General features: G+C 36.0%; 7 protein-coding genes across 12 annotated transcripts; all 7 read right to left on the bottom strand.

Moving 5' to 3' along the window:
- Positions 1 to 5,440: 5,440 nt before the first annotated feature.
- On the bottom strand, positions 5,441 to 6,268 carry LOC113038120 (chemokine XC receptor 1-like). Its single transcript, XM_026195317.1, has one exon. The coding sequence runs from the start codon at positions 6,266 to 6,268 to the stop codon at positions 5,441 to 5,443; it is 828 nt and encodes a 275-aa protein (XP_026051102.1).
- A 15,443-nt stretch (positions 6,269 to 21,711) lies between these two features.
- On the bottom strand, positions 21,712 to 22,554 carry LOC113038119 (P2Y purinoceptor 8-like). The gene has a single exon (XM_026195316.1). It carries the CDS (start codon positions 22,552 to 22,554, stop codon positions 21,712 to 21,714), a length of 843 nt encoding a protein of 280 aa, XP_026051101.1.
- A 2,725-nt stretch (positions 22,555 to 25,279) lies between these two features.
- LOC113038118 (uracil nucleotide/cysteinyl leukotriene receptor-like) lies at positions 25,280 to 26,970 on the bottom strand. The gene is made up of 2 exons (XM_026195315.1): positions 26,177 to 26,970; positions 25,280 to 25,658 (listed from the first exon to the last, which is right to left on the bottom strand). The coding sequence occupies exons 1-2, from the start codon at positions 26,968 to 26,970 to the stop codon at positions 25,280 to 25,282; spliced, it is 1,173 nt and encodes a 390-aa protein (XP_026051100.1).
- A 721-nt stretch (positions 26,971 to 27,691) lies between these two features.
- On the bottom strand, positions 27,692 to 28,683 carry LOC113038117 (G-protein coupled receptor 35-like). Its single transcript, XM_026195314.1, has one exon. The coding sequence runs from the start codon at positions 28,517 to 28,519 to the stop codon at positions 27,692 to 27,694; it is 828 nt and encodes a 275-aa protein (XP_026051099.1). The 5' UTR covers positions 28,520 to 28,683.
- Positions 28,684 to 31,899: 3,216 nt separating this feature from the next.
- On the bottom strand, positions 31,900 to 37,140 carry LOC113038884 (C-C chemokine receptor type 8-like). 2 transcript variants are annotated; one of them, XM_026196669.1, is made up of 3 exons: positions 37,097 to 37,140; positions 34,173 to 34,245; positions 31,900 to 33,562 (listed from the first exon to the last, which is right to left on the bottom strand). In XM_026196669.1, the coding sequence occupies exon 3, from the start codon at positions 33,501 to 33,503 to the stop codon at positions 32,667 to 32,669; it is 837 nt and encodes a 278-aa protein (XP_026052454.1). In that variant the 5' UTR covers positions 33,504 to 33,562; positions 34,173 to 34,245; positions 37,097 to 37,140; the 3' UTR covers positions 31,900 to 32,666. The 2 variants fall into 2 exon arrangements, with proteins under 2 accessions (XP_026052454.1, XP_026052453.1); XM_026196668.1 differs by lacking the exon at positions 37,097 to 37,140 and adding an exon at positions 36,343 to 36,887.
- On the bottom strand, positions 34,374 to 36,048 carry LOC113038883 (chemokine XC receptor 1-like). Its single transcript, XM_026196667.1, has one exon. The coding sequence runs from the start codon at positions 35,718 to 35,720 to the stop codon at positions 34,878 to 34,880; it is 843 nt and encodes a 280-aa protein (XP_026052452.1). The 5' UTR covers positions 35,721 to 36,048; the 3' UTR covers positions 34,374 to 34,877.
- A 6,770-nt stretch (positions 37,141 to 43,910) lies between the features above and the next one.
- On the bottom strand, positions 43,911 to 108,528 carry LOC113038882 (tyrosine-protein phosphatase non-receptor type 13-like). Of its 5 annotated transcripts, none has more exons than XM_026196662.1 (49): positions 108,140 to 108,528; positions 96,537 to 96,656; positions 90,437 to 90,612; positions 89,652 to 89,717; positions 88,334 to 88,519; positions 86,657 to 86,750; positions 82,574 to 83,134; positions 72,645 to 72,737; positions 72,215 to 72,305; positions 70,792 to 70,990; positions 69,976 to 70,050; positions 69,707 to 69,884; positions 69,029 to 69,179; positions 68,291 to 68,429; positions 67,916 to 68,068; positions 67,393 to 67,575; positions 67,070 to 67,232; positions 65,945 to 66,308; positions 64,569 to 64,675; positions 63,105 to 63,164; positions 61,664 to 61,753; positions 61,110 to 61,220; positions 60,051 to 60,182; positions 59,479 to 59,909; positions 58,447 to 58,590; positions 57,661 to 57,754; positions 56,466 to 56,551; positions 56,237 to 56,390; positions 55,902 to 56,116; positions 55,722 to 55,820; positions 54,526 to 54,881; positions 53,490 to 53,643; positions 53,188 to 53,343; positions 51,931 to 52,102; positions 51,346 to 51,556; positions 51,173 to 51,258; positions 50,633 to 50,694; positions 50,071 to 50,226; positions 49,829 to 49,994; positions 49,362 to 49,448; positions 48,509 to 48,615; positions 48,346 to 48,401; positions 48,092 to 48,189; positions 47,791 to 47,939; positions 47,050 to 47,140; positions 46,527 to 46,864; positions 44,923 to 45,138; positions 44,608 to 44,670; positions 43,911 to 44,525 (listed from the first exon to the last, which is right to left on the bottom strand). In XM_026196662.1, exons 2-49 carry the CDS (start codon positions 96,649 to 96,651, stop codon positions 44,448 to 44,450), a joined length of 7,512 nt encoding a protein of 2,503 aa, XP_026052447.1. In that variant the 5' UTR covers positions 96,652 to 96,656; positions 108,140 to 108,528; the 3' UTR covers positions 43,911 to 44,447. The 5 variants fall into 5 exon arrangements, with proteins under 5 accessions (XP_026052447.1, XP_026052449.1, XP_026052448.1 ...); XM_026196664.1 differs by having other exon boundaries at positions 58,462 to 58,590; XM_026196663.1 differs by having other exon boundaries at positions 69,707 to 69,881.
- Positions 108,529 to 108,825: the final 297 nt, after the last annotated feature.

Raw genomic sequence — 108,825 nt, 5'->3', positions numbered from 1 at the left:
TATATATATATATATATATATATATATATATATATATATATATATATATATATATATATTACTTTGCATGATTGTTTACATCCATTTCCAAATAATCCACAAATATAAATTGTGTGTGTGTGTGTGTGCATGTATGTGTTCCAATTTAATTTAAACTGCTGCTACTTCCTTTTAGTTAAACAAAATTAGCTCAGTTTAAACACTAGGACAATTATTAAGTGAAAAACGCTACAAAATGAAAAATATTATGAATTATCAAAAATTGTCACCTGAAGAGTAAATGTTCAGTCTCTCTAGATGTATATACATATCTGTGCCATGGTTTGTAGACTGACTTCACAGCTGTCACAGAAAATATATAAGTGCATGACATCTATAACGTCACATAAAACACCATAAATGCAAATATTTTAAGAAGAAATGAAAAGCAGCTAAAAACATCATAATCACACAAAAACACTTTTCTTCTATCACTTGAATATCACTTGAACAGTGAATATCAAACAACCTTTCCAGGCTAGAGCAGGTGCCACTCATTAAACACCTGGCATGCAAAAAGGAAAATATATATATATATATATATATATATATATATATATATATATATATATATATATATATATATATATATATATATATATACATATATATATATATATATATATATATATTCTTCTTGTAAATTAATGATAATAATAAGGGTTTAAAAGTCATTCGGAGCTGTTTTGCTTAAGCAATTACTGTATGAAAATGTTGCATTTGGTCACAAAACACACCAAAGCCAATGACATCTAACAACACAGTCATTAAACTGTCATTATAGATATGAATAGATAAACACAGTCATATACATGCACTTGAGATGCAATTTTTATGCGTAGGCCTAATATTTGCCATGTTAAACCACAGTTGCCACACAGCTAACAAAATAAACATTTAATTATTAATACTGAAGTGATTACACAATTTTCAGCCAATTTACCATTTTAAAGAGATGCAATATTTCGAAAGACTTTGAATACAGCACAGAAATCATCAGAGTTAAATAAAATGTGGTGGCATATTTAATTAATATATTAATTAATATAGGTGATCATTTACAAGTAAATCAGTGTAATATTTCCTTATAACATGCTCAAATGATTTGTACATGTTTGTAGCCTAGAAGGCTAAAATGCATGTTAAATTATGGGAATAGTCATGCAAACAAGGATGAAACACTGCCTGGTAACACTCAACACACATCAGACACTGAAACAGAGGACGACCAGTGAAGACTAGTCCTACTAAAAATAGTGGTAATAATGTGATACTTGGCAAGCAAATTGACACAATATTAAGCATACAATTCAGCAAGTAACCAATCTCACAGACAGAGAGATTGAGGTTGAGGAACTCTGATGCAACTCCACTTCTGGTTCCTTTAATGATGAGCCATAGGACAAAGGAGAATGCAATCACATAGCCAGAGCACATCATTATTAAAATGTATTCAAAAAAGCAGTAATGATTCCTTTTATAGCCTATATTCATATGCACAACCAAATTGTAAATCATTTCACATGAGCAAATTGATTTCAATTGCTACTTCTGTTCAGTATAACAAAATGAGCTCACTGATGTTAGTTTTGAACTTGCCCCAAAACCCTTGGTAAGATAGATAAAGTGACAGTGTTGCATATTGCTGTATAAATCTCTGTGCTTTGTTTTGTAGACTGACTTCACTGCTGCCACAAGAATATACAATATGTACAATACTTAATTTGCTTCATGTCACATAAAACAACATATACCTGTAATGTGACACTGGTCAACACAGGTGCCTCTCATTCAACACAAGATATGGAAATTTTATGACTAAGAATGTCAAAATTAATGAGAAAATAAATCCTATACTCCAATTTGTTATTTTAGAATCTAAATTTGAAGCAATGTGACAACAGGCCATTGATGAAGTGTTTTATTGAATAAACACTGGAACAGTTTGTTAAATGATTTATATGAAACAAATGATGACACACTAAAAGGCATATACAGATTGTTGTGTGTATTTACACAGGGATAACAATGCAAAATATGTAATATAATTTATTACATTTTCATTTATTAAGATGTTAGGCTCAAGGTAGGTAGGGTAGTTTTCCAGCTAGGTGAAGATAAAGAACAGGATGAACAAAACCAGCAAGAATATAACAAATCAGACCAGTGATCCAAATTGCATTTATTTTTTGGTGTGTTAGAATGGTAACTAATCCTGCGATAGCAAATGGGACATGTATAATAGTCGCGGTCACAGTATTTATTAAAATGATTAGAAACGCTCTTCTCTTCATGTGGTTTTCCCCGGTTCTCTCTCTCCCTCTCTCTCCTGGTCCTGACTGCTTCAGAGCTCTGAGAACAGCCATAAGACAAAACAACTGGATGCAGAGGACAAGTAAGAACTGCACCGATAAGATTGATGGCATTTGACTCATGCTTAAGCAAAATAAACAGGACCAAAGAGTGATTATCCAGGCCACAGAGCAGCAGATGACTCTATATCTGAGAGGTTTGCACTTCAGAAATTTTAAAGGATGAACCACTGCCAGGTAACGCTCAGCACAGATCAGACAATGAAACAGGGGACGACCAAAGACTAGTCCTAGTAAAAACAGTGGTAATACGCTGATACTTGGTAAGCAAATTGACACAATACAAAACATACAATTCAAAGAGATACCAATCTCACACAAAGAAAGATTGAGGTTAAAGATGCAACTCCACTTCCTGTTCCTGTTAAGATGAGCCATATAACATAGGAGTGTGCCAGAAGACCAAATAACAGACTGATGCTGTACACACAAAGTCTCATACTGTTCACAAGGTCAATGGACTGAACTGTGGATTTTGATGTTTCAGGTGTGATGAAGTTCACTGTAGAGTTATTAATCTCTTCTGTGTTTGTCTTCTCTGCTCAACAGCTCACACAAGTATTCCACGGCTGTGATTTACAAAAGTGTACATCATGTAATTCAGACTAAGTCAATTAAGTTATTTACATTAATAATTTCGAATTAATAAAATTTTATTGCATACAGTTTATACAATCAATTCGGTAATTCTACAAAAATGTCCTATTTTCAATCAACCAGCCAGAGCACATCATTATTAAATGATTTTAAAATACGACTTTATAAATCCAGTTAAATTTCCTTTTGCCATATGCATAATCTACATATCATATTTTTCCATCAGCGAAATTATTTAAATTGTTCATTCTGTTCAATAAAACAGAAATAGCCCAGTCTTTTTAACGTAACATTTTTTTGGAACTTTATAAAAAGAAATCTAAATAAATAGGAGTTAATCGCCTGAGTGAATGTCCAGTCTCTCTGTATGTATATATAAACACTCTGTGCTGTGTTTTTGGACTGACTTCACAGGTGTAACAAAAATATACAGTATTTGCATGAATTAATTTCTCACATGTCACATAACACACTATATATAAAAATTTGTATGTAAAGTTTAAAGAGTAAAAAAAAAAAATCAGTGGTCAATTGTCTTTGAAACAGGAGCTATTACTGGAAAAGAGAATGCTCAGTCTCTCCAAACATTCCTCATTCTGAAACTGGTCAACACAGGTGCCACTCATTAAACATGATATGGAAATTTTGTGACCAAGCATGTCAAAATGAAAGGGAAGAATACTCTACACATCTTTTATTATGATGGGATGTCAAATTTTATGTGAGGTGGCACATTGATGAATATCTATGAAAATTCTGATGAACAATATCTGTTAAACACACTTCATTAAAAAATTTCAAATAAAAAACAATGATGATGATAATAATAATAATAATAATAATACACATACATTTTCATAAATTTTTTCATGTTATAACAAGATTTAACAATATGTAAAATAAATTGAAATAGAAAACTTATATTTTCATGGGGAGGGGGGCCCATTAGCACTGCCTAGGGCCCAGGATCTTGTGCAGTGCCCCTGCACTGAGCCACGTTACACTGCAAAAGCTACAAGTTGCAAAAATACCACAAAAATGATACAATCACAGATTTATTTATGTTACACATAAATTGCTCATACAGGAACAGTTTAAAGAAGCAATATTCTAAAAATAAATAAATAAAAAAGTAGAACTTTCAACAGTATACATAAAAAGGTTAAAAGAGGTAATTAATCAACTGATAAATGCATTAGTGTTTCGAAGGTACATAATTCAATGACCTATCACAAGCAGATTTGATTTAAAACAGAGGCAGGAGAGTTTTCCAGCCTGATGCAGATAAACAGCCACTAATTATGGAAAGAGAGAAGTGTTTAAAAAAACAGGTAATTCAGACTGAATCAACAGAACACAAGTAAATTCCATGAAGTTCTCAGATCAATCTAAATACCCAAAAGTACACTATTAAATCACTTAAGATATGGTTCTATTAATTCAGTAAAATGTACATTTACTCTGTTATGTGAAATCGATTTTCCTATTGTATTTCCCTCACAGCCTTATCTGCTAATCATCACATAAAAACACAATTTTTGATACGCAAATATTTAAAGCAGCATTCCATAATGGTTGTACCATTTTTATACAGTGTTTTTTTTTTTGTACCAGTTTTGTACCATCATACCATCCTAATTTCATATTAAGAAATTATTTTAACCCAAAAAGCAAATTATGCTCTCTTCGATCTGGTTGTCTTTAAAATACAAATCTTGTGAATTCCCAGGCTATCTAATCAGATCAGGCTATATTAAATTTCCTGTGAAAACCTACCAGTACAACTCAGATTAGAAAACATTATTATAAGGTTACTGATGTGAATCGGGCTAAAGGCAATAGTTTTAAACACTGGCTGAATATGTACTGTACTCGCTCAAATATTGATTTTTGAAAAAGATTTACCCCTAAAAAAGAATGCAGCATCAAAGTAAAAATAAAAAACAACAACAACAAAAAAAACATCAGTCTACATAGAACACAGAAAACAATTAGTCTGTGTTGTTAGAGGATGTCAAATTTGATGTTATAATCTCTGAGGCAACCATCATTAAAACGTGACATTGGGAGAAATTGAAGAAACTATAAAAACAAACCACAAACTAAAAGCAGACACGCATTCTTCTTTTGTTAAACATGCTCAAAATAAATCTTTGTAAATATCTTCAACAATCAAAAATACAGCTTCATCTCTCTGAATAAACAATGAATAGCAGAGTCCCAATATAAAGGCACACAAAAGCGGAAATAGCATATATGCCACTAAAAGGTACATTTGCACAAGCATTTGGCATTTTAATGTATTGCAAAGATTAACGTGAAAAAAAAGGGTATTCCATAAAACAACAAAACCTTAATTTTGGTTGTCAGCTACAAGGGCACACAAGTGATTTGTTTTCCCATTCATTCATAATATATAACAATAACAGGTCTTACAAGAGACAGGAGAGTTTTCCAGCCCGGTGCAGATAAAGAACAGGCTGAACAAAACCACCAAGCACGTACAAAAGCCAACCAGAAAACCACTGTGCATCAATAAGCTGGTTTGTGACAATGGTAAAGAATCCTGCAATACAATATGGGACATATGTGATAACCATTGTCACGGTTGTTATGAGAATGAGATAAAATGCTCTTCTCTTCATGTGGTTTTCCTCCCCTCTCTCTCTCCCTCTCTCTCCTGGTCCTGACTGCTTCAGAGCTCTGAGAACAGCCACGAGACAAAACAACTGGATGGAGAAGAAGAGGGAGAACTGAACTGACAAGAACCACAAATATACAATGGTGTGTGAGGGTAAAATAAACATGCAGCTCAAACAATAGCCAAGAATAATAATCCAGATTGCAATGCAGCAGATGACTCTATATCTGAGAGGTTTGTACTTCAGAAATGTTACAGGATGAACCACTGCCAGGTAACGCTCAACACAGATCAGACACTGAAACAGAGGGCGGCCACTAATGATTAGTCCTACTAAAAATAGATTAAAATCCACTATAAATGAAAACCATTTTGACAGTACAGAGGTCAAACAATACATGCTGAAACCAATCTCTTCAATAGAGAGATTGAGGATGAAGAACTCTAATGCAACTCCACTTCCTGCTCCTCTCATGATCAGCCATGCAACATATAAGTGTGTAGGAAGACCAACAAGGAAACTAAAGCTGTGCGAACATATGTTCACACATTCCACAAGCCCAATGGAATGAGTTCTGGTGTTTGTAGATGTGGTGAAGTTCCCTGTAGAGTTATTCATCTCCTCTGTGTTCATCTTCTTGGTTTAGCAGCTCACATAACATTATCTAGCTGTGATTCATAGGAAATAAGAAGTGCATTTTAAACAGGTAATTCATAAATACTTAAATGAAACTGAAATAACCAAAGCATATTTAATTTTAAATGAAATAAATCCAGTAATATTTAAATGTAATGCAATGTTAGCAATTTCTCAGTTTCTATTCTTCATTTAAAATTAAAATAAAAATAGCTCAACTTTCTATTTACTCAATAAACTTAAAAAAAATCAACATAGTTCTAATATTTCTTCTTTTGAATGATAAAAACAAAACATTGAAGCAAAAAGAGGAGTTCATCACCTGAGGAGTGAATGTCCCTTCTCTCTGGGTGTGACTATCTCTCTGCTGTTTAGTAGACTGAATTCAAATCTTTTATATAGATATCTGCAAGACATTTGCTACAGGTACACGTCACATCAGATATGCAAATATTTAAGGTTAACCAATTAAAGGTTGAAATATATAACTTGCTGGGTTAGAAAATTGTACACCAAGGCACATTTTATACCAAACATTGAAATAATTGTCCCTAAGATCTGCAGTGTATAGATCACAAGGCTTAATACTATATGCAGCGTATATCTGACAAGTCTAAATATTATCTGTAAGAGGGCAAACAATGGTATAACAACACATTTGTTAAGTATAGTATTATATTAGAATTAGACATGACAGCAAAATATTTAAATTATGAACTTAATAGAATATAGAATTATTGTCAACTCAAACTTCATGATAGGCGTTTGAAAAGGATAATGTTTGTTTTTAAGTACAAACCTCGTTAAATAGATTGTGAATACAATCCAGCAAAAAAAAATTAACATATTAGGCTGATATATTACAAGGGCATGGAACTTCACTTAAAGAGTAATAAACAACTCAAACCAAGGGAATATATAGGATTACCTGAAGAGTGAAGATTCAGTCTCTCTGGATGGATATACATCTCTGAGCTGTGTTTTGTAAACTGAATTCTCCGCTATCAAAAGAATATATGTGCATGGTTCCATCAAATAATAAAAAGTCTGAGTAAACATTTAAAAACTTTAAAAGTGATTATAGAGACAGATAAAACATCCTTTTTTAAGGAGAAAAATATTGAATTGTGTTCCATTGCCACCTTTTGCACTGAATTTAATTTGCTTCTTGCATGATTAGAACTGTGCAGGACTATGTTTATTATTATTTTAATTTAGTTGATTCAATTTTAAATTTGCACTCCAATAATACAATATTTATCACCTGACCTCTACATAAAAACTGAGATTTGTACCAGCTAAATACTGGTGTGTTGTTCATAAACTGGGAAAACCAAACTGTCCATCAAATATTTGAGGAAACGGTCTAAATGTCTGACACTGGCCAGCACACCTGCAACTCAGTCAACACCAAATATGCACATTTTTTATACCAAGCCTTTAAAAATGAGAGAGAAAAGTCTATTTAATCATATGTGTAATGACAGGGTGTCATGTTTAATACAACAATCTCAGTGGAAAGCTTCTATTAAGGAAAGGTAACACTGGGTCATTAACAAAATCTGTCTATCCTACATACAATATAGATGCTCACAGATTTTTATATGCCAAAAGCCCAAAATGAGTTAGCATTTTAGTACTTCCATTTTTTAGTCAGAGGCCTTTTAAAATTAGTTTTGCATTAAATGCATGAAATAAGGTCAAGCTCAAAATATTTTCACATTTTATTCTACAACATAACATAACAAACCAAACCAATGTACTAAAGTGCACTAACAACCTGGTGTGTCAGAATGGTAAACAATGCTATGAGTGTATGTATATGGTACATAAGTGATAACCATGCTTGGAATAGTTATTAGAATGAGATAAAATGCCCCTTTCTTCATATGGTTTTGCTCCTCTCTCTCTCTCTCTCTCTCTCTCTCTCTCTCTTGCTCGCTCTCTGACTGTTTCAGATCTCTGAGAACAGCCATAAGACAAAACAACTGGATTGAGAGGAAAGGTGGAAAGGTGACTGCAGTGCAGCAGATGACTCTATATCTGAGAGGTTTGAACTTCAGAAAGGTTACAGGATGAACCACTGCCAGGAAACACTCAACACAGATCAGACACTGAAACAGAGGACAGCAGGCAATGATATGTCCTAGTAAAAAAGCTTTAATGCTAAAAACTTGAAAACCAATATGACAACACAAAGAACAAACTATTTACAGAATTACCAATCCCACAAACACACAGATTGAGGATGATCCCTATAACATAAGAGTAGGAAGACCTGAATAAACAGCAGTTTAGAACATTCACATCATGTCTAGTATTTTACAACATTTCCTGTTTAAAAATCAGAGAAACATTATTAAATGAATACAGTACAGCATTTATTCTTATGGCCTTATTGCTTATCAGGGAAAAAAAAAATAAAAATAAAAACAAGAAATCAACAACAACAACAACAACAACAAAATGTATGTGTGTGTGAGAGAGAGAGAGAGAGAGAGAGAAAGAGACAGGAGAGAGAGAGAGAGAGAAAGATAATGAGAGAGAGAGAGACAGAGACAGAGACAGAGAGAGAGTTTGTCACCTGAAGAGAGAATGTCTTTTATGGCTGCACATAAAACAACTGCTATGCAAACATATGCAATATTCAATATAATAATAATAATAATAATAATAATAATAATTTTCCAAGTCTTAATATTATTTATTATTATCAATATTATTATTAATTGTTAATTTGACCCCTGAACTTCAAAACAAAATTTTTCATATGATTAAAAAAAACAAGGTCAGTGTTGTCTTCCCAAAAAATCTGTGTACATCTTGCACACACTGGCCAGCACAGATGCACTCACTGAGTACCTGATATTCAGACGAGATACTGAAATTTCCAGACAAAATGATGAGATGGTAAATGAGGCTTTGTCATTAAGTGATTTATTGAAATTCATATCATCAATAGGACAGAGAAGGTTTTCATACACTCATGCTCTGACTTTTTAAAATTAGTAAAAATACCACTGGCTTTCTGCTTGGTATTTTGAAATTAAACTGTACAATTTTCATCAGCCCTCTGAGAAGTAAATATGTGTTGGACAAGCTAATCCCTGTGGATTATAAGAGTAAAATAATAGTAGTAGTAGGTTTTATAGGGAACAGAGACCGGGGAGTTCTCTAGTCCAGTTCAGATAAAGAACAGGCTGAACAAAACCAGCCAGCACTGTCTCACTTATGCGGATTGAGGGGCATGGTTAAGGATATGCTGACAAATTTACATAATTAGAGAAGGAATGCCTTTCCAGAGAGCAAGAAAATGATTTGGATTAAAGATTGCCAAGACAATTTGTTTCTCATATAAAACAAGCAATGTGTGCTAACAAAATAAATATAGAAAATATTGATTTAAAGCAGACGTTAAAATGTTTTACTTACTCATCACCCTTATTGCCATTACTTTGTGTAACTTGATGCTTTGGGGTATTTGGTCGAGATAATTATAAGACTATCATTGGCTTAATTTGACATAGTAAAAGCTATTTCTCACAGAAGTACCAATAAATGCAAAATTCTAAATATTGTTTTTGCTGCTCAAAATATAATCAGTATTAATTGAAGCACAAATGGATTAACAATTTGTTTAGCCTGGACTTGCAGTTAACTTGCAAAAAAAAAAAAAAAAAAAACCTAGCTTACTATTTAATTTGTGTTAAATATCAAATGTAACTATATGCTGTGGTTAACAACATTTATTTTAATACATTTATTCTGTTTTTTTGTTGTTGTTTTTTTACAGGCAAACATACTTGAGGTTTGGGATAGAATTAATATTTATTTTATTAGGCCTATATCTATTAATAGCCATTACCAATTGGTGATAATTGGTAGCCAATACGATTTGTAATTACACAATAAGTACTTTGGCAATTGACAAACAATTAAAAAATGAGCTATTACTATTTATTTATTTATAAAAGAGAGCACGAAAAACAATGTACATGATTCATGAAATATAAAGTATAATAAAGAGTAATGTACAAACCTAAACATCAGTTTTTACAGGATGATAGGTGACAGGTCAAAGGAACTTCTGCCAAGTAACGCTCAACACAGACCAGACACGAAAACAGAGGACAACCAATAACAACAGCCAAAGAATTAGACTGACCAGAGAGTCAGAGGGAAAAAAAATCCACAGAGAGATTGAGGTTAAAAAGCTCTTATGCAACTCGGAAGACCAAAAATTAAGCTGAAGGCCAAGATATTACGAGATTGGCAGATATAAAAGGTTCTTGATTAGTTCTATGGTTATCTATAAAGGACAAATGAATTATGTTGCAGTTGTGATCTATGGAAAGAAACTAAAGAAAAAATGACACATTTCTGTAGTTAATGCTTTAAGAATTCTACACAGTACTCAAATTTTACCAAATTATGTAAATTACATTCATGCATTTGGCAGAAACAGTTTATCCCAAGTGATTAACATTGCATTCAAGGTACACATGTATGGTAGTTTTCCCCAAGATAACAACAAGATAAAGTCAAGATACATTTTTATTTTAACTATGGACTAGGTGGGGTAAAACCGCCCCCTTGGTACAAATTACATTTTTGTTAAAAATCTAATAACATGAAAACTTTTCACTTTTTATTTCAATTTATGTCATTTTCACTTGTAAAATTTGACCTTTTCTGAAAACATAACATTTTTGTTTCACAGAAAAAAAATTAAAAATCCTTAAGTTGGGAATTTTCCCCCACTATACCCTACATTTTGATAAAAGGATAATTATTCCATTGAATAATTAAGTCAAAATGTTACAGATTCTGAGGCAGAAGACTTTTCCCAATCGATGCAGATAAAGAATGGGTGGCAAAAATCCAGCCAGCATAAAACAAATACTACCAACTGACCAGAGAATCTGAGGTAAGTTTTGTGTCGCAATAAATATCAATGTAGCTACAGTTAATGGAGTATATGTGATGACTGTGTTTACAGTAGTCATTAAAATGAGATAAAACGCTCTTCTCTTCATGTGGTTTTCTTCTATTTTCACTCCCCCTCTCTCTCCTGGTCCTGACTGTTTCAGAGCTATGAGAACAGCCACACAACAGAACAACTGAATGGAGAGGAAGAGCAGAAATTGCATCGAGAGGAACCACATATACATATATTGAGTAAATATAAGCAAAGTGGACATGCAGATTAAACAAGAACCAAGAGTGATTATCCAGGCCACAGAGCAGCAGATGACTCTATATCTGAGAGGTTTGTACTTCAGAAAGGTTACAGGATGAACTACTGCCAGGTAACGCTCAACACAGATCAGACACTGAAACAGAGGATGACCGGTGATGGCCATTCCTAAAAAAAAGTTGGCTGATAATCGTAGACTTGGAAACTTGAAGAACAATTTTGTAAAAAACCTTAGCAAAGAGAACAAAGAGAAAAAGATCCCACAGACAGAGAGATTTAGGATGAAGAACTCTGATGCAACTCCACTTCCTGCTCCTGTGAGGATGAGCCAGATCACATAGGTGTTTGTAAGAAGACCAAACAAGAAACCGAAGCCCAAAATATTAAAGTCTATGAAGTCAAATTCATTAAATAGAAATTTTGTGAGGTTGGTGGACGTTTCATCTATGGTGAGGTTCACTGTAGAGTTATTCATGTCTTCTTTTTGTTCTCACTACAAAAATAAATAAATTGATAAATAAATATATATATATATATATATATATATATATATATATATATATATATATATATATATATATATATATTGTAATTGTGATCCATAGAGAGAAGTGCAAATGCCAAGGTTAGTGTTAGAAATCAGACTACATATATATTACTGAAATCACAACCTGTTGTGTAGGTAAAATAATGCAGACTAAAATTAGAATTGCATTTCAGTGTAAAATCCCTCAAAATTATCACTTGTTACAACAGTACACTGGGTTTCAAATAAATTACTGTACTTCAAGTAAATCACCTTCAATTACAAAAACAGAACACAGACCTTTTTATAAAATAACAAATCCATCTAACCTCCCTACAACCCCTACAGTGTGATTAATAACAGCACAACAGAAGAAAACGATCTGAATTGAAAAGAGGAGTTATTTCACCTGAAGAGTGAATGCTCAGTCTCAATGCCTCGGGCTTCACAGCTGTCACAAGTAATTGTGCTTTATTTTATATTCTAACCATCACACAGTACATCAGCTATGCAAACAATAGGAAATAATGTTGAAATAATGTTTTTTATGGTTGTCAGTTTTTGTGGTAGTAATGCTCTCAGATGCATTCAAGCCAAAGATGCAAAAGTACATCCACAAGTACAGCTTATTACTTTTATGCAAACACTCTCTCAAACCTAATCATGCAGAGCACAGTGAATTAATAGCCCATTGCCTTAACCACTAGGTCACCTTGTCGCCCTAAATATACGAAAATACTGCACTTTTAAATCAAGTTGTAAATGAAATTTCCCATCAAGTTGAAATTCCAACTTGGAAACTTGAAAACTATCAATTGTGCAAGAAATGGCACATTCATCTTGGTTTTGTTACTTGCATAGATGAAAGCAGTGATTGTGACCCCACTACTATCAAGCTAAATCTAGCAATACAAATCTAGCAATAGCTTTGATCCATGTAAAAATTTGATTAGTCAAAAAAGTCATAAGTGCAGGTAATTTTTCAAAATATTGCTTTCTATTCTCAAAATGTATTCAGTGTGAACTGAAACACACAAATTAACAATGTAACAATGCCAGAAAACGTCTCAGGTTACGAATGTAACCATGGTTCCCTGAGAGGGAACAAGACACTGTGTCCTCTGAGGGGACACTATGGGGAACATCTTGTCGTGACCCGTGTCTGAAGCATACTTAGAAAAACGCCAATGTGTTGGCCGGTGACAGCCTCTGACGTCACTACCAGTGCGACTATAAATACGCGCCCGTAGGACCCGTCACTTATCTTCTTTGTGAAGCTTGCGTCCGAAGCAATGGCAGGGAGCTAGAGGAGGCAGTGTCTCGTTCCCTCTCAGGGAACCATGGTTCCTGTCAAGGGAACTTCGAACTTCGTCCTCTGAGGGGACACTATGGGGAACAGTAAACCCACGCCGCCATGCTGAGGGGAGTGCAGGCCAGAATCATGGCAAACACTAAGTACCAACTCTACCATTTCACCGGGAGTGGCCCCTGGGACGGTTCGACGGCTGTACATGACATTATCCCAACAGTACTCTAGTAGTAACGCCCTGTCCTAGATAGGTATCGGAGGATACCTGGGTGGAGTGGCGCCCAGGATGAACGGGGCTTAACTGACTGAAGAAAGGGCACGAAGCAGCCGCGCAAAGCCCTCACCATTTAGGATTTTAGAAAGAACGCAGCGTACTAGCGTGCAAACTTACCTCAATGTGGATTTCAGAAAGTGTGCAAATACTTCACGTGCACACTTACCATAGCATGGATTTACAAATACTGTTCTAAGGAGGGGCTCTCGTGGCGCTCTGATAGAGCAGCTCGTAGATGGAATGGCCCGTGAGCAGAGTAATTGGAGGAAGAAATGTACAGATGAAGCCTCGGCCACGCCTGTACCATGGCATCCAGCCCCAGTGGAGCTGGATGAGTTAGAGGAAGCCAGAGAGGATAGTGCAATGCTCTCTCGAAAAAGGAGAGCGCTGCCAAACTACCACGAGAATTGTCCTCTACACACAGCCCCTCATGTTGAGGGAAGCGATGCTTGAGGTGTATAACAAATAAACACTGGTTGAATGAAGCCCAAGGAACCCAGGGCTAATCATCTTAAGAAAGGGAACAAAGCAGAGCGCGTAACCCCTACCGTACAGGATTTCAGAAAGTGCGCAAAATCTTGCATGCACACTACCACTTACATGGATTTCAGAAAGTGTGCAGAGTATTTCTGGCACACTTACCATTTACGTGGATTTCAGACAGTACGCAAAGTGTTCACGTGCACACTGACTACCATGTGGTTTTGAGAAAGTACACAGGCTTATTGTATGTACAGAAAGGTTCCTAAGCATCGCAGAGGTGCCGGACTACCTGACAACCACAGAATGTGGGAGCTCACCTACACAGAGGCCTAGAGAGGCCTACTACCTGTTACCAGATAACCACCTTAAGTGGAAACTGCAAGTAATTTGGAACTCAACTCCAGGGACGTCTGGTGAGGCCTACTACCTGACAAACACAGTATGTGGGAGCTCACCTTCAGAGAGGCCTGGTGAAGCCTACTACCTGATAACCACAATATGTGGGAGTTCACCTACACAGAGGCCTAAAGAGGCCTACTACCTGTTACCGGATAACCACCTTAAGTGGAAACTGCAATTAATTTGGAACTCAACTCCAGGGAGGCCTGGTGAGGCCTACTACCTGACAACCACAAACCATGGGAGCTCGCTTTTTAGTGGAAACGCACACACAGTACGTCCACACAGCCCCTCATGTTGAGGGAAGCGATGGTTGAGGTGTATAACAAACTGACTGAATGAAGCCCAAGGAACCCAGGGCTAATCATCTCAAGAAAGGGAATGAAGCGGAGCGCGTAACCCCTACTGTACAGAATTTCAGAAAGTGCACAAAATCTTGCATGCACACTACCACTTACGTGGATTTCAGAGAGTGCGCAGAGTCTTCATGCACACTTACCACTTACGTGGATTTCAGACAGTGCGCAGAGTGTTCACATGCACACTGACCACCATGTGGTTTTGAGAAAGTACACAGGCTTAGCATGTGTACAGAAAGGTTCCTAAGCATCGCAGAGGCGCTGGATCTCACGGGAGAGGCAAGCTCCAACCCTCGAGGGAGGGGAGCATCACCTGAGGCAGTACATACAGAAAGACTTCCGTAACCACCTCCACCTTTCCATTGGATGTCACTAAGCGGCCAGGCGACCCCTCAGGGTGACCTAGCCAGACATCCTGCCAGATGTGCCAAGCAGCCAGGCACCCCTCGGGGTGACCTGGCCGGACTTCCATTAAATTCCCTGCAGTGCTGTGCCAGTTCTGACGATCAGCCAGGCTCCTCGGGAGGGGGTGTGTGACGAGCCACCACAGAGCGCTTGCTTCCCACATGTGGGACTCGCTCCACGATGGGTGTCGCGCCCCGGGGGGCGAACCCACACGGCACGGCCTCCTGCCGAAAGCCTCTGATCTTGGCCACCTAATACCAGAGCACGAGGCCGGAACTGAGCACGGTAAAGGAAACTCACAGAGTTTGTTAGTAGATACATAACCACCAGCAACATAACACCCATAAGCAGATAAAGAAAGGGTTACATACTCACCCACCCTCCTGTACTGAAGTCCCGCTTACGGGGTGCACCCCGGGGCGCACCGACGGGGCGCACCATCAGTAAGGTGGTTACTATGAATATAGAACCAACCAAAACATCATAGGTCCAGGATAGGAGACTGTTATGTGAGAAACTTCCCACCTAACCTCGATCAGGTGGAGAGCTGGTGGCTACAGGGGAATTAGGCAGGGGAGGATAAAAACAGAAGTTAAAACAGAGGTTTAAAAACATCCAGAGGAAGTGAGAAGCTACTAGGTATCGCTCCGATCCAGACGAGGACGCTGCCTCATCTGAATCATATCCCTCTGACCCTGCTTACCTCTCCGTGACCAGCGATTCCTCTTGCCCCTGCCCTTAGGCAGGGGAGGAGCGCGAGCTGGGACACTAGCCTTCTGCGCCCGTCTTCAATCCTCAGATCGAGATTGGCCAGGACCCCTTTGTTGTTCGGGCTCAGACCTGGACATTCATGGAATGAAGGATTTAAAGGCAGCTGAGTGCGCCCTTGCCTCCCTGAACTTTTTGACCACCATCTCGACGGAGGTACCGAAAAGCTCAGAAGGCGAGAACGGAGCATTGAGAAGAAACCCCCTTTCTTCCCTCCCAATGTCTGCCAGGTTCACCCACAGATGTCTCTCTGTTACCACCATGGCCGCCATAGACCTACCCATGTCGGAGGCGGCCTGCTTGGTAGCCCGGAGAGAGAGGTCTGTGGTGCGGCGCAGATCGGCTACCTGATCAGCTGAAAGGCCCTGCCCTTTATCCAGGTCCTTCAGCAGGTCAGCCTGGTAAGCCTGAAGCACTGCCATCGTGTGCAACGAAGCCACAGCCTGACCTGCTGCTGCGTATGATTTGCCATTTAAGTGGGATGTATCCTGGAGGGGCTTAGATGGTAAAGAGGGAGATTTAAGAGAGGACGTTTCCCCCACAGGGAGATAGCTAGCCAGCGTCTCTTCTACAGGGGGCATCTTCTCATAGCAATTTTCGTGCATGCCCTCGATATCAGCATAACTCGTATGCTGAAACCGAAGGATGCGAGAGGAAAACGGCCTCTTCCATTCCTTTTCAACTTCTGCATGTAAGTTGGGCAAGAATGGAAGGCTCACCTGGGCTGGAGGGCTATGGTCAGACAAATAACGCTCATTGAGGCGACCTCGCGACATAACCTTTCTGGCACACTTCCATGGCAAGTCTAATTTTGCCGTGGCGCGATCCATAATCTCTAACAGCTCCCCATACGCAGGGCAGGAGGATTGAGAAGGCTCAGCCTCAGCTTCTTCGCCACTCTCAGACATCTCCTGCTCTTTCTGGGTAGAACCTAGCAGAGCACTAACTCCAGTATCAGAATAGGTTAATGACAACACATCTTCCTCCTGAAGTTCACTCTCGTTTGCTGCCGGAGAGCGTGAAAGGAAAAGTCCCTCTCTACACTCCTCAGCAAGATCCACCTGTGATCCACACGAGCTCATTCTCCTCCGTGCCTCGGCAACGGCGGGTCCTGAGCCGCAGAATCCAGATGGCTGTCCCTCTTTCCTCTAAAAGAGAGACAAACGAGAGAGGAGCTTTTTCACAGAAAAACGTTCACAGTGCACGCAGATTGCCCCCTCAAGGACATCGCGCGCGTGCTCTTTGCCCAAACAAGAGACGCAAGACTTTGTGTGTCATCAGGTGTCAAATAACGCTGACACTGATGCACACACTGCTTAAACGCCTTGCTAGTGGATGCCATGATAACAATAATAGATTGCTCTTACCGTTTTGGTCGTTTCTCAGATGCACGCTTCAAACAAAACAGTCAATGAAGACTGTAAGAGCGTATTTATAGTCACGCTGGTAGTGACGTCAGAGGCTGGCGCCGGCCAACACGTTGGCGTTTTTCTAAGTATGCGTCAGACACGGGTCACGAAGAGGTGTTCCCCATAGTTTCCCCTCAGAGGACGTAGTTCGAAGTTCCCTTGACGGAACAAACAATTCTCTAATGAAAAACTTTACTTATGAAAAAGACTATACTTAGCATTGTTTTCTCTTCTGGGTCTGTTGTAAGCACGTTCACTGCATTGTAGTGATATCCGGTTCGCGAACGAATCATTTTTTATCAAATTTTCTACTGTAAAATAACTTTTTGTGCGTTGTGTTTTGAAAATTGTCAGTGGATGTTAAAGGTTCTTAATGAAAAAGTAATATATATATATATATATAAATAAATAAATAAAAGTGCAAACTTTGTTTATTGTTTCCTTGGACTTAAATGACACCCTGAACCTTGTTTACATGTAGTCAAATTAGAAATAACTTACTTCATCTGATGTGTTGATATATAGTGACAATTAAAATCCCCATGAAACCTCTAATGACTGATCATTTGCTTCTTGAAAAGCTCATGTTTCTCTTCCTGCCAGTGAGATCCAGAGCCAGACTCACAAAGCATTAAGATTCCAGGTAACCTTGCACATTATCAAATGACCAGAATTTTGATAACACAGGAGATATGTACTATAATGTGATAAGAGCTTGCTCAAGTACTGAGAAGCTATAATATTCAAGACTTTGTAAGTAATTCTCAAGATTTTAAAATGTATACAATGTGTAATACGAAGTCATTGCTATTGACAGAACAAGGTTAATATGGTCATACTTCCTAGCTTTAATAAGAACTCTAGCTGCTGCATTTTGGACCAGCTGGGTTTTTTTTAAGCACACTGAGCAACCATCCAGTGAAGCATTACAATTATCTAACCTTGAGGTCATGAACACATGTATTAATTATTCTGCATTTAACATTGAGAGATTAAGTCACAATTTAGATGTGATTTTAAGATGGAAAAATTTGGTTTTAAAAATGCTAGGAACATGGCTTTCAAAAGAAAGAACAAAGAAAATAGATGTGTGTGCTATGAAATAGGTTTCTAACGAATGATGAAGAACTGACAGAGCAGCCATTGACTTCTAGATAGTAGAGATCCCAGGGCTCCACCTTAGAGGGTTTATGAACTGAGAAATATAATTTCCTTTGATCATTTGAAGTTTAAAAGGTCATTGTACTATAAAACTTGTAAGTTACAAAAATTCGTACATTCGTACATGTTGTAACTTGTAAGTTACAACAATTCGTACATTTTTGACGAGGTGGCTTATTCGTAGGAATTTGTATGACCACACTCGTACAAATTTATAAGATTTTTGGCAAATCATACGGATTTTACGAGTTGCACAATTCGTATGAATTTGTACGTATGACCTACACCTAGCCCCGCCCCTAAACCTAACCGTCACTGTGGTTTAGACAAATCATATAAAATCGTACGAGTAAGGTCGTACAAATTTGTAAGAATAAGCCACCTTGTAAAATACGTACGAATTGGTCGTGAGATAGCATTGAAATGGCATGATTGCATCAACAAATATGTTTTTAAATCAGTTTTGCATTTGGTAATGCTATCGGGTAGGTTTAGGGTTGGGTTTGGTGTAGGGCATATATTTTTCAACATGATAGAGTATTAAAGACAGTCCCCGGATTTTTAAAACTGCGGCGAAACTTGCAGTAAGGTACGTAAAAAGGTGTTGCACAAAAAATACACAGAGGTACATATTTTTATTTAGACCAGGTTGAAATTACTAATCATTCAGTTTTTTTTTATATCAACTATGCATTCCGTTAGTTTGCAAATTGTTATGTTTCTGTGAAAATGAATTTCCTCTTTGAGGACAAAGTAAATGATCTAATCTACTACACACTGCAATTGTGATCAATATGATACCTCTCCATTCACTAATACTAACTGATGACAGTCATGTACTATAAGTATAATTTGAATAATGGCAATGCAATTCCACTAATACCAACATAATGTCTTTGTCTATTCAAAAGAATGTTGTGGTCGATAGTGTCAAATGCAGTATAGGATCCAGTAGCTCTAATAGAGAGATAAAACAACGATCGGATGATAAGAGCAGGTTTTTGTAACTCTGATGAACCGATTGCAAAATAAACCTTTACACGGTGATCAGTGCCCAGCCCTCAATCTGGAACATGGTGAAACTGGGTGAAGCAGGACATAAATATTTAAAACAAATAAACCACAATCAAGTGTGATAACCATATCTGACAAACACACACCAAACATTCAGGTGGAACTCACTGAAGTAATGAATGACCATTACACCATCATAAAGTCTGAATTAGAAGGAAATGTCAATTAAGTTTATGTTTAATAATAATAAAAAGAAAACAATAATTATAATAATAATAATATTAATAAAGTAAGGTCAGACATTTTATCATTAAAGGGCAATCTTTGCACACAGGAATTGATTTCCAGGGGCATTGTTCACTTTGTTAGGGAAATCTTTATAGTTTATTAAATGTACATTTATTATTATTTTTATTTTTCATAAAATACTTAATAACTCTAAAACTTAAATGTAACCAATTACTTCAGTACATTATAATACTATAGCCTGTCACCATTCAAACGTTTTCAGCATCAACAAAATATATATTTACACTGCAAAGGGGGAACATAAGCTGCATTTGACATGACGTTTATATTTGATTGCACAGTCTCTTTTATGCTGCTTATTTCCATGTATTTCATAATTGTTAAATGTTGATTAAAGCTGCAGTAGGTAACTTTTGTAAGAATATATTTTTTACATATTTATTAAACCTGTCATTATGTCCTGACAGTAGAATATAAGACAGATAATCTATGAAAAAATCAAGCTCCTCTGGCTCCTCCCAGTGCTCCTATTGCCATTTGCAGAAATTAATCCGCTCCCGGTATAAGAAACAACCAATCAGAGCTGCGGTCCGTAACCTTGTTTGTGTTCAAAATGTAGAAAAGTGTATATAATAAATGAGTACAACATGAATCAATTTTCCAAACCGTGTTTTTAGCTTGTCCTGAATCACTAGGGTGCACCTATAATCATAGTGCGAACTACGGGGGAGCTAGGGGGAGCTCGGCTCCCCTTAATAAGACATGGGCTCCTCTGAAAACGAGAAATGTGAAATTTTGGGGGGTCTCAAAAATATTGACAATATGAATATTTTGAAGTACAATTTCAGTTGTGCAATGTGATCATGATGGACTTATTAAGTGTAACATAGCAAAAATATTATTAATTCATGCACTACCGCCGGTGGCAGTAGACAACCGCGGTGGCAACCAAGGGGCAAGGAACTCGACCGGAAGTTGAAGTCGTGTAATGCCACAAGTGACTCCTTTGATACTTATTGCACAAAGCCAGTTTCAGGTTTTACCCAGGGAAGTACAAAAAAAGTTTTCTGGCTCAAGAAATGACACTACATTGCTCCAGAGCAGGTTTTATTCTGGGTTAGAGATTTCAAACCCAAACTGGACCAATTAATTTTAGAGACAAAATTGTGTGGCTAATTATATTAACATAATACTTTTATTTTTATCTTTTTAAGCTCTTTGAGAAAAGATATAAATAATTAAATTAAAGTTATTCATATGTTTTTAGCAATACTGCTGCATTAGTGGTTATTTCTGCCTTGTAAATGCATTTTATTTCAATATTTTAATAACGTGTGAAATGTGAATAAAACAGAGACTCTCTTTATTCAGTGTTATAGTCTATTCTGTTTGCTGCATGTGTTTGGTTTTGTCAAGTCTAAACTTACTCTGAATTTGTTCAGCTCGACTTCATGTGACAGGCACAGGAAAACACAGTCCAACGTCACATTTAAATAATCATAATTTCTGAAAAATACAAGAGATGAACTTCAGCATCCAACCATCACTCAATACTTTTATTTGAGTAGCTCCTTATCTTTATCACATGAGTGCATTCATAAAATCAAATACGATATCCATTTAAGTTACTAAATCAAATTAACAATTTCATCTACAAATGTTCAATATTTTCTATCTTAAGACAAATTTTTCTTCATAAAATACTCCACAAATGTGTTTTATCTGACTGTTCTTCTATCTTTCTGCTTGCTTTAAAGAGACGGTACAGTTTTGTACTTGAAATAAATTGCAATTACATGTTTATTTTAGTATCTTGTACATTTGGAGTTATTCCAATCAGCTAAAAAAAATATAAGTAAAATAAAATAATTTTTATGATGATGAACTGAGGCAGAAGAGTTTTTGAGCCCGCTGTAAATAAAGAATGGGTTGAACGAAACCAGCCAGGACATAACAAAGAAAAGCAGGAGACCAAAAGTCTTGAAAACTCTTTCGAGTTAGAATGACAAAGAATCCCGTGACAATAAATGGGGTATATTGGATGATCATGATCACTGTTGTTATGAGAATAATATAAAATGCTCTTCTCTTCATGTGGTTTTTCTCCTCTCTCTTTCTCTCTCCTGGTCCTGACTGCTTCAGAGCTCTGAGAACAGCCACAAGACAAAACAACTGGATGCAGAGGAAGAGAAGGAATTGTATTGAGATGAACCATACATATGGCACCATGCTAAATGAGATTAACATAAAGGTGCAGATTAAACAGGATTCAAGAATAATTATCCAGGCCACAGTGCAGCAGATGACTCTATATCTGAGAGGTTTGTACTTCAGAAAGGTTACAGGATGAACCACTGCCAGGTAACGCTCAACACAGATCAGACAATGCAACAGAGGACGACCGGTGATCCCTAGTCCTTGTAAAAAATATGTTACTATTATGACGCTTGAAAAGAAGCGTGCCAGTATGCCAAACATCGCATTGAAGCTGTTACCAATCTCACAAATGGACAGATTGAGGTTGAAGAACTCTGATGAAGCTCCATTTCCAGTTCCTGTAATGATGAGCCATGTAATTTTTGAGTGTATAAGAAAACCAAACAGGAAACCTATGCAGACTACAAACATTTCCAGACTGTTCATTAGCTCAAAGGAATGAGTTGTGGAATTTGTAAATGCTTCAGGTGTTGTATAGTTCATTGTAGAGTTGCTCATCCTCTCAGCCAAACAGGAAATTGATGCTGAAGACACAGATTTTTTTGTCTGTCCACACAAAAAAAATTATGATTCAGGTGCAGTAATTCAGTAGTCACAAAATTCCAAAAGAGAAACATTCCAGAATTGTCTGTTTTACAATTTTATTGCAAGCCACTTTAATACAGCACTGAGAGTCATTTTGTAAAAACCAAATAGCATAAGAGAAACACATTAACTATTTATATTTTCCAACTTTCATAAATGTTTACATGGATAATAAAGTTATTTATATTATATATTCATTAAATGTTTTTCACATTCATTTTTTCCAATCTATACCTTAATCCGGGAAAACATTTTAGGTTTTTTATTTTTTATAATTTTTTTTGATGTCATTAGATTGTTTAGAGCATTGAAAATAATGTACAAATAAATAAATAAATAAATAAAATTATATTTAATTCATAAGTAAAACTACATCCTTGATAGTGGACATTGGGAATACATTTAAAATAAATAAAAGATCTGAATGAACATTTATATAAAGATATTTCTCAACTATGTTATAAATGATTTGATATACCATTTTTCTTTATGCAAAATTTGTGTAAAAACAGGTTTTTTCATTATATATAATGTATCTATAAACTGAATCTAATTTGCATTTGAATGTGTTTTTGGGACCAAATGTAATAGAAAAAAGAAATGTAATAATGATAATAATAGTTGACAAGATTTTCATAATAATATATACGATTTCATAGGAATATTTAAATATAATTTATTTCCCTATTAATTTGTTGTGTCTCCCAAAATGCAAAATAAACATACTTTTAGTCCCGGTGTCCCCATATGAGGACATGTATGAAATCAATGTCCTGTTTCAGAACATATATTTTTTTGTTATTTATTTTTTTAAACCCCATAACATTTTACTGAGATGTTGATTTATGACACAGTTTAATTTTTCTTTTATTTAAATGATAATTACAAAATTTTAACATATTTCACTAAAACATTTCAGACATTTTTGAAAACCGAGGAGAGGGAGTGGTCTTGATGAAACATCCAAACATTTAGTATCTCTAAAAAGTTCTGAATGTGCTCTGTAAAGGACATCCAGACTTAAAAAGGTGGTATGTATACTCTCAGAGAAATTCACCAAAATATAATGTCCTCATATGAGGATGCAGGGTCTCAGGAGCTTTCAGAATCAGATTTCAAGATTTCAACACGCTTTTATTTAAAGGGGTGGTTGATTGTGATTTAACTTTATAATGAAATTAAAATGAATCAAATGTTCACTCACCTGAAGAGTGAGTGTCCAGTCTCTATGGATGTTCTGTGCTGTGTGGCCTGAATTCACAGCTGTCACAAGAATATAAGTGCACAATTTCATCTCATAGATGTCACATAAAACATATGCAAATATATATATTAAACAAAATAATTTTCATGTTGACAAAGGTGTGTTGAACACTTATAGTACAATACATTATTTACTATCATAAATGACCATTTTGACAAAGATAATGTGAGATCATGCACAGTATAAAAAGAGGGAACAGCAAGAAAATTGACTCTTTGGAAAAAAATAAATAAACATGTTTTCATGTTTTATGTTGTTTTGCAATTTATTCTGAAAAGAAAAATCTAGATGATTTTGAAGTGTTCACCGAGCAACATTTGAATACCATTTATAAACTGAAAATTAACTTCAATACTAAGCTGACAAAAATGTTGCTGTCATAGTCTTTTTTGATTAAAAACATTTTCTCAAATAAACTTCATAAATCTAAAACTGGTCTGCACAGGTGCAACACATTTAACACCTGCTATGCAAATTTGCAAATAGGCTGACATTTTGAGGTCATGTAAGAGCCGTAAAATAAATAAATAAATAATAATAATTAATGTGAGATTTACAAACCAAATATAATTATCAATTCACGAGTTCATGAGGTATGGTATGCGTATATGGCGTGCTGTCCAGGGAAGGGCTCCGAGCTCGGGAATGGCCCGAACCTACACTTCCTTTTCCTGTGATGATATAACACAGGAGTGTGTAGGAAGACCAACTAGGAAACTAATGCTTAAGCTACAGATTTCCAGATCATTCATCAGCCCAATGGAGTTGAGTTTCTTGAAGTTCACTGCAGAGTTATTCATCATCAAAGTACGCGTCCTTCAGGTCTATCGCTGATAAAACAATCTCGGGGATGGACGCACCCGAAGATTAGCTTCTGTGTCAACATCTTGAACGTAACCTGGTTCAAAACTCGCGGGTCCAAGATGGGCCATAACCCACCGCCTTTTTTGGGCACAATTAAGTAAGGGCTGTAAAACCCATATTGGCTGAAGGGACCGTGTATATAGTGTCCTTCACCAGTAGGACTGTGATCTCCATCTGCAATACAGGAGCATCAGCCTCCTTCACTGTTGTGAAGTGGATGCTGCTGAACTTAGGGGGATGCCATGCGAACTGAATCGTATAGCAGAGGCTGATGGTCTGCAGAAGAGATAGTAGAGCTAGTCAGGCACCCAGATACCATGCAAGCTGGACCAGCGGAACCAGAGGGCCACCCTCGGTGACAAGCAGACTGGGGCGGTGCAGCCGGATGGAGGCAGCAGCTGGGGCAGGATGTATCGGATCTGCTGGACAAAGCTCTCAACAGAGTCGCTGAAGAGGTCGGTCTGGGACACAGGGATGTTGAGGAACTGTACCTTGTCAGGGTCCCTCATGTCAGCCAGAGATGCCATTCCTGACCACGGTCCAGTCTCCTTTCTTCATCCTGGCCTCATGTATCATCTGGCTGATGACTCCTGTGTGTTCCAGGAACCCTGCAAAGCCTGAGATTCCTCCCTTTTGGATTGAGGTGTTGAGATATCCATTATCGATCATGTATGTGGACATTCTCTTTGTCACCACTGAGAAGAAGGTCTTGCACTCTGTGCTGAGCAAAGAGATGGTTCTGAATTTGCCAATACGCACTGAGCCTTCCTCCTTAGGAACTAAGCAGCCTACAGCCTTCTGCCAGCTCGATGGAACAGACTCTTTCTTCCTGATCCTTTTAAGCAGCTTCCAGAGGGGGCGGAGGAGATTTGGACATTTCTCGTACACCCTATAGGGTATACAGCTGGGGTCTTGGTAATAATATAATAATATAATAAAAAGTTTACCATTTACAGCAAGACAATTTTTAATGCAAGTCACTTTAATGGATTCAAATGACATGAAAAATACAAACCAATATACATCTATTAATCTAATCAAGAATTAATTTTTTTAAGTTGAAAGTTAGACAATTCTTTAAAAATGTAATATCCTGTGTCTATGGATGTATATAAATATCCATGCTTTGTTGTATAGACTGACTTCACAGTTACCACAATAATATAAGTGCATGACTTAATCTCATTAACATAAAATATGCAAACATTAAAAATAAAACATTTTTAATAGATAAGATGGAGCTGTTTGTTGGAAAAACAAGTAAATAGAGCTGACAATGAATCTCTCTAATACTCACAAGACATACAGTAGGCTTACATTTTGTGTGGGGTTGGGGGGTTAGTAAAGAAGACATTTGAAAAAAATAAAATGTTTAATGAAAAGAAAAGTCAAAACAGTTTTCCCAACCGGTGCAGATAAAGAACAGGTTGAACAAAACCAGCCAACACATTACAAATAATACTAAAAGAAAAAAGTTCCCTAATGTGATGTTGTGTTAGAATGAAAGTAAATCCTGCTATAATATATGGGACATATGTGATAACCATGCTCACGGTAGTTATTAAAATGAGATAAAACGCTCTTCTCTTCATGTGGTTTTCCTCCCCTCTCTCTCTCGCTCTCTCTCCTGGTCCTGACTGCTTCAGAGCTCTGAGAACAGCCACAAGACAAAACAACTGGAAGGAGATGAAGAACATGTACTGCAGTGAAAAGAAACATACATAAACATAAAAGAAGACAAAAGTAAGCATGCAGCTTAAGCAGGAGCCAAGAGTGATTATCCAGGCCATGTTGCAGCAGATCAATTTATATCTGAGAGGTTTGTACTTCAGGAAGGTTACAGGATGAAGCACTGCAAGGTAACGCTCAACACAGATCAGACACTGAAACAGAGGACTACCAGTGATGGCTAGACCTGACAAAAATGATCCAAGATGTTTACATGGAATAAATCGATCAAAGATACAGATCAAATTATTCAGACAGTTACAAATCTCACAAATAGAGAGATTGAAGATGAAGAACTCAGACACAAATCCACTTCCTGATCCTCTGGTGATGAGCCATATAACATAGGAGTGTGTAGGAAGACCAAACAGGAAACTGATGCTGTACATAGAAATGTTTATAATGTCCACTAGCCCGATGGACTGAGTTGTGGAGTCTACAGATGTGGTGAAGTTCTCTGTAAAGTTACTCATCTTCTCTATTTTTGTCTTCTCAGCTCAAAAACTCAAAACATACGTAAATAAAGCAGCTGTGATCAGGAGGAAACAAGAACAGAACATTCAGACTGTATTAAACCAACCAATGTTTTTCAAAGAGTTTCAAACTGTATGAAATTCTCAATTGTAGGAACATTTCAATATTAAAAAATTGACATTTACAGCCACGTCGCTTTAATAAGTCACTTTGATACATCCAATAAAAACATAAATATGCAATCTAAAATTTAATTAATTCAGAACATGAAATGGCTCTATGAATTCAAATGAAGTTAAAATTCTAAGAAGTTCTGTTAGGTTTCCCTTATCTGCCTTTCAAATTGTTACCAAAAATATAAATTCTAGTAAATTTAAAACTCAGACCATCTTACATACTCGTACCCAGTAATCACACCAAATGCTGATAAACAAAAATTAATCTAAAGTTTGTCACCTGAAGAGTGAATGTCCAGTCTCTCTGGATGTATGTAAATCTCAGTGCTGTGTTTTGTAGACTGACTTTACGTGCATGATTTCATCTCCTGCACGTCACATAGCACACAAAAGATTAATTTGGAAAAAAGTGGATGGTCTTGTCTGAGTAAACAGGAACAGAAAAAAATTGCATTTTGTGTTGTTTGGAAAAGTGTATGATGAATGCTTTTAATACCTCATTTACTGAAATAATAATAATTTCTCTGGGTGTATATAACTTGTTTTATGAGGTTCTGAGGAAAGGACGTTTTCCAGCGTGTTGTAGATAAAGAACAGGCTGAACAAAACCAGCCAGAACATAACAAACATAACTAAAAGAATAGAGGTCCTTAATAAACTGCTGAGTCAAAACATAACAGAGTCCTATGATTATATATGGCACATATATAAAAGTAATGGCAATAGTACTTATTAGAATGAGATAAAATGCTTTTCTTTTTATGTGGCTTTCCTCGTCTCTCCCTCTCTCTCCTGGTCCTGACTGCTTCAGAGCTCTGAGAACCGCCACAAGACAAAACAACTGGATGAAGAGGAAGAGGAGGAACTGCAGTGAGAAGAACCATGTATGTGCTCTAGTATTGTGCAACATTAAAATTAACATGCAGATTAAACAGGATCCAATAGTGATTATCCAGGCCGCAGTACAGCAGATCACTCTATATCTGAGAGGTTTGTACTTCAGAAAGGTTACAGGATGAACCACTGCCAGGTAACGCTCAACACAGATCAGACACTGAAACAGAGGACGACCAGTGATGCCTAGACCTTCTAGTAAATTTGAAACTATCTTGAGACGTGAAAAACAAATTGCCATTGCATTAAAGAAACAAAATAGACAGTTACCAATCTCACAAACTGAGAGATTGAGATTGAAGAATGCTGATGCAACTCCACTTCCTGGTCCTGTGACGATGAGCCATATAACATAGAAGTGTGTAGGAAGACCAAATAGCAAACTGATGCTATTCAGACAAATATCCAGTTTTCCAAAGGACTGAGTTGTGGAGTTTGTAGAATCACTTGAGGTGAAGTTCATTGTCGAGTTACTCATCTCTGTGTTGATCTTCTCAGCTCATAAATATGGCAACTAAGTTCAACAGGAAGATTTTTTTCGTCCTTTAAATGTAAAGGTTTTTAAACAGTATGCAATTCCATGCAAAATGTAATTTAAAATATCTTATACTACAGGTCAATTGAGTACAGGCTCTCGTCGTTGTGCTCTAACACCTAAATAACCAAAAAAAAAAAAAACACAAAACAAAAACAGTCCAATATTACATAATGTAAGAATATGAAATGATTCTGTTCATTCAAATAAACCATTTTATAATTTCACATTTTACATAGACATTATAATCAGTCATATTTCCCTTAAATGGCTTTTTAAATTGTAAAATAAATAATAAATAAATAAATCTGATTGACGAAATAACCCTGTTTATTTATATGCTCATAAACCTATAAAATCTAACAATCACAACATAAGCTGAATATTATTGATCAAGAAATTAATCAAAACTTTATCACCTGAAGAGTGAATGTCCAGTTTCTTTGGGTGTATAAATTTCAGTGCTGTGTTTTATAGACTGTCATTAGACTATATGTGCATGACTTCATCAGATACACTTCACATAAACATCAGGTTATGCAAATATTTATGAAAAAGACATTACATGTATAAAAAGGAATAAAAAAAATGCATTTAGCTGCAACCTTGTTTGAAGTTAATACTTTTTTTAATAATAATAATAATAATAATAAATTGCTAAATTAAATAATTAAATAATAAAACAGTTAATCAGATGGGTGAATTAATTAATAAATAAATTAATGTTTAATGTTGGAACTTCAGCTAATTGTGCCACAAGAAATGTAACAAGTGTCTAATTTTTAAACACTTAAAGCTACATTTTTTTTAATTCACATTAAAACTATATTTTTCATCATCTTATGTGATTTAATGCTAGGAATATAAGCACAAGACTAAGAAAATGTTGATATGATTTTGTATTTAATAGACCCATTCCTGTATTTGGATATAAATAGAAAATTGTGCTCTATAACAATTTTTTTCCCATATTTTTTTTTATTATTTATTTCAACTGATACCATACAATGAAACTTATCTTCACATGACATCTGTTCACCAAACAACATTTAAACATTTATCAACTTTAATAGGCTCACAAAAACAAAACAATTTTTTTTTTTTTTTTGTAGGCTAAAGACACAAGTCATTTGAACAGCTTTCATAATCTTAAAACCTGCCTGCACAGGTGCAACACATTTAACAGCTGCTATGCAAATGTATAAACTTTTGTCAAATGTACAGTATACACTTGCATTGAAAGATTTGTCTGATATGCTATTAATAATAACAGCCAAGTATTTACTCTTTTAGCCATGTACAGAAAATATTATGAGTTGTTAATCAGCTTAAATACCATATTTAGGATGTGCTGGTGACATTAACACAAATATAATAAAATTTGTTAAAAAAAAAAAAAAAAACATTTGATTTACAAACAACAGTGTACATTAGCCTAAATATTAATATTTCAAAGCTGTTACGAAAGGTTTTATAGCATGTTTTCTTATGTACTTTTTACTTTTTATTTTATTTCCCATGCTCTTAAACAATGCATTTCTAAGAATATACAGTTCAGACCAAAAGTTTGGACACACCTTCTCATTCAAGGAGTTTTCTTTATGTTCATGACTATGAAAATTGTAGAGTCACACTGAAGGCATCAAGGGCTATTTGAGCAAGAAGGAGAGTGATGGGGTGTTGCTCCAGATGACCTGGCCTCCACAGTCACCGGACCTGAACTCAATCGAGATTTAGGGCAGCTGGACCGCAGACAGAAGGCAAAAGGGCCAACAAGTGCTAAGCATCTCTTGGGGAACTCCTTCAAGACTGTTGGAAGAACATTTCAGGTGACTACCTCTTGAAGTTCATCAAGAGAAAGCCAAGAGTGTGCAAAGCAGTAATCAAAGCAAAAGGTGGCTACTTTGAAGAACCTAGAATATGACATATTTTTAGTTGTTTCACGCTTTTTTGTTATGTATATAATTCCATATATAATTCCACATGTGTTAATTCATAGTTTTGATGCCTTCAGTGTGAATCTACAATTTCCATAATCATGAAAATAAAAAAAACTCTTTGAATGAGAAAGTGTGCCCAAACTTTTGGTCTGTACTGTAGTTTCAGGGGAAAATGTAATACGATATAATTTGTGTATTAACTTCAAGTCTCTTGTTAATGCTGGGTGCATTAACTTCTGGCTCCAAAGAGGTCAGGTCACTGTTTAATAGAAACAAATCAACAGCATTATGTAAAATATTATAAAAGATATCTTTGTGATCTGCTAAAAAAGTGCTGAGATTTGCAAAGCATCTGATTTCATCAAAAGGCTTTTTAGGTTCTGTCCCATTTTGACAGAACAGACTAAAAGGGACACATTCCTTTCAAGCGCACAATGCAAGATGTAAAATGCTGCATGATACTTAACTCTGAAAAACACACAATATCAGGTTTACACGGAATGCTCAAAATGTGTGCATTTTAGTAAAAAAATTATTAACCAGTAATAAAGTTATGGTTTTAAATCCACCAAAGGCATTGATTGCATGTGTGCAGAAGATCAGTATTTATCTTCTTTTTATTGGATTAAAGTTGCTGCTCTATATCTCCCAATTTGTGAGGGATGTCAAGGACTTGTTGAGTATACCCGAATAGTAGCTTTTAGATTAAGCACTGCGCAAAGATTTTTGTATGGAAATGGATTGAGATGGCATGAAACTGTAAACAAGTCACAGGTTTAACATATTTTTATGATTCAATTTTGCAGGCGTGGCACATTTTGAAAGTATCCAAGAGATCCTGGTGCTCTACCTGCTATGTGGATCTTTGAAGAGCCATTCTTTTATAATGATTCCCTGCTAGCCTGCGCTCAGCACTGAGAGGTGCTGATTGTACAAAGTTAGGCCATCTTTTAAATGCTGTGCATTGATCACTTTGAAATAGATGACAAAGCTAACGGACTTAAGGTTTAATACTGAAGCTGACAGAACGATTACTCATTATAAGGTATTAATGGGCCATTGATTAAGTTTTATTGGACAACTACAAACTAGAAACCACCACTCATACATCTGTAAACACACTAAAAATAAATATATGTAACTCAAGGGTTAAACCCCAAGTATGATCTAAACCTTTTATTTCACTTTAAAATAAATGTCATTTTAAAAACAGATCACAAGAAAACATGACAATTTAGTTAAGTAAACTTTTAAATTAATTACTTTAAGAGTAATTATGACCGATATAAAGTAGGAACAGTAAATATAATGCATTCACAAACATTCTTAGTACATTTTATATTTTTAGAATGTAGGAAATTATAAAATGCGTATGACAAGATATATGTTTTAATGTTTTTTAATGTGAAAGAGTAAAATATTTACACAGGAATCACAATATGAATCACATTATCGGTGCATTTCTTCTGTCTCGCATATTAAAAGTTAATTTGCATTTGATTCAGTAACTTAATCTAGTAACATATCACAACTGCTAAATGTATATTGAACATGAGAGTTTTCCTCTTTCTTTCTCTCTCCTGCTCCTGACTGCTTCAGAGCTCTGAGAACAACTGAATGATGAGGACTAATATCATCTGCATCAATGTGTGCCACATATGTCTTTATTGCGAGAGTATCGTAAGCACGTAACACATACAGGATCCATGTATACTGATCCAGGTCACAACGCAGCAGATGACTCTATATCTGAAAGGTTTGTACTTCAGAAAGGTTACATGATGAACCACTGCCAGGTAACACTCAACACAGATCAGACACTGAAACAGAGGACGACCAGTGATGCAAAGTCCTATTAAAACATTATTATCAAAACTTGAGAAACTTGCAAACCAAACTGACAGTAGAAGGACCAAACAGTTCTGAAACTGAGAGATTGACGTTAAAGAACTATTGCAACTCCTGACATAGAAGTGTATAAGAAGACCAAACAAGAGATTGATGCTGTACACTCTGATTTACAGAAATAATGGTTGTGATCAATAAGTAATATTTAGTAACTGAAGTTAAATATTACAATTGCAGATATTTGATAATCAATAATTTACTGCAATTCATTGACTTCATCTAGTAATATCACAACTGCAAATTTAATGAGGCACAAAGGAGAGTTTTCCAGTGCGGTGCAGATAAAGAAGAGGCTGAACAAAACCAGCCAGAATAAAACAAGTCACGCCAGTGAGCCAGACTGCTGGAGAAGAATCAGCAGTCACAATGATAAATAATCCTATGATTACAAATGGGAAAAATAGGATGAACATGGTCACTGTGGTTATTAGAATAAGAAAAAGTGCCCTTCTTTTTATGGGGTTGTCCACCTCTCTTTTTCTCCCTCCCTCTCCTGGTCCTGAGTGCTTCAGAGCTCTGAAAACAGCCACGAGACAAAACAACTGGATGGAAATGACAAGTGTAAGCTCCACTGTCAAGAACAGCGCATGTGCATGATGGTTTTTTGAGGCTACATTGTACATGCAGACCAAACAGGAGCCAATATTAATTATCCATGCAGCAGTGCAGCAGAAGACTCTATATCTGAGAGGTTTGTACTTCAGAAAGGTTACAGGATGAACCACTGCCAGGTAACGCTCAACACACATCAGACACTGAAACAGAGGGCGACCGGTGAATGTAAACCCTGCTAAAAACTGATCTAAAAATTCAAGACATGAAAACCACCTTGACAGTATAAAGAACAAACTATTCAGACAGATACCGATCTCACAAACAGAGAGATTGAGGTTGAAGAACTCTAATGCAACTCCACTTCTTGATCCAACGATGAGCCATATAACATAGCAGTGTGTAGGAAAACTAAACAAATTGATGCTGTACACAAAGATTTCCAGATTGACTATAAGCTCCCAGGACTGAATTTTGTAGTGTGTGGATGTTTCAGGTGTGGTGAGGTTCACTGTAGAGTTATTCATCTCCTCTGTGTTTGTCTTCTCAGCAGCTCACAAAGCATAATAGCTCATGTAACCTCAATCTATGGAAAAAGAAAAGTATAAATGATATTTAAATGGCTGCTAAATATAGTTCTGTATATTCAGTATAGTATATTTTTGAATCCTATTTCCCTTGAATGGATTTTATTCAAATTTAGCATAACATCTTAAAAGGTTAAAAAGTATTAGTATATACTGTAGCATCTTCCTTAAAAGTCAAAAAGCCAATATGAGTTATTGCTTGTCTATATTAAGTGGTAGAGAAATTAGACAATATTGCTATTAACAGCTCAGTTAACATAGCGCTGCACTGCTGAGAAAATGTGATAAACAGAGCACATAACTATAAAATCTACAAAATATGGTTCTGAACAAATAGTACAGTATTAGTTACTATACTGTATTTATTATAAAGTAGCTATACATTTAAATCAGAATTATTATTGTATATCTTATTTCTGTTGAGTGAATTTCAATTCATTTGTTTCTTATTTTCAATTAAATGAAAGAGAGCAGTTTTTATTTACTCAACAAAGCATAAAAACTTGCCCGCAATCCCTTGAACATTGTTAGATAGAAAAATGTCAGTTGCGTATTAATGGGGGTAGAAATTGAAATAGGTTTAAAGATAAGTGTTAAGAAGTCGATCACCTGAAGAGTGAATGTCCAGTCTCTCTGGGAGTACAGAAATCTCTGTGCTGTGTTTTGTAGACTGACTTCACAGCTGTAACAAGAGTATTTGTGCATGATTTCATCTGTGACACGTCACATGCATTAAGAATTAGATATGTAAATATTTAAGATACAAAAAAATAAAAATAATATATCAGCTGACCCTTATTGTCTGACACAGGCTTGGGTTGTTTTACATTACATTTTATTTAAAGGCTTTTTGCATGTATTTTCTATACATAGTCAGTTTCCAGGAAATAAAATTTGTAGGAGGAAAAATGATCACCTTTAGTCTTTAGAAAAATATCACTGAAACAAACAAGCACAGGTGGCACTCATTCAACACACGTGATATGCAAATTGTAAAACAGTGCATTTAAAAATGACAGAGGAAAATAATACTTAAACATCTGTTTTATGACAACATGTCATGTTGCTGCAATAATCTCTGTGGCACCTATTCAAATGGAAAATGTGAAACTGGGACATTGATGATGGATAAACAATCTACAAACTATAGCACCCACTATCTGACACAGACACACAGAATAAAGTTAATCTTTATGCAAAAAGAACCATCAAATGAACAACTATAAGCCAACTAATATTTTTGAGCCACTTTAAACTGAAAGACACTGAATCTATATCTACATTATCTATATTTTAAAATAACAGTTGAAAATATTATGGCAAACGGAGACAGGAGAGTTTTCCTGTACGGTGCAGATAAAGAACAGGGTTCACCAAACCAGCCACTATATAACAAATAAAAGCAATTAACCAAAGTGGATGCAAGAACTCATTTATCACAATTGTTAAGAATCCAATTATTATATACGGGCCATATATGATAGCCATGCTTACAGTAGTTACTAGAATAAGATAAAACGCTCTTCTCTTCATGTGGTTTTCCTCCCCTCTCTCTCTCGCTCTCTCTCCTGGTCCTGACTGCTTCAGAGCTATCAGAACAGCCACGAGACAAAACAACTGGATGGAGAAGAAGATGAGGAACTGCATGGACAAGATCCATATACATGCGATGTTGTTTGAGACTGTAGTAAACAAGCACCAGAAGCAGGAGCCAATAATAATAATCCAGGCAGCAGCGCAGCAGATGACTCTATATCTGAGAGGTTTGTACTTCAGAAAGGTTACAGGATGAACCACTGCCAGGTAACGCTCAACACAGATCAGACACTGAAACAGAGGGCGACCGGTGATGGAAAGTCCCAAAAAAAATAGTTTCAGTGTTGAGAGATGTAAAAACAAATATGATAATGCATATAAAAAATAGTTTAGACAGATGCCAATCTCACAAGCAGAGAGATTAAGGATGAACAACTCCGTTGCAACTCCATTTGCGGTTCGTGTGATGATGAGCCATATAATATAGGACTGTGAAGGAAGACCAAACAGGAAACCTATGCTGTACACACAAATGTTCAGACCGTCCAGTATCCCAATAGACTGAGTTGTGGAATTTGTAGATGCTTCAGGTGTGGTGAAGTTCACCATAGGGTTACTCATCTCCGCTGTGTTTGACTTCTTAATTCAGCAGCTCACAAGTTAACCTGAAGGCTATACGCTCTTAAAGCTTCCACTGTAGAACAAAAATATACCATCACAATGTATAAAACAATGAACACACTGCAGCAATTTCACAGTAATCCAGTAAAAGATTCCAGTAAAGTCAAGGCGGAAGCAAGATGGTGGAAATGATGTTTGTTTAAAACAAGAGAAAGTGAATTAAGATAAGAGACATGAATGCCATCTCGGTTTGGGATAGCTCAACTGGATGAGTGGTCTCCAGTCTGAAATACTGGAAAACTATGGGTGATAGTAATTATTCATAAACATCTGATCACTAGATGACAATACTGACCAATCAGTATTCCAAAAAAATGCCATTCAGTACATACACATGCCTGATATTTTACAACATTTCCTGTTTAAACCGACTTTAAGATTTTATTCAATAGCATTTAATCTTAGACTTCTGTAAAAGAAAAAAAAAAAGAAAGAATATCTCAATAGCTAAACCATTAATCTTTTCAATAGATGAAGAATTCAAATTATACCATTATCAGTTATTTATACTTGCTGTGGATAAATAGAAAAAAAAATCTAATAAAAAAGAAGAGTTTATCACCTGAAGAGTGAATGTCCAGTCAATCTGAATTTATATAGGCCTGATTCTCTGTGCTGTGCTTTGCAGACTGACTTTACAGCTGTCCCGAGAATATGATGTCATCTGCTACTTCACATACTGTCAAATTAGACATGTAAATATTTAAGATACAAAAAAAACTCTAGCTACTACTTATCACCTGGCCCTTTATGTCTGACTCAGCTTGGTTGTTGCACATTACATTCTATTTGAAAGCTTTTCCAATGTTCCAATGCAACTGTGAAAATGAATGGTACTCGGTACTCCTAAACCAGCACAGGTGTCACTCATTCAACACCTGGTATGCAAATTTTAAATAGTGTTAAATTATAAAACTGCTTTAAATATGACAGAAGAAAACAATACTTAAAACATATATGTTATGATAGGATGTCAAGTTTTTGCAATAACCACTGTGGCCACCATTAATATGAAAAGGAGACACTGAGTCATTGATGATGTGTTTTAGTGGAAAAACAATCTTTAACCTCTTAGCCTGCACCCCGACGGCCTCCTCCTGAAAGCCACCCAATTTGCACGTGTCAGTGTTTATGAATAGATTAAATGAAACGGGACAAATTGAATCTTGACAAACTATGAATCATTATAAAGATCTAAACCTCAAGCATCAACGAAAGATCGCTGTTTTTCAATGGAAAGCTTATAAAGACTGTATTTGCTACATTTGTGTGAGCAGTACACATACAAACATGAACATTAGAAACGCTGTACATACCAGATCCGTCGTAATAACGAGTCATAAACACATCCACAGCTTTAAATCCCGGTTTAGTTAGAAAGGTAAGGGTCCGCTGAACGACATCTCATGAAGCACGTTTAGTCCAACGAACCAATAACGTTGTAATATGGATCATAATTCCTTTGTTTACGTTCCAGTTCTTCAGCGACAGAATGTGTCTGTTATGGAATAACTCACGGTCGGAAACTGCGTCTTGATAGTAAAAAGAAAAACGGCATGGTTTTGCAGCGTACAGTGTCACAGCAGAATGAGACGATCCACCGGGAAAAAAAAGAATGAATGAAAGATAGGAGAAAGATAGTATATTAGAATTTGGCGCTCACTCCTGGGAGCTGGTGACGCGCTCTGACGCACCTGTCAGCTGATGGAGGCGGAACTTATAGCGATGGACTTTTTCTCTGTTTGTTTTATTTTCAACAGTTTGAGAGTGTTTTATGTTGTTTTATGTTTGCGAAACGATTGAATCGCGGAATCTAGTCAAAAATAGAGTTTGCTGTATAAAAAGGGGAAGTCGTGGCCTAATGGTTAGAGAGTTGGACTCCCAATCGAAGGGTTGTGAGTTCTAGTCTTGGGCCGGACGGAATTGTGGGTGGGGGTAGTGCATGAACAGCTCTCTCTCCACCTTCAATACCACGACTTAGGTGCCCTTGAGCAAGGCATCGAACCCCCAACTGCTCCCCGGGCGCCGCAGCATAAATGGCTGCCCACTGCTCCGTGTGTGTGTGTGTGTGTGTGTGTGAGCGCGCGCGCATGCATTTCGGATGTGTTAAATGCAGAGCACAAATTCTGAGTATGGGTCACCATACTTGGCTGAATGTCACTTCACTTTCATAAAGCAGAACGTCATGGGATTTGGCTATTTTTGAATGAATACATCTATATTAGCGCTGTAAAATGAATCAAAAATTGATATGGACTAGTGTATATGAATATTAAAGTTAAAAGAGACTACAATTGTTCTACGTGTCTCTGGGAATGAGTGCTCAATATGTGCATTTTGCCATTTAGATACACATGATGCTGTGTTTTCCCCCACGCCGGCCACGCCCCCAGCTATGACTAGTGCCGACTGTATCTATAAGTGGCCATCAGCACTAATTTGCATCGCAATTCATGGTAAATGCTGCATTTCTAGCAATCTCAGGATTTTCTGTAATTGGCCAACAAAGTTAGGTCTTTTTTTATTTTTCTTATAATTCTTATTTTTCTTACTCAAATTATTCTTATTGTATTTTAATGCTAAAATAAATTACTTATATGATGTCTAAATTTCTGTCTAGAGTTTTATAATTGAAAAAATCTATGCAGTGTTATGTTTACTGACTAAATAGTTTGTAGAAGCCTTCAATATATTGGGAAATATATTTTCTTATTTTTTTGGGGGGGGGGGGGGGTTGTAGACGTAGTCTCATAAAAATATTTGCAGGAGTCTCATTTTTCATGATATCTTATTCAGATTTGAAATAGAAACTCGTGAGACATGTGGCTTTCAACCCATTGCTTTTCTAGATTGCTCCAGGACTCATTTCATGTATTTTTTTATCATATAAAAATTTTTTTAAGTGTGGTAAAAAAAAAAAAAATTCAAGTGTCTATAACTTTTAATATTTTTGAGCATTATCAAATCTGGTTGATAAAAAGTAAAGTGTCTTCTTTCCAAAGACACCAAAAATTATGTTTGCAACACACTGAGGTAGGAAACTGTTAAAATTATAAGTTAAGTATAGGACTTTCAGCTGTGAGTCCCATAATGGGGGGGGGGGGGTACTGTTTTGTTATATGCATGTGTTGTGATGATTTGCAGCACGTTTCGTTGTATGCATGTGTTGTGAAGGATTTGCAGCGCGTTTCGTTGTATGCATGTGTTGTGAAGGATTTTTTTATTTTCAACAGTTTTTATATATGTGAGAGTGTTTTATGTTGTTTTATGTTTGCGAAACGATTGAATCGCGGAATCTAGTCAAAAATAGAGTTTGCTGTATAAAAAGGGGAAGTCGTGGCCTAATGGTTAGAGGGTTGGACTCCCAATCGAAGGGTTGTGAGTTCTAGTCTTCGTTGTATGCATGTGTTGTGAAGGATTTGCAGCGCGTTTCGTTGTATGCATGTGTTGTGAAGGATTTGCAGCGCGTTTCGTTGTATGCATGTGTTGTGAAGGATTTGCAGCGCGTTTCGTTGTATGCATGTGTTGTGAAGGATTTGCAGCGCGTTTCGTTGTATGCATGTTGTGAGGATTTGCAGCGCGTTTCGTTGTATGCATGTGTTGTGAGGATTTGCAGCGCGTTTCATTGTATGCATGTGTTGTGAGGATTTGCAGCGCGTTTCGTTGTATGCATGTGTTGTGAGGATTTGCAGCGCGTTTCGTTGTATGCATGTGTTGTGAAGATTTGCAGCGCGTTTCGTTGTATGCATGTGTTGTGAGGATTTCCAGCGCGTTTCGTTGTATGCATGTGTTGTGAGGATTTGCAGCGCGTTTCGTTGTATGCATGTGTTGTGAGGATTTGCAGCGCGTTTCGTTGTATGCATGTGTTGTGAGGATTTGCAGCACGTTTCTTTGTATGCATGTGTTGTGAGGATTTGCAGCGCGTTTCGTTGTATGCATGTGTTGTGAGGATTTGCAGCGCGTTTCGTTGTATGCATGTGTTGTGAGGATTTGCAGCACGTTTCTTTGTATGCATGTGTTGTGAGGATTTGCAGCGCGTTTCGTTGTATGCATGTGTTGTGAGGATTTGCAGCGCGTTTCTTTGTATGCATGTGTTGTGAGGATTTGCAGCGCGTTTCGTTGTATGCATGTGTTGTGAAGATTTGCAGCGCGTTTCGTTGTATGCATGTGTTGTGAGGATTTGCAGCGCGTTTCTTTGTATGCATGTGTTGTGAGGATTTGCAGCACTTGTGTTGTCAAAATAATGAAGATATATATTTTTTATAAAAGTTTTTTCAATTTGCATGTGTTTTCTTAAATTGCAGCGCTATCTCGGCCACTGTAGTAACTCCCTCAACAGTGTTTGGTTGTCTCACTTCGAGGAATGAGTGAACTAATTAATTTTCACTGCTTGAATTTGCAGTATTTTTCCCATAAGAGCGGCCGCGGCCATTTGTACATTTAATGTGTCTGGCTTCCAGTCCTCTTCCAGTTACTGTATATATATCTGTTCAAAACAGCTCATTTATATATATATATATATATATATATATATATATATATATATATATATATATATGTATGTGTGTATATATATATATATATATATATATATATATATATATATATATATATATGTGTGTATGGAAAGAAACTTAAATGTAACACACATGCTAACAATTGTTAGCTTGGTAATTTACTAAATATTGACTTGAAATATAGATAAAAGCTCCATTAGAGATTTATATTGTGTGTTTTGTTGGAGACAAACAGGATAAAAGAAGATGGACATTTTTAAATGCTATGGTTAATCAAATCCTGTGTCTGCTGTGACACATTTAAAAAAACTCCTGCAGAACTTTTACAAAGTTGCCTGAAAAATCTAAAATAGAAACTGGTGACACAAATGACTTTATGATACATGATAAATACTTTTTTTTTTTTTTTTTAAACACACGAATCATTGCTAATACATAAACTAAATTGGTGTGTGGCACAGATTTTTTTAATATTATCACACTTTCCATCAACTTAGGGGAGGTTTATTTTTATGCACATTTTTATAGACACAAATACAATATTTTCACAATGTGTAAAGCAGGAAAATATATCTGATCTTAGATATCTAGCTCAAGAACAGCTTATTTTTTATTTTTCAATTATTAAGCACAAAAAGAACCATAAAACCACAAAATTTGCTGATGGGAACATGCTGACAAGATTTTAATTGTTTTCAATAGTGAGATGTGTTATGGTGGTTTGAAGAAAGGCAGTTTCCCAACTCGCCAGAGATAAATAAGAGCAGGTACGAAACTACCCAGCACAAAACAATACAAGCTAAAGGAGCTCACTTCGTCAACTTCTTTTTGGAGCAGAATATAGAGAAATCTTGAGATAGTAAAAGGAACAGCTATGATTAGCGTAGTCAGAGTCAATATTACAATGATCTTAAATGCCCTTCTCTTTACTGGATTTTCCTCTTCTCTCTCTCTCGCTCTCTCTCCTGGTCCTGACTGCTTCAGAGCTCTGAGAACAGCCACAAGACAAAACAACTGGATGGAGACGAAGAGGAGGAACTGCAGGAATGAAATCCACATAAAAAGTTTTGCTGATGATGCTAAAATGAACAAGCAGAAAAAACAGAATCCAAGACCTATTGTCCAGATCACAGTGCAGCAGATGACTCTGTATCTGAGAGGTTTGTACTTCAGAAAGGTTACAGGATGAACCACTGCCAGATAACGCTCAACACAGATCAGACACTGAAACAGAGGACGGGTAGTGATGATATTTCCTGTTAAAAACCTCAGTACAATCAAGAGCACCGACTCGCGTAGACTTTGTATGACCAAATGAATCAAATAAAGCAAAGTGAACACAGAGAAAATGATCTCACAAACAGAGATATTGAGGTTGAAGAACTCTGATTCAACTCCGTTTCCCGTTCCTGTGATGATGAGCCATATAACATAGCAGTGCGTAGGAAGGCCGAACAGAAAACTGAAGGTCAACACACAAACCGTGAGAGCGGCCATTGGTGCGTTTCCAGATGCTGTGAGGTTCGTTGATGGGAACACCGCACATGTCAGATCCTCAGAAGAGCAGTTCATGGCTGGACTTCTCTCTAAACACAAAGTCTTTTAATTAGTTCCTGTGTAGAAATGTTCGTTAATATGTATTTTTCACACACAGTCGCACAGATAGAGAGATTTATAGATTTTTGTGCAGTCTGTTCAATCCCAAATAATGGTAACAAGCCTAGAAACTGTTAAATGAAAATGATCTCTGATATGACAAGAAAAAATGGGTCCATACTCTGTTAGATTTGTAATATGTAATATGACTGAAAACAAATCAATTGAACACGGCATTTGTTTCACAATTTAAGAGTTTACTGTAAAATTTAAAAGCACTTCAATAAAGGCATTTTAAGAGGATCTTATTACCTTGAAAAGCCAATTTCCAACCGTTCTCCAGAAATCAGGTCACGCAGATTGTGACTTCTTACATTTTAACTTCTTAAATATGAAAAATATACATATTACTATGAAAACATCAGCTTGTGAATATTCCTGTTGGAAGCACCGTGTTGTGAAGTAGGCTACTATCTCTGTTGTACACAGATGGTCATTCATATCTCATATGTACTCAACACAGTCCTTCAGTCCTCCATGCAAATGTACAGAAACCGGTTAAAAAGTCAGATGACATTTTCTCTGTTCTTCAATACGGAACTCTGGACTTTATAATCTGCCTCTAATTCAATACACCTGCTCATCTGATTTATATAAGAATTAATTGATTTTCTTGCTTATCTGATTTATATAAGAATTTATTGATTTTCTTGTTTCTGTTGAAGCAAAAGATGATTTTTGGAACATTCTCAAATCACACTTGACAACATGATCATCTTGTTTTACACCAACAATATAGAGCAAAAGCAGACTAAGAAAATACTAAGAACAATTTTATTTTTAAATAAATAAATTAAATGTTCAAATGGAAGGGTCTACAAGTGTGCATGTGGCGTATGCATCTCTGTGCTTGCTCAACTGGGCCTTGTACATTTTAATTGCAATCACTACCTCGGGGAAAAAAACTTCTTGAATATTCTGTCTTCAGAAAACCATATACTTAGATAATAAATGGCAAATATATGACAAGTGTCTATATAAACATAAAAGTTCAATCATCCTCTAAATTGATTTCAGGATAAATCAGTACACCTGTTTCATAGTCAAAACAGTGACAATTTTTTTTATAAATTATATTTAAATAATGTGTTTTCCACCAGTATTAGCCCACAGGTGGATGTCTAGAGTGCAAAAATCACTTGTCACATAACACACCAGAGATGCAAATAGTATGTGTCAGAATAAACATTTGAATCCAAGAATGCACTTGGAACATTTTATTTTTAAGACATGGATCATGGTTAAAATGGATGGCGGAGAATAAAATTATTAAAAACTTCCACTTTTTTCTTCTTTTTATGTTTCTCAGAAAACGACAATGAAAATTGCACAAAGGTTATTACAGTGAATTAAAACCAGTCAAAGGGACTGTACTTCAATAGAAATAAAATGTAGAAATAAAATCAAGCAGTTGAAACAGTAGCCATTTTTCATTTTCATTTAGTTAAAAAAAAAAAAAAGCGTAAACAATAGACCATAGTTTGATCAACTTTATAGGCGATTTTCTCAATATTTAGTTTAGTAGAGGTTTTCTTTTTTCTTTTTTTGCACCCTCAGATTCCAGATTTTCAAACAGTTCCATCTTGGCCAAATACCATATCTTAACAAGCCATACATCAAAGGAAATCCTATTTATTCAGCTTTCAGATGATATAGAAATGTAGTAGTTGTTGGTTTGCTGCTGGTTGGATTGGTTAGGAGTTTCTGCAGCCTCTAATTTAAATAACTAGTATATTATACGTTTCTGAGGAAAACAAATGGAAGGAGAAAATCCAAGCAATTGTATCCTAATCATAACAATTGACAACTGTACATGCTGATGCTTAACAGTCAAAAACAAACAAAAAAAGTTAATAGGCAATGTCTGTTAAACCTAGGAAACCAGAGTGCATCCAAATAAATCAATTAACTGACATAAAAAAAAAAAACTCACTAACAGTAATGTCCAAAACCACAATGATTAGGGAAAGCTTTAAAGGCATAATATTCTTTTATTTACAAATTGCAAATTGTCCAGAATGTAACAGCTTTAAAACATATCAACAGATTTCATGAGATAAATATCACACTAAATATAACACTTTAAATTTAGCTTTAATTTCTAAAAGATTTACAAAGCAAATACTGTCTCGTATTCTGTCAAGGCAACATTTCCAGCATCATTTCATTTCAAATGCACAAGAATGATTATGTACCACAAAAAAATATGAATTCATTTCTTATTTGATCCGTAATCTTTAAGGAATCTATAAAAACGGTTCTTTACCAAAAAACGATAAATTATAAAATATATGTTTTTAAAGAAGTAGCAGCCAATGGTCAAGAATGTAAGCCATAAGAATACACAAAATTCTGCAAGGATTGTACGCGTCACTGACGTCCAAAACGTCTTAAGCCAAATGTGTTCTGACGAGGTCAAAGGCCCTGATCGGATAATGTAGAAACTGCTTCTGACGTGGGGATGACTGGAGCCTGTCAGGAGAGCAGAAAGGCTTTATCCTGAGAGTTTCTCTTCCGCCTGCAGACATCTCAGCACATACAAGATGACCTGGTAGCAGAAAATGTATTGTTCCTGGAGAAGAAAAACAGCAAATGTTACACACACAAAAACTGCAGAATTCATTTAAAAGCATCATTCAATATGAAGTGGTCACCTCTGTCTGCACCATGCCCTGCCTCTGGAGTCTCATAGTCCGCACCACATCTGATATATCAAACTAAGTGGAGAACATATGACTGTTACATATAACTTCCACAATCGCATTAGCTAATAATGTATGTGTTATATCATATATATCATCATTTTTAAGCAAGTGTCATATATACGTTTATTCTTTGAACAGTTTTATATTTGTAATGTTTTGTTAACTGTTCAAAGGATAAACTTATATATGACACTTCAATCTGCATCTTTGCATGAAACATTACAAATAAAAAATTCAAGTTAACGTTTCAAAGTATGAACTTACATCTGCATCTTTGCTGATGAGGCCAAGAACCACATCTATGCAGATCAGCGTCCCCGATCGGCCAATCCCTGCACTGCAGTGGGTGATGATGGGCCCTGATTGGTGGATGTGTCTCATGTAGGAAATGAATGTCAGGAGCTGTTCTGGTTGAGTCGGGGTTCCATGATCAGGCCAGCCTGTGTAGTTCAGATGAGTGACTCTCTGGATCTCATTAGTCTGCAGGAGGAAGATGTTCATGCAGATTTAAACATCTCTGCGTGAAAGCGTATTGATAAAGATATTACCATATTTTCCAGAGTATAAATCACACTTTTTTCATAGTTTGGCTCGTCCTTCGACTTATAGTCAGGTGCGATTTATTTATCAAAATTAATTTGACATGAACCAAGAGAAAACATTACCATCTGTAGCCACGAGAGGGCGCTCTATGCTGCTCAGTTCTCCTGTAGTCTAGAGCTGAAGATCTTTGCCCGAACCCGACGGGACCCGACGGGTTCGGTCGGGTTCGTTCTTAATTTATATCATCTTATGCGGGCTCGGGCCGGGCTCGGGCTTGCGCTCCGGTTTGCGAGGTAAACGAGCGGTCATGTGATGTGTTTCGATTAGCGCGAGAAAGATGCGAAAATGAATGCTGAGCAGGTGTAACGGAGGCTTGCCTCTGGTGATTACGTTTTGGTTGCACCAGCAGGAACCAGCAACTAAAGCAAACTCTGAGCAAGGTGTGGAAAAGTTTTGACCATGTCTATAATGAGAATAATGAGTGAATAATGACGCACCATCAGTGAGCGCAGGAACGCGCTGAAGACATCTACAGTGGATTCAATCATTTTCCTCCACAAAAACATGTAGACCTAGCCTAATTTCTGTGAGTAAAGGTTTTTCAAATGATAACTAAATATTAATTGAGTCTTAAATGCATAATGTTGACAGAGTATTTACGCTAATGTTGGCATTATTCTTTTATAAAATAAAGCAAATCCAGCGGAGCCTTTATCTTAATTTCGTTATTGCCAAATACCCATCTTAATTTAAAATTTATCTTAATTTAATTTTTTTTTAATGACTCGTTTTTATTGGTGCGTTGGTCTATTTGTAGGTTAAATGAGCCCATATGTCTAGAATGCTGAGATGTTATGATGTCACAGAGTACTTATTTTATTTCTTTATTCCAACTTCCAAGTGGTCTAGTCTACGTTAGTTATGAGTAAATTATGTTAAAACATGAATTAATTACTCGTTGATAAAAGGCAAAAGAGCTGTGTGCGTGCGCACATTTGAATAATGTCGGGCTGTAAACGGGTTCGGGCTTTAAAAAAGCTGTCAATCAAAATTTACTTGTCGGGCTCGGGTCCTGTCGGGCCTAACTTTTAAGGCCCAATTACAGCTCTACTGTAGTCTACACTGAAGACATAGAGCGCCCTCTCGTGGCTGTAGACGGTAATGTTTTCTCTTGGTTCTTGGTTCTAAATAAATGCGACTTCTAGTCCAGTGCGACTTATGTTTTTTTTTTTTTTCATGACATATTTTTGGACTGATGTGTCTTATACTTAAGTGCGACTTATAGTCCGAAAAATTCGGTAATCTATACACAAGGTGCCTCTCACCTGGATATCTTTAACTTCTATGAGGCGGATGACGAAGTTGTCCAGGTGCTGATCTTTGACCAGTGTGATCTGCAGCCGGTCGCTCACCATCTCGGGCGAAAGGGGCGTATCGGGCCAGTACCTCTGACATTTCACCTTCCCCCCCTCCACTTCCTGTGTCATCATGGCGATCACGTTGGACTTCTGCTCCCAAACCATCTGCCAGAAGTCCCCCAGCGTGGTGGGCAGTGGCCCCTGGCACGCGATGTACAGGAAGTTCTCGTCTTTCACAGGCATCTTGATGAAGTTGGCATTGATGTAGCCACCATCCTTCCCCAGCATGACCCTGGTTGTGTCGACTGAATCAAGACAGCATTAATAGTCAAGTCACCGTCATTTCTGTAGCGCTTTATACAATATAGATTGTCAAGGCAGCTTCACAGACATAAACTGGAAAATAGCTGAAATCAATTATGGAAATGAATCAATAAAAAAGTTCAGAGAAACATGTTTTGTTCAGACATCAATGTTCTTCCTAACTCACATGGAACAATGTTCTTGTATCGGTTTTTCTTCTTGTTCTCTTTGGTTTGACCAATCAGACAGTCATCCAAGGGACGCAAATTCTGCAGGTTCTTTGAAAGAAAACAATATGCGTATTAAAATGTATTTTTTATATCCATAATATCTTTAAAGGCTATATTCATGCAAAAAATAAATAAATAAATAAAAAGGTTGGGATCAGCAATATTATTTAAATGTTCTTCAAATAAGTCTCTAATGCTCGTCAAGGCTGCATTTATTTGATCAAAAATGCTGTAAAAAAAATGATATTGTTAAATATTATAATTTAATTGTAATATTTAAAATGTAATTTATTCCTGTGATGCAAAGCTGAATTTTCAGCATCATTACTTCTTCAATCTTCAGCATCTCATGATTCTTCAGAAATCATTTTAATATGTTGATCTGCTGCTCGAGAAACATTTATTATTCTTTTCAAAGTTGAAACTAGTTTAATATTATGAAGTTTCTTTTTTTTTCAGAATTCTTTGATGAATAGAAAACTCAGAAGAACATTTGAAATGGGAATCTCTTGTAACATTATAAATGTCTTTACTGTCACTTCTGATCAATGTAAGTGAAGTATTTAAAAAAAAAATGTATATAGTATTAAACATGCACAAATATGCACTAAATAATTTAAGGGGGTTTTATAATTTCTTGTGACTAAAGAAACTGCTCCAAGATCAAAGAACAGACTTTATCGATACATATATAGTACCTCAAACTCTTGCAGAGGAACTTTCTGTTCCAGCAGGCCTCTCATCATAAGAACGATAGTGTTGAGGTTAGCAGATGTATAATGACCGTCGGGAACCACTTTAACCAGCGGCAGAGACGTCAACTCTTCCTCCGTGACAATGAGTCCATCTGAGAAACAGAGAGACAAAATAACAAGAACAACATTTACAATGAGACAAACAGATTCAAAGAACAAGATCTGGGCTTCACAACCCATTCGTCCAAGAAGAAAACGGTCCATTTCTCTATGAGAAACAGAGAGGCTTCAACAGCAGACTGACCTTCAGTAAATTTAGAGTTGATGTTCTCTATCGGCAGCTCATCACTGCCCCATGTGATCTCATCCTCGTCCAGCTGACCTGACGATGACCGCAGGGCACTAAGAAGAGAGGGAGATCTGATCACAGCAAAGCTGCTACATTTAACCCTCGTGTTGACAGACAGGAATATGAACTGAATTTATTTTCTAATCTCTAAGTTTAAAATCTAATCTGAACAAAAACATACAAGCTGCAACATACAAGTTTTCCCTCACCTGTCCTTCAGTGGAACGTCAACATTTTCTTCCTTCCACTCAGCCTTCCGAGACGTCTGAAGACAGAACAACATCGCATTTAGTTCACACAAGCAATACAATCACCTACAGGTCCACTGTTATCAGATGTGTCTGCTGTAAAACTGATTACAGACGGCTGTACCTCTGGGGAGTCTTCTGGCAGAGACGAGCCGTCACAGTCTGTGTCCTCTGATAGGTCCCCACTTCTTTCTGTTCCCTTCCCTTTCTCTAGAGAGCCAGTGTCATAGTCTAGAACACACACACACACACAGTCATGATCATGTAAATACTCCACTTTCACATCCGCAGATGACATTCAAATGAGACATCTGCCAGGATGATGTGTCATGTGGGGTTATTATAGGTAACTTAAACCATAAAAAAAAACATGGTTACACTTTATTTTACAGTATTTGTACTTACAGCGTACTTAACCAAGAAGGTACTACTAGTATGAGGTAACTACATTAGTTAAGCTGAGGTTTAGGTTAGGTTCAGGGTTAGTGCCTGGTTATTACCCTGACATTATAATATATACACACGGAACAGAACTATAAAATAAAGAGCTACCAAAAACATTTTCATGAAATTACTTTAACTTTACTTGAAATAAAATAAAAATTAAGAGAAATTACTAAAATATACTAAAAATAAAAAAAAATAAAATAGCAAATATTATTTACCTTAAAATAAAAATATTTGCTAAATTAAAATATAATAAAACTAAAATTAATAGAAACATAAAAAAACATTGATAACACACAAAAAATACAAAATACATTGAATGTTTTATTGTATATTGTATTAACATTGAATAAATGCATATTAAAAATGTAATGCACCAAAACATTACAGTTAAAAATAATCATAATAAGATAAATGTTTTATCAATACATGATAGAATTAACCTAAACTAAACTAAAACATTTTAATAAAACCTATAATAGTCTCTCAGTGATACTAAACCCGGGCTGGTCATGTGATCTTTACTGTACCTATAGGAGGGAGGGGAGGGGGGCTGCTCTTGCTGTGCTCTGATGCCGTCTGGATTTTTGTCTTCACCCCACTGTCCTCACTCACATCTGAAACAGAGTCTTGTAAGTCTTTCTTTGTAAATTAATTTAGTAAAATGACTTTTTTATGCAATAAAAAAAAAGAATTATATTATACGTTTTGAGACAAATAATAACAATTATTTAAAATAAATGTTATGTTTTCTATTTATAATTTAAATAACTTATTTTTATTCAACATTTTTTTTAAAGTATAATAATTGAATTAATAATTTAATACAGAACATTATTTAAATATTTTATTTTAAAATATACATATATTTAGTAGAACGTGAATTTTATATCTACTAAAATACTTTTAATTTATATTTTGATATAATATTTGTATAATATATATTTATATGTTTTTATCTTATACAATAAAAATATGAATTAGCATGATATTGTACCGTTGTTGTCATTCACACCGTTGGATTTGAGAGGCAGAAAGCCCAGGTGCGTGTTGGGCATTTGGTCAGGTGAACGGGAGACGATGAGGTGCACCAAGCCTTTAGCTTTACGGATGGTGGAGACGGCTTTAGAGTGAGACACGCCGATCATCAGATCCTCGTTCACCTGCACATAACCACAACCACAGAATTAGCTTTCACAACTTCAATATTGCATTATTCCAAAAACACTTGTTACTGACCTTCAGTAAACGATCGCCAACTTGTAATGTTCCTGCGGTGTCTGCGGTGCCTCCAGGGGTGATGGACTTCACAAAAATACCCCTCTCTCCACCAATCACAGAAAAGCCCAGGCCCCCTGCTGGCGGCTTCTCCAACTGCAACTTCACAATCTGCTCCTGTAAACACACAAGACCAGAAAAGAGTGAAATAAAGAAGGCTGAACATGAATGAGATGAGGAAAAATTGACAATGATATCCCATTAGCAATTACAATCGATTCAAAGACAGAAGAAGCCTCAAGCTGCGGTGTTTCCTAAAAATCGATTTGACTTCCTCTCACCCGTTCCTCTTGTAACTAACAGACTGCAGAAACATGACCTCTCTGTGTGGCCTGCCACAGTTTAAATTTCAGAGCCTTTGTGTCCCGTCTCACTCGCCACAGAACAGCAGCACCCATACTAAAATATCAAGCCTGAGAGCTTTCTGTTTCTGAAGTCGCTGCGTTTAGTGAGAAAATATTTAGCCAGAGCAGCACCGATCAATATTAGCTAATAGTTTACCAGAAGTTCTACAGGTCCTTACCTCAGCGGGACAGATACCAGAGAGGGCCTCCAATTCTTCAGGATCATTGCTATGGAGATAACCTATGATACAAAGAGAGAAATGAGGCCCACAGTGTGTATATTACTCCGCTTACAGCCAGAAGAGTAACAGCGCTGCTAACCAGAGCATCAGAATGCCATCAAATCACAAGAAATGTCAACAACTGATACCATTTACTAAAGCAGTAAGCACTGGATCACACCTTAGAGTCATTTTACAATAGTTAAAGGGTGACCTTAGCTATATAGTTAATATAATATACAACAACTAGCTTAGCACTTCCTGTTTTAAACTGTAAATGACCAATGAGAATTCAGTATGCCAATATGCAAGCAAGAAAGCAACTCAGAATTCAGCGTGCAAATATTATGATGACATCTTCGCTGATGGTTACATTATACCAAGATTACATCAGTGTAAGTCATGTGAAACATTAGATTTATTACATTTATTTACATTAGAGAACACAACAGTGATGACATTTTGATAAAAATGTGCAGTACTAGCTTATACACTCACCGTTCATACTCTGTGAGACTTTAGGACTGACGTTATTGTTTAGTAATGAAATCTGCTCCTCACCCGGAAAAACAGGCTTCCCATCCCTACAGAAACATAGTTAGATATTGGCATCCGTCCAGAAGTGTCACACACAACACACAAGTATCTTCCCCTCATCTGCTGGAACTCACCTGGTGGCTTTGAGACTGAGATCCCTCAGTGACAGCTGCAGGAGTCTGCGGCTCTCGCTCAGGGTCAGATCCTGCGTCGGAGCGCCGTTGATGTAATGTATGATATCCAAGTGTCTCAAGCTGCCTTCCACAGAGGCTACGGATCCTGGGATGATGTCCTTTACGTACAGCACGCCCAACCCACTGTCACTTCCTCCATCGAGAACAAGCCCTGCAAGAGACGCCCAGAAAACAAACACTTAGCTGCGCTAACCCTAACGCCACCTTCTGTTTTTCTTTCTTTTGCTTTTTTGCCAGCAGGCTGAAACCTGACACCCTTATCTGGCGTGTTGTCTAACCCCATGAGCTCATTTTTCCAGTGAAACGCAGGTGGGCTTTGTTTACTCTGATGGATATCTGTGTTTGTGTGTGACCCGGTTAAGCCCCTTTGACCTCTGATAGTCAGATAATACTAATGCACCACACAAATCGGTCGAACGCTGCAGAATCCACTCGCCCAGCAGGATTCTGGGTATTTCTGAGAATGACCGAAGGCATTTAGTGGTAAAGAGGATTGGTTACAATATACGCTGGTGTTTCCATTACCTAAGGACTCATCGTGGCACTGAAACGTGATGTCGGGGAGGAGGTGGGCCTCTATTGGTGGTCTGGGAGGTTCCAGGATGCGACCGACCACGAGGTCCACGACTTTGGGGGCGGCACGCACCAGGTTGACCACCTCGGTGTGATTCATGCCAGACACATCTGTGTTGTTCACCTATAAACAGAGGTAGATGAGTGAAAATGCATTGCAATGTGTGAAATTCAATTAAAATGTGCAGCTTTTAGTCAACATGCTAGTTTTATATGTTAAAATACATATCAACAGGAAAATGGACTGATAAAAGTTTTGAGAAGTGTCAAATATTTGTCCAATACAATGCTCTCTAAAATCACAAGGTCCCTCCCATTAATACTACCTGCCGAGGTTATTATAGTAAACTAAAAACCATTTAAAAATATCATTATTTGAAACAAAATCAATGTTTAACTGAAATAAAATTAAAACAAAAATTAAAAACATTGAAAGACTGAATTATTAAACTAAAATATTCGATTTTTACATTTAGTTTAACTTAAAAACTATAATAAAAAATACTAAACAAAATTATTAATTTAATTAATAAAAATGTAACCAGAATTAACATGAAACATATATAAAAAATATTTCAAATATATAATAACATATGTCAATGCTAATCTCAATACTAAAATAACACTGCTACCTGCCTATGACCACCATTTAATAAAAAAATATTAATTGTTTTTTTTTTAAATAAATGAATATTTTAATTTGACAAGAAACCATTAAACTGATAAAAAGTGCCAGTAAAGGGATTTTTAATGTTACAGAATATTTCTATTTCAAATGAATGTTCTTCAAACTAGAAAACAGATATCAATCATAATAATATTTCTGAATTTTACTGTTCTTACAGAATTTTTGATCAAATAAATGCAGCATTGGGGAGCACAAGAGATTACTTAAAAGCCTAAAATCCTACCAACCCCAAATTTTTATTAGTAGTGGAAGTTGAAATTTAAAAAGACAATTAAGATTAATAATAATTAAATATAAAAAATAATTACAATAGTTTTTATATATATATATATATATATATATATATATATATATATATATATATATATATATATATGTGTGTGTGTGTGTGTGTGTGTGTGTGTGTGTGTGTGTGTGTGTGTGTGTGTGTGTGTATGCACGTATATATAAATCAATAAATAGGGCTTTCCTTAACTAGCTATATTCAGTTCTGCATCGTAGACTCATTGGTGATGCTGTACCATTATCATGCGATCCCCTGGACGCAGTCGGCCGTCTCCTTTAGCAGGGTCCTGGATAATGTCATGGATGTAGCAATTACTGTCGTTCCCTTTGGTGAGAGTGAAACCTAAACTTCCTTTATCAGACTTCACCAGAGAAACCTTCAGCTCCACCTCCTAAAACGAGAAACATTCCTGTCTTTATCAAAGCAGCGCAGAGCTTCAAGACACGCAAGACATTCAACTAGAAACAGGCAAAATAAGATCAGTTGGATTAAATATCACACAGGAATCAGGCTTTTGTCAAGCTACCGGTCACTCACAGGGATGAACTCTTCCTCCTGGCCGTGATCGGGCAGAATGAGGTTAACCGGGTTTGGCAGCGGTGGAGGAAGAGGGTCTGGACTGGGGCTCAGGATCCCAATCTCACGCAGGGCTGGAGAGGATGACATATGAACCGCAGAGCTGTCCAAATCACTGGAGGACACAGACAGGACATGGAACATAATTAATTAACATGCATTCTGTCACATAGATTGAGAAAATGTGAGGTGCTCCATATAAAAGAAGGAAAGAGATGCAATTCTGAATGTAAATAAATAAATAAATAAAAATAAAACCTAAAAAAAGTTAAATAAAATAATTGAAATAAAATGCTTTGATTGATATTTAAACTAAAAACAAAATAACCAAAAAATATTAATAAAATGTGCCAAAAAATTGTTAAATAATTTTTAAAAAATGCTTTATGAGATTAATGCGTACTGAAACTAAAATGCTAAATGAAAAAAAAAAAAACTGATGTCAAAACAAATATTCAAAAGAAAATAGGAAAGAAAGAAAATGAAGAAATGTAATTAATTAAAATAATGTTAAAGTTAAAGATAAAAGAAAAAATTATAAAATGCTTTAAGATAAACACTGAAATGAAAAAAAAAAAATATGAAAATTGTTTTTACAGACTAATAGGTTAATACAACATATCGACCTGTTTCTGTCATTTGATTATTTTATTTTAATTCTGCTCTGAAAAAATGAATAAGTCAAAGCAAACTTCAGTCAAAAGAAGCCAGATCACTATCACAACACTGCATTCAGCAGTGCAAACAAGAACTTCACTGCTGCTGGCTGTCATGTTGTCTGACACAGTCACATGATCCCAGAGGAGAGAATTAGTGCCGTCACACCTGAACTCTGTAACCCAGGCCCAATTACATAAAACAACCAAGTCACCTTATGCAAGAACTACGTTCTTCTTAAAGACTTGTTTACAATGACAAAACCAAGTTATTAGAGGATCTTACATGCAAACACATATTAACAAAAAAAATTATTATGCTTAAAGAATACAGTTCTGACCTTCTGCTGACATCCGGTCTAGACATGGACTGTCTGGGTGAGTAATAAGCTGATCGTATGGTGTCGTCCATGTCGGCCTCGTATGGGAGTCTTTCCATGGGGGTCTGGTAGACACTCCGGTCCCAGGCTTGACTGGCCTGCTCCAGATTGGCGGGGCTGAAGGCCTCCTCCATCTCATCGTTGTCTGTACTGTCGCTGTAACTGTCCCTGCGACTGGGCGACTTCACCATCAGCCTCTCCAGAGCCTCTTCCACAGGACCCACCGCCCGAGGGCGCTCCGCCTGAGGTGGGGAGCTCATCTTGACATCAGGTTGGGGCTTGGGACGGGGTTCCTTTCGTGGAGAGGGTATGGGTGTCTGTGGAAGGACAATTTTAGATTTTATTTTAAAGATGTGAAATATCCCAAAACAGGTAGGCTGTTAATTTAAAAACTTTGGTGGACCACTGGAGAGCTACAGAGATAGCAAAAAGTTTATTTAATAAAATAAAAAAATATATATAAAATAAAAATTGCATTAAATATATTATGAAACATAAATACTAAAATAGAATAAAAAAAAAAAAAACTAACACTACATACTAATAAGAAAAAAAAATACTCAAATAAATAGATACAAATAATAATAAAATGTAATGAAACTCCATAAACAAAACAAAATAAATAAATCTCAAAAACACAAAACTAAATAAAGTAAAATGCTCGAAATTAAATTAAATTAAAATTAAACACAACAATAACCCTAAATAGTAATTTAAATAAATAAGTAAAACACTAAAAATAAAGCAAGAGGAAATACACAAAGTTAATTAAGACTCCAAATAAAAGAAAAAAAAGCTAAATAAACCAATATTAAGAATAAACAAAAAGCAATAAATAAATACAACTATATTCTAAAAACAAATTGGAGAAAATAAAAGTATAAAATAAAAAAATAAAAATAAAACTCAATTGAATAAAAAATAAAATACTCAAAATAAGACTCAAAATACAACAAAACCCCAACCATAAATAAAACAAAACACTACTTAAAAAAAAAAATGTAAATAAAGACCCAAAATAAATAGTCAAACAAGTCTCAAAATAATCTGTCTTTTGTGGTGGCACTTCTTTTATCATGGGATGTGAGTAGCTGTAATTTGCATTAGGTCTTTACCTGATATAACTGAGTGAAAACCAAGCAGAATATTATGCTTACTTTAATGGCAGAGTCCATCTCAGGTAAGACCCCTGGTGCAGGTCTACACAAGTGAAGGGTCACCTCCTGTCCTGTGCCCCTCAGAGCAGAGATCACCTCCTGACAACACACCAAAAAACAAAAGACATTTTAATAATACTATTTACTTTGTTTTATGTAGTAAAGAAAGGGTTAACGCACATGTTGTGACAGTCCTTTGAGGGACGTCTGATTGACACGTAGAATGACGTCGCCCACTTCGATGCGTCCACTCTCAGCTGCTGGCTGCCCTGGAAACAGCTTCTTGACCCGGACCATGCTGGAGCCCACAGGCTCTCCGGGAACGTTCTCCTCACGGCTGAAGCTGAAGCCCAGACCAGACGTGTTCTTCAGCAAACCCACCTCAAATGTGTTATCTACAGGCGGGAAACAAGAAAGAGCACACCGATTTATTCTTCCATAGTTCAAAATCAGCTCACATGTTTAACCTCTAGCACATTTTCATATGTTCATCAACAAGCGTGTCAATCTCACACCTGGAGTAATGAAGTTGTATTCTGCTTTCTTGGGAGGTGGTGGTGGCGGCTCCTCTGCGGCTGCGGTCTGAGGTTCAGAAGTGCCTTGTGGGGTCAGAGGAGCATGGATACTGTCTTTTGGGGGCTGACCTTTCTCCATCAATAGATGCACCACCTAGACAGTGGGAATTATTTTAAAAAGCTCTCAGAGCAGCAGAGTCCTCTAGGGGGCGCAGTGCAGAGTTCTCACCTGTCCCGTGTCTCTCAGCAGCTCTACTGCCTGCTTGTGAGTCGCTCCTTCAAGACTCTTCCCGTTCACAGCCACCACACGATCACCTGAATGACACAATCAACACTCATTACATTATTGTCATTTTAAAACTGGGAATCTGTTGAAGAAAAACTACAGTTATTTTACGAAAAATATATTATTATTATTAAGTAATTTATATATTACACTATATTATATTACAACTACTTGTCCTACGTAGCGTTGTGGGATATTAATATTGCATTTTTATATTGCATAAAATATTGCAATATTTTTTTTTAAATAAATGATAAGTGCTGTCAAACGATTAATTGCGATCAAATGCATCCAAAATAAAAGTTTATCTTTACATAATATATATGTGTGTACTGTGTATATTTACTATGCATATATAAATACAAACACATGCATAAATATATTTAAGAAAAATGTTATTTATATTTATTACATATATTTACATATATTTATTGCATACACATATACATATTCATACATACACACACACACACACACACATATATATACATATACACATTTACATATATATATATATATATATATATATATATATATATATATATATTATTGCATGTGTGTGTATTTATATATATACATAATAAATATACACAGTAAACAATATGCAAACAAACCAAAAATTATTTTGGATGTGATAAAGTGCAATTTAATTAAATTTCAACTGACTGTAAAAATACAATATTAATATTAATACAATTATAGTTATTGAATATTATTACATTCAAACTTGATTGTAATACCATATATTGGACATCTTATGCATATATTACTAATAATAGTCAAAAACCAGAAACTTGAAAACTTAAAATAATAATTATATTATATTATATTATATTATATTGTAATATTAATATCCTGCCACCCTAAATTGGACATTTTATGCACTTATATTATATTATAATTTCATTTCATTATTTTTAAATAAAAGAAAATATAGCTTATTTTGTAGAAAGTTTTTTTTACTGTATTATTTTTTTTACTTTATTATTTCTGTAAAATGTAAAAAATAAAATAAAATGAAAAAATGAAATTTTATATATGAACGGTCTGATTTTTTTTTGATAAAATCTGCACAAATTACATTCAGTACAACAATGATGTATACTCAAAACTGTACAAAGAAATCCTTTCTTTTTACCTTTCTTTATCCTCCCATCCAGCTCAGCTGCTCCTTTAGGAATGACACCTTTGACGTATATCCCTCCATGACTCACTTTTGTGTTTGATCCGCCCTGAGACAGACAAACATGTTAACATACCTGTAAAGAAAGGCATCATGGGAAATAATGCCTGTGCTCAGTGTTTTGAGTTTATGCTTGTATTAAGAAATCAATTGGACATGCTCATAACAGAATTTCTAGATTACGAGTGAACCATTTTCAAATGATGATGATTGAACTAGATTGAACCATCTAATAAAATCAGCAACACCCATCCTTATAATCATAAAGCAAACCACTTGATTTCTTCAGATGATGATTAATGCGTTTCATTGCAGTATTCTGAAATACTGAATTGAAAAAAATTTAATCACAAAATCACAAGGTCTACACAATCACCACATGATCATAAATCTCAAAAAAGATCACTGTAAAATCACACCGCAGACAAGCGAATGCAAATCCATGCAGGCATTGGTGCTTCTCTGTTATGAACACAATACAACAGTAAATGAAGCATGTCTGTGTTTTGGCATTTTGCTCTACCTACTGTGTTTCGGTTTTACCGTTAGTGAGGGAGCCAATTCAAATGCCTGTAAAAATCTGCATGCAAAGAGCCAAGTCTACTTTCCCAAAACTGAAGACAAGCGAGGAGCTTCAGAAAGGAGCGAGGGCTATGGGCACAAAAACAACACACACACACACGCACACAAACACACACGCACACAAAAAGTAAGTCAAAGGAGAAAAAAGAGAGCGGAAACCTTTCCGAACAGTACCGTGACACTAATGCCCAGACTGCTGTCTATTTTGGACAGCTCAACGTCAAATAGATCTCCAGGTTGGAGGCTATTGACTTCTGGGCTACTAGCACTTAAAGTCTCCGTGACGGTGTTGGGAGAAACCCCCTGTAAACAGAGAAGAGCTGGGTAAATACAAGGCCGTGCACAGCCATACACATGCAAGGGTCAAGGGGTCAGAGGTTAATGGTGCTGGCATGCAAACTGCATTGCATTTACATTCAGAAATGCAACTGGGCAGAAAGGGAGCAAAGGACGGTCACAAGCAGTTAGAAAGATATTTTCACTGATACTTGACATTTGTAGGACTCTGAAGTTTATGTATTGAACCTAAACGCTGATATTAGGTCTAAGAAATGTGGAACTGATAAATATAAAATTCAATATGAGATACACCATGTACTAACCAGAAATTTTTGTTCTACACAGACTTTATGGCAATTAATATCAGTCACTCGGCTGTGATGTTTAGCACTGCCCATACTGAAGTTTCATTGGTCCAACACCATTCCTATGTGGTTTCTATGGTGTCTTTTTAATTAATACTTGTTTTCAGAAAGGGTGCATTGAGTGTATCAAAAGTGACTGTAAAAGGCAATTGTGTAAAAAAAAAAAAATAAATAATAATAATAATATTTCAAATAAATGCAGTTCTTTTGAGCTTAAAGAGTCCTGGAAAAAATGTATCCCAGTTTCCACAGAAATATTAAGCAGCACAACGGTTTTCAACATTGACAATAATAATACATGTTTCACGTGCAGCAGATAACTAAATTATTCTCTTCATCTCATGGCATGTGGGGAACTCCAAGGAGGGATGGAATGAGCAAGGGAGACCTGTCCTATTATTCCAACAAAAAGCAATTTAATATTTTCTGTGAAGATTAAAAAGCACACAGCTCAAAGTTCATATCAAACAGATGCTGACTAGAAACTCAAAACCCAGAGGTAAGAGTCAAAGTTCATTTAAATCACTACTACAGAGGCTGATTCTACCTTTTTACTCTTATGTTTCTCTTGGCTACTTGAGTATGTGTCTTCATCCATGTCCGAATCCCCTCTGTCGGAGTATTCCGGCTCTTTAGGAATGTCTGGCACTTTGGATTTTCTGGTTTTAGGGGGTAAAGCTGGTGGTGTAGCTTCAACAGAGGGTTTACTTTCAGTGGGGATGAACTGTGCTGGTGCAGGACCCTCGGTGGGAGCGTTGCGATGGAATCCATTGAGATTTGTTTGCAGGAGGCCGGCGCTCTCTGTCCTGGACTCCTGCGAGCTGACGCTCCCCTGTCCAATGGACTGAGGAGGAGACGTTTTGCTGGAGGCAGCAGGAGGAGGGCTGGGGGAGCGCGTATGATCTTCAGAGGAAGAGTCGATGTCTACTTCCTGATTTTGTGTGGCTGATTTGTAGTGATGGAGTCCTGAAGGAGAGTCTAAGAGAGACAAAACAGGCTTGTTTATTGTATAGTCATGTAGATAACACAGAAAAGTGTATTCTGGTGAAATAGCACTACATTGTGTATATAGTTCTTCCAAAACAGCCACATGCAAAGTCAATATATTATTTCCAATACCCGGAAACAGTCTCTCTTTAGGTTGCAAGACCACCAGTGTGACATCATCAGGGGTGTTCTGCAGAATCTCCACCACAGTGTCATGTGACAGGCTCTCCAGACTGACATCATTCACACTCAACAGCCTGTCACCTTCAGGAAACGCAAAAGTGTGGTGTTAGCAACCTATTACTGAACAAAATAAAACATTTAAAGCGTCATACAACATATTATAATTAAACTAAAACTACCCACCCCCTCACCCCAAATAAAAAAAAAATACTTGTTTTATTTGAGCTAGTTACCAAGGTAGCATTAATCCTTCTTATTTAGTTTAACTTGATGTAATAAAATAACTAAACTAAATAATAAAAATGAATAAATTATATTAACATATAAAAAAAGATATATAATTATAAAATAATTACATTAAAATGAAAACAGAAAAAAATTAATAATAAAAACTATAATAATATCTCAATTATACTAACAATGTTCTGGAATTATTCAGTGTTCAGTTTAAAACATACATGTGTTCATGTAGTTCAATTGGTAGAGCACTACGCTATCAAGCGTAAGGTTGGGGGTTCAATTCCCCGGGAACACATGATATTTATAGCCTGAATGCACTGTAAGTCGCTTTGGACAAAAGCGTCTGCTAAATGCATAAATGTAATTTTTAATTTTAATTTAATTTTACAGAAATTATTTAAAAGCACTGTATAATCATCCAATACGTTTTGTAATCATTCAAAGAGTCCTGGAACCAGTATAAAGTGTTCTAAGAATTTTTGGATCTTTTTGGAATTGTTCATATGTTTATGTGAAATTATTCCGTAAATTAGATTTTTAAGTATTCTAAAATCATTTTAAATGATTCCACAGATATTTAAAGTATTACAAACAATATTTACTTGGAGGGAAAACATTTAGTTTTGATTGTTTTTTATGTACATAATTCTGTGTATTCTGTGAACATCTCCACTACAGCTGATGACACTTTCAATCTCAAAATATAAACAACTACATAAAAATGAAGCAGGAAGGGTGAAAGCAGCACTCTTGTCTTCACTCTCACACCTGGTTTCAGACAGCCGTTGATATCTGCTGGTCCACCTGGTGTGATGGAGCTGATGATGGTGCTGAAGTCCTGAAGGGGTCCAGAAGTCTCTCCACCCACGACCTGAAAGCCTGACAGCAACACAAACCACACACTTCACTCTACTGTCTCTTGCTAAAAAACAAGGCACATGTCCAAAGAGTCAATGATGTTATACTGAAACTGAATATATATCCTAAATGTATTTCTCTTATCAGTGATGGACAACCTCTTATTCAGACCAAATCCTGATAATATATCTGTGCAGGTCACCATCTGAGGCTGACGTAAAACAGCACATTCTCTCTCCTGGAGTGGGATTCATTAATCACAGTGTGTGAGCAGTGAGGACTGCCAGACCTCTGCACTTTATCACACTGCACTTTATTCCTGCCAGATTTGTGTGTGTGTTTGTGTGTGTTTGTGTGTGTGTGTTCCGATAATCCGGTCGTTTAACAGCATTTCTGTGTCAGTAGAGTTCCATTCTGACTGGACATGAGCACCCATCTCCGCAGCAGAGGGTTTTGTTACTCACCCAGCCCGTACTTGACATCTTTCTTCAGATTTACGGTCTGTATCTCTCGCTCTGGGGAGGGTAAGGCCTGCACTTTCTTCTTCAAGGAGTCTGTGGGTGGGAAAGCGGTCTGGGTTTTAAAACAGTGTTCATTCATACAAACACACTTTGAGAACTTTCAGAAGGTTAATCCATCACAAACAAACAATTGTAGTATGTAATTTTTGTAATACATTTAATTTCATATCTTTTTTTATATTTTAGCTTTAGCAGCTTAAACAAATAATTAAATAAATAAAAGTGGCATAGACAGACAGACAGACAATTTATAATTTTAATGCCTAATTAAGTTTTTATATTTTTTGCTGTATATATATATATATATATATATATATATATATATATATATATATATATATATATATATATATATATATATATATATGTGGATGTGTGTGTGTGTGTGTGTATATGGTTTTTAAAAATAATAAAAAATGTTTTTTAATTAGTTTCAGTTAACTAGATTTCAGTTAACTAGAAGTTTTTTTCCTATTATTTACTAACTACTATTATTATTATCTGACTCTTTATATACATTTAGTACAGAACACAAATGTAGTCTTTTTTTGTATTTCTTTTTTTATATATATATATATATATACAAAACATATGTCTCCTTGAAAAATGTTGCATTTTGAATTGATCAGATAAAGAAAAGTTAGGAAATATTATATACATCTGTGATGTAACAAGCTGAAGATCTGGGAAGTGCTAGTGAAAGCAGGCTAGCGCTTGCTCTGTGCATTTATATTGGCATTAAACAAATCAAACACATGCACAGCTCTCCATAAGCTGGGCTAATCTTTCATAACTAGTGTCTTGGTGCTATGAGACGGCATTATGTTCGGCCCAGCTCTGATGTGCTGTACTAACATCTGTGGCCAGCAGCTCATTCTCAAGGATGAGGAAGATTAGCCCACAACACAGCCGTATATCAGAGCTAAAAAAAAATAACCCACACAGCTTAGCGAAGCAGAATGCGTCTGAGCCAGAGAAAGACGCCAATGAAACTTGAGCCAAGTGTCCGCACGAGAGAGCAGTGCTTATGAAAAGATGTTCTCCATGCCATGTAAAACACCAGAGAAGACATAGCAATCCGGAGCATGTTGGATTTGGCAAGTTCTCGTAAGACTTTGGGTTCCTGAGCTCTGATTAAGCGGAGGTCAGAGTCACTGCGAGGTAAACTACCGTTATTGACATTAAAAACAGGCCTGTTTTTCTTCACGTAAAGTTCACTGCATTTCTAGCACATGTTTGTGTTTTAGGGCCAGACCAGGACATGACATTTCCTACCAACATTTAGGACTTGTTAAATTTGACCATTGAAAAGAAACAGATGACAGGCAGAAAAGCACACAGAGCTGTGCTGTGCTGCACAAAGCTAAATGATTATAGAGCGTACCACTGTTTCCTATGGAGGAGGCAGGAGTAGAGGGCGCTCCAGAGCTGTGCATGCTCACACCTGGAGATCAGAAAAAAAAAACAAACAAGGGGAAATTAAGTCTGATATCCTGATGATTCCTTTCTTGTGTCATTTTCAAAATAAATTAATAATGTTAATACATAATGCATGTTTTTAAATACATTAATGCATTCCACATCTTAGTCAATTTCCTTAATTTGCTTTGTATATTTTATAAAATTGATAACTTGACTCTGATTGGATACATAAAATATTATTCGTCCATATTATTTGTCAATATTATTTAATACAGTCCAGTATTAATAAAGACATTTTTAAAAGAAATATTAAATTGTTACTGTTGAAAATTAACAGTCAAGTCAATAATAATGTTAAAAATACATTTTATTTAAAATATAGAATAATAAAATAAGAATAAATAAAATAATATCATCAATGATTCCTGCATGATCAATGATTTGCATCACAGGAATAATAATAACTGAAATAATATTTCACAATATGAATGTTTTCACTGTATTTTTGCTCAAACAGTGCAGCTTTAGTGAGTATAAGACACAAACATACATATATATAAAACGAATGGTACTGTAGTTAATATCATGGTTATTTAATTTAACTATTAATACTATTAACAAATTCAAGTCTTTATTGAAGACTGATGTCTTGATTTGTCATTTTAAAGCAACGATAATGATTTTATCACAGTTAAAGATAACACAAAACAGTGTTTTCATTTAACAATGTATTTCGAAGTGAATTTCAACTAGAAATTGATTGAACCATGGTGTTACCTGATGAAACAAAATGAAGAGACTGAAAAGTAAAAGAATTTTATACGTCACCTGAAAAGGTGTGCACAATAAAGCATGCATGAAGGAAATAAATCGGGTCAATTTAACCATAAAAAAAATTCTTTAGCATGGTAAAATCACTGTGACACACCGCCGTTCAGTATAATATCAACCACATCCACTGAAAACCAGCATCAGCTAAACACTGCCAGTGACTTTTAAATTGTATAAAGGCTTGTATTATTCTCTGACATATAGAATGTAGTGATGCATGTACAAGTGCATAAATTCAGACTGTCATCTCTTTATGGCATCTCTCTACAGGCAGAGGAAGATGTTAAGAGGATTCGGGCTGCTGCTCTCTCTGATCTGACAGCGGCTGATGGGATGAAATGGAGAGCTAAAATGAACAAATCAGTGAGGGAACAGAGGGAGAGAGCTGTTCAAAGATAAAACCAAAGAGGCAGTCAGCAGCTGAGACGCACAGACAGAGTCCGCCCACTATCCTGACAGACTATCAGAAGAGAGAGACCACAAAGAAAGAAGTTAGAGAACGTTCAAAAGCAGAAAGACAAGTTCTCTGAGCGTGATGAGGCATGTACGAGTGGAGATAAGAAAGAAACAGGCGTCCGGTTCTCGCTGTCCTCACCTATGACAAACGCCTGTCCCGTGTCCTCACAGGAGGAAGAGTCGGACTCTTTCTTCAAGCTTTTGGGGCTCCAGCGGGGAATGTCATCGACCGTGCTGCTGAACACACTGATGATGCAGGAGAAATGAAAATGGTCATGAGAATCAGCGCAGAGCGGAATAAATGCAGTTAGTTTCATTTTCTGATCAATCCACAATATTGCTGTGTGAGTGAGGAACTCTGTGACACTACATATTTAGAAGATTAAATTAGAAACTCCATTCATAAAAACATACTTGATTATAATCGGCTAAATCAAGACTTATTGGAATCATTATGGAGTCGAAGCATTACAGTTATCTTCACAGGAACATAAAAATGTTTGCAAACATCTGCAAACACAGTTTTAAGTGTCACTCTCACATGCACGGCGGCTGTCTGTCTCCCATGAGAGCCCATTAATGCTGTTAGCCCCAGGCAGCTGTGCCAAGCGACAGAACAACAGAGAAATACTGAACAGGAGAGCACGACAGGCGTAAAGACATTAGAACACAAAGTGCAGACGAGCATGAAAGCCAGACGGGTATACAAAAACTAAAAGTAGCAGAGAAGGAGAGTGAGACGAGTATAAAGATGTAAGACAGCAGACTCGATGCCACTGTTTTGAAGAAATAAAACAAACTACAGCAGAAGAGGAGAGTGAGACAGGTGTAAAGACCTACGATACACTACAGGAGTGAGAGAAGTGTAAAGAAACTGCAAGACAAACCACAACCAAGCAGGAGAAAAAGACGAGTGTAAAGATTTGATCAGACTAGTCACTGCAGGAGAGTGATACAAGTGTGAAGATACTGTACAAATCATCTTCTGAGCGGAAGACTGAGACGCTCTGAAAGATAAGACAAACCGCAGCAGAGCTAGAAAGCAAGGAAAAAAGAGAGTGAGACGGACATAAAGACACTAATAGAAACCTAAAATGGAGATTAAGACAAGAAATAAGACAAACTATATGCATCAGGGAGTGAGACAGTTTTAAAGAAATAAGAGACACCACGTCAGAGCTAGAGTGAGACAAAAAAAAAAGTGACGAGCTACAGAAGAACGAGAAGACAACAGCTGTAAAAAAAATATATACTCTAAAAAAACAAGAGCAAGAGAACCATGGCAGAGCTAGAGAGTGAGACTGGTGTAAAGATTTTGTAAAATGAAAATAATAAATAAATTACTGAGAGTATGATATTGGAACAAAGATAGGACAGTGAGAATCATGTAATGACTGTATAAAACAAACTAAAGGCGAAAGATGAGATGCGAATGTAAAAACTACAAGACAACCAGTGAATGACATAATAATGTCATGTGTTTTAGAATAAAACAAATTTGCATTTGTCTCTCACCCTTCCTGCTGTCTGGCGACAGCGATGGAGTCTGTGTCAGAGCTTGCACGTTGGTGTGTTGATGCAAGCACTTGTGAGCGTGTCATGCTGCTCTGTGATTGGCTACTGAAAGGCACCATCCTGTGTTCTGGCGACTCAGGCAGCTGACCCAAGTTATGATGGGAACGACTCTTCATCCTGGGGTTGGAGCTGCTGCTGAACCCTGGATAGGCCGGTTCGGGAGGAACAGAGATCCGACTCGAACTCTTGCTGAGGGACATCTCCGAGTAGGACATCCTCTTGTAGAGTTCAGGGTCAGAGCTGGGGGACAGACTAACCGCACCCATCCCATCAGAGTACTGCAGATTGCTCAGAGGAGAGTTCTCTGCAGGGAAAAAAGACATGGCAAGAAAAGAGCAACGGTTAAAACCAAGAACTTCAGTTTACATGGCATTTGTTGGTTTTACACAACAAAAGAAAGCTCTATATCCCGGCTAATGTTGACACTAAATTGCTTTTTTTTTTTTCAGTTTAATGCCAATTCTTCAAGAGCAGCCTGAGGAGAATGGGCCATTCGGAACACTTCCCAATTTTTTCAAAGCCTCTTATTTCAAATGAGCTTTTCTCGTTTTGTTTAATAACAAGTTAATAACAAGAGTTTAACTCTTATATTCTGACTTGATGCTCAAGAAACATTTAATAACATAATGTTGATTTTCGCTGAAACTGTTATTTGTTTATGATTCTTTGATGAACAGAAATTAAAAAAAAACAACATTTGATTGAAATATAAATATTTTCTAACATTCTAAATGTCGTGATTGTAATTTTTAAACACTTTTGATCAAAACTCATGAACAATAGTATTGATTTCTTTAAAACGATTCCAAACCAAAAGTGGCAAATAAAAATATTATTTTTTTATATGTAAAATAGTGTTCCTGTAGCTCAATTGGTAGAGCATTGCACTATCAAGCGCAAGATTGGGGGTTCGATTCCCCGGGAACACATGACAGGTAAAAATGTATAGCCTGAATGCACTGTAAGTCGCTTAAAGCGTCTGCTAAAGGCATACATTTAATTAAATTTAAAATGAAAAACCTAAAAATAAATGTCTGATTTCTCAGTCACCATTCTGTTTCTCACCCAGTTCCTGCAGTTCTTGGTTGTTCTGTCTGGCTTTCATGTGCAGGTGGAATTTGTACTGGGCCGAGCACAGGTTCAGCAGATACTGGCAGGTCTTCTGACTATCTGTCTGAAATAGATGTTTGATCCCGTCCGAAGTGTTCTGCAAGCAAATCTTCTTTTTCTACCATACAGAAACACAAAGACATAAGGGATGTTACTGACACTCCAAATGATACCATGTGGAAGCACCTTGAAGATGAACCTCTTTGGTTTTTCTGGGAATCTCCAGCACAGCCGTGTGATTTCCACTAAATGTAAACATGCAAATCTAAACATCTTACCGTGAAAGAGATCTTCTTGGTATCCCTCCAGGGGAACCTCAGCACAGGGGTTCGATTTCCATTAAGGACCTCGAAGATAAGGACACCTTTCGAGTAAATGCCCAGCATGATGCCAGTCAGGGATCTCTTCTCTGGAAGCACACGATGGAAGTGAACTCCATATTCCGGCAGTCTCTGGCACACCTTTACATAACAGAGAAATGACGAGACAGATCTAATCACATGCAGTCTACAACAACAGCTATTAGGAAAGGAAATCAAAATAATTAAAGTCCATTTATTCACAATTATTGACTGCACTTATCTAGGTAAAAAAAGAAACTGATGTATGTGAATGTGTTCAACCAAGTTCCAAGAACAACTTTTAGTCTTGCAACTACACCGATTCAAAAAGCTGTAATCAAGAGTATCTGAGAGAAAACAGACTGCAGCAATCTACGTTTATTCAAGCAAATTATAGAAGTTTGGCCAATCAGGAAGCTCTGCCTTGAATCACACTTGACTGATGCATTTCGTTCCTGACCTTAAGGAACTCAAGTTCAGCCTCCTGCTCTGAAGCGTTGTAGTATGAGCTGTGGAGTTTGGGTAACTCCTCTTTAATGGTGGTCTGATCGAACTTATCCAGAACTGAAGCAGGGAGGTAGTGCTCCGTTCGGAAATATGTCTTTCCGTGAAGCTGACGGAAGAAAGAGGACAAAACATGTACTGAGATTAGACGATGCTCATATGGTTAAAATTAACGTTAGATATAGAATTTAAGATTCCTTTTTCACAAACATCTTTGCATTTTAGATGCAATGCACTTTGGGTAGGAAAATAAAATAAAATGAAATAAAACTAATCCATTTTCAAAAATATCAAAGCAAAAATTCCTCTATTTTTCCGAAGTGGTCTGTACCTCAGTCTGATAGTCCCCAAACTCTGCCTGCAGTGCTAGAGACGCCAAGATCATGGCATTTTCCAAGTCACAGCGTACCCGCTCCTCTAATATATCCTTCCGCAGCTGCAAGTAGTACTGGTGTTTGGTCATTGTGTGTCTATATAAAACAATGTGAATTAATTACTTTGGGATAACTGAATAATACATACATGTACATACATATATACATGCTGATATAAATAATTGTTCAAATGTATGGAAGTTTTTTTTTTTTCAACACTTTTTATTCAGGGCACATTAAACTGATTAAATAAAACATTATACAATTTACATAATCTTTCAAATAAATGTTGTTGTTTGTTTTAGCTTTCCATTAATCAAGGAATGCTGGGAAGAAAAAAAAGTTACAGTTTCTAGAGGTAGCAAACCTTTTTCAACATTAAATTAGCAAATGGTTTTAATTGTAATATTTTACAATATTACGGTTTTGCTATGTTTTTGATCAAATAAATGTAGCCTTGGTAAATATATGACACTCAAAAAAAAAAAAAAAAAAAATATATATATATATATATATATATATATATATATATATGACCCCAAACTTTTGAACAAATGGTGTGTATATATGCTTCAACAGATTTATTCATATCACTGCACTTTATGTGCAAGAAATACACTACTGTTTTAAATACAAAAGCGTAAATCAAACTTAACACTGAACACCATCATTATCATTATGTTGTCAGCTCTTACTGTATCAGATTGACATCATCCTGAAAGAACTTGATACGCAGGAAAAGATTAAAATTGACATCCATCTTCTTTTTCCTTGGATCATCCTTCCAGCCTTCAGGTGCCACCTTTGAAAGTTTGGCATCAGGTTCAATGAAGAAGAACTCGTCATCTAAAAAAAAAAAAAAAAAAAAAAAAAAAAAACGAGGAAAGAGAAAGAAAGATAAACCAGCAGATCATGCTAAAAGAGTTCAATGCAGCATAAGAAACTAAAGCAGCCTTTGGTTTGGGAGGCATGAGTCAGAGGACTTAATGAACCATCTGTGGACACAAATCACCCGTGTCCATTAGAACCGTAACTAGAGGAGTCACACAGGGGCAGCGCGCCAGGAAGAGAACAACAGAGTTATTTATTCTGTTGTATTTACACTATTCATGATCCAATTGCTCTATTTACCTGAACAGGTACCATAACATAAGCTGCAATAAATCAAACTGTTGACATTTCAAATAAATTCCTCCTACATCATTCCAAAGAGAACGTTAACATGGAGTAATAATTCTGCATGGAGCTTAAATAACAAAAAACACATTTACTTTAGTTTTTTTTTATCACACAGAAAGGCACTAAAATACTAATGGGGGCAGAAACGTAGGGAGTGGATTTTCAGCAGTTTTAAAGGAAGATGGGTTATGCACCTTTAAGGTAGGCGAGACTGAAGAGATGGTGCTCGACCAGTCCAATGTGAGCTACGGCCATGTCCAAAACATCCTTACAGACCGCCTTCACATCGCAACACAGCTCCAGCTTCTGCCCGTTCAGTAAGACGACCCCCACCTTCCTCTGACTCTCCTCCACCTTCCCACGCTTGTTCTGCTGAAACACATGCGAAAGCGATAAATGCATACATACTGGATGTACACACAATTACATAGCAGTATAAAGCAAAGCAGATTAGCGGTTTTACCATTATGGATGAAGGAACGGTTAAAACCACAGTTGGCTCGCTGCTCATCCTCACAAACTCAGGGCCAAACAAATTCTACAAGAACAAAATACATTTTAAAGATCCCACATAGTACCAAACTTAATTTTATTATGTTAATTTGCTTTTTTATTCAGAAAACATATACATAATTTGTCCAAAAGTCAAACGGAATTATTTTATGTTTGCATAATTTACACTGCAACTTAACCTGAATTAAGGTGACTTATTCAGCTTTGTATCATTCATGTTTAAACATGCTTAAAGTGACCATAATATCAATTGAGCATGGATTACGTAATGTCAGTTCTAGTCTGAATTGTTCAGAACTAAAGTGAATTCAGAAGGACTGGATTTTATTCACAATGTAATGTGCATTAAGTTAATTAAATCTGAATTACAGTAAATGCACTTCAGGCATATCCTCTCTGGATTCAGTTAAACTGGATTACTTTATTCTTTGTCATTAACACAGTAATTTGCATAAACTGAATTAAATCTGAATTAAGTTGACCTTGATTCTCTTGCTTTACATCAATCATGCAAAACCTGCATAAATAAGCATTTCGTTAAATGAAATTATGCAGTTACTTCATAAAAGTTATAGTGTAAATGACAAAGCTGAATTCAGTTCAATCTGATGTCAGATGATCTGGATTGTATTTTATTTGGATTATTTATAATATAATATACAATATATAAAGTGAACACCGTTAAACTGGACTACTTTATCTTTGGTCAATAACACTAAAACGTGTATAATGTGAATTCAATCTGAATTCAGCTACACTGCATTACTTTAGATTTGCGTGGATGGAGGCCTGCTTCCAAAGGACTGCTGCGAAGGGGCTCAGCCAGGTCCAGTATGGAGGCGCGGGGGTCTTCGCCAGGATAGATGGAGGCTCTAGATAGCCGGGCCTGGAGCCTGTGCAACTCTTCCTGACGCTGGATCAGAAGTTCTGTACCTGACAGCTCATCCTGACCCAACTCAAAAAGTCTGGAAACAAGGCGAAACCAGGAAGGTGTTTGTATGTGTAGTAACTCAGTGCATTTTCACTGCTTAGAAATCAATTTTATAAATTAAGATCATAAGATGGATATGTGAAAAGGAACCCTAGCAGAATTAGGGTGAAAAGCATTGTGTGTAATGTAAGCACTATTGCATGCCACCCAATCGCAGAGCCAGCTGGTTGATGTGGGTGACCCATGTCGCAGCTCTTTGCCTTGGGCATCCTCAGGGAATCAGTTACTGAACTCGGTCTCAAAACCTGCTCTAAAAAACAGGAACACCTGGCAACCCTCGTCATGACCACATAACTGCCAACATTTACTACAGGGAAGAGCAGTGTGGGTAGTTCAGCTGGTTAACCAGCAGGGGGAGAAGAAGAATCACTGACTCAATGAGAAATACATTAGATGGGAGCTTTTACAGTATTCAAACAGATTTTTGCCAAGGAAAATAAGAATTAAATGCAACAAAAGCTGCTGTGAGATCACTGGAAAAGCTGTTAATGGCAGAGAACAAGGGAAAACAGTGGGATATCAAAGTGCAAAGTATCTAACATAAACTGGCCTTACGATTATGACAATAGTGATGACATAATTCAAATGCTCATAAGCGGAACACTGTTGTCATAATCTAAATAACACACATGCAGCCCGTAGGCGCAATGATTTTCATATTAAGATGTTGATATTTATTTCATACTTCCTTTAACCCCACAGAAACCTTTTGACGTTAACATGCAAAGCATTATTTAACTGATTCCTGAGCCTTTCAAATCATGAGAACCACATGTGTTCAAAATAACATTTCTCACAATATTTGTGAAGATTTGTGAACTTTATTGCTTGAACACAGTTCTAACGATCTACATTCTACAAACTACACACTCACACAAACCTTGCACTTCATAGCAAGAAAAACATATTTACATAACTTTCACCTATGAGGATGTCCCTATATTGAGTTTGTGTGCTGTTTGTATCACTTCTGGGGACAATTTTGTCCCCACAGTAAAACCACACACACACACAGCTGCGGTTCTCGTTACCAGAACTAAACTTGAACAGGATGAGAGGAAATGAATTCAGGAAGGGTTTAGATTATCATTAACTTGGGCTGGGGTCCACAAAAGAGCTCTAGAAGGGGTCAGTACAGACAGGACGTGCATGATTGATCAACACAAAGCAGGAAGCATCAGAGAAAAAGAGAGAATACCTGTGTCTTTGTGCACTGCTGAGTGAAACGGCATCATGCTCTGACAGGCCGACCTGAGAGCTGTATCGCCTTAAATCCTCCGGCTTCTTAGCTGTTTGTGTACAGAAGAAAGTTGTGAAATTAATGCATGTAAAGTATGTGCCTTGCACAGTAATATGCAGATTTAAAAAAAGCATCTTTATGTCTGGATGGTCATCAATGAGTGAATTCAAATGACATCCACCCACATTCATCTTAAGTGTTGAAATGGCCACAGTATTATGAGATGCGATGACTCCTATTGCATTCTTAAATGCTGTTAAGGTCTCAGATTAACTTCATATTTTTTACATACACTAGTAGCTATGGAAGCCTGTTTCCGACACTGAATAAAAAAAAAAAAGGTTTTTGCAAAAAAAAAAAAAAAAACTGACGAGGTCATTAGTACAACCTTGTCTGTAGTCAGGGTCTGATGATGTCACAGAGGGGCTTTCGCTGGAGGAGCTGTAGTCGCTGTGGTATCTTCTGTGAGTATGCAGGGGATCTAAAAATTAACAGTCGCACAAAACAAAACAACAGTCAAGAAATGCAAATTATTGTAAATTCCATTATGTAAGAATTTAGCACAGCACATTTAAATATTCGAGTTAATCTTATATTTTGAGAATATCAGAGACAGCCCTGCTCTCTTCTAAAACATTCATATCACATTTACAGTCTTTTAAAACATGTCCATGGAACAAAACCGCTTTAGGTCCCCATGACCCAGTGAATCCTCATACTCTCAGACATGGCCTGTTATTATCATCGTGAGCACAGACACTGGAAACCGTGTTAGAAATGATTTCCATCATTATGAGCAGCAATGGGAGTTCAACAATGTGCTGAGGGAGTCACTAAAGAGCTTCCAAATATTCTTACAGTATTTAAGCATGTGCGCTTCTGGTGTTAACATGCATACAAATAATGTTCAACACATTTTTTACACACTTTTACTGATCTCTAATGAAGGTCTGTGCCCAGCATTGACGTTTTAGGCCTTTGTTGGGATTAAAATCAAATCAGCCAATCACACCCGAGTTTACCAAATGACCTGGACGGTAGTACTGGTTTAGAGGTGAGTGAAAAATACTGATTAAGTATTCACAAATATTATAGAATGTGTGTGTTTATAAATGTATATTACTAGAAAATGTGTATATATATATATATATATATATATATATATATATATATATATATATATATATAAACTAGTTTTAATTCAAATACAATTTAAAGTATAGTAACATATAATAAAATATACATTTGACTTTTCATTTCTGAAATTTATAGCAATTATCATTGCTATTCATTTTAAATTGTTAGCTTGTTCGATGTATTGATTTGTGTTAGATTGGTCTTAACATTTTCCCTTTAAGAAATACTATAGGTCCCTGTCTGTTTGTTCTCAGTCAAATTATCCTAAGTTTGCATTTCAAGACCAGGCTCAGGTAGGAAACTCTGAATCATTGACTCAGCTTTACTTAGTGATGTAATGTGCATGCACACACACACACACACTCTAAACTTCGACTGAAGCTTGACTGCATCCCCTGCATGTGGTGCGTTTACCTCTGTGCAATATTTGACAAGTCTGTCAGAACCAGAAAATCGAGTCCATGCACTTCAATTACTCAATGCTGCATATTTAGCATTACCAGAATTCCTGAAGGATTTCCCGAGCCAGGAGTTTCGGAAACTTCAACAACAAGAACAATGAAGCTTTCGTCTCATTCTCGACTGACTGCCCTCCTCAGTAAACATTTAGTTCAACCTCGAGTGAAACTTCTAAACAATGACAATTATGTAAAGCAATCAAACAGTTCCACATAAACACACTGGCGCAAATGCAACCCACTCATCTCGCTCTAAAACACCTTGAAATGTTGAAAGATGTGTAAGCAGTTGGATAAATTTCAGTAAACCAGCTAGGCCACTGACTTAAAGGAAACCACGTGCTCGAGGAAATATAGATGAATAAACAGCATTCTTGACCCGCACCATCACTGTGTGCTTGTGAGGCCCAAAGTGCATCATTTAGTTTTTGCAAAAGGTGAGGATTCAAAAACATATATAATTTTTTTTAGAGATTTAAATAAATTTATTTACTTCGTAAATTATTTTGTTAGTTATTATACATTTGTACATTACACACAACTCTACATTCATTCATTATTTCATTCATGTATACAAAAAGTAATTCCAGTGGACAATTTTCATTACATTGTATGACAAATTTTTATATTATATTTTTTGTGTTTTCTTTAAGACCGGAATTGCGTCACTTTGGTTTGAAATTAAAATAAATTTATAGAACAGAAATGTAAAAAAAAAAAAAAAAAAATCTGTCAATGTTCAGATTTGTCATTCATTCAATAAAAAAACTAATAAATAAATCAAATAGATACCTTTTTAATTATGCGTGTCTATTTTTTTTATTTATGGTGAAAAAATTCAGTAATTACCATAATTGTTTACATTATATTGTAAAATAACTTTTTATTTAACTACAACATATATTGGCCGCCTTTTTAAAAAATTAAATACAATATCAGAGGTGTGGATGTATAAATGTATCTTTTTTTTGTATGCATTGATTTAATTGTTTTTAATTATTTCAATGATGCTATATATATATATATATATATATATATATATATATATATATATATATATATATATATATATATATATATATATATATATGTATATCTGTTCTATACGAAAGGTACCTAAAAATGAACTTGAAAGGTGGGGGGGGGGGCACCCCCACCAATATAATGGCAGGGGTTAACACTGTTCTCTTATCTGATTCACTCTGCAAACCATGTCTACGGGAGGACCTGGCATCCCTTAGAAGAGGTGTTAAAAACCACTGTACAAAACACAAACCAAGACACACACTAAACTAAACAAAAACAGACACGCACACACATTCTACTTTGACTACAATGGAAAACCCTGCCCACATGGTGCAGTTATCAGTGGCTGGTGAGAGTTCGGTGGGTTGTGAAGTGAGTCACTGGCACACAAACACCCAGCGTATCATCAGAGCTGCCCATGACAACATCCACTGCACTGGAGGTATGACAGCACGTCTGCTAAAAGCCTCTCAAGGCAAGTTCAGAGCTGTCGAATTAACTTCCTCAAGTGTGCACTTTCCCTCAGCCTGTAATTTATTTTCAATTTTTTGTAGAGAGAAAATTTGCGAAATGGACAGTAAAAAAGGAGGAGTGCATTAGGAAGCAGGACAGTGTGTTCTGCCATAGGCTGCACGCATCACGTCCTGTCATACAAATCAATTTTCTGCCACGTTTCATGCCACTTTGCAGATGTGAGATCATTCCAGAGAGAATGCCTCTGGTTCGACGCCAACCACAAGCTGAACGATAGTGAAGAACGAGATCTGCAACTAATGTGTTATCACTTTGCTGATGGCACGACATAGAGCTCTATGCATTTGCATATGCTCCTGACCATAATTATGGGTCATATTTATCTGGAACGCCTCATTTATAAAAAGAAAATGAGTAAACCGTTTGTAAAATCATTCATTCAAAATGTGACAACATATGCAAGAATAGTGTTAAAAAAAAGATTTACATGGAAATTTGTGCTGCTCAAGTTTCACGAATGGCCTAATGTTGTAATGTTGTGTAATTTAATGTCTGTTCAGCCAAAAAAAAAAAAAATGAATTTTCAGAATTCAGAAAATGTACAAAAAAGATCACATTGCAACTGCAAAATCAATGCCAACAAATTAATAAAAATAAAATAGACATGTACATTCACAGTTAAATATCAAATTTAAAGTAAATTTAAAAGAAAGAAATAAAGAAGGAAAGAAAGATTGAGAGCCCATTTTTGAAAAATAAAATGCAAAATAAAATATAATATGACTTATTAACCTATAAACTTACCTAAAACAAAATCCAATATAATATTCATATATATTGTGCATTTCTAGTGCATTTTAACTGTGACAAAGGTCCATGGTTCTCGAAAGTGGACATGGACACGGTCTACTTTCACTGGACAACACTGCACAAACATCTGCAAATGAAAGGCAGAACAGATGGTTTCCCAATGGATGCTGGCTCCCAACGGTTGGATTTGCAAGCAGTAATTCGGCCATCAGAAGCTCAGAGGATAGGTACATGCAGGTGGACAGGTCATCTTCTGCCAAATCACTTTTCAGGCAGGAAAACACCCACATTTAGGCTTATTCCATTGTCTCTTTCCCCTACTCTCACTTGTCCCGATCCTGCTTGCTCTTCATCATTTCCTCATGTTCCTTGCCTGTTTCCAGTAACTATTTTTCTCCTCTGATCTTGAGGTTCTAGAGGCCCGGAGCAGTTTGGACTCATATACTGGTGATTATTGCAACCGAAAGCCTTACATGCTAAATGATTTCAATTTGAAACATAAAAACAAAGGAAGAGAAAAGGAACAAAGGACTAATGGGGTGATTGCAGCCTGATGAGGACAGAATGCACAAAAGGGTTTCAGGAGTGCGGCGGTTTTCATTAGAGCTGAAGGGGTTCGTTCATTAGTCGCTTTGTTTCAGACTGATTTTAAAAGGGAAGGTCAGAGTTTTACAAGCAAAGTAAAAAAAAAAAAAAAAAAATCATTCTGTCAAGCCAGAGTTGCGTCTCCTCTTGTGTTTTTACTGTATTTTTTTTAAGATCAAACAAAGTCATAAAAGCCTCAGGGCATGTGGTTTTGTAGCAACCCCCCCCCCCCCAGCTTCAGACATAATTGTGTTTTAAAAGAACACGCATATAATAATTCATACATACAAACATGGAGCAGATGCCAAACTTCGAATGTTATAAACAGACTGTTATAAACAAATTGTATATATATTTACACACTGTGATGACTTTAGGATGAAAGATGCATACTTAACTAACCATTATTTTTGCAAAAGTTTAAACATAAAAGGTCATTGTACTTTATTTAATGATTTATCTTATGTTTGACTAGAAATTAGAAAGTGCCCAAATATTTGTAGTTCACCCATAAATGAACATTTTGCCATCATTTACTCACCCTAAAGTTGTTCTAAACCTGTATGAGTTCATTTCTTCTACACAAGATAGTTTGAAGAATGTTGGTAACCAAAAAGTTGCTTGTAGCTAGGGATGTGACGAGATCTCGTGGCACTAGATCTCGCGAGATCCGATGTGTTTCGCGAGATCTGACTGGTTCCGCGAGAATGATATCCTCGCCCTGACCTTTCAAATATATTTGCATTACACTTGTCCTTTCACCAGTGGTGATATGTAAGATATTTTATGTTCATATCGGGCAAGTGGACGCATGATAAGCAGGAAAATTACACAGTGTAGTCTTTATCCAGTCATAAAAACAGAATAAATGATTAGATTATTTATAGAATGTTTAATGTAACGTTTATCACATCTTACATAAACTCCACAATTTAAAATGTCTCACATTAACTACTTATGAATTAAAATGGTCTCTCTCAACGGATGTCATAAACTGATAAACTGCTGGTCACAATGGTGAACAGAGTTCTCTCAATCAGATCTCTGGAGAGAGTTCAAATCCTCAGAGAGCTGTAGATATGGTGTTGGATAGATGAGATCTGATCTGATCAGATCAGATCCTCTCTGTGAAACTACAAGTAGATAAGATCGTGACAGGTCACAAAGCAGATGTTTTATCCCAGAAGAAATGCTCTATACCAGAAAGAGCTGTGGAATGAGGAAGTGGTGGAGTTTTACGTGTGATCTGGGAAGTGTCTGCACAGCTCAGAGTTTCCTGAAGCTCTGGTTGAGTGTGGGAGAAGTCTTTGAAAAGCTTTTAAATCCAAATGACCTTTGACCTGCAGGGTGAGATATCCCCCATAAAGTGTAATCCATGCAGATGGACTGAGGTTTAACATGAAATAATCTCTTTCCGCTCTCATCCCATTCTCGTATTATCAAGATACGTAGTGACAATCTGACCCTGCCTGCTCAAGAATCCTGATCAAAAGATCCCAAGCAACTGCACCTCACAAATGTCCCATATAAAACACACAAAGCAGACCAAACACACAAGTAATGGACAGCTCTCGTGTCAAAAGCACATGGCTTTAATTACAGTCTCTATGGTCAGCAAACTCCAAAATTACCCTGACTTAAAAAAATAAAAGGGAATTTACACCATGATTCTAATTAAAACACATCAGTAATATTTAACATTTAATTACAAAAAAAGATCAATATTGCATAAGGTTTTTGCTATGTACAAAACAATCTGAAAATAAAATAAAAACAGAAATTTGCAAAATGATTCTAACTAAAACGTGCCTGTCAATGTTTTAAAAAGCAATTTAAATGCATTCGATGCAAATTCAATCAGCTTCATAATCGAAAGTAACAAAAATTACAAAGAAAGCAAAGAAGAGCAAACAAAAAAAATAAAATGGAGATCAGATGATGCATCATGAAAAAAAAATAGAATTGTGAGGGGAAACAAAAACTAAAAGAAAAAGAAAAAGTTTGTAAATGAACAAACAACAAGATAACCAAACAATGAGAAACATGTTCAGATTCACAAGACATGGCTTCAGAAGTTAAACATTTGAGCTGGTGCACATATTTAAAACACCAAGTGACTCTGAAATCCAACACATGGGATATTTTGGATTTTACAGCATTACAAAGATGACAACTTCATATCAAACATGACATTCAAGATGACAGAAAGGACAAGAAGAATGCACAGCACAGCACCGGGTGATGGATTTTACACTAGGGAAATGAGGAACACAACATACAAAACAGGCCCCAAACAGCACATTTTTGTGGCTCAACAAATGATCTGTGCTCCACTGCATTCATTTGCAGCAAATGAAGGCACTAAAACAATCTAAATATGCGCTGGTTGTGGACTCTGCTCTAATGGGGCTGGACATTCCTTCTCTTCAGGTTTGTGGGTAATGCGGCCCATTATTGTCAGGGAAATGAGTCTGGCTCATGTTTACACAAGCGGACGGACAGACGGCACGATACACACAGTCTTGTTTTCCCTCACAATATGATGGCACAGATTCATCTTACACTCCCCTTTAGAGAACATATAATTGAAAACAGGATTTTTCCTGCTACTTTGTAGTAAAAGAGTTCAATGTAATTAAATCTAAGCTTCAAAAACCTAAAAATGTTGCTGTTATTACATCATAACCATGTGACTGTGTATTTAATAAACAAAACAGAAGTTAGCCAACCAGGTCATTTACATAAGTGTTAAAGGTACAGTAGCAAAGAGCCTTAAAGTGAATGGAAAGCACCCGTGAAAAACTAAATAGATATTTTTGGTGTAAAAAATTAATAAATTCAATTCAAATGGATCCATGAGCCAGAGTAAAGCCGCACGGACTGGAAGAGAATGTCTGTGCTTCTGAGCTGGACGGTGGTAAAAATAGCAGCCAAACAGCTTGAGGGCTCAGATCAGGGCCAGGACGAACAGAAAAGCCTGAGGTTTATTATCATGAAGCAAAGCTTTACTCCATCGAGAAAATGTCCAGATGGAGGCCAGGCGAAGGATGTGTACATGAATGCGGCACATATGAAGAATTCCGCGTCTCTTATGGAGACTGCAAGGCGGCAATATGTCAAGAGGGAAGAGCATAAATAAAGATTTTGTCACACTGTATTGAACACAGATTTATAGTCAAGCAAACTACGAGATAAAAAAAAAAACACAGGCCTGAAATGTTCAGACAGTTGGTAACTCTTAAAGTTAATGTTAGTTAACTACTTTAGTAAACATGAACTAAGCAATAATCATCCTTCTACAGTATTTATAAATCTTAATGTTAATTTCAACATTTACTAACGCATTATTTAAAAAGTTGTATTTATTTAGAAACTGTATTCCCAGCATAGAAATATTATGTAAATATACAGTAATAAATGTATTGTAAATAACTAATATCATGATTAATTTTACGAATAAATTAGCAATTTTACTAAATACGATACTTCAATGAGTTCAATTAATAAAATATTTAAAAAGTCTAAATCTAAGTCTAAATCTAAAATCGTTATTTAAAAAACAAAAACCGTTCAAAACTTCAAATAAAAAAACTTGGATACAATTTCGTAATGTTTTATATTAAAATAAAATACAAAAACAATTGTTAAAATATTTAGATAATTCAGGTTTGTAGGTCTTGAAAAATACATTTAAAAAAATCAGTTAATTTAAAATACAATTAAGTTGTTTTAAAACAGTAATATAATTATTTAAATAAATGTTTTATTATCTTATATTAAAATAAAACGCAATGAAACAATATTCCATTAAATTAATATTTTAATTAAAACACAGTTATAATTATTCAAATAAACATTAATTTAAAAAAATCTTATATAAAAAAAATACAAAATAAATACAATTCATCCCCAAAGTTGCATAGTCAACTATTTTTTCGAAGTCATTTGCACTGAATCTCTTCAAAAGGTTAGCTAGACTGATGTTTAACTACTTTAAATGAGTTTCCCAACACTGGGGAGCAGTTCTGAATGAAAGGCTAGCGGAAAATAGTGCGAGAGACCCAGAGAGAGTGTACAACTGAAAGAGAGAGAGTAAAAAGCTTGCATAAGTATGTGAGCTTTGAAGGGCTAGAATTATCCATCTCTCTAATTAGTTCCAGGAATCTGGAACCCTCAGCCAGTCAGAGTCATAAAGAACCTGGCAACACGCCGCACGCGCAAAACCCATTCATAACCCTGCGTTCCCTCCCACCACACACAGACGAGAAGCATGAGCGGTACTGCACAGGAACTCAAAGCCTCAGAAGAGCCAGAAGTTCATTTGAAACACACACAAACACACACGATTCATGACTGCTGCTGTATCTTCTGATGGGAACTGCATTTTAGTTGAGTCACAATCAGTAGCATTTATGAACACAGTAGTTTTAACCACTGTTAACCAGCCTGGTTACATCCGTCACATCATCTTAGATTTATAATTTGGCTTGAAGCCTGTAGAATTAAACACTTACTGTCACATGACCGAAACTGGTACGATTAGTTTCTGTAATTTCTCATGATGACGTCACCACTGTTAACTTACAGGCTGTTGAGCAACAAAGCATCAAAAGTTTTGCTGCAAACTTTTGATTTCAAACACCAATTACAATTACATCCGCTGTAGTCACACAAGAAAGGCTCAAATCACCAGTTCCACTCTGACAACTGGCCTTGCACAACTCACAACAAACAAAGTCTTGCTGATAGAGTGAGCCTGAGGAACAACTAATCCTGGATTTACATTTTCTGATCACAAAATCTCCAAAAATATTTCTGCTAATTTACAGAACCACAGACATTGATTGCATTTTCCTCGATGCGTTTTTTACACACTGAAGTGATTCTCACAAAGCCTGACAAGAAATGACCGGGTCACATTTAACCTCAAGATTGCAAGATTTTTTAAAAAATTTTTTATAAATTAAATAAAGCCTACATTATGCTTTATTTAACTACAAGCCTACCCTACTGATCAATACTTTTTAAAGCTTTGTAAGAATTATTTTAAACTGCCATTATTTGATCAAAAATACAGTAACACTGTAAAATAGAATCATTTAAATTTATTTCTATTTTTATATATTTTAAAATGTACAAACTTTCAGAAAACATTGTGTTTATTTTTTTTGAAAAACAAAAACTATGTTTGTGTATGAGGTGTTTGAGTAGTGTATAAGGGGGAAAAATATTTTACTTGTTTTCAGACATATTTTATGTCTTAATTCTCTCTATTTTTATGCATCTATGAACTTTACTTTTACTATTCCAGTGATTTTCGATTAGTATTCTCATTGTGTAAAACATATTTTTTTTTATGTCATACACTTATTTAAATATATAAAATCAGCAGTTAAGTAGTACACAAATACTAGCATGTATATATAAATATGTATATATATATATGCATATATAAATAAAACTGAAAAAAAATTAAGTTAATAAGATTATATAAATTAAGGAAAATATATGTGATTACAATAATGTCACAATTTGAAATATATTATAAACTGGCTTCATTTAGTTTATGCAAAAGGTATTTTTTGTAAAACATGACTGGAACATTTTACTGACAGGTTTCTTGAGATTCATCCATGGTTTATTATTTGTGGATTTAACCATTTCAAATAAACTCACCCTAAACAGTGACTGGTCATTTCAAATTCCTGAAAACGGACAGTTGTTTGGCTATAATAATCTACAATGTGCAGACTTCGCGGCTGTAAGAAAAGCAGTTTATATTAGACTACATCCCCTCAGCCTCACTAAGAGAACACAAGTGACTCACCGTCCATGGCCTGCTTGAGCGCTTGCAGTTTCTTGTGCTTCTCTCTGATGCGGTCGTAAGCGCTGTTGAACGGCGAGCCGACCGACTGACTCGAATGGTGATGGGTCTTCCTGACATCTAGACTGCCAAAGTCTGCGTACCGGGAGTCCCTGGACTTGGAGGATGACTTGTGTTGACTGGCCGAGCGGGTGCTCAGGGCGCTGCTTCCCCTGCGGGCGTCTTCTAGGGCCCCGAAGCGGAGCATTTCAGGGTCGAGGCAGGCCAAGTCAGCTGAGGAGGCCCAGCTCTTGTTTCTCTGATGGGGGTGTGAATGCTGGTTCACCTCCAGGGGTCGGCCGCGCTGTTGAGGCTGTTGCTGTTGGCGTTGATGGTAGAGTTCGGCAGAGGATTCGGACCCAGCATGGTCCTCTGAAGGAGGGTACGAACTGAGACCCTCATCCGCTCTGACAAGGTCCTGGATAGGAAGAGAGCCCATAGAGCGACTGAGTCCACGGTTCAGGTTGGCCTGCTCCTGGGTTCGGGCTCTGTAACGCTCCAGCACACGATGGGCGGCACTACGGCCTAATTGAGAAAGGAAAACAAAAATGAGTTACATATCAAGAACTTGCAAAACTATAAAGATGCACAACCCTTTTAAAATGCTAATGTGTAGCATGAGTGAAACATGACTGAAACAGCTTTTATTTGACCCATTTTGTGAGATTCACCAACCATTTATTACAGTGGTAATTGGTCATTTTACATGTCTGGGTGATTCCTGGCCATAGTAATCTACAACGCCCAGACTGACAGTGAAAACCTGGCTATATATGACTATAATCTAATTGGTCGTAAAGGTTAAATATACATCAACTTCCAAAGACAAATACGAATCTATTGAAGGACATAATTACATGTGGAACCCTTGCTGTCTTGCTGAGCATTTTTATTGGATCACATTTGTCAATGCGAGATTAAAATGGGTCCTAATTGGCTGAAAGAACAGAAGGAACAATGGTGGCCTTCTAGTGGTTTCGAGCTCCTCTAAAGCCTCTCTGATTTCACCCCGAGCTTCCAGCGACTTGCTTGTTAGCCACGCCAGATCCAGCCCTGTCAATCAGGAAGACATGGATGTTCCACATGCTTCTCTCTTAGGGAACCGTTTGAGCTTTAAATGACTCAACAAGAGGCCTTTTCTCACACGTTTTATAAAAAGCTTAGTATATCGCAGGAGCAAAGACAGAGCTTGGGTATTTTCAAGCGGTTAACGAAGAGAGGCACGCTAAAGTCATTACACACTGACCTAGACACTTCAAAATCCAACATACCAGTCACCAAACCGAACAGAAAACGGTCTGAAAATTAGATTCAAGAGTCTTGCCATTTTTAGTTCAACATCTCATTGGTCTAGAAGGTCTAATAATTGTGACTTTTCTTCCATATTTCTAACATAGCAGATTATCAAAAAAGACAAAATATAGGACAGGGACTTTATTCTAGTCATCTGTTGTTTAGGGGATGTCGAGATGTGGGAATTTCACTCAAAAATCAAGATGAATGCGAGACTTCTGGGGCAGGATTTAAACTAACTTAATAGCTTTAGAAGTCCTTTATACGGCATCAATTTACATTAAACAATAGAAAGTAAAAAAAATTAATAAATAAATAAACTAAAAGGAAACACGTGCATGGATGAACTGTTCAAAATAAGATGTATAATATGCATTTAGAAAACAGGTAAATTGGCATCAAATTTAAAATAAAACAAATGATATAATAATAACAATAATATATTAAAAATATATAAATATATATATATATATATATATATAAACACATGACATTAAAAATAATATAATTAATATAACAGAAATAAAAATAATAAACAAAAATAATTCACTCACACTAAAGCTTTATGTGTTTTTTTTTTTCAACAACATAGAAGATCCCCTGGATAAACATTATGCAATGAGACAATAGTTCTGCTAATTAAGAATGATATTTGCAAATAGTGTTGTTGTAGCTCGTTATACGCTAAAGAAATTACACTAATCAGGTAAGGTGCAAACAGGCTAGTCATTACCTAAAAATAAACCAGAAAATTACCACCAAACCAGTTCTGGATAGTACACAATGTTAACTGCATCAGGCTAGCAGTGCTTTTACTTGCAAACGAGATGCTAATTAAACATCATATAGTACTCTCAAAAGCCACATAAGGATAACTTGCACTGAAATTCAAACTTTTACACTCTTATTTGACCAATCTTAAACAGTAAAATGCAGTTGTTCTACGGTGCTGTTATGAATTAGCGACGCAAGATTAGCATAGCTGCAGGTACTTTTCTCCCGAAGCTACTGCTAATGTGAGCACAAAACCTCTGAGAACGTAAACCAACATCCAAATTGCGAAATGAGAACAATGACACAGTCTGAGACCACGGTTATTACTTTACTGCTGAGGTTTCATGACATCTGTAAAGCCAAAAATAAACCAGCGTGAAGTGAGTCACCATCTAGGCTGGCTTGTTTTCTCACATCATGACCCTGATGCGTGGCCAGAGACAACAGCACGAAAACAAAACACCCTTCAGAACACACAGGGAAAAAAAAAACCCTGGGAAATATCTATTGCTGATCGATGCCATGCCTCAGTTACATAACTGTCCGGTCGTGTTTTTGCTGCAGCTGAAACCACTGGGAAGATTTGGTCATCTTTTCCAAAATGAAACCTTCTGGTTTTGGTTTGTGGTGATGTGCTTGTCTAGATTCGATTCAAACTCTTGTCTATGCACAGAGAAGAGGACGAGAAGGAGTGACAGACAGACAGAAGACAGATGGAGGGCGAATGCAATGAGGGATTTGGAAAGTTGGGAGAGGAACAGAGAACAAGCGGACAGAAAAGATGATGAGAAAAGGAGAAAAGAGTTTTTTGCTTGGCACATCATTAAACTGTAAAGCATAAAAAAGTCAGTGTGAAAGAGAAGGCCAAGAGATGTTAGTGAAGACTAGAATAAAACGATGTTCAAAATCATAACCTACTGCATACTAAACAGTATATACTGTACTATATACCATTTTGAAATTAAATTTTAAGTTTAAGTCAAGGAGTTACTTGATGTGTCTTTGTAATAAACTGTAAAATTTACAAGCAATGCAAGTTGCTTTTTTTTTAAATTGTACACCATTTTCCCCCGTTTCATTTTTTTATGTTTTTGAAAAAAGGCAGTACTATTTTTTCCATCAATATTTATTTTAATATTATTACAAAATATTTTTTATTTATATAATAATATAATTTATTTATATTATTTAAAAAATCATATTTATTTTATTATTTAATAATATATTTTAACATTTTATTCATTATTGTGATACAATGCTGAATTTTCAGCATCTTTCCTTCAGTCTTCAGCATCACATGATCCTTCAGAAATCAGTCTAATATGCAGATTTGATACTCAAGAAACATTTCTTATTATCATGTATCATTGTCATGAGACATTTTTGTTGTTAAATCTTTCATTTGATTTATTTCTAATCTAATTATTTGCATTAGAAAGAACTATTAATCTACAAACATATACACAAATTACAAAATTTCCCAGAACTTTCTATCTGCTCTCTTAAGATTATCTGGATATTTCTAGTGCTGGTGCTGTTCTGGCTTGCCTCTCTTTTATCCGTCTGTTGTGATAAGCAGCAGCTCCTGAAGGGCTAAAGCCACGTCATGTCAGAACCAAGCCCTGCTTTGTTTACATTCTGAATCACTTCCTCTTAACTGGATAAATGCTGTGTGATGAGTCAGCGTGAAGCGCAGATCTTCACAGTATTAAAACAATCAGTCAGAGATTATTAGAAAGTGGAGAATACATGAGCTGTGATTTCAAAGTCTCATCATTTATTAACAGCAACTCGCAGAAGAAGACTGGAAGATCAGGAGTGTGAGCATGTATTGACATGCCTGTGTGTTTGGGTGTGCATGTGTGTAAGTGAAAGTAAGAGAGAAGTAGAAAGCAACTGCGTACGTTTAACCCCATCTTCATTTTCCTATATAATAAGCAATAGATGCCTTTTTTACATAAGGGATCTGGAGTGTATTACCTGCTGGAAGGCCTTTTCCTCGCAGACGTTCACGAATCTCTTTGCTTCTCTCTGGAAGTGACTCCCTGTCACTTTGAGACAACAGACCATCAAGCTAAAACAAAGAAAAGAAAAAAGTCATGCACAAAAATGAGAAAGAAATAAAAAAATAACCATTCACTTTTATCAAAATATGAGATTAAATTAAAGCAAATTATACTGAATTTATTTTCTCTTGTGCAGTAAATCATCATGTAAACACACACTACCACTCCAAAGTGTGGGTCAGTAAGATGTTTTTTTTTTTTTTTTTTATCCCAAGAATCTAATACTTTTTTTTATGTATTTTATTACAATTTACATTTTTATGAAATAAAATTTTAAATAGAAATCAGTTATTCCAAATTGTAATAATATTTCCCATTGGTATTATAGTTTTTACTGTATTCTGATCAAATAAATGCAACTTTAATGAGCGGTAGTTTACTTTATGAAATATTCTCTACAAGCCACCCAAATCGCATAAGCTACAAAAAAATAAGATACATTTTGAATAATAATAATTATAATTATTATCATCATCATCATCATAATCACATATTATGACCCCCCATTAAAACAGTAGTTTACTTTATGAAATTGTATAAGCTACAAAATATAAGATATATGTTAATAATAATATTTATTATCGTCATCATCATTAAACTTTAATTATTAAAGATTTAATGACAAATTTAAATAGCCTTTGGGAAAAAATTAAATGGTGTGTTGGGGCAAATGGATTTTCATACCCTTACAGGACTTAAAGAAAGCTTGATCTATGCTGATCAAATCAAAACATATTTTGAATAAAAATGTACTTAATCGGGTTTGCCTGAGGACGAAAAAACAAACATAATGGAAGACATGTAGACTGAGAAAAACAATCTCAGGAGGGCTGCTCACAGGAGAACAGACCCAAGCAGCCACTCACAGCATTAGTCAACAGTGATCAGAAGACTGCATCCCTACTGGACTACTTCACATTTACCTTCCCAGTGTGGACAAAGACACACCGAGCAGAAAATAAGACCAGAAACACATCTGTTCCTAGCAATATGCTCTTTCTGTACTGCTGTGCAATTAAACTACTGAGTAGTGTGCAGCTGAGGAACAGGATGTGACATCAAACACAAAAAAACAAGCACAGGAAAGACTGTTAACTACCTTTTTAATTGAAAGCTGTTTTATAGGGCTGGACTGTGCAGGCAAGTCAGTTAATAGGAACAGTATGTTCACAAATATTGTTAGTGCCGAATCGGAAATACTTGGATGTGATCAACTAACAAAATTAGAGGTGGGAATCGAGAATCCGTTATGAATTATAGCTGATTCCAAAACAAATCAAATAAATACAAATAAACAGATCAAACAAAAATTTTTTTTAATTCAATTAAAAATTTTACAAATAAATAATTTTTTTTTTTTGTTATATATACACTTATAATGAGCACTAAAACTAAATAAAATACTGTCGCTAATATAAAGTTGCCTTTGCAACAAAACAATAACATGACCACTGTATTCCTGTATGTACAGTAAGTACGGTTTTCTTAAACTCAGGTTTAACTCATTCTAATGACTCTAATAGAATTTCTACTTATATTCATAACTTTAAATGAACCAACAAAATGTTGAAAGAAATGCATAGACATGTACCTGAGAGAGACTGCCCAGAACGAGCCTCACCAGCTTCCTGATGTATGAAAAGGAAGGGTCACAGTTGGAGTTACGGATGTGAGCGCTGCAGGTGTCCAGAGCCGACCGTACGGACAGTCGGGTGAGTGTGGAGTCATCACACATGTTGAGCAGGACGGTGTTCAGATGTTCTCCTAGTTTCATTGGCTAAAAATAGTGAACAGTCAATTATCTACAATCTATATTTGTCACAATCCTTTGCCAAAATAATGTACCTTATTTTTCTGACTCTAAGTCGCACCTGAGTATAAGTCGCATCAGTTCAAAAATATGTGATGAGGAAAAAAACATAAGTCGCACTGGACTATAAGTCGCATTTATTTAGAACCAAGAGAAAACATTACCGTCTCCAGCCACGAGAGGGCGCTCTATGCTGCTCAGTGCTCCTGTAGTCTACACTGAAAACATAGAGCGCCCTCTCGCGGCTGTAGATGGTAATGTTTTCTCTTGGTTCATGTCTCTTAGTTCATTTCTCTTGGTTCATGTCAAATTAATTTTGATAAATAAGTCGCACCTGACTATAAGTCGCAGGACCATCCAAACTATGAAAAAAAGTGTGACTTATAGTCCGGAAAATACGGTATTTATTCAATTTAAAATGATGTTGCAATGGGACAGAGAAATTAAACTGTAGAGAATCTATTCTTAGACCGAAGTTAGTATGCAGAAAATACACCGTACATACTAGGGCTGTGTATCACCAGCAAAGTCACGATACGATACGTAACGTGATACAGAGGCCACGATACGATACGTAACATGACACAGGACTGCACTGAATTTTACCTCAGTAGAATTTAGTAAAACAGCGGTTTATGAAACACTGCATACTTTAGGGCCAGTGCTAACTGTAAGCAGTTGACCTCTGCAATATCAAAGGCCGCTTTGACACACTTAACAGATATGTATGTATTGCGCAATGTTTCGGGGAAAATCATTTTTTATATAAGGCAACCCCGGTTTTGTTCCTTTGCGGCCAGATTAAACCTTGTTGTAGCCTATATATTAAGCTCTATTCATTATTTTTAGAAACCTTTCACTTTTAATTTTAAATGGTGTTCTTGTATTCAAATTAAGCTGTGCATGTGCCAAAATATCGATACTGGACAAGCTGCATCGATGTTCATATTGTCAAATCTCTGTGACGATACATCTTCGTATTGATATTTTGAACACAGCCCTTGTACATACCAATATGGGGTTAAAATGTTAAATTCAATTTGATTAAATGAAATGCATTCATCATGTAGGAATCAAATATTAAATGTAAAAGTCTTACCTGGCTCTGTGGAATCTCATAGTCTGCACCCCAAAACAACGTCATGCCAAGTGAATACATGTGCATCTGAAAGTTAAAAAAGAAACAGACAACATCTGACTATGGAATATTTTTGCCCATGTTTTAGCCCACATAATAAAACTGTACAAAAACTGACATCTCATTCTGACACACTGTTGCATAAAAACTTGTCTTCAAGAAGCATTTGCTACCCAGAGTATGTTTTAGGCATTAATCGGTATCAAACTTTATATTTAGCACATCTGCATAGTTTTGTGTTTCTTCCCTGTCTAGTTCTTCTGTCTGTTCTTCCTGCTGAAGAATAGCTTTGGGAACAAAATATCCAAGAGCGTGCCAAAGAATGCACAAGATCCTCTGACTTCTCTGCAAATAATCATGTCTTGAGACTGTAGTGGTGTATCTATTTCTTTCTAACAATGTCATGTGTACACAGAAGCATACTATCAAAATGAGATAAAACGCATATGTAAAGTGTAATAAAAATATCAAAGTTTTCCCTTTTTGTTCGACAATGAAAACAGTTTTAAATTTCCCTTTTTCTCTCATTGTCACATGACTGCAAAATGGAAATAAAAAAAACATCTGACAGTTTTGAAACTCACTGATAAAAGGGTTCTTTAAAACAAAAACAATTTAATTTTATAAATAAAAGCATTCACTATTTGTGGTGTAAATTGGTACCAAAAGCCATTAAAAAAAGACCATGATAAAAAAAAAAAAAAACATGCCCACCAAAAAAACATATTTCACAATTCATAGTGTACCTTTTCCATATCAGAAAGCGAGGAGAGGTTGAGACCCTCCAGCATCTCTGGAGGAGTGAACGCCCTCAGATCATTCTGTGTGACATTTTCATCAGTGAAAGAGATGTTTCCTGAAGGCATGAGCAGCAGCGACCATGGAGAGATGATAAAACCCAACGCAGACGGATCTGTCGAACCTGAGGTAAGAAAGAAAAAAACATGCAGTATTTACCATAAACTCCAATTCTTAGGACTAGCCTGAATATTATGATAAAATAAAAAGCTACTTGTCTTTAAGCTGTGTCTTATTATGTTCAGAAATAAAATGTTCCTTTGGCATTTAGGTGCATAGCAATGAAAACAGCCAAGTTTCCAACATTGGCTAGGATCGGTTTTGTAAAGCGAAGAGAGGAAATTCGAAGACACTGCAAGTCCTGATGCTAAAGCATGGGAAAGTTACTACACAAGTTACTAGACAAATTAAGGAAGATAATAGCCTTGGCCTAATTACATTTCCTCAACACGAATACAACACAATCTGACTGAACACACGTTTCAGGAACTATGGAGATTTGGTGGTGCAAATCAAATTCTTTTTTCATCCGGATAAAGACATGTCATAAAGAGCTACATTATTCTGTGAATGAGAACAATTTCCTTGAAATACGAGGTCCCTGGGATCTCTCTTAAAAAGATGATTCTTTATGACAGTACATTTTTCTTTTTGATGTTTTTTCCCCCTTCTTTTGTGCTGCAAATGTAAAACAATGGAGCCTTTGCCGTTCAGAACACAGATGGAACAGCTGTACAGAAATATGAAGATTCAGTGGAAAAAGCAGAACTGCTTCTTGATAAACTTCTTTTTATTTCATTTCATGTAAAGCCAAAAACAAGAACAATATCTAAAAAAAAATCCTGAAAAAAAAAAATGTAGTCACCCTTTTTTCACAGAAATATTAAGCAGCACTACTGTTTGCAACATTGATAATAATAATAAATGCTCCTTAAGCAGTAAATCAGCATATTAGAATGATTTCTGAAAGACTGGAGTAATGATGCTGAAAATTCAACCTCAAACTTTTGAACAGTGATGAATGTCTAAGGAGGTTTATTTCTCTCTAATTTATTTATTAATTTCTTTTGGCAGGGGTATCATTCACATCAGTAGGTGGAATGAGCTAAGCCTCTAATATAGTATTTAGGGTTAGGGGTTGTGCAAATAAACAAATTAACAAAACAGATTTTCAGAAACTTTATTAAAAAGCCAGAAAGTGTTTAAACTAAAAATAATGAAAAATGAAAGTCAAGCAGCAATGCTATAAAGCACTGGAATTCCCAAAGTAAACACAGGTTTCCTGTGGAAACTGTCTGACCGTGGTTGGAGCTTTTTGTGAAAATCTAGCAGTGCACACTCATGTTTTGCCTCCAGCACAGTAGCTACTCCAGCATCTTTATTAAAATACCTTCCCTGTTAACCTATACAGGTAACATACCAATCTTTGGCATTCACTGCTAAAACTTCTTACTAAAAGCTGGAGATGTGGGCGTGCTAAAACTCAGTCAGTAGTTGATAATGAGAGGGAAGTTGACGAACAGTTGGAAATATCTCAGAAGGGGTCTATCTGATAAGGTTTTATCTGTCCTATCAGAGACTAGCCCGGTCATCTACTGGCGTTCCCAATGAGGTCACAGCCAAAAATAGCATCACAAACTCTACTAAGGAGAAAACAAAATGAAATAAGATATTTGAACAAATGCCATGAATAAGCAGCAAACTTCTTATTATAGAAGATAAAGTGAAAATACAGCATCAAACATGTGTCTACTGACTTCAAAAATATCGATAATAGCCTTAAAAAATATTGCGATATGCGATAATAGTCACTTAAGCCCCACCTCCACCACTCCCAACAATCCCGACACGCACCATAAACACCCACCATGTTCAGTTTGGTCTTAATTATTGCAACAAAGTTTGGTTATCTTTTTCTTAGTTTGTGACTGAACTAACAGAAAATATTAGCTTTGCCGTTAAATTTGTGTTTGAAATGAATTTCATTTTGTGAGGAAAAATAATAAAACCCAATTTTCAAAGTTCATCATGCTGAAGTTGGACATTTTGGCGGTGATTGTAAGAATGATAAATGCATGTTGATGACATATTTTATTCAAGAAATTACTATAAGCCTATTTTCCGACGTTTCCCTTTCTTTTTTATATTTATCATGTGTAATTAAAATCATGCAGGTATTAAACTCGCATTCTGAGCAAAAAGTTGAATTCTTTTTCTAGTATAGGATACTAGTTCGGAGGTCTCTTTTGGCCATTTTTAACAAAACAAAAATAACGGCTCTATTTATTTAGGAGTAATTTAAAATGTAAATTTTGTATTGTAATTATCATTTTTTAGTGTATTAATCAAAATACAACACCCACAATATAATGTTCTGTGTTGGGCTGCCGAAACTCTGAACGCATGCATGTTGAGGGGCGAGCTGAGAAGCCTATGAATGTTGTAATCCTATAAACTATAAAGTGTTGTTGCAAATGAATTAAGAATTTAAAGTGCTATATCTCAGCTTACTTAAACATAATTATAATGTATACACCATTTTAAAAAAATCTGTAAAAATACTGTGCTGAAATATGTGCTGAAGAAATTTGTGTATTTTAAATTTAAACTGTCATGTTTGTGGTTTTTCATGATTATACAGTCTGTTAAAATAAAATCTGAAAAATACAGAAAAAAAAAACAGTGCAGGAGTGCAGAAGTGAGTTACATTTTTTTTTTGTCTTTTCGCAGTTGAAATCACAATAAATGTGCATACGGAAATCAAGAAGCAGAATCCAAATTTAATTTTAATGAATTAATGAATATGGAATAGATTTTAGGTTCCTATTCCTCCTACTAAATTATTTAATGCTTGCATGCAAAAGACCTGTATGTTGACTCTATGAATGGCTCTGTGTAAAATATTTTTCCCATAATGTTGATAATCGTCTGTTACCTGACTGTTGACATTTGCGATACTTACGAGACATCGTATATATATATATGATAATATTGTCATATTGCCCAGCCCTAGTCTGTTTATTTAGTCAGTATCTGTTTATTTTAGATGTTCAGGATTACTGCATAACCAATGACATAAATACTTATTTTAAAATGCAAGCAACGGTGGAAACTTTTGGATCATTATTACTTTTGAACTTTTTTTTTTTTACACAAGCATCACCTTCCAAATTAAAATAGCATGCTATATAAAGCAAACTCAGGACTTCTCACAAACAAGTGCTCAGGGTATCCAAATATATAAGGTCATTTTGCTGACTTGCTCAAATCACGTCCCATGACTCTCGAACCAGGGCACAGAATTTCTGCAAACTTAGTCAAGAGGGCCCTTTGCCAGCAAGTGTTCGCCCAGAGCAACTCAAGGCCAGATAACAAGCTAGTGTGAGACGAGGAGAGTCCTCGTTCCCCCTGTGAGCTCATGCCGAGGCAGCTACATCATCTTTATCATCATCATCGGCCTCTTTGACCCTGAAGACAAGGGGCCTAATTACGCTTCAAACCCTACTGGCTATTGGCCAGTTCTGCAGAATAAAGAGGGGCAACGACTGTCTTCAATGCTGACAGAACGAGAATTGTCCCCTGACTGTGAGAAAGACATGTCAAGAGTCTCAAGATCTGTGCGTAAACGTCCACAGATATCGGCAGAGAGAAGCTGGCATCATCTCAAACTGCCCACCAAACTGCTCTTCACGAAACCGTGCTGTGGGACAATAAAGAGGCTTTTGTTCACAGCGGTGACACACAACACTAGCCCACACAGCCATACAGAGGGACAGCAGACGGACATAAGGCTGAGTAAGCCTTCTCAGAAATTTCACCAAAGTGTTACCGGAAGATAGAAAAGCTTTTCTGCACAGACGCACGTCTTTGAATTAGACTGATAAATGCTATTTTTGGTCCACTGACAGCTTTTGAGGAGGCCAGAGATTTATTGTAATCACTCTTAAACAGGTGTGAATTGGCAGAAGACAATGCTAAACACACATACAGACTGAATAACCACCTTACAAAAGAATCCTGTTGAACGTACTGATAACGTCACAGCTGATGCTCGTAATGGCGTTGAATTGTTTGTAAGAAAGGGACAAAACAAAACAATATTCAAAGACATTTTGTGAGGTAACTGCATGGGAAGTGTGACATAGCTGTGGTCTGAGGGAAAACTGCTTGTTATTTGCCACAGGGTATTCACATAAAGACAGATATAGCCTCAGTTTAAATTGCTTTTCATTTCAAACAATCCCTGCAACTTTAGCTTCCTTTTCAAAAACCATGATAACTATGGCTCCAACCAAAATACCAAACTACTTCTGATCATTCCAACAATAAAACTATGCTAACCTTATATTAGCCACAGTCACCAAAAACAAATCACAGATTTTCACAATTACAACAAGTTTGACTACAAATGGCTAAATCTGTACATTTTCGGAAACCAATGTGAGTGAATCTTCCTTGTTTTTAAGGAATTTCTATAAGGTTTTCCTAGAGTTTAACACATTGCTATGCAGTTGCTAAAGTGTGTTGATTGTGTTCAACAAATTTCTACGCGATTGTTAAGGTGTTCTTAGCAAATTGCTAGCAAGTTTGCTATGGTGTTCTTTGTGTTTAACACATTGATAGGATGCTAAACTGTGTTTGTTGTTTTTAGCAAATTGCTATGTGGTTTTCTTAGTGTTTAGTGCCTTGTTATGCTAAGGTGCTAAGTTGCTAAGGTGTCCTGAGGGATTTAGCACATTGCTACATAGTTGATAAGATGTTACAAGTGGTTTAGTCCATTACTATGTGGTTGCTAAAGTGTTCTGTGTTTTAATGGATTGCTAGGTGATTCTTAAGGAGCATTTTACCGCATTTGTGGATGCTAAGGTGTTCTTAGTGTTAGCACATTTCTATGCAGTTGCTAGTGTTCTTAGTGCATTTGCTTACCAAATCAGATAGCATATTTTACCTACAGTAGCATGTAATATTTCATAGTAATTTTGATGAAAATTATGGCCACCATGGTCAATTTTTATATTCGTCACAAACAAACACAAGGTTAGCACATGAAATTCAATGGGCTAACTGTAGAGTGGAAATTAAAACGATATTGGATGACATCTGAAATGTCAATCTGGGACATTTTATACAGTTACTTAGCTTTAATGACAAGAAGCAATACAATTGGGGAAGAAGTACAAAAAATCAAGTTGAAGAAAACCGCAAAATGCTACAGACCGGCCAAACCAGAGAAACCAGGTGAACGAGGAAAAATTCAGACAGAAAGAGAGCGGAAAGTATTGGAGAAACAAAAAAGGAACCGAAAAGCAAAGACAGCGAGACAATCTTTATTCAGATAATTCCAATAATGGCCGAAATGGAATGTAAATCTCCAAAATACCACAAACTATTAAGAAAAATACTCTGCAAGACAACAAAAACAATCTGAATGGCACCGCACTAGTGGTTTGGAACACACAAGGTCTGATTTTTCAGCATATTCACAATAAGTCAGCATTCGCTGCATGTTGCTTGGCAACATAAACTACCAGGTTCTGAAGAGGCCACAGATGATTGTATCATAAAAAAAAAAAAAAAAAAAAAAAAAAAACCTTCAAACCTGCTGAATTCATACTCACAATTACAACTCACTGATTCCAATGGCGAATATGCCCTTTTTAATTGTTTATTTTTATTAAATAAGTAGAACTAAATATTATTATTATTATTATTACAAATATTATTTTCAGCAATTTCAGCCTCATACTCCTTCAGTTTTGGATGACTGGCATTAACACCGGTTTTATATAACCGTATGGCTTACACTGTAACCAAAGACAGCCAGATAGTCTGTTTCATTTGCTAAAAAAACTGCGTATTTGGAGCAGATCGCTAAATACTTTGGAAATGTTTTATCAACAAATGTTCTTCTGCACTCCAAAGATATCAGACTGCTATCCAAGGTCTCAGATTGCCTCGGCCATCCCAAGGCCTCGTGTTCTGAACCTGCGTGGCTGGGTACCGGTGAGAGATGTTATCACTTCACTGTGAGTCAGGACGGTGGTTTACCTCTGCGGAGGAGTTCATGCAGACTCTCTGCGCTCTGGTTCAGGACGGCCCAGACCTCCTCCTCCTGCAGTGGCCCTCCTCTCACCTGCAGCGCCTCAGCCAGAGACACATGCATGCTGCCTGTGGGGTCACAAAACACACCCATGTTATTCTTACAATCATTATCAATGTACATACACGCATCAAGGACCTTAACAAGCGTTAACTTGTTTTAATTCAATGAGATGATTACGTAATGAGTATGTACATACTGAAACCAGATAAATTATATTAAATTTAAAATTAAATAAAATGTCTGCATTTAGCAGATGCTTTTATCCAAAGCGACTAACAGTGCATTCAGGCTATCAATTTTTTAACTATCATGTGTTCCCGAGGAATCAAACCCCCAACACTTTATATCGCAATGCTCTACCAATTGAGCTACAGGAACATTATTATATTATATTATATATTATATTATATTATATTATATTATATTATATTATATTATATTATATTATATTATATTATATTATATTATGGTACATTTTATTTTATTTAAACAAAACAAATGTTTCTTTTATGATTTTAGCTATAATAACGCAACGTAATTGTATAAAAAAAATAAATAAAAAGCCTCCAAAAACTGAAATGCCTCACTTTAACTTCGATTTTAAAACTAGTTACTTTACAAGACATCTATTACAAGATATTGCACAGCTTGTCAGCGAACTACGGCTCTGTATATTAAGTGCCGCTACATCTGAAAGCAGGTGATGGATATTTAGTACTAATCACTGAACCAGCTTTACTAAAGAGACACGCATGACAATCGCATGCGATTAATTGTGCAGCCCTACTTCACATTTAACAGAAATTGATGTAGAAAAAGAATCAAAGTATTGTGATTTTTGCTTGTGTGCACATGCTCTTCCAGGAAGAGCTGTTTATTCATCCTCTCTCCTGAAGCTCGCATAATGTCATGCTGTGTACATGCTGTTTGTCACAGCGAGATCTCTACAGAATACCACACAGACTCGTTGAGGAGAAACCTGTGATTCATTTCATTTTAAATGCAATTCTGAAAAGAAAAACACTCTTGAAATTGTCCAGCTGATTCAAACTGTACAACATTCACCATAACGTCATAAAACAAGCGAAGGCCTTGTGTCCCGTCAGGTTTAATTGTCAGGGTGGGGTCAGTTACACTCCTTGCAGTGAAATTGTTCGTTATTTTGTCCAAACATCTGCATTGCTGCCAGCTTTAGTTACAAATAGCTGTAAACCCCTGGAAATCCCAGCATGCTGTGAGGCAAGAGTGACAGGGGAAGCTCAGGGTTAAAGGGATTACTTTTGAGCGGGCATTAAGTGGGGCTACCTAAATATTTGTGTGTCACATTTCAATTGAACTGTGGAGTCAGACTTTTCAGTTAGTGCGTGGCACATCAGAGGGGACTGTCATCAGAGCACATTTCTGACTTCTGTCAGTCTTCTGTCAAGTCTTTTATTTATACATTCATTCAATTAACATAAGAACATAATAAAAAATTATTTCTTATAAAATTATTTCATATAAATATTTTATACAATTTATTTAGGATTATAAATGTATATAACTGAATTATAAAAATGTAAATTATTGAAATTGGTATTACATTAATACAAAAATGCTTTTTTATAACTGTATATTATGTCTATATAAATACAAACACATGCATGCATATATTTAATAAAAATGTGTTACGTTTATATATGAAATATATTTCTATATTATATCTAAACTATGTGTGTGTATTTATCTATATGTAATAAATATACACAGTACACATACATAATGGATGTGATTAATTGCTATTAATCGTTTGACAACACCTATTTATATATATATATATATATATATATATATATATATATATATATATATATGTGTGTGTGTGTGTGTGTGTGTACGTTTGTTTTATAACAAAATTATAATTTCATAAGATTTTATAAAATGTATTAATTATAAATGTATAATTATAATTACATTTATGTAATTTAATTTTAAATAAACTATATACAAGTATACACACACAATTAAATATATAGAGTTTATATAATAATAATTATATAAATAGTTTTTATTATAAAATTATAATTCCACATAAATATTATATAGTTAATATTATATATTACAACCCCCCCCCCCCACCCAAAAAAAAAAAAAAACCCATGTAAAAGGAAACATAAAAATGAAAATGATCTTAAAAAAAAAAAAAAAAAAATGGAATCGTGTGACCACGAAAACCTTGATTAAGGGGTGTTGCTTTTTTCTTTCATTTTTCAGCAACCAAAACCCATCAAGAATGCACTAGCATAAAGACGTGGCAATCAACCTCCATCGGAGATACTCAAGGCCCCAGCAGTGAGAGCAGGTCATTCCACATGAGAGAGAAAGCACCACAGATAAGCGCATATTTATGCAGGAATGCTCACTGGGGATGAGAAACTCTCTGAAAGAGGGATATGAGGAGAGGAAAGTGAGCTCCGGACCCCTCCCTTACGCCTCATTAGCCCTTACTGTGGGGGGCTGTCGTATGCAGATTGTTTTCCTCTGCTTTTGTTATTCCAGCACAGGCAGCGAGTGGAATGTTTAGTCTCTCGGGGTGCTGTGGAGCACTGGTTCATTCCCACCGGTACGCTCTGCCACAGCGGAACAGGACAGGACAAGTGTGAGAATATGGGCTTTATTCAAGGTCATGGTTTCCATTCCCAGGGAACGCATGAACTGATCAAATCCAACAACAGTCTTTTGGGATAAAAAGTTTCAGGCAAATGCACAAAATTCAGAATAGGAAACTACACAGCAAGCTAATTTTTGCACTGAATAATCACATGACAAGGAATACTTGAATTTGATTTCCCAGTGGTCAATTTTCCTAAGCTTAATTGACAAAACTTGTGGCATAATATTGATTACCACAAAAAAAGAACTTCTGCTTGTCCCTTATTTTCTTAACAAAAATCTACAGTGACGCACTTACAATGGAAGAGAAACATTGAATAGTGTTTCAACAGTATAGTCACAAGAAAACAATATTCATGTGAACCAATGTTATTTTAATTTCATTGGCACACTATTATAGTTTGATATAATATTAAAATATTTTTAATAAAAAAAATGTCCATTTTTGTTTTTAAATTTGGTTTTCATTTAATTTTTTGTTGTAGTCATTTAATTGCTTGTTTTTGTAATTGTTTTGTTTTTAATGTCTATAAAGTTGTATTTCAGAAGTTGAAATGAAAATGTGATGAACATTTTTTTTTTTCATATAAATTAAATATATTTCATGTAAAGCTTTTGTTTATTTTACGATTTAAGCTTTTAGTTTTAGTTAACTATACAAATCCTAAAGAATAACACAGTGTTATTGTAAAAAAAAAAATACTCCACAAATTAGGTCACAATCTAAACACCTGTCCTTAGCTTTGATTTAAAATTATTACCTTGTGCTAATCAACATTGTCACTAATTGTACTTATTTTAAGCTGAATGCAGAATATTCCTTTTATGTGCAACAAATTATCCAGAGGCAATATTAGCAAACAGTTCATACAAATTTAGATAAAATTAGAATGCAATATAACTGTACTTATTGTGTGTTAAACTAAACACGCAACTTAGTCATGTGTGAACAATGTGTTACATACTGCATGCAGGATTCAGTATATAGCACACAGTATGCAGGACGCTAACATTCCATTCCCAACATAGCATGTGTTAGACCTTCCCAACAATCCTGGGAGCTCTCAGATCCAAGTGTTTGTTTATTTCACTATGCAAATTTCAATAATGTGTCTTTTCCTAGTCATTATGCGTGACAGCACATACTTCTAAACATGTTAAAAAGCATCCAGCAGCACTGAACCGCTTCAGACTGCAGGGGAATTTGGGTTATGGGGTATGTAATCACTTTAAGAAGAAATCTTGCACGTCTGGGGAAAATGTTTCTAGAGAAGGAAGAAAAGCCTGTTTTTACAGTGCTTGACTCACAACCGAAAACACACAAACAACCTTAACTTACTTCTGTAACACTAAGCTTCATTTGAAATGTGTCTTTGATGTCTATTACTTTAGTCAAGTTTATGATGATAATAAATATTGTTGCTACTGAACCTTACTGTAAATAATCCCTTAAAATTAGCTGACCATAGTTTGCATATAAAATTATTACATTCCACCGGTGTGATTTCATTATGATTACTATAACAGATTTTTTTTTTTTTTTTTTTTTTTTTACTTTGAACTAGATTTTTTTTATATTTTGTTACCATTTAAATTTTTGTTAATATTTTATTAATTTTGTTGTGTTTTTGTCATTTTAATACTATTTTATTGTAAGTAATGTCTACGTATATAGTTTTTATTCATTTTAATTTCATTCATGTTTTAAATTTGTATTCATTGTTTTTAGTCATTTTTATTTCAGATTTAGTTTGTTATTTTAGAACATCAAAAAATTAAATAGAATTAAAAAAAAGTGTTATAGCTGAAATTTTAACTTTGCTTTTGTACATTTTATTTCAGTTAATGTTTAAGTTACATAAATGTATATTTTATGGTTTCAGTTAACCATAATAACCCTGCATTCCACCATATTGAAAACGTATCCTGATTGCTATCTAAATGTTGCTATTTTTATACCAACCTGCTCATTAGTTTTCATTAATGGTCTATAGATCTTTTAAAATATGAAGCAGTGCAGCAGCAATGAGGTGAGATATGAAACATAAAGCCCTTAACTAGACAGTACTGAAAGAAGAGCTGCAATGGATAGTAGATTCAGGCCAACTTATTCCCAGAGTGCCGAGCGAGCTGAGGAAACACAAACAATGAGCGTGGTCAGGGTTTTCCTGCTCAGAGTAACCAGGATTTTAAAAGGATTAATCTTTGAAATATTATGTGTCACGCGGGCGAAACCCTTCACCCAGAGGAGACTTTCCTGTTCTCGCTCACCCACCTACAGATGATACAGGCCCTCTGTTTTTCCCATTAATGCCTGAGATGGGAGTCATCATTTCAATATTTTCCATTTTGTTGCAGAACTTGGCAAAACACAGATTCAAGAATAAAACTCTAGAAGCAGTCAAATAAAAACAGAAGCATGGGCTAACAGTTTCCAACGGAACAGCAAAGGCCAATAGAGAGGATGTTTCATTTTCTCATAACATTAATCTGTGGTTGGACCCGGTTAAAGCATCTGTAATTCTAAAAACAGCTCGATGCCAGTAAGCTGAGCCGAAAATCTTTTTTGGAGATGCTTTTGCCAAGAAAAGGCAAAAAAAACAAAAAAAACACCCAAACTCCCAGAATCCTTTGCTGGATCTTGTTACCTCTCTCTCTTACTCAATCTGTTAAAATAAGGAAAACCTTAGAGCCAGGAAAACCTCATACACAGATTTTCCCAGATCAGATGCAACAATGCTTCCTTCAATTAAATTCTTCACATTTCGGCTTTAAAACAGTAGCTTAGTTATCAACTGGAGGTTCATGAGCTAAAAATGGCATGCAGGTTTCAAATGAAAGTTAGATGTATTTAAACAGTAGAATGCACCTTACCAAATAATCAATTAATAATGGACTAAAATATGCTAATTTTGTTGATGTGAACACTGTGAATATTATAAATATTCTATAATGCTATAAACATATTTCAGCATAAATTCATGCATCACTGATAAACCTTCTAAATGTATAAATGAAAAAAATATAAATAGTTAATACATGATATAAAATTACATGAATACATATAAAAATTTTCACTTTGTAAAATATAAATGTGCACTGATAATAAATCAGCATATTAGAATGTTTTCTGAAGGATCATGTGATCCTGAAGACTTGAGTAAAGATGATTTGATCACAGAAATAAAATTATATTTTAAAGTTTATTAAAACAGAAAAACAATTAGAAATTTCTGTATTTTTGATCAAATAAATACAGCCTTGAAGAGAACAAGAGACCACACACACACACACACACACACACATACACATATATATATATATATATATATATATATATATATATATATATATATATATATATATATATATATATATATATTTATTTATTTATTTATTTATTTATTATGGCCTATGTAGCTACAGAACTGATTTTTTTTTTCTAAACAATTAAACCTTAAATGTATTGTGTCGCTCCTTGATTTCAAAACTAAAATCTGGAATCTGAGCAAAACCGAGAACCATTTAAAAAAAAAATAATAATAAATAAACTTTTACAATTGTATGTCACTATAGGCTCTGCCAACATGCTACTGTAAAAGCAGATGAGAACAGTAGACTTCTACCTGCAGTAGCACAGGTGACTGGTAGGACCAGATTACTGCACCATGATGAATCAGTGCATATTTTCAGCAGCGAAAACAAAACACACACTTTTATAAGGTAGAACTCCCTTGCCCTGGATGAGTCACTACTTAGCTGAAAGATTGACCCAGCCCCTGATCTTCTTCTCTCTCTTCCTATTCCACCAATTTGCTAGTGTAAGTTCATCATGAATGTTCATTGCTCATTCTATCATTTCTACACTCATACCTGGACCTTACTACTCTACTTCCTCCCATTTCTACTAATAACAAGGTTTCTGTGGGGACCAGAATTATGCCAAACAACTCCTCCTTTCCTCTTTTTCTTTCCTTCATGAGCATCACCAGTCTTTTAAAGTTTAATTTATGAAGTTAAATAGTAAAACATTTGTAAAAAAAAAAAAAAAAAAAAAAAAATTATAATAACAACAGTGAAAAATAATAATCTACTGCAATAAATCACGTTTCCATCATCTGAAACATGCATCAATTTACATAATTTGCATAGAATTACATAATGCAAGCATGTGAAACATGCAAAGTTACATTATGGGAGCCTAAGTTTATTTGTGGACTACTTTTCCAACATAAATTTGTTAAAGTTTGGTGTTTATAATAAATGTTTATAATGAATGCCAAGATAATTGATGTTCCTGACATTCCTGATCTGTTCTGAATGCAGTTTAATCCAACTCTTAAATCAGAGATACTGTTAAACTAGGAAACTAATAACCATTTTCAGGAAACTCAATGACTAAAGCACTTAAATTATTTTGAAATTAACTATCACTAGCAAAAACATTGTATATGTTTTATACTTTCACCCTTCCCAATCTATTTCAATGCCAAAACCATTTCTACATTCAAGGTTTGCTAGATCCTCCCTTTAATTCTGATTTATTGTCAGTTTTGCAATCCATTCCATAATGGTACAGTCTGCAGTTCACATAGGGCGGCTCTGATCCCAGATCAGTGTGGGTGGGTGGTTTCCACAGCCTTTTTTCTTCTCCCAATGGTGTGATCAGTAATTAAGACTCTTGAGTAGAGTTCTAGAGAAAACCAGAGGCCTCCGGAATAAAACTGCCCACTCGCAAGTCTTCTCTGGGTCAGATGCACTGATGTCCGCCATGTGTTGAGCTTAGACCAAAGGTACTATACACTGTGCCCCGGAAAGCAGCCAAGTTTGACTTGTATATCCCACTAGAATGCACATTATACCAGCTTTCAAAAAGTTTCCGTCCTGGAAAAACCCAAAATATGTGAAGCATCCCCCCAAAAAAACTACAATCCCAAAACTGAATTACATTTTTTATTTTAAAGCTTACTTTGTACGCCTTGTTTACCGCAACACAAGAAATTGTGTTACAAAATAACTCTAGCAACAACACAGGAACATCCGGCAACCAACCACCCACAACACCCTTGCATCATGTTAAAACAAAAATAAGTCTAGTTATTTGTGTCAAATCAAACATTAGAAAGAGAATTGAAAGAAGTCTCCTATGCTCACCAAGGCTGCATTTATTTGATTAAAAAAAAATACAGTAAAAACAGTAATATTGTGAAATATTATTAAAATGTAGAATAACCTTTTTTTATTTGAATATATTTTAAAACAATTTATTCTTGTGATGCAAGCAGAATTTCAATCATCATCACTCCAGTCTCAAGAGTAGGCCTGTCGCGATAGTCGATAAATCAATTAATCGCACGATAAAAATAAAATGAGCTCGATAATATCCGATATATATATATAATATATAATTTTTTACAATTTTTATTAAAAAAATTTAACATGTCATGATGTGGGGTTAGTCTGTAGCGCAGCCTGTGGTCAGCCCGCGGTAGAAAACACCCTCTCCAATGGCACAGATGTCCCGGGAATAAAGAGATAACGTCTGGCAAGAGCGGCCAGCTTTGGGAAGTGCCTTTCATTTGCTTATGGATGTTTGCATCGCAAGTGATACAGCATTGTACTTGCACAACTATTTTACTTTATTTTAATACTGTGTAGAATATTTTGCAAGTAACTTCGTTGCACTTTCTGTCAAAATGGGCATACTTTTTGCATGCTTCATTTGGCTTGCTCCGCTAAATATGTCTGTAGGATTGTGGTTGCGTGTGCCAACGTGCCCAGTGAGTTAACACACACACACAAACACACACACATGCGCACGCATTCGCTTTGCATCCATCATCGCATGTCCTTTGCATCCATCACCTGCGATCTCAGTAAGGAAATTTCAGTAATGGATTTCCACCACCCAAAAACCCTTGCTGTAACTCTGCTAGAAGATTTATTTACGAAGAAAAGTAAAAAACTCTGCAGTGTTTGGGTGCCCCCAATTCTTCAAAATAAACAGGGAATTTCACCCCGAAGGAAGCTGATTGAGTTGGTTCTTGTCACGTGACCTGGTGCGCTTGTGTCATTCTAACTAAATGCGAGGCATTAATTTTAAGCCACACAAAGTCAACATGTTGGTATTTCTTGCTCTGAATCTGTCATAAAATAAGTTTAATGATCTTTGAAAAGGTGTACCTGCATTATTATGCCATTATCATTATATTAGTTGAAACTGGTCTTAGAACGACAATATTATAATTTATCGTAATAATTTCTTGGACAATTTATCTTCCAGCAAAATTTGTTATCGTGACAGGCCTACTTAAGAGTCACATGATCCTTCAGAAATCATTCTAATATTCTGATGTTCTGCTCAAGAAACATTTGATATTATCCTCAACACTGCTTAATATTTGTGTGGAAACTTTTTCCAGGATTCTTTGATGAAAAGGACATTCAAAAGAAATTGAAAACTTTTGTAAAAAAATAAATAAATAAAACTCAATTTTTATCAATTTAATGCATACTTGTTGAATAAAAAGTAATTTATTTCTTTCAAAAATATATATTTTTCAACAGTAGTCTATCATTCTATAAAATATTTAGCCTAAAGCTTTATTTCTGTCCTCAAGAATCCATTAATTCCAAGACATCATTAAAAATATGCATCAGCACCGTCCCAGAACAGAAAACTAGGCTAAATCTGTCGGTAGAACATAAAGATGCGTTTAAAGGCATTTTCTCAGAATAAGCACAACGCAGAGTGCAAAAGAGATTACAAATGCACTTTCCAAAGTGGTGTTCACTGTTCAGAAAAACACCTCACATAGATGACTGCATTTAGCCGAACTAAAAACCTGCGCCTGGCGTGTAAAAGTGCACTGAACTGTGGTTCAGCAGAGATGGAATTTCCTCAGTGGAGACAGGCCTGAACAAAATAACACACTGAAGGAGCAGAATTAGCATCAAAGGTGTGAGGGTGGGGTTTGATCCAGGCAGCCATCAAAACTGAGACTTCCGTTCGACTCGTTTCGCAATCTAGCAAGAAAGATCTTCTTTAGATCACAAGTGGAAAAACCAGTGGACACAAAGCTGCTTAAAATAACTTGAAACTTATGTTATTCTTTTAGTGAAACCAGACGCCAACCAAGACTGAGACACTTTCTCAAAGTCGCCTACCGACGCTTCCCATTCAACCAAATGTTAGGAAACTGAATAAACATTTACACAAATGTATTGCTAGCAAGCAAACCAGCACTCACGCACTTTCTTACCCTCAAGTCACCTGTTAAATGCACCATCCAAATGGCGGTTACATCACATAATAAGCACCATAATCCATCTGACAGGCTCGTAGCTCACCAAAATACATAGCAGCTGGATTCAGACAGCCAAAGGTGACCTCATGCACTGGACGTAGGTAAACCGCTTTCACCGTCTGCCTACTTTCACATCCATCCAATTTTGCTCCAACAAAGTGCTCAAAACACAGTCTACAACGGAAAGACTGAACTGTCAAAGTTGGACTAGTAAGTCTGAACCATCTCCTGTCCTGCACAAAGGAACTTTGAGATGTTTCTGTAGGCGAGAATACCAAGCCAGATTCACACAACCCAGATGTAAGCAATGGAGACCTGAAACAAAAGACCCATTGAGCTAGGCGCGGAGGATAAAACAAACCTTCGGACCACCACACAAAAGAAAACAAGAACTCGTATTGGCCCCTATGACTATGGCTGGATGAATCAGACACCCTCACTGTCAGGAACATTCCTCTGTGCAAGAAGCTGCTCTTTTACTGCAAATTCTGTGAACTGCAAACCACACAGAGCAGTTTCATAAGAACTGCTCATGTTTACTCTGGAAAGAGACAGTTCCTCATGCCATTAGATCAGGAGTGGCATCGTGAGATATAAACAGACTAAAAATGACAAGTTTCAGCTCTCAAATGACAGCTTTGGCGAGCCGAAGTGGATCTGAGGATGAGAGGTTTCTCAAACTGATGATGTGGTCATTAAGATATAAAAAGCAAAGTACTATCTTCTAAAAAGTACTGTGGTGGTAACATAGATTGGTACTGGTCTGTGATTATAATTTGTTTACTGGAATTACACTTTATACATTACTTTCAGGTCATTTGGGATTAACGGATTTGATAAAAGTGATTTTACTGAAATTGGGATTTCTATTGTCAGGTAGTAATCCATTGAAATACTGACAAGCAGCACAAAACTAGGCCTGTACGTCACAATATCAAAAATTTTAAACTCTCTTTCATTACCACGTTCATGTGCTATGGTGTTCATGTGTACAATAGTTATTAAATGTATTTTTCTTCATTGCACTTTGGAGTTAGTTTTAATCTTTTGTGTTAAGACCACATTCTTTTTAACTTTAATAACTAAAAATTCCCCATTAAAGGGTTCACTAGACCTGTAATGTGATGGTTTGGTGGTCACGCTACAAAAACGAGCCAAAACAGCGACATATCCTTAATAATTCTACCAAATAAGTCCACAAAAGTCATTCATTTCAATATTACTGAACTATATGTTAAAGGCACCAAACTATCGTTCAAGTGTACCAATGGCCTTCATCAGATACGAGTTTTAAACACCTGCGGTTACTTCCAAAGTGCTGCACCATCCAACACGGCGCAACATTTGACATATTTTGTAACTGCAGCGGTTATATTTTACATACATTACGCCTTCCTGAAATTTTTTCTGAAGTCTGTGATGATAAAGCTCGAATAAAAGTCGGGTTTTAAGAGCTCTCCTAATCCAAAAGCTGGTGGCTCATGGCCAGCGCAAAGCTACTTGCGCGGTTTATAGACCAATATAAACGCTGGTAAACTTTGCGAGCATCAAACACACAAAAAAAGCATTTATGTAAAAAATAAACTTACCTCTCAAATAAGTGGGCTACAACTTCAAACTTCGCTCCAACTACCAGCCAGTGCACAAACAAGAGTCCAGCATCACATCCACCAGCAAACCTGAAATATGGAAAACCAGCTCGAGTCGAACTGGCAACAGGTTTTACTTCATAAGAACTACTTCGACCGTAAGGTCCATGGTATCCGTTTAAAAAAATGGTTTAACCCGCACTCCTTGGTTTCTCTTTAAAGAATAATGCGTAAAAACGTCCACGCTGCACGTAAACTAAGATGATCTTAACGCGGCTGAAAACGGCCAGCGCGTCTTTGGTTCCTTTGGGAAGCCGAGTCACTCTTCCAGCCCGAGAGGTTCAGCTCTCTGTCTCCGTCTTGTGAGCCCTCCTGCTCGCTGGAGACGAGAGAGGGAGTAACCAGACACCCGCACTCCTGCCGCTCATTGGTTACTTTCCACCGGAGCAGGAACCGTCACACCAGCAACATGAGGCGTCTCTATAGAAACTCAACTGGGAGGAAAATACCACGAAAAGTTGTTACAGTGAGGCGCAGTCCACCGTGGCCATGCATCCAGATACGTAACGCAGCCAAAGCAAAACACATGAAGAATAAATTTGCATATTTGCATGCAGGTTTTTCATTTCCCTTACCCCTTTAAACTTTTAAATATGACGCAATCGCATTAAATACCAACGTATTTG

Source organism: Carassius auratus, chromosome 21 (genome assembly GCF_003368295.1).
Source record: "Carassius auratus strain Wakin chromosome 21, ASM336829v1, whole genome shotgun sequence".
NCBI lineage: Eukaryota > Metazoa > Chordata > Actinopteri > Cypriniformes > Cyprinidae > Carassius > Carassius auratus.
This window is presented reverse-complemented; position numbering and strand designations above follow the sequence as displayed.

What these genes read in the sequence shown, in the direction of transcription:
- LOC113038117 (XM_026195314.1), bottom strand. Translation starts at nt 28,519, where the DNA reads ATGAGTAACTCGACAATGAACTTCACCTCAAGTGATTCTACAAACTCC.
- LOC113038882 (XM_026196662.1), bottom strand. Translation starts at nt 96,651, where the DNA reads ATGCATGTGTCTCTGGCTGAGGCGCTGCAGGTGAGAGGAGGGCCACTG. An exon ending in ATGAGATTCCACAGAGCCAG is followed by an intron (nt 88,520 to 89,651) that starts GTAAGACTTTTA and finishes CACTATTTTTAG; the next exon opens with CCAATGAAACTAGGAGAACA. An exon ending in GTCGCCAGACAGCAGGAAGG is followed by an intron (nt 64,676 to 65,944) that starts GTGAGAGACAAA and finishes CTGCATCATCAG; the next exon opens with TGTGTTCAGCAGCACGGTCG.
- LOC113038119 (XM_026195316.1), bottom strand. Translation starts at nt 22,554, where the DNA reads ATGAGCAACTCTACAATGAACTATACAACACCTGAAGCATTTACAAAT.
- LOC113038120 (XM_026195317.1), bottom strand. Translation starts at nt 6,268, where the DNA reads ATGAATAACTCTACAGGGAACTTCACCACATCTACAAACACCAGAACT.
- LOC113038884 (XM_026196669.1), bottom strand. Translation starts at nt 33,503, where the DNA reads ATGAATAACTCTACAGTGAACCTCACCACACCTGAAACATCCACACAC.
- LOC113038883 (XM_026196667.1), bottom strand. Translation starts at nt 35,720, where the DNA reads ATGAGTAACCCTATGGTGAACTTCACCACACCTGAAGCATCTACAAAT.
- LOC113038118 (XM_026195315.1), bottom strand. Translation starts at nt 26,970, where the DNA reads ATGAGTAACTTTACAGAGAACTTCACCACATCTGTAGACTCCACAACT. An exon ending in CCTGTTCTTTATCTGCACCG is followed by an intron (nt 25,659 to 26,176) that starts GTTGGGAAAACT and finishes TATACCCTATAG; the next exon opens with GGTGTACGAGAAATGTCCAA.